General features: G+C 37.8%; 1 protein-coding gene and 1 long non-coding RNA gene across 5 annotated transcripts; one reads left to right on the forward strand and one right to left on the reverse strand.

Annotated features, from left to right (window-relative positions):
* Positions 1–55,696: 55,696 nt before the first annotated feature.
* Positions 55,697–56,205, reverse strand: LOC128533462 (uncharacterized). Its single transcript, XR_008361357.1, has 2 exons — positions 56,118–56,205; positions 55,697–55,959 (listed from the first exon to the last, which is right to left on the reverse strand). It is a non-coding gene; the product is annotated as an uncharacterized LOC128533462 (long non-coding RNA).
* pitpnm3 (PITPNM family member 3) lies at positions 56,084–120,813 on the forward strand. Of its 4 annotated transcripts, none has more exons than XR_008361355.1 (20): positions 56,084–56,340; positions 71,318–71,413; positions 78,670–78,774; positions 82,800–82,870; positions 87,060–87,280; positions 94,280–94,469; positions 95,754–95,876; positions 96,102–96,286; positions 98,327–98,478; positions 101,124–101,294; positions 110,937–111,128; positions 111,283–111,431; positions 112,276–112,392; positions 113,181–113,297; positions 113,398–113,546; positions 113,828–113,977; positions 116,204–116,387; positions 116,489–116,617; positions 116,726–117,107; positions 118,035–120,812. XR_008361355.1 is itself a non-coding variant. In XM_053507733.1 (20 exons), exons 4-20 carry the CDS (start codon positions 78,693–78,695, stop codon positions 117,044–117,046), a joined length of 2,703 nt encoding a protein of 900 aa, XP_053363708.1. In that variant the 5' UTR covers positions 56,084–56,340; positions 71,318–71,413; positions 78,472–78,532; positions 78,670–78,692; the 3' UTR covers positions 117,047–120,813. The 4 variants fall into 4 exon arrangements, 2 of the variants coding, with proteins under 2 accessions (XP_053363708.1, XP_053363707.1); XR_008361356.1 differs by lacking the exon at positions 118,035–120,812 and adding an exon at positions 115,419–115,470 and having other exon boundaries at positions 116,726–116,738; XM_053507733.1 differs by adding an exon at positions 78,472–78,532 and having other exon boundaries at positions 116,726–120,813.
* The last annotated feature ends 1,083 nt before the right edge of the window (positions 120,814–121,896 follow it).

Below are 121,896 nucleotides of genomic sequence, written 5' to 3' on the forward strand. Positions count from 1 at the left end.
AAGGCGTCAGAAACAATAGTGTGCATGTTGGGAATGGAACTTTTGGAAGATAGTTAGTGAGGATTCAAAATGGCCCTGACTAGCCCAGGGGCAAAGTCTAGGCAGGATGGAGAGACTGACAAATCTCCCATCCTCTTAGAGAGATAACACCACTTAGAAAAACCATCTTGAGGGTCAGAAACCTGAGGTGCTGACTCTAGTGGTTCAACAAGGGGGCACAAGCCCGAGGACAAATTTTCCTGCAGAAACTCCAGCACTAAAACAATACGGCAGTGGACTGGGTCTACCTGCTTCGTCATGCACCAACTTTCAAATACATTCCATTTGAGGGCATAAGCTCTTTTAGGGAAGGCAGCCCTAGCACTTAGCACTTAAGAATAGTCTTAATTACGCTGGCTGGAAGACCAGCTTGACTTAGTTGGTCCTGTTCAGGGACCGCCAAAGCGTCCAGACGCAGGGGCTGGAAGTCAGAGAGTAGTAAAGGAGACATTTGCTGATCTTGCGAGGCAAAGAGATCCACCTCCGCTACATGAAATTTTCCCTGAATGTAAATCGCCCTGAGGGACAGGAACCTGGTGCGCTAGCTATTTAGTGGTGCGAGCATAGTCTGCCCTGGCGATTAATATATGAGACTGCCATAGTGTTGTCCACCCGCACTAGCACATGGTAGTCTCAACTGCTGGAGGAAGTGCTTTAGGGCCAGAAATAGAGCCATCATTTTGAGTCGCGCAAGAAGATGGCCTCTCCAGCTCCCGTGGGCTGGACGGTCATCTAAGACCGCACCCCAGCCCATGAGGGAAGCGTCTGTCGTTAGCATCTGCGACGACAAGACGAACTTAGAGTGGGACCCAGAGTCAGAAACCAGGGTCTGAACCACATAGGAAGGGTATGAAGCACCTGGCGCGTAGCCCTTATTGGGGATTGGCCCTAGAGTGAAATCCCCTGGTTCTTAGCCACAACTAAAATGCTCTCATGTGCAGAAGGCCCAAAAGTGTCACCGTGGATACAGCTGCCATGAGAGCTAAGATCTCTGAAAGTGATGGTCACTTTCTGGTCTAGCTTGATTTCCTTGAGGGTGTTGAGAATGGATTCGACACAAGCGGGAGACAGCTGTGCCCACTTACGCTTAAATTCCATGTGACACCCAAATATGTTTTCCTCTAAACAGGAAAGAGCATGCTTTCATGACGTTGGATCTCAATCCTAAGAAACAAAGATTAGCTCGGACGTCATGCTGATGTCGAAGCGCTAGCTACTGAGACTGGGCCAGCCAGTCATGTAATTCAAATACGGATGCTCTGGAGTCGTAAGAGCCAGAACTACATCCATGTATTTTGTGTATGTGCGGGTGAGAGAGCTATTCCAAATGGAAGGACCTGATACTGGTAAGCTTCGCCCCCGAAAGCGAACCTCAGGCATCACATCATGTGTTGTGGCAATATTTCTATTGTTTTATTTTTATATATTTTTTTTAATCTAAAAAATTGGAGGCAGCCCCTTGGAGGCAGCCCCTCTTGAGCAACTTCTGTCAGCAGGTGCGCACTTTCCGGTTTCATGGAAGTGGAGACCACGCCATTGAAACGCGGAGGGTGATGTGAGAACTGAATCCTGTGGTTTCTCTCTACAGTGCTTAGTACCCAAGGAGATATACTTGGCAGTAGCTTCCACGCTGCCAGTTTCTCAGAAGGGGGGAAAGTCTCGGCGGCTTGGTTAAACGGGGGGAATGTTAGATGTTCGGCTCCCTGAAACATGGCAGAAAAAAAACGAAGAACTAACATTTTATTGGAGACTGGTGTTGCCCGAAACATCAGTGGTGGCGGAGCAAGAACACCAACCTCCTGGGGGTGCCAGGGAGAACACTTCATTCTTTGAAAGGAATTCTGCGTGCCTCTCCCCATTGGGGGGCCACCACCCACGGTCCTGGGCACATAAACCTCAGGGCTTCTTTGTGAAGAAGACAATATGCCAGTCTGACCTCTTTTGAGGCGGATTGCGTGACGCACCCCAATCTTACGAGGAGGTGCCCGGCTCAAAAACACTCTCCTTGTGTGTTTCACGCCTCGCAACAGTCGGACCCGGTCGAGACTGGATGGCCGACAGTCCCGACTCTTGAGCATGGCAGGGAAGGAATTTCCCAAAGGCTTGTTATATAACTTCGCCTCATGAACCTAGTGGCGACCGAGTTAACGACATTGCCAAGTAGGCTGGGAGGCGAGATGGGGCATCAAGGAGGAATACACGATCCTTTTCCTTGATGCCCCTGAGATTCAACCACAAGTGCCTCTCCGTGGAAACCATCGCAGCCATAAAATGGCCGATAGCACGAGCCGTCTGCTTTGTTGCACGAAGAGACAAATCTGTGGCCTTCCAGTAAGTCCAATACGCCCTACCCTGAAGAGCCCCGCCTCAAGTCTCTCCTACCAAGCCTGGTAGGCGTGCAAAACCGCCATGGTGTGCAATAAAGCACCAACCTGACCTGCTGCCTGAAAAGCTTTTCCCTCCAGGGAAGATAAAAAGTCTACACAGCTTGAAAGGAAGTAATAGCTTTTTAGGAAGGATGATGTCCCAGGAGAGAGATAGCCTGAAAGCGTCTCTTCTATCTGGGTGTCATCATATAACCCCGTGCACCTCAACTATATTTAAATAAATAAATAAATAAGTTGATGGCAGGAAAACACGGGATGAATACAGCTTACTCCATGAAATAGTTAACTTATATGGAGATTGCTAAGAAAAGGGGAGAGAGCGTCGTTGAGGCTCCGCCCCCCGGCCACCCGACAGAACCTGCCGTCTATGTTTTTATTTATTTTATTTTACTTTTTTTAAATTTATTTATTTTTTAACTGCTTAGAGGCTATTACCACCGGAAGCAAGAGAGGATGTTTATCCTTGCCCATTCACAAGAAGCGCCAGGGCGCGCTTGAGAGCGGACAGAGAAATTTCCCGATCCAATGAGAACGCGAAAGAAAGGAGTTTTTAAATCCGTCTCTCACAGCTCTGCCGGATGCACGAGTTTAAGCCCCAGGAATGCATGGTGGCTCGAAGCATCTTAAGGAATGCGAGGCGCGTAGCACTTAATCGAAGCAGTAAATTGTAGAGATCGCCCTCCGATATGGATTATATACACGGAGGGACATCTCGTTTAAAACTCTGCCATTTTTGGTGAGTTTAAACACTTATTTTGCTGGTTAGACACAGACACGCTCACAACTAGGTGAAGATAAGAATCTGAGAATTGTTTCCGGTTCACTCCTATTTATAACCTGCAGGTGCGTCTTATCAGATGACGTCACCCACCGAGGTTATAAAAGCCAAAAATTTGGCTGTTTGATACACACATGCTTCACAACCAGCAACATGACAAGATGTTTCCATAGCGTTTTCACGCAGCATCGAGTGTAGACTTTGACAGGGAACTCTGTTATTCCACATAGGACAGCAGCATTTCTGTATGCACTACTGGCAAGAGAATGAACCACAGAGCACTTTGATTTCAATTTTCAACTTTTTTCAAGCATTTACTTATCAGTTATGAGAAGGTGAATTTATGTTTTTTTATTTTTTTATTTTGTAAAACTTCGAGAGAGAGAGAGAGAGAGAGAGAGAGAGAGACTATTAAATATTGGAAACAAAGAAAAAATTAGATATCCAGCTCCTAAACTCGGCTATTTATAATATTTTTCCTAAGTTTAGCTTAATTATTGGGCATAAATTTTAATAAACATATTTGTCTAGCTGTTGACTTTAAATTTTAACAACATTTATCCAGAATCAACTTATAACTCTTTAACTTGGAATATAATATGTAACTGTTTTCACAGATCATTCATACCTCAGGTGCAATTCTACTTGCTGTATTTATCAAAGATCACAAAATATGCATTATTTGTAGTTACAATTTCCAGGTAGAAAGCAAGTGATATGTGGTGTATTTCAAAGCAGAGGTATACAGAGCTTAAACCTTTATTTAGAGCTTCTTAAAAGATAAGCCCTATTCGCACAGGATTAGTATTATCTGAAGACCTTCTGTGATTTAGAAATTATCCCGCTATTTTGTGTGGTGCATTCGCATGGGCAAACGAAGCCTGCCATTTTACTTATATTTCCTGACTTATCTCCCAGATATGATGTCAAGGTTTGAAAATGTCTTGTCATTATAGGTCTAGCTGTATAATATAAACGTTACTGCATGCTGTTATACATGCTATCCATTACCATCTAATCATATTTTTGCTTTCGCTTTTTTGATGGTTTTTAGCTTTTTCTTTCTGCACATTATATTGTTGTATGGTGTATATCAATATGACCCAGCACCCAAAATACTTTTAAAGCACTCCAACGCAGCCTCTATCCTTCGCGGAAAAGGGATAAAAAGGTGCCCAGGAAACAAAAACCTTGAAATAAATTATATATGACCACACCAAATCCTGGCCAAATCACGGACTAATATTATCACAGGACAAAGGCAAAATTATGGTAAGTCATTTGCGGGAGAATTTTTACTTTACAAATTACAGACATGGCCTATGGAAATATGGCTATATCTAACTCCTGCAAGCAAATACACATTTATCTATGATTGCTTGATTCCATCTCACATTATAGAGAGTTTACTGTAGTTTTCATAAAATTTGACTTAAATTATATGAACACAGGTCTATTATTAATAGGCAGTTATTGGATTAGTAACACTTTGTGTGAGTCAGATGCTCATCTCCCTTCAGAAATGTGTTATTCATAAATTCCAATTTTAATCCATTTTGCATCACTAGAGATAAAGTTTATCCAGCAAATGAAAATATTTATTTATAGAAATAAGTCATCCACAACACAGAATGAAACAGAGGAGGACTACATAGACTACTATTGTGGTATTTCAAATAAACTGAATTTCACTCAATCACTATATCATCATCTATACTGCTTTATCCTGTATACAGGGTCACGGGGGGCCTGGAGCCTTTTCCAAAACACTTAAGGCACAAGGAATGGTACATCCTAGACAGCATGCCAATCCATTGCAGGACACACACATACACACACACACACACACACACACACACACACACACAGTCAATTTGGAAACACAGCCTAATCTCCATATCCTTGGACTGTGGGAGGAAATCAGAGTACTCAGAGGAAACCGACTAAGGGTGGGGAGAACATAAAAACTCCATGCACACAGACCAGAGGAGGGAATCAAACCTGGAACCTTGAGATGCAAGGCTACAGTGCTAACCACTGAGCCACCGTGCCACCTATAAACTGAATGACCTCATATAAAAAGATATATCCTCATATAGAAACAAAACCTGTCTATGTTGAGAACTTTTGCACAGTTATGTTTACCAAGTCTCTTTACCTTTTTTTTAAGAAGATTATGCAAAGCAAGGAGAGAGACCAAATTATACTCCCTGCTGTTTTTAATACTGAAAACAGATTGAGCTTTTGAAATTTCCTCAATTGGACTGTAAGAAAATTCCTTTTTGCCCTAACATATTAATTTGCATAATATATCAATTCACAGTGTTTTTTTTTTTTGCACTGCTGCTCACAGGTTAAAACTAGTGGTTTATATTATGTCTTGTAGCATCACATGGAGAAAAAAAATGCAGAAAATCTTTGCTTGCAGAGAGCCCCTTGGCTGACGGTTCCTAAAGTGCCAGCACATGCTTGAAAGTCTTTAGGTGGCTATCAGCGCTAAAGCTGCCATTGCTGCCCTAGTGAAGGCTATAAATTAGTCTGTGCAGTGCTTAAACTTTTGTGTGACTGATTTTGGCACAGTTTGTTGAAATTTGCCCAGTGGGACCCTAACCTGCATCTTCACTGATACAGACCAGAATAAACAGTAGGCTGTGAGCATTTCCACAGAGCTCCCAGCAAGTAGCTGCTTTCTAAAAAGCAATCACATTGACAGTTTTAGTTGGGGTCATGGCACCAAGCTCATAATTTATTATCAGTCTTTAGTCTTTAGTTTTACACACTGTATTGATTATTTACTTATATACTTATATACTTACTTATATTTGGGACATTTCTGCGCTTCTTGTTTTGACACAGAGTGTCACGTGATCACAACTCAGCCAACGTTTTTTCTCTCTCTTGCGCTGTGAAATTGTGGGTAATCGTCTCCCCTCCTGGGTCTTAGTGCGCGTCTCTTACTGGTATAATGAACATTTGTGCAAGCGTGTACTGTTTACTATAACACTGTGACCACGTGTGCGCGTAAAACATATTTTATTTTGTGTCTGTATGTGTGTGTGTAAAGCGCACGTGTAAAGCAAAAACAAGTCTTATTAGAGAAGTTAAAGATAATTTTTTTTCTCTCTGTATCAGCCACACACACACAGACCCTTCCTAATTTCACCTTCACACACACACACACACACACACACACACACACACACACACACACACACACACACACACACTTTCTCTTTGCTCTACATAGAAACACTGCTCTGTCATGATTCTTTTCAAAGTTAAAGTGCAGGTTAGTTTGTTTTACTTTACAGCAGTGATTCTTTCTGATAAAAGCAGACACAAGCTGGTGAGCGGTGGTGGTGGGCAGTGTGGCAGTGTAAGCCCGCCCTGACAGCAGCTCCTGCGCAGTTCACGTTGTCTCTCCTCTCTGATGGCCGGACCGGCCCCTCCCAGTTATCTCCGTAGGCGTGGTCTCAGTCTTCTCTGACGTCCAATGGCTGGGCGGCTCTCCCCAGCTGGGAACAAGGGCCGTGACGTGTGCCCCAGCGGCCTTTCCTTCATCAGTGCCAGGGCCACGAAATCCGGCTAAATGTGAGAGTGGGTGCCGCGAGAGCTTCGGCAGTGAGCTCACGGCTGTCCTGCTTGTAGCGATTATGGGGAGTCCAATATATATATATTGTAACAGTTTTGACCTTTTTTGCATGGGCGGCACCATACAGCACGGACACAAGGCGAGGTCTTGCGGGGAAAAAAAGGCTTACATCTCAGGGAACCCTCATGTTTGTGTTTCCTTCTGGCTCTCCCTTTTAGCTATGCTGTCATAGTAAGTCCTGCCAGAGTCCCTGCTTGCACTCTCTCTCTCTCTCTCTCTCTCTCTCTCTCATATATATATATATATATATATATATATATATATATATATATATATATAGGTCCTTCTCAAAAAATTTGCAAATTGTGATAAAGTTCATTATTTTCTGTAATGTACTGATAAACATTAGACTTTCATATATTTTAGATTCATTACACACAAACTGAAGTAGTTCAAGCCTTTTATTGTTTTAATATTGATGATTTTGGCATACAGCTCATGAAAACCCAAAATACCTATCTCAAAAAATTAGCATATCATAAAAAGGTTCTCTAAACGAGCTTTTAACCTAATCATCTGAATCAACTAATTAACTCTAAACACCTGCAAAAGATTCCTGAGGCTTTTAAAAACTCCCAGTCTGGTTCATTACTCAAAACGCAATCATGGGTAAGACTGCCGACCTGACTGCTGTCCAGAAGGCCATCATTGACACCCTCAAGCAAGACTGTAAGGCACAGAAAGAAATTTCTAAATGAATAGGCTGTTCCCAGAGTGCTGTATCAAGGCACCTCAGTGGGAAGTCTGTGAGAAGGAAAAAGTGTGGCAGAAAACGCTGCTCAACGAGAAGAGGTGACCCTGAGGAGGATTCTGGAGGAGGACCGATTCCAGACCTTGGGGGACCTGCGGAAGCAGTGGACTGAGTCTGGAGTAGAAACCTCCAGAGCCACCGTGTACAAGTGTGTGCAGGAAATGGCCTACAGGTGCCGCATTCCCCAGGTCAAGCCACTTTTGAACCTGACCTGGGCTACAGACAGCACTGGACTGTTGCTCAGTGGTCCAAAGTACTTTTTTTTGAATAAAAGCAACTTTTGCATGTCATTCGGAAATCAAGGTGCCAGAGTCTGGAGGAAGACTGGGAAGAGGGAAATGCCAAAATGCCTGAAGTCCAGTGTCAAGTACCCACAGTCAGTGATGGTCTGGGGTGCCATGTCAGCTGCTGGTGTTGGTCCACTGTGTTTTATCAAGGGCAGGGTCAATGCAGCTAGCTATCAGGAGATTTTGGAGCACTTCATGCTTCCATCTGCTGAAAAGCTTTATGGAGATGAAGATTTAATTTTTCAGCATGACCTGGCACCTGCTCACAGTGCCAAAACCACTGGTAAATGGTTTACTGACCATGGTATTACTGTGCTCAATTGGCCTGCCAACTCTCCTGACCTGAACCCCATGGAGAATCTGTGGGATATTGGGAAAAGAAAGTTGAGAGACGCAAGACACAACACTCTGGATGAGCTTAAGGCTGCTATCGAAGCATCCTGGGCCTCCATAACACCTCAGCAGTGCCACAGGCTGATTGCCTTCATGCCACGCCGCATTGAAGCAGTCATTTCTGCAAAAGGATTCCCGACCAAGTACTGAACATAATTATTTGAAGGTTGACTTTTTTTGTATTAAAAACACTTTTCTGTTATTGGTCAGATGAAATATGCTAATTTTTTTGGATAGGAATTTGGGGTTTTTATGAGCTGTATGCCAAAATCATCAATATTAAAACAATAAAAGGCTTGAACTACTTCAGTTGTGTGTAATGAATCTAAAATATATGAAAGTCTAATGTTTATCAGTACATTACAGAAAATAATGAACTTTATCACAATATGCAAATTTTTTTAGAAAGACCTGTGTGTGTGTGTGTGTGTGTGTGTGTGTGTATATATATATATATATATATATATATACACACCTGTATACTGTATGAAGCTTATTCAATTTCTATTTATTCACTTAGTTGTATGTCATTTTCCCTTTAGGGTGAAATGTTTTTGACACCTAACTACCCATATAGTATGTGATTTTTTTTTTAATAATCTTATGGCTATTTGCCCATTTACCAACTACAGTATTAATGAGGTCACGTATTGATGTCAAGTGATAAAAGACATGGGAGCAGCTGTTGCTCCAATTAATGGCATTCAGCTGGGTTGAGTTCAGGGGCTTGGTGCAGGCCACTTGAGTTCTATCACTCCAACCTTGATAAACATAGACCATGCTTTGTACACAGAAGCATTGTCTGTGTAGAACATGCTTGAGCCTTTTAGGTATGTTGAATGGAAATTGTAATCCTGTAGCATGAAAAAGATTTTTATACAACTGCTTGCTTATAATTTTAAATTAACTTCAGAAACTCTTTTAGGTTTGATGGGCAGGTGTCCACACACTTTAGGCCTTATAGTGTATGTAATGGTAAAATTATAGAATGTGGGGGAGACCATTGTAGGTTTTATATTTTAGCCTTTTCCATAAGCATTTTCAAGGTCACAAACAGTTCACAAACAGCATTTTACTGCATGTGACGAATAAAAATTTGAATTAGAAATTTTGGGGCCTTTTGGGTTTTTAATTTTGGTCATGTATGTTTACTCTTATGCTTTAAGCTATTCACTTTTTTAAATAAAACATTCTTCACCCAAACAGTGGCTAATGTAGTGGCCACACTGGCTGAGGTTGCTTTTTATTAGGTTGTAACCCCTATCTATCTGGCACAACACAAGAATACTCAAGCACAGTGAAGTGGTGTTCTTACTGCTTTATTCTGCAGAGCACTTGCAAATGGGAATACTTGTGATCAATGCATTCAAGGTATAATCACCTCGATCCGTACTCAAGAGATATGCCATTTCAATTCCTTTATTATTGTCCTTCATAAGTGCTTCATGTGCTGATTGCAACTCTTTTGCATGAATGCACCACACACAACCAATATTTCCTGAGCCAGAGCCTCAGAACAAAAATACCAACCTGGGTGCAGAACTTCAGCCAATGCTTCCAACACCGACAAGCAATAGTTTACATTAGACCTGGTGGCCCAAATACTTTACATGTAAATATGAAAACTGCTGAATTTATCAGGACTGCAGTGTGCATTACACTGTTTAATACTTTATGCCTTTGCTAGCACACCCACCATAGCATTGTAAATTGACTGTAATGCTGTAAATATATTATTAAAAAAAAGTGTTTAGAACATGTTCTTTAACATTGCTAGAAGAGAGCTAAGATCTTTGCCCACTCACATATTAAATTTGTAATGTGTGAAGACATAATTCAACATTGAGAGAGACAAGGTTTCTGGATGCCATCAGTAAGTCTCATATATACTATAAAGAACTGTACTTACCATTAAAGGTCAAACTCATTCACAGTTTATTTTATAAGAAATTATTCTTAGTGATTTATTGAATTACAAATTATTATACTTGAGAGGCAATATGAGGCAATGAACTTACAGAAAACTCTAGGTCTATTCCATTCTGCCTCTTCTGTTCTGTGCGTAGCACACATAGAGTGTGATAAAATGAGATTTTTAGTGTTTCTTTCTTATAGAGTGGTTGTAAAGGCATTCTTGTGTCTTAACACTTCACTGTGGAACACATTAGCCTTCAGATGTTGTATTAACTCACAGTTATTCACTAGTAAATGATATAAACCTTTAACAAACCAACAGGTGAGCTTAAGCTTTTGTTTTACTTATTTCATCTCTTTTTACCTGAGACAAGAATGGAGGTTGGAGTTAAAGGGTGAGATTATCCAGGATATTTGTATCCTGGATAGGAGTTTGCAGTGTGCATTTTTTTTTTAAATCTCCTCAGCATTAGTTACATATGAATCTTTACTCATCGTGATTAAAACCTTAATTTGGCATCAATAACTCTTATGAAGAGAAATGGATTTTGTTTTATATAAAAAAATATATAATTATGACAATATGTCACATTTGTTACAGTATGTTAGATCTACTGTGTAATTTTTCTATAGGATCATTGTTTAACATCCAATTAAACCCAGATTTATGTTATTTCTGATATGTTTTCATAATTAGTTTGTTAGCTGATAAGTCTGTTTTAAAAGATTAAAGCATTATTTCTGTATTTGACCAAAGTGCCTAATTTAAAAGTTTCATAGTCAAATTGTGTAAAATTAAAACGCAAGATTTTTTGCTTGTTCAGTGTGAATTTTTTGTTTTTGCTTTTATTATGGCTCTATGTCAAACAATTCATTATATAGTTTACAAATCATGTTTTTAAAGCTCATGGTAAGAAACCAAAAAACAGAGGGCTGAAAAATATATCTGATCCATTCTTTATTGCACTACTCCCTGTAGTATCATTTTGTGCTCGGTCATTACTCATTATTTTACTGAACTGCATGGTAGGATCTCTCACCTTCTGACAAACCCAATTACATGTGCATAGTATCTGCATGCCTTGACTAATAATGAATCTCAAATGCCAAGAAACCCTACTGGATTAATTGTGTAACCTTAAAAGAATTTAGGAATCTACACTATTTTTTTTCCCCACAAAAGAAAAGGATGACTCTGCAGAGTGCTTTTGTCTTCAGAACATAACTGTTCTACATTAGATTTACCTGTTCACCCATTCACACCTTTTTACACACTTAATCACCCATAGGGATAACTTAGTGCCTACTGGGAATTTTTGGACTATTGGAATGGACTGAAGACACAGATGAACAGTTGTAACTGGTCTACAACGTATATGCAGTAGTTTATCTACACATGTATAGATATAGATCATACAAATGCCATTCATGATTCATGATAAGATTCATAAATGCTAATGAAGATGTGGACTACAGTAAATGTCAGCCTTGTGTTTGTCCTTGCCAAATTCTTATTTATACTGTGATAAAATCTACAAAAACAGTAAGAAAGCAAATTTCCAACAATACGCCCAATATTGGAGCAGTTCTGGTTCGTTGGAGCATGACTCCACAAGACCTCTTGCACTAAATTTTTTTGCATTAGCTCTTCTGTTGGATTGAACCAGACCGGCTAGCTTTTACTCCCCAGAGGCATAAATAAGCCTTGAGTGGCTATAATCCTATCACCAGTTTTCTGGTATATAATTGATAACCAGTGTTAATGTGTTAATTTTATAGCTGATTGGTGTATGCACAAGTGATCTTGGTGAATGATGCATATGTCTGATTCTAATTATCATAACTATTCTCATAGCTCTTCATCTCCCATAACACATGGGTAATGAGCAATATCATTACTTCAAATGTTTTAAATGATTACAGACATGGACAGGGAATGATATAGTAAGTGTAATTAGGAAGGAGTGTTACAGTAGGTTTTCTTTTATGAAGGTAGTGTAAGGTAGGATCATTAAAAGAAGCCCTTGTTCTCTGCAAGTCACTCTTTATTGCTTCTTTTCTGTGTGGTGCAATTTCACTTACTCATGGAAGAATGTGTCATCATTGGCAAATATTTATTATTGTTTCCTAACTAAAACTAACTAAATTCCTAACATATTTATATTATTTTCTTTGTTCTCAGAATTTATTAAGCTCATACTCTATGTACATTGCACAACTGTAAAGTTATAAGACTTACATTCTGTCATGTTGTAAGGGATAATATACAGCTCGTGTTTAAAAAAGAGACTATAGTAAATTATTCTGTGCGTTGAGGAATAGAGTTAATTAAAAAAAGCAAACAAACAAACAAAAACATTTTTGGTTTTCATTTCACTATGCAAATGGAAGACAGTTAATATAAAAAGAAAAATAAATAAATAAAATACAAATGTTAAGGAGTATGACAATTTAATTCTTGCTAAAGAATTCAAATTTAGCAAAAACTTTACCCAATCTCAAAAAAGTCTATGCAGAATCTGTACTTTCTATCACAGCTAGTGAAATACAAACTGCCACAGATGCTGTTGATCCTATTCTACACAGCTGATATAGAATCAATTGCCACATCTTTCATATCTGTCTAGTTAATCTCTGAAACTTCCCACTCCATGCGCACTGTATGAATTGAAGGGGGAAAAAATCATTGGCTGCCAGAACCCAGACCATCTCTCCTCCACCAACCCCCAAAGGCTCAGCCCTATACCATTTAGGGTGAAGAAGAGGCCACATTAAATCACGGCCGGCAGTGTCTCACATCCCAATCACTCTCCATTATAGTGCATTTCCTCCACAGCAAAAAACCAAGATTAAGCACCAGCTGACACCTGCACTGCCTTCTCCTAAACAAGGACCCTTCCCACATTCATCATCTTTAATAAGTTGCAAATGTGCTCTTTACTACATATGGTAATATCAATCTCAGTGAAATTACACCCGTTAACACATTTGCTGTAGTGATATTTAACCATACATTAAGGTTTTAATTTGAGAATTTTATATTTCACAACTTATAAAATAAGATGTCCACTAAATCATCATCATCATTATCATCATCATCATCAGCCAACATCAGCATTTACAAATGCTGTGTTCAAAATAACAGCAGTCTAACACTAGTAACCAGATCAGTAATTGTTTTTGGGAGAAATTATATTTCTTCATGGTAAATATTTTTCTTTGTAGGTGTAGTGGAGTAATAGAAAACCAACAGACCCAACAGTCATGACTTGCATGCATCTGATTCTGTGTCATTTAATCATTAATTAAAATGGGGCGTGTTCAAAATAATAGCAGTGTGGAGTTTAATTGGAGGTGTTAATTATTCTGTGAAAAACAGGTGTCAAACAAGTTTCCCTTATCTACAGTAAGGATAAATGCAAAAAAGTTTGTCCTGTGCATTTCTTTCTGAAAATCAGAGTATAATGGGTTGTCCAGACATTGTTTATAAGCACTGTACTTTGATTCAAAAGTTGATTAGAGATGGGAAAACATACAAAGAAGTGCAGAAAATGATAGGCTGCTCTGCTAAAATGATATCAAATCATTTTTAAGCTTTAACATAGAGACCAAAACCAAAAATATGTGGAAGAAAACGGGAAACTACAATTCGAAAGGATTGAAGAATAACAAAATTGGTTCCAGCATGGTCAAAGAACACCTAAAGTTACCTGTGACTGTTACTATTAGAAGACGGCTATGTGAAGCCAAGCTATCAGCAAGAAGTCCCATTGTTAAAAAAAGATGTTACAGTTCGTCAAAGAACACATTGACTAGCCTAAAGAGAAATGGCGCAATATTTTGTGGACTGATGAAAGCAAGATTGTTCTTTTTAGGTCTGGAGGCCGCAAACAGTTTGTCAGGCGACCCCCAAACACTGAATTCAAGCCACAGTACACAGTACATATGGGGATGCTTCTTGTACTATGGTGTTGGGCCAATTTATTACATTTCAGGGATCATGGATCAATTTGAGTACATCAGAATACTTAAAGAGGTCATGTTGCCTTATGCCGAAGAGGAAATGCCCTTGAAATGGGTGTTTGAACAAGACAACGACACCAAACACACCAGTAAGTGAGCAGCATCTTGGTTCCAGACCAACAAGATTAATGTTATGAAGTGGCCAGCCAATAAGCCAAAAACTTGTGGCCTGACGATAAAAATGCTGTTTCTGAGGCAAAACCAAGAAATGCAGAAGAATTGTGGCGTATAGTACAATTGTCACAGATGTGAAGCAGTTCTTAGAAACCATGGTTATACAACTGAATATTAGTTCAGAGATGCACAAGTAAGATTAAACTTTAAACATTTTTGTTTAAACAGTAAATTCATCACTTTGTAAAGATGAATACTGACACTGCTATTTAACAGTCTAATATTTGTTTTTCGTTACTTACGTTAAATTAATAATCCATTTAGCACATTTGTTTTCATGTTGTGATTCAGTATAGAACGTGCAGGGTGTCCAATGCATTTGTGTGATTTAAATTAAAAGTTATTATATGGATATGGAGCTTTACTCACTTTTTTCAACACACTGTGAATGTGTTGAAAAATAATGCACACAATAATGCTTTTATTTTGAACACAACTGCATATGGCATACTGCATACATAATTTTCTTCACAGCATTCTACTATATTTTTATTGATTCTGTAACATCCTACATCAGTTTCTGTGAGGACATGTGCACCCCTATCAGGACTTTTTTAACATATAGCAATGACAAACCATGTTTTACAGCAAAACTTAGACAGCTTTGTCAAGCCAAAGAGGATGCCTACAGGAATGGGGACAGGATCTTGTACAACCAGGCCAGGAACACACTAACAAGGGCGATCTCCAATTTCCTAACTGGCAGACCACAGGCAGTAGGGATGGGCGGACACGTCTCAGCCTCCATCACTCTCAGCACTGGAGTCCACAGGGTTGTGTTCTGAGCCCCCTGCTGTACTCTGTGGCCACTACCAGGGCCTAATCTCTGATAACAACGAGACGGCCTACCTGAAGAAGATTAGGAATCTGGAGAACTGGTGCCAGAGGAACAACCTTCTTCTAAACGTCAGTAAGACAAAGGAGTTGGTAGTGGACTTCAGCCCCAAGTGGGAGAGGAACTACCAGACCTCCGTCATCAACGAGAGCCCAGTGGAGAGAGTGGACAGCTTCAAATACCTTGGTGTTCACATCACGCAGGACCTGTCATGGTCCTGTCACATCAACACCATGGTGAAAAAGGCCAGACAGTGTCTTTACCACCTCAGACGCTTGAGAGACTTCCGACTGCCCTCCAAGGTCCTCAGGAACTTTTACTCCTGCACCATAGAGAGCATCCTGACGGGAAACATCTCAACCTGGTTCGGGAACAGCACCATGCAGGACAGACGAGCTCTACAGAGGGTGGTGCGATCAGCTGAGCGCACCATCCGCACAGAGCTCCCTGACCTGCACTCAATCTACAGCAGGCGGTGCTGGACTAAGGCCAGGAAGATAGTGAAGGACCTCAGCCATCCCAACAATGGACTGTTCTCTCTGTTGAGGTCAGGAAAGCAATTCCGCTCCCTGAAGGCCAACACAGAGAGACTGAGGAGGAGCTTCTTCCCCGCAGGCAATACGGTCTCTCAATCACAATCACAATCACACCACCACACAGTACTGACCCACACATATGGTTTTTACACACACACTGGACATTCTGGACATTTGTTTACACTATTGACCACTGCACAACTACACTTCGTGGTCATCAAATCACATCAAATCACTCTAGCACAAATCACTTTAAAGGGGTCATACAGGCCTACATGCACTTTTTTAAGCTGTTTGGACTGAACTGTGTGTTAGGAGAGTGCGTACACAACCACTCTACGATGATAAAGAGCTGCCCAGTGGTTTTCTTTTCATTTATTACAATAACATGCCCCTTCTGAAATCAGGCCAATCGCAAATGCCTGTCGATGTGACGCCACACCACAAGAGGCCGCTCCTACACTAGTTGATTGACACTGGTGTTTTAGCAAAGACCCGGCCCGAGTGAGAAGAAGCTGTCGGCCATTGTTTTTCGCCGCTGGAGCAAAATGGCACCTAAGTGAATTTTGTGTACAGTTGTTGGGTGTAATAGCGAACACAGCAGTCGTCATTCACTACCTAGGGTACCTACCTAGGGTTAGGTATCTAAGCCACTGAAGACGCAGTGGCTGAATTTAGTTTTTGAAGCTAACGTCCCCGCCGATTTACCTAAATGCGTTCATGTTTGCGATAATCATTTATCACCAGACTGTTTTATAAACGTGGGTCAATATAAAGCAGGTTTTACTAGGAAGCTGCTCCTAAAAATGGATCTGTACTAACGCTTCGTGTTCCTGCTTCATCTTCACCAGGCTCAGTGAGTAATTTATTTTTCTATGACTCTTTGCAGATCGCCTTTTCTAATAATCACGATGAATGCGGAGTGTAAGTTAACTTATACTCTCATAGAACATGGTTATGGCTTCTTCTCTATGTACATCCGTCTCTATATAATCCCTTATCGCCCGTTTATAATAAACAATGGATTAAGGTGATTGTCTAGTTGCAAACTGTGTACATAGTCGGAAAACTATATTATGCTTACCTTTGTTATGTTAGATGGTTTATAACGATGTCTGTCGAAGATTAAGAAGTCATGTAAACACATCAGTAAACACATCAGTAAACACATCGCGTCCGTATCTCTCTCGGTAAGTTTCTCCGCTTTATGTTGTTGTTGCTGCAGCAGCGTAACAGCCTGTTAATTCATGCCCATGCAGTGATGAGAAAGAAAAATCAAGTCGATGCATGTCCATTCTTTTAATTTCTGCGTTGTCAGGCGATATTACAAACTTCCGCGTAGGTTCCGTATTTAAATCAAACCAAAAACGACTGAAGAAAACAGGCTCAGCCTCTATATTCCAGCGTTTTCCTGTTTGGACTGCATTACCCACAAAGCACTGCGTTGTGGGCAATGTTTTGTGGGTAATGCAGTCCAAAGCATTGCCCGCACTGGACTACATTTCCGTGGCTATACCCCACGTGTGTTGTGAAGACACGCCCCACGGAACTGGGGCGGGCTCAGCAGAGGTCATGAGCATTTAAATTAGCATGTACTGAAACAGGTTGCTGAGAACAGAGCTAGTTTTTACCAGGAAAAAGTAGTGTTTTTTTTACACAATCCTTTTGAATTTTTAATTAACGTATAATACAAACTTTTCATTAGGACCCTAAAGATCATATTAACATTTAATGAAAAATGGGATGTGTGGGACCTTTAAGCATATTTGCACTGCACAAGTCACTTTTAATATGTGGATTGCACAACCATGGACATAACCATTCTTTTATTACCATTTATTAGGCTGCTCTTATTGTTTTACATTTTTTCATATATTTTCCATATATTTTCTATATTGTGTATTTTGCGTACAGATATTTTATTTTTAACTTTTATTTGTATATTTTATTTTATTCTTCCCTAGTTAAACTTACCCTTTATATTAATTTTCATATTTATTTCCAATTCATATTCTCAGGTCACGAGCAGTTGTCTGGGCATTTCACTGCATATCGTACTGTGTATGACTGTGTATGTGACAAATAAAATTTGAATTTGAAATAGAATTTGAATTTGAATTTTTGATCAGAGCGGCTAAGAGAAGCTACTCTGAAAAACTGGAAAATCAGTTTTCTGTAAACGACCCTGCTTCAGTGTGGAAAGGCCTAAAAACCATCACTAACTACAAGACGCTATCCCCCAACACTGTAGGGAATCAACAACTTGTTGATGACTTAAATGAGTTCTATTGTAGATTTGAAACTCCCAGTCTCACACCACACCCCTGTTCTGACCCTCTTTCTACACCACCATTATCACCTCTGACAACCACCCCCACTGCTCTTCTCCCTCTACACCAACGACTGCACCTTTACAGACCCCACTGTCAAGCTCCTAAAATTTGCAGATGACACTACAATCATCGGCCTTATCCAGGACGGTGACGAGTCTGCATACAGAAGTCAGGTCGAGCAGCTGGCTGTCTGGTGCAGTCACAAAAACCTGGAGCTGAACACGCTCAAAACAGTGGAGATGATTGTGGACTTCAGGAGGAAACTGCCCAAAAATTCCCACAGACTTAACATTGAGACCAACTTTGATGAATTCTAGCGCAGAGCAAGAATTTTGTTGAAATATAAAATTTTGAAGAGGCTTGCTAGCTGTCAGAACATATCCCCCAAGGGGGTATGGGATGCAAGAGGTGCCCAAATTTGCCGCATTGACATATTATGGTGAAGGTACTCCCCATTGAAACAGGAAGTGCTCACTCTTGCATTCTCTGCCAACTTCGAAACTAAAACTAACTGTGGATCACATTGTAATAGGGACATGGGGGTGGGCTCATTTTACTCAGACAACCAATCTCTCAGGCTCTCAAGATCATTGTAAAGCTGTCAAGTCATGCCCTTGCAATCACTTTAGAGCACCTTAGCAACTTATCCTGTAGATTGTCATTATAAAAGGCCCAGAGGCTTGAGTTTTGCAACGACAAACACCGCTCACATTTTCTTCAGAAAATATTGCTGTCTAGTTTGCGTGTAATTAAAGTTACACCACATCAAAATAGATTCATTGAACCAGATTTTGTTCTTTTTATTTCTCTGGGAGGACAACACAGCAACAAGGCCCAAAAGTCCTGAACAGTTACTGGACAGGTATTAATTGTTAATTAGTCCCCAGATGCGCTTGTGGAATGTCTCTGATGGGGTTCTTTTTTTTAGTGTAGTTATAAGGTATGTATGATCTGGATTCATTAGGTAAGGTATTAGTAAAGTGTGTTGTAATATGCTACTGCTCTATCTCTAGGCTATTTTTGAAATAATTGTGTGTGGCAGTGTATTTGTGGTTAATGTGTTAAATAAAAATATGATATATGGTGTAATCATACTTAGTTCTCATGGCTTAAGAATATGAAGGCATTCTTGTGTCTCCATCTTTACTTCACAGATAGCTTGCAGTGAATGAATAGTGGCTGCTCAGTGTAAGTGGTTTCGGTTTTCTCAAGGGCATCCATTTAAACAAATCTGTCATGCTTTCCAAAACTCTAATTGATTCCTTTCTTAATTTCTACATCCTATGTCATTCAAAAATCAATGCAAGCTGACCGTTTTTGGGATGCACCAATTTTTAAAATGCACTTAAGGAAATCAATAATTGAGGAAGAAAGGAGAGTGTGTAGTCTGATGATATACAAATGTCCCATATGCATATTTCCTTTGTTATTGTTGTGTTTGACTTAAGCCTATGATTTCCTGTTAAATCTTATATCTTCCAAAACCAAATAATTCTACAGGCACCACAAAATTAAATAAACAGTACTGTAAACACATCATTTTAAATATATACAAAATCTATGAAAAAAAGCCTTGGATACAAATGAAAAGTTTATGAGCCAGGTGCCAGGTGATGAGAAGGATCTGGAGCATTTAAACTAAACTCCAAAATGTGTCTGTTAATGTTCTAGCTAAAATACAACCCAGGTCATAAATTCTAGTATGTCAAAAATTTCTTGTTTTACTAGTTTTCCAAACATGCTGTTTCAGTGTTCCTATCCAATTATAACACAGGGACTGGAAATACAATTCAAATTATCCAAATTGCCAATACAAAAGTGAAAATGGGGACAAACAGCAAGTTTTTGTCAATTTTTGTGCATAAACACATACTGGAGACCTATGTAAATATGTGAATTTTGATGTGTACATTTTGAATAATAAGGTTTCACTGGCATAAGGTTAACAATAATATTTCACCAGTCTTGGCATCTCTCCTTTGGCTTCCGGTCAAGAATTGATTTTACTGTTCGGTTTTAAGTCACTACCTGGTGTGGCTCCACAGTACATCAGTGACATGATTAATCCCTATACATCAGACCTGGCACTGCAGTCTGCTAATAAATTCATTTAAGCATCTTATGGTCAGGATTAAAACACAAGGGCGATTGCGGGTTTTCTCTAGTAGCACCTAGACTGTAGCATACACTGCCCCTTATTGTAATTTCACTTTAACTCTTGATCAATTCAATCTTGCCTTAAAAGTCATCTTTTATGAATTTATCTAATTGCATATTTAACCCAGTTATGTATTAAGGAGAGTAAGCAATGATTTTAAGTGTTTTTTCCTCTCTTATTTTACTTTATCTTGCACTGTAATGTTGAGTGACTTGCAATATTGTATGATGTGTTATTTAAAACATTTTACTTTTTTAGATTCCTCTCAGCTGTACAGCACTTTGGTTAGCTTTGGCTTTTAAATATGCTTTCAAAATTGTATTTAAAATGACACATGCAAATATCTTTTTTAAAATTAGAATTCAGGGTATAATTCTAATTACTATTTTGTATATACAGATCTACTACATTGTTAAAACAGCTGAGCAGCATAACATGATGCATCAATAAAAAGTCTTATTTGGTAAATACATATTTTGTCCTCAATTTCTCCTGTCCTCTTATCCTTTTCTGGCATTCTTTCCTTGGTTCCTTTGGGGAAAGAGCTAAAAAGTGAGGAAACGAGCAAGGAAAAGAATCAGTTTAAAAGACATAACTTTTGCTAAATGTTAAAATGCAGATGCCCTCTGGGGCACATGTTGAGATACTGTACAACGTTTTGAAGCGTAACTTATTCTGATAAATCATCTGTTGCAAAATCTAAGTATATAAATTATGGAGAACAACAGTATCACAGTAGAACTATGCAACCTTTTTTATTACTTCAACGTTATTTGATCTGCATCAGCGGCAGGTGCTACTAATGCTTATTGTATTTTGTACAAATGTTTTAAAAAATTTGGGAATTAAAGTTGTCCAGAAAGACCCATATTATTAAGTTCTTGCACACAACTCATGTTTCTTACTTGTCTTGCATTATGTAAATTTTTTTGTGTTTCTCTGCATGTTTCTATTACCCTTTTTCAATTTCAGTACTTTTGCGCTATGATTATAGCCTCATAGCCCCTATCATTTTTAAGCAAGTGTTCTTATCATCATCACTTGAAGTTTCTTCAGTTCCTAACTAAGCCTATTCAATTTTCTACCCTGCATTTAGACTGCTCTATTTCCCATCTTCTTTGGAATAAATCAGATCTTAAAGCTGGATTACATTTCTGTCTTTGTATTAATGACTAGCCCAGGGTAGTGAGTATTATTAAGTACGTTTATATTTGCCACACTTGCTTTGCTTTATCTGTGCTTATTTTGACCACTCAATCACTGCATTACTTTGTGCATTGCACTATGAAACCCTTGTTGTGGTATGTATCTTGTTTTTGATTAGAAAATGGCAATTTTAGATGCCAGGTCACACTGTATTGGTATGAATATCCCTGTATTGTGTGATGTTTATTGTTACTACTCAGTTCATTAGTTTAAAAAGTATGATCTTATTTATATGTATGATCTCAGGTAAAAGCTGAGGCAAGTCAGGCAAGGATAGCACAATTACAGTACACAGAACACACACACACACACACACACACACACATATATATATATATATATATATATATATACTGTATATATATATGGGTCAACAATGACGTGACGCCCCCTTTTTCTGTCCGGGTTAATTTTATTTTGCAGAAAAAAATAAAAAATACATAAAAATTTCTCATCTACTTGTTATACCTTCTTTACCTACTAAACCACTCTAACTTCTCCAAATTTTTTAGTTTTTCATCATTTTTTTGCTATCCGAAGTGCCAAAACACCATATGGGGCGACCGTTCGGCCTTGACTTTAGTTAGGACAACTGGTTTAAAAACACTTTAAATCAACTTAAATATATCCCTTTTCCTAGTTGGCATAATTTTAAACATGTTTTACATCCATTGACAAAACTATAAAGCATTTGCACATATATTTCTATCATGATATACAAACGAATGTTGTCCGAATTATGTTAATTCTATCCATATCATCCGGGACGACCATCAACAAACCACAATTTTGGGACCTTTATTTTAAAAAACTTCTCAAAGATGGGATACTGCATCAGCCAGACACAAGTGAAGACCCCCTGAAAACAACTGTATAGTAAATCAGTCTTTCTCATATAGTAAGAAAAAGCTGTTTTTTAACTGCTGTAATGTCGTAGTCACTTTTGTTCATCATGTGGGGCGACCACCCCAAAACTGTGGATTATAATTTTTTTCCACAAATCTATATTTTGATGATAACCCTAACCCTAACCCTAACCCTAACCCTTGACACTAGAAGAAGCTAGTTTGGTTTCTGAGGCTAACCGTTAGCCTGTTATACTTGAGTAAACTTGAAAACATCATATGGGGCGACCGAGTATCATGTGGAGCGACCACTGCTGAGTGTTTTAAATGATAGATATATGTCCTATATTTGTAGTTTTCATATTCTATACATCAATTATATACATAGAGTTAATTGTTTAAGTATAATTATTTGTATATTTTATCTTTTTTTTTCTAAATTTAGCCATTTTCCATTCCTTTTATTGGGATAAACATTTATTTTAACTGGATAATGAAGGAGACTCTGATATTATAGAATAAACTTGTGAAAATGGTTTTCATAAAATGAAAGGGCACTAAAGTTTATCTTTCTTCATTCAATTCAATTCAATTCAATTCAATTTTATTTGTATAGCGCTTTTAGCAATTTTCATTGCCGCAAAGCAGCTTTACATAGTCAAAAGAATTATTTAGGTTTGTATGAAATGTGAATTTGTATGGATCAAAATGGTCAGTTTGTCCCTGGTGAGCAAGCCGAGGGCGACAGTGGCAAGGAAAAACTCCCTGAGATGGTAAAAGGAAGAAACCTTGAGAGGAACCAGACTCAACAGGGAACCCATCCTCATTTGGGTAAAACAGAGAGCAGTAAATGATCTTCATTTATACAGTGTGTAGGGTGGCAGGCAGTTTAGCATAACAGTTGATGTTAATATGGAGTCCAGGTAGTTTTTGAAGACTCTAGGTAGACTTGTAGGAAGTTCCAGTCCTAAACTAACGAACTGTCAAGTCCCCAGAGAAACAGTTGCCAACACCAGTCGAGGCCAGAACCATTTTCTAGGTAGAGAGACTCATTCCCAGACACCAGACGCATCCCAGAGAGACACACGGGGCATCCATGTGACGAGATCTTCAGCCAGAAGCGGGGCACCAGGATGGGTCAGACAGGTCCGGAGGGCAGAGGGAGTCTGGATCACTGGCAGCTCAGGAACGACATGTGTAGCTCGACAGAGAGAGAGAGAAAGAGTGAAAGGGGGGACAGGAGAAGAGAGGAAAAAGAAAGAGGGGGGGAAAGAGAAGAAGAGGAGAGATGGCAGTTAGGTATGGTCACAGTCACACAATGTATAATGTGAATGTATATTAACTGTAGAGTGCAAGCAGAGACTCCGGCAGGACTAACTATGACAGCATAACTAAAAGGGAGAGCCAGAAGGAAACACAAACATGAGGGCTTCCTGACATGTAAAGCAAACAATCACCTCACCGTCAGCAAACCTGAGTGATCAATGAGAGTGAGGAAGACAGCATCCAAACATACCAGTTCACCATAATACTCTACGTCCATGAGTCCCCCAGATCTGCTCCTTTACCTATGGAAAATCTATTTATAAAAATGCTCGGCTAAATAAATAGGTTTTTAGCCTGGACTTAAACACTGAGACTGTGTCTGAGTCCCGAACACTATTTGGAAGACTATTCCATAACTTTGGGGCTTTGTAAGAAAAAGCTCTGCCCCCAGCTGTATTTTTCATAATACGCGGTACTGACAAGCAGCCTGCATCCTTTGATCGAAGTAGGCGTGGCAGATCGTAAGACACTAGCAGTTCGCTCAGGTACTGCGGCGCGAGACCATTTAATGCTTTATATGTCAAGAGTAGTATTTTGAAATCAATGCGAAATTTCACAGGGAGCCAATGGAGTGAAGATAAGATAGGGGTGATGTGCTCATATCTTCTGGTTCTGGTGAGGACTCTCGCTGCTGCATTCTGGACTAGCTGAAGCTTATTTATGCATCTAGCTGAACAACCAGACAGTAAGGCATTACAATAGTCCAACCTAGAGGTGATAAAAGCATGAACTAGTTTTTCTGCGTCGTTTAGCGACAATAAATTTCTTATTCTGGCAATATTTCTGAGGTGAAAGGTTTCTGAGGTTTTCATCAGTTTATCTAATTACTGATATGAGTTCAACTAGTCTTAATGATACATAAAAATGTGAATTCTGAGATTTATTACGGTCGCCCCAGATGACTTTTTTAAGGCTATGTTTTATTAACCTAAGTGTAAAAACACTAAAATGACAATTTTTTTTACTTTTCTTTATAAAGGCATGTGTACACTACATTCCAAATGTTTAGAAAATGGCCAAACATATCCATATTTTTGGTATTTTAAAATTGGCCTATTAAAAAGTCTTATCCGTCAATGACCCATATATACTGTAGATAGATAGATAGATAGATAGATAGATAATTATATATATTACAATCATCTATAATTAGATAATTAGGTTATTTTTATGTTAAAAAGAATCTAGAAATCCTAATCTATGAGCAGACAAGGTAGTACAAGCAACTCAAAATTTCTAATTAGAACCTTAAAAATAACAGACATGGGTCAAAGCTGGTAAAATCTAATGACAAAACAAAGAACTGCAACACAGAAAATTATGATGTTTATACTGTAAGGCAAATACACAACATGACCCGCCAAGCTTAATGCTGAGCCAGATAGTAACATGCATTGCTTCATTGCCTCACCAAAGTCAATACTCAAATAACCAATCACTAACAACCTTAAAGGAGGCAGGAAGTACAGTATAAGTAATCACTATTAGATCTTTAATAAGGCAATTCTTCCTTTAAAAAAGGAAAATCACAATCACTAACAACCTTAAAGGAGGCAGGAAGTACAGTATAAGTAATCACTATTAGATCTTTAATAAGGCAATTTTGCCAAATCTTAAGTAAATCATTGTGCTTTAGCTTACTTTGTGCAGTTAAATTTTTGCCCATGACAGTGTGTCATGAATTTAATCCCTTTTGCCACAACGGGCCATATTGTGATCTGGCAACCATGTTTTAGGACAAACATGCAAGGACTCAGTGTAATGTAAGCATTTAAGCACAGTTTTGTCTTTGAAAGCATCAAATTCACCTCCTTTGGTTTAAATAATATAACATTGTGTTATTTAGGGGAAAAAATGACAAGTGATCATATGTACTGTACACTGCCTGGCCAAGGTCACCATTTTAAAAGAGTCAAATTATTGGGCTGCATCCATTAAAGAAAACAGGTAAGGAGATTTTAAATAACTGAAACTGGGTTAAGAGCCCCTTAACACATTATAAAAACCTGGAAGGATGGTGCTTTGTAGAAGTAAATACAAAAAAACAAAGAAAAAAAGATTTCAATTTGCTAGAGAGCATAAAGATTAAACTATGGAGCAATAGAAACAGGTTATGAATTCAGACTCTGTTCCGGAGCGATGCGCATTTCGGGGTTGGAAGCATAGCACATGAAGTGATGGACTCATTATGAGTAGTGCCCTCTGTAGAAGTCTCTGAAGACAGTGTCATGGTCTGTGGTTGCTTCAGTTGGTCATGTCTAGGCTCAGCGATGTTATATGATAATAAAATTAAGTCAGCTGTTGACCTACAGTAAATGTACTGAATGACCAGGTTGAATGATCAAATCAATGGAGTTTTTCTTCCCTGGCTCAAGGACTTCCAAGATCCAAGTTGTGATAAAATGGTTCTGGGAGCATGTGGAATCTTTTTCACACTTGAACTGGCAACCACATTGTGTGCTGTAATAGAAGCTAAAGGTGAGCGAATGGAATCTTAGTGACTTTTTTTTTTGGCCAGTCAGTGTAATGTGTGTGAAAATGTACACATAAATAAATAAATTAAACAATTAGATTTCCTCTCCAAATGTTTCTGTCACAATTTTAATAAAACTCACCATTACTGAGCTTTTTATGGGGGAAGCTGATGTAACTGTTTCGATGTCATAAAATATTCTTTAATGTATTCTTTATTAAGTCAATAATAAGATAATCCTGTATCCTTTACTTTCATATGGCATATGAAAATCTAGCTTAATTTATTAAAATTTGTCAGTCATCTATTCATAGTTTGGCTTGTCACTGTTATGCACAGTTGCTGCTTTCCAAATGCAGTGAAGGACAGCAGGTTTCAAAAAGAGATGAGCAAATCTAAAATCTGAAGCACACATTCAGAAGATGAATAGGTGTCATTCAAGTTCCCTCTTCATCTTAATGAAATCGATCTCATGCGAGATCCTTTGCCACCTCTCTTGAAAATCTTATAATTTCATGTATTGCAAAAAGTAAAACTGTGCCACAGAGCCATGGAACTAGCAATATCAGTTGTTTGCATAATCCTTGGAGCATCAGACAGAAACCCAGGACACCATCTGTGCATTGGAGGGAATAGAAATGACAGTAAAGGAAATAAAGAGAACATCAGAAATGCAAAGCAATAGACATTCTTTGTCACACAGACTCATCCTGCTACCATTACTGTTTTGCATTTGCAAATGAAATGTGGATATATGTATCGCAACAAAAAAGAACCTACCAGCTTATATCATTCATAAGACATGAACTAATTAGAGCGCAGAGACACCAGATGGTCATCTCTGCACTTATTTATTTGTTTATTTATTTATATAAAAGTATACAGTAAAGTCTGTTTAGAGTTCACACCAAGTATTTGTTCCTGTGGTCCTGACACTACTGCTAACTCCATGTCAGGAAGCCATCCTATCATTAATCTGCCTGACTGAAGGTTTTGGACCTGGCACAGCTATTCAATGAAACATGAAACAAACAAGGCAACTCTATAAATTGTGTTATGTGATGCATTCATAAACTTGTTTAAACATGTCTTAATATCCATCTCCCTTTCCTCTAATCCAATGCAGCTAATTATTGATATACTGTACCTCTACCTTACATTAACCCTAATCTTAAACTCAGTAACCATAATTAAATATTTATATTTAATTGCACACTCATAAGCGCATTTCAAAAATTCTCGATTTTTTAAGATATAGGGGCATATTTTATTTAAATTTTAAATGAGCATATCTTTTCTTCCCATGGGCTATTTGCGATGGAACAAGACCTATATGTTACCTCAAGCTTAGCCAAATATGTAAGGGTTAACCTCTAGAGGGCGCCATACGCCCAATAAGGATCTTTAGTTGTTTGTAATTCTTTGAGTTGTACTACGTTTCCCAGAATGCACCTCGGTCAGGTGATAGAGCACACCTGAACCGAGGCGCATAATTAAGTTGATGACTATAAATAGCCTGACTGAAGTTCAGTCAGGTGTCTAACATTTGTTACGTTTGCTATTGTTTTGGGTGTTTTTTTACGTTACAAAAAATGAATTAAAGTTGGCTAAAGAGCTCTAAGGAGTATTGTTTCAGTTGGACTTTATGATAGCTAATAAAAAGAAGTACTTGAAATCAACATCTTGCCTCCTGCATTTATGCCACACACACCCAGACGCATGAAATTTATTTGCACACACATACAGTAAGCACATTTAAAAAAAAATTACAATGCCATCTGTAAAATTTTGAAATTACCCAAAATTTTGAACATGCACACCTTACCCCCACCTGCTCAGCGCTCACCTCACAGTGATGCAGAGGAATCTGTGTTTCCTGAGTTTCAACCTGTGGACACACGACATTCACCTGGGCACCACCAGAACCACTCTGCTTTGAGCAAGCATAACTACAGTAAGACTGCAATCCTATGAGCTTAACTTGTGCTTAATAAAGACTGTTCATGGTTGTGATATCTGTTTTCCTTGTGTTCCATCCGTTTTTAGTCCTGTTACACACATAGTCTGTTATATTGAACTTCCAGAAGCCTAACATACAGTATGACTGCTTCCTACTGTACTATCCAGTATCCCCAAAATAAGAATTGTGTCTGCTACCTATCAAGGATTTTTCCTTCTCCAGTTTTTCTTCTCCACTGTTGTCATCGGCTCATTCATCAGGGACAATCTGAATATTTTGATTTATACATATAGGACCTGAAGGTTTAAACCTTGGATTGTGAGCATAATTCGTTCTGGAAGTGTGCTTGTATATCAAAGCACTCGTATATCAAAGTATATCGTATATATGTTTAATTTTTACTTTACATTTTGTATCAATTATTTTAATTTTTAATTATATTAAATATTTTTGGGTTGTGGTTGGATTTATAGTTTTACAAATTTCTATTATTTGTTATCGGGAAATTTGCTCCACAACCCCAAAATATTCATATAAAAATAATTGATAGAAAATGTAAAGCAAAAATTTAACAAATATACCTGCACTTTACCTTTGAAAAGAATCCTGACAGGGCAGTGTTTCCATTAGTGTGTGCGTGTATGCCCATGTGTATGTGTGTATGTGCGCGTGTGTGTAAAGCTGAAGTAAGACGAGAGGAGAGGAGGAAGGTGGGGGCTATGACTTTCACACACACACACACACACACACACACACACATACACATACACATACACACAAACAGGCGTGCATGCATAAACACAGACACACATACATGGATGCGTGTGCATGCACAAACACACATACAAAGATGCATGTACGCACACAAACACGCGCGCATGCACGCACACAAACACGCGCGCATGCACGCACAAACACACACAATAACAGAAAGACTGCTCTGTCCGGAAACTTCTTTAACAAGGAATCTCTCCTATGACACTTGTTTTTGCTTTACACATACACACACACACACACACACACACACACACACACGCAACCACGATGTTATAATAAACAGCACACGTGCGCAGGGATGTTGTTCATAGGAATGATGCACGCACACTGAGAGCATAGAAGACGAATACACATAATCCTGCAGCGCAGAGGGAAGAACCATTGGCTCAGCTGTGATCACATGACACTTGGCAGACAAAGCGCTTTCGTACAACTCGTATATAAAGCCTTTGCTCGATAATAAAGTTATCCAATGTACTCGCAATCCAAGGTTCCACTGTATTTTCTCGCATTTCATGCTAATTTCCTTTTTTATAATCCTGGAAGCTGCTTTCGACAATGATCATTGTTAAAAGCACTATACAAAAAAAATTTAATTGAATTAAGTACTGTACAAGGAAAAAGGAAAGATTTTGTGAAAGCGATATTGGCTGTGATTACCCTAAAGAGATAAAGGTTTTTATTAGGTTTTGTGACTTGCCAGAGAATAGCTGCAGAAGATTATTTGTACTGTTGTTACTGGTGAAGTGAACGTACTCTGATTATTCATAGAGCAGTGTTACTGTCTTTCATTGTTTTCTTTAAAAACTGAGGACCTGCATCTTTTCAAAGCACTTGAATGTAAATGTGTGTGCATGGTGTCCTTGAATGTACTAACAACCAATTCCAAGAAATTTTCCCCACATCTGGATCCAGTTCATTTCACAAATATACTCCATTATAAGTAGAAGTACTTTTTATATACAGTATTTTTTTACTTCAGTACAAGTACTAAGTGCATGCTCTAAAATATGCTCCAAGTACAAAAGTACAAGAACATCACAAAGAAACTGAAATAAAATTTTTAGGTCAATTTATAATTTTTTTTTTAACACAAGCTATAGCATTTATTTAATTGCTTGGTTTAGACATAGCTGGACAGAGAGAAGCGAACACTGCAGAATTTTTTAGATAAAGGATATTACAGCCGGAATGTTGAATAACTTTCAGCATTTATTTTTTTTTATGGTTCAAGTTTTATGGATAGAGAAGAAACCACATTATAATTATGCAAGTAGCCGCTCTGCTGTACTTATACCGTAGTTTTATTTCAAGAAAGCTGTGGCTTTTTAGATGCTAAAAATAAATAGTTGACTAAACGTGTTAAAAAATAATGGCTTCAGCTTACAATAGCCAGTGCTGTAGTAATTTGCAATATGTTTGGGGGAAAAAATCAACCCAAAGAAATGGCAATGATAACTGAGAGATTTTATTGAAGCCAATGGAAAAGAGGCCCTAGACATGATGACAAGACTAGTTCATAGCAACAAGATTTGACATTAATTAACTGAATGGTGAGCAGCATTATTATTGTATTTAATTATCTCATTAGTTAAACAAGCTAGTTCCTACCATTACTACCCTGTAAAATGCAAACTGTCTGCTCAATTAAATATGGGCATACTGCATGCATACAGTATACAATAAGGTTAAATAACGAGACAAAACATTAGGAGCTTTTTATAAAAAATAAAAAAAAATAGAATTGTTATTGGCATAAACAAAAACCAATTGCATAAGAGTTCCTAACACTTAGTATATTGGCTAGTTAGCTAACCTTTCCTTCACAAGTGCAATTGTTCAAAATGATAAAAGTGAATCACTTTAGTGCACCAATCAATCTGTGATTTCATAATGATTTGCCAGTCATTTCTTAAACTAGGATTGGTGAAATTGTTTTGTTATGGTCCTTCCATGTAGGGCAATTTAGGTAATGCCATAGCATCAGTAATAAATGTTTGTTTAGATTAAAATCAACGAACTTCTGTATGATTGTCATGTAAAAAGTAAAAAGCCTCTAATTATAATGTAGCAAGTAAAAGCACAGGTTTTTCTATTAAAGAGTAGGGAGTCGAAGTAAAAAGTCCCCACAAAGATAGCGTTGCAGTGGGAGGGTGACATGTACTTTGAAGCTGGGGGGAAGAAGCAACAAAAAAAAAAATGACAGTGCAGAATAAAGACAGGCCATGCTCAGGTGGAGTGACAGCATCATTCTACAATGGCCTGGAGAATGATGTATTTAAAGCCAGGAAGTGGAGAGAGCATGACACTGGAGATGGGACGGGGAAGTGGAAAATTATCAGTGGTTGGCAATGTTAAGGGGACTGGGATTTGGAAGCACAGTCTCATGTTTTGTAAATCAACCAGTGAGTCACCACAATTTGTTCACTGACCTTGGACTGATGCTGTTTTTTTACTAGCATATAGAGTTAAATTACAGCTAGATTCCTTTGCCCTGATAAAAACATTAGATGTACCAGTATGAGTTTTCTAACATTTTTCCATAAATTAATGCAGTGCTTTTATTGCTTATGTATGGTACAATCATATAAAACAATAACTTATTATGATAAATTACTTGGCTATGTAATAAATACTGTAAATTAAAAGAAATTTTATAGTTTTATAAACTCTGCATTGTAAATTTAGTTCCATATTTAATGGAACTTTGCTTATACCCTTTGTGCTTCTTGGAAGACTTTCACTAGATTTTGTAGCATGGCTTGAAGCACTGATGTTGGGTGAGGGGGCCAGGTCCACTGTTATCATGGAGCTGTAAATACAAACTACTTGCTCTGCCACCCTGATGCCAAATTACAGTTTAAATGTATAATTTGAAGAACATAGCGAATAAAAGTCAGACATTTTAAATGAGTGAAAATGAGGAAAAAAGTATTACAATAATGCACAGTTCATCGCCATTTGATCAGCAAACAATGCTAATTCTGGTATGAAAGGAGGACAGAAGAAGCCATTTTACAGGGCTTCTGCTACATATACTTTTCTTAGTGAGTCATATTTGTTGACTCACCAGGTCAAAACTGCTTTCAGCTGTAGCAAAAAAAGCAAAGAAATTTTTTTTGTTTGTTTATATAAAGCAGGTCTCATTTTTGTAGCTGCATGGCCCCTGTTTGTATAAGGCTGGAGCACTGTTTAGCAGCAGAGCAGACCTTTCATTGGGGATAATTGAAAGGGCTTTCCCCTGTCGCAGTCACTGAAACATCTATAAGTATCATATGGTTCATGGAGTCTCCCCATGACACTACACCACCATAGAAACTGGTTACCTATTAGTCTAACAGCAGTGGTATTCATTTTGATAATGGCAGCGTAGCTTTTGTGCACGGAATTTGGAGCATTGTTTTCTGCTCTAAAAGCAGAATAACCAGACTAACAAGGCAGCAACTCATTGCATTTAGGCACGTAGACATTCAATTCAATTCAATTCAATTCAGTTTTATTTATATAGCGCTTTTAACAATGGTCATTGTCTCAAAGCAGCTTCACAAAAATGAAAGAAATTAATCTCAAACTTATTTCTTAAATGTGACAATTAGCTATCACTATATGGCCTCCACAGTCGCCAAATCTTAATCCAATAAAGCACCTTAGGAAAGTTGTGGAAAGAGATATTTGCATCATGGCTGTACAGCCGACTTGTTGATGTCTGTTATTTGGCCTTTAATAAAAGCAGAGTAAATAAGGCTGCCTAATGAAATATATTGGATTTTCTGGACAGGCTTGTTAAATATATAAATTGCATACATGGACAGGTTGAAATATTATTTTTGGAGTGGAAAATATTTAAACAGAACTGTTTGCCAAGATTAATGATTAGGGCTGTTCCGTGTTATTGATAAATGTATGACTGGGATTTGCTGCCTAGTCCAAAAAGGTTAATACTTCAGATTAACAAACTTGTTCAATGCTGTCAAATTTAACTTTTGGATATACTCAGCTACACAACAATGCACTTTTCTGTAAACCTGTAATGTAAAATCCACAAATAAAAAAATGTTACTGAATAAGAAATTACTGAATTATTATATGTTATATCTGTATCCTCTCTATCTATATATGAATGCATGTATGTATGTATGTATCTATCTATATATATATAAAAATTTGCCAGGGGTATTAATAATATACTGTATATATATATATATATATATATATATATATATATATATATATATATATATTATATATATATATATATATATATATATATATATATATACAGTATATTATTAATACCCCTGGCAAATTCTGACTGAAAGTTACTTTTATTCAACCAGCAAGATTTTTTTCTTGACTAGAAATGACACAGGCGTTACCCAGAAGATAATAAGACAATGCTCAAGGCTAAGTTTCTCTGCAGACTACCTGATGGTGCTGTTGAGAATTTTGATGTATTGCTCCTTTTTCATGGTGCTGTTTACTGTGAATAGGTTCACTGGTCTACTGGCTAAAAAACACCCCCAAAACATTAGGTTCCCACCATCATGTTTGACAGTAGGGATGCTGTTCCCTAGGGTTGAAGACTTTTCCTTTTTTATGCTAAATAAAGGCTACATCATTTTGTTTAATCTGACCATACTGTATAGCAGAAGACCAGGGCCCGCTTTCACAAAGCTTTTTAAGCCTAAAAGTTGCTCCTAGTGACCAAATTCTAGTTGGAGTTATGACATTTTCTTAGAATTTCCCCTTAAATTAAGGACTTAATGTTAGTAAATATAAAAATTGTTTATGTAAAATCTGAAACCTAAAAACAGCTTGGAAGGTAAAAATTGTTACAAGTAGGGAGGAGGACCTTTAAGAAGCTTAAGAGTTTCTATAGCAGAGAACAAAATGGCGGAACGAAGAAATATTCTCCAAACACTGAATGTAAAGCTAAAAGTAAATACTGCTTTTCTGTCTAATTTGGTTTTTCTGTTTTTTTTTTTTTTACTTCATTCCATCTCGCTTGGATTATTGGCTACATACCATCATAACGTGCAACTTAAATACAGTAGACTGTCCGACAATCATGAAAAAACTGGTAAAAGGTGAGCTATTTTGCTCCCATCAGTCTGAAATGGATTACAAGTAATAAAATCAGTATGGTAAATAAATGTAAAAACTTAAATATAGTAACTACTGTGTGGAAATTGGTTGCTTCAAAAGTAGACACATTTTTTATCAGAGACAATCTCACAATCTCATTATTATCTAAATACATTTCTTCTCACTCATACACACTTCCATAAATTTTCTTTCCAATTTGTGAAGCTGATTTAAGACAATGACCATTGGTAAAAGTGCTATGTAAGTTCTATTTCAACATCTGGCTGTTTTAATTTACTTTAAGATAATTAGCCTATTACAGAAACTTTGCGTAAAGAAGCCTGTAGTCATGATTATACAATTTCTTCATATACAAACATTATTCAATTCAATTCAATTTTATTTGTGTAGCGCTTTTAACAATTGGCATTGTCCCAAAGCAGCTTTACACAATCAAAATAATTATTTAAGTTTGGTAGTACTGTAGGAAGAAACCTTGAGAGGAACCAGACTCAACAGGGAACATTTGGGTGAAACAGAGAGCAGGAATTGGTCTGCATTCATACTGTGTGTTAGTTCAGCATAACAGTTGATGTTAATTGATGTTAATATGGAGTCCAGTTAGTTATTAAATAACTCAGGTAAACTTGTATGAAGATCCAGTCCTGAACTATCGAACAGTCAAGTTGCCAACAGTTGCCAATACCAGTCAAGGCCAGAACCGTCTTCTAGGTAGAGAGAACCACCCCCAGACACGAGACGCATCCCAAAGAGACACACGGGGCATCCATGTGACGAGATCACCAACCAGAAGCTGGGCACCAGGATGGGTCAGACAGGTCAGGAGGGCAGAGGGAGTCTGGATCACTGGCAGCTCAGGAACAACATGCAAGACTAACTATGACAGCATAACTAAAAGGGAGAGCCAGAAGGAAACACAGACATGAGGGGTCCCTGAGATGTAAAGCAACCAATCACCTCACCGTCATCCGTCACCATGATCAATAAGAATGGGCAGGACAGCATCTAAACATACCAGTTCACCATAATACTCTACGTCCATGAGTCCCCCAGATCTGCTCCTTTACCTAAGGCAAATCTATTTATAAAAATGCTTGATTAAATAAATAGGTTTTTAGCCTGAACTTCCCCGAACACTATTTGGAAGACTTTTTCATAATTTTGGGGCTTTGTAAGAAAAAGCTCTGCCCCTAGCTGCAGTTTTCATAATACGCGATACTGCTAAGCAGCCTGCATCCTTTGACTGAAGTAGGCGTGGCGGATCGTAGGACACTAGCAGTTCACTCAGATACTGCGGTGCGAGACCATTTCAAATTCAAATTCAAATTTTATTTGTCACATACACAGTCATACACAGTACGAAACGTAGTGAAATGCTTACACGACCGCCAGTGACCTTAAAAAGAGAATTAAAGCTTATAATAAGTAATAAATACGAATAAAAGAAATACAATAGAAAAATTTAATTAAAAAAAATAAAATTGAACTAGGAAAAATAGAACTAAAAATAGAAATCTGCTGTACGAAAATAGAAATACTGTACAAGAACATTTAAGAAATTGTGAATTTTTTTTATTTTTGGGAGAAAGATTTTGTGCAAATATTCAAGAATGAGTTTATCAGAGGGACAACCCACGTTAGATGTTTTGGAGATAAAGTCAGAGAGGCCAGATTGAGGTGGTTTGGACATGTTCAGAGGAGAGATTGTGAGTATATCGGTAGAAGGATGCTGAGATTGGAACTGCCAGACAGGAGGTCTAGAGGAAGACCAAAGAGGAGATTTATGGATGCGGTGAGAGAGGACATGAAGTTAGTTGGTGTGAGAGAAGAGGATGCAGAGGATAGGGTTAGATGGAGGCAAATGATTCGCTGTGGCGACCCCTGAAAGGGAACAGCCGAAAGACAAAGAAGAAGAAGATGGTGTGCAAATATGCATAGAAAAAAAAGTCTTTGTGTGTCTTTGTGCAATGGTTATTAAAGTGTCTTTGTGCAATGGTCTAGAATGTAAACGTAAACATGTAGTGTAGATGTGAAGGTAGATGTGCGTGGAATTGTCCATAGTGTCCATTGATGTATAAAGATTGATTGATTGATTGTGAAAAGATTGTGTTAGTACTGCATAGTGGTGTGGTTGAGAGACCTTATCGCCTGCGGGAAGAAGCTTCTCCTCAGTCTCTCTGTGTTGGCCCTGAGGGAGCGAAATCGCTTCCCAGACCGCAACAGAGTGAACAGTCCATTGTTGGGGTGGCTGAGGTCTTTCACGATCCTCCTGGCCTTGGTTCAGCACCTCTTGGTGTAGATTGAGTGCAGGTCAGGGAGCTTGGTGCGGATGATGCGCTCAGCTGATCGCACCACCCTTTGTAGAGCTCGTCTGTCCTGCATGGTGCTGTTCCCGAACCAGGTCGTGATGTTTCCCGTCAGGATGCTCTCTATGGTGCAGGAGTAGAAATTCCTAAACACCTTGGAGGGCAGTCTAAAGTCTCTCAAGCGTCTGAGGTGGTACAGACGCTGCCGGGCCTTTTTTACCACGGTGTTGATGTGACAGGACCATGCCAGGTCTTGCGTGATGTGAACACCGAGGTATCTGAAGCTGTCCACTCTCTGCACTGGGCTCCTGTTGATGATGGGGGTCTGGTAGTTCCGCACCTGCTTCGTACTGACGTCCACTATCAGCTCCTTTGTCTTGCTGACGTTCAGGAGGAGATTGTTTCTCTGGCACCAGTTCTCCAGATTTCCAACCTCCTCCAGGAGGCCGTCTCATCGTTGTTCGTGATCAGGCCCACCACGACAGTGTCGTCAGCAAACTTGATGACGGTGGTGGAGTTGGTAGTGGCCAAGCAGTCATAGGTGTACAGAGAGTACAGCAGGGGGCTTAGAACACAACCCTGGGGGGCTCCAGTGCTGAGAGTGAGGGAGGCTGAGACATGTCCGCCCATCCTTACTGCCTGTGGTCTGCCAATCAGAAAATTGGAGATCCACTGACACATTGATGAGCTGAGTCCCAGGTGCTCCAGCTTGGTGGTAAGTGTGAAGGGGAATTATGGTATTAAATGCCATAGTAGTCGATGAAGAGCATTTTCACATAATTCCCCCTCCGAGTGTCCAGGTGAGTAAGAGATGTATGGAGGAGATGTGAGATTGCATCGTCCGTGGAACGGTTTGGACGGTATGCAAACTGTAGTAGGTCAAGTGTGTCTGGTAGTGAAGAAATGATGAAGTCTCTGACCGGGCGCTCAAAGCACTTCATCACTACTGAGGTGAGGGCTACAGGGCGATAATTATTGAGGGAAGCAGGATGAGTTTTTTTTGGGACAGGAACAATGATGGACTCTTGAAAGCATGTGGGGATCACCGACTGAGATGAAGAGAGGTTGAATATCTCTGTGAACACAGGTGCTAGCTGGTCTGCGCAGGCTCTGAGGATACGGCCTGAGATGCCGCCTGGTCCTGCTGCTTTTCTGGTGTTCACTCTCTTGAAGGCTCTCCTCACGTCATGCTCGGTGATGATGAACGCGTCTCCGGTGCTGGCAGTGTCTTCCTGTCTGCAGCCGTTAGCGCCGTTAGCATTAGCATAGCTAGCGTCTTTAGCCTCGAAGCGAGCATAGAAGGTGTTCAGCTCGTCTGCGTTCGTCATACCGGATGTTGTTGCTTTATAATCCGTAATTGTCCTAAGTCCCTGCCACAGGCTTCTAGAGTCACTCTGTTGGAGTTGTGACTCTAGTTTTCTCCCATAGCGCTGCTTCGCCTCTTTCACCGCCTTCCGGATGCTGTATGACGCAGCCTTGTATGGTTCCATGTCCCCCGAAGCAAGTCCCGTGTTGTAGGCAGCGATGCGAGATCTCAGAGCATCGCGGATGGTTTTATCCACCCACGGCTTCTGATTGGGAAATGTTCTAATAGTCTTTTTTTCCACTGTATCATCCGCTAGTTTCCCGATGAATCCCACAACCATCGGGTGCGTCCTGTAACGTGGCCACCGATCGGTCCGTCCAGCGCGTGACCTCTGAAACGGAACTTCCTGTTTCAGCCTTTGTTTGTATTTTGGCATGAGAAAGATGGCGGCGTGGTCGGATTTACCAAACGGTGGACAAGACTGTGCCTTGTAGCCGTCCTTAACCGTTGTATAACAATGGTCCAGTGTCCTTTCACCCCTGGTGGGACAGGTGATATGCTGATAAAAGTTCGGCGCTGCGCATTTAAGGTTGGCACTGTTAAAGTCCCGGTGTAGTGATTGGTGCTGTGTGAGTGCCTCATGCAGCTCGCATAAGGCAGTGTCCGTGTCTGCTTGTGGTGGAATATAAACGGCACTGATTATGACCAATGTAAACTCCCGAGGTAGATAAAAAGGATGACACATGATGGACAGTAGTTCCAGATTTGGTGTGCAGGAGCGTGTGAGAGGAACAACGCTTGCGCTGTTGCACCAGCTGCTGTTCACCATTAAACACACGCCGCCTTCCCTTGACTTCCCCGAGTCCCGTGTCCTGTCCATGCGGTGAACCGAGAAGAACTCGGATGGCGTGGTCCGGCACCGCTGGGTTCAGCCATGTCTCGGTGAAGCAGAGGAGATTGCAGTCCCGAATGTCTCTCTGGAACTTTATCCTGGCCCTGAGGTCATCGAGCTTGTTTTCCAGTGACTGGACGTTGGCGAGCAGGATGCTAGGCAGAGGTGTGCGGTGTGCACGGGCTCTCAGCCTGTTCCTGACGCCGGCTCGTTTCCCTCGGGGCCGCCGCTTCGCGTCGCGTCCTTTGTTGTCCCTCAGGATCTCACTCGGCCAGCTCGGATCCGGAGTTAAAAACGTCTAATTGTGAGTACATTGTATACCAATAGAAACAAGAGTGTCTCTATCATAACTAATGTACTCCATGGTGGTAATTTGACTGGTTTTAAAATGCTAAAAACTAAATTAAAGAACAAAAACAAAGAAAAGGTGGTCAGAGCAGTCGTGATGGCAGCCAACCTCACCGGCGCCATCTTGGAAAAAAACATTTAAACCATTTAATGCTTTATATGTCAAACGTAGTATTTTAAAATGAATGCAAAATTTCACAGGGAGCCAATGAAGTGAATATAAGATAGGTGTGATGTGCTCGTATCTTCTGGTTCTAGTGAGGACTCTCGCTGCTGCATTCTGGACTAGCTGAAGCTTGTTTATGCACCTCAACAACCAGACAGTAGGGCATTACAATAGTCCAACCTAGAGGTGAGAAAAGCATGAACTATTTTTTCTGCATCGTTTAGCGACAATATATTTCTTATCTTGGCAATATTTCTGAGGTGAAAGAATGCTATCCTGGTAATATTATCTACATGAGCTTCAAATGAAAGGCTGGAATCTATAATCACACCGAGGTCTTTTACTGTTGCACTTGATGGAACAGAAAGGCCATCTAAAGTTACAGAGTGATCTAGAATCTTACTTCTAGCTGTATGCGGTCCTATGACTAGAACTTTTGTCTTATCTCTATTAAGCAGAAGGAAGTTAATTAGCATCCAGTTTCTTACTGTATGTCCTGCACACATTGCTAAACTTTAGTAAGCTGGTTTATCTCATTAGGTTTTGCTGAGACACATAACTGTGTGTCGTCAGCATAACAGTGAAAACTAATACCATGCTTACGGATTATGTTGCCCAGTGAAAGCGTGTAAAGGGAAAAAAAGCAGTGGGCCTAAAACTGAACCATGTGGAACACCAAACTCCACTAGAGAACACTCAGAATAATCACCATTTAAGTCTACATACTGATACCGATCGGTCAAATAGGATCTGAGCCAGGAGAGGGCTGTACCCTTAATTCCTACTACATTTTCTAATCTGTGAAGAAGAATACTATGATCAATGGTGTGATCAATTATGATTTCACTGTCTATTCTATTATCATATACTCTATTCTCACAAAGAGTGCATTTTAAGACCTTTGTAGAGGTCAGAGGTTATTTTTTATCAAGTCCAACCACAGTCCTTGAATTGCTGCATCATCCCTAGCAACAAGGTCAACCACATCACCTCACTAAGATAATTTTTTTTGTACTTTCCTTACTCGGAGTTGCTCTGAGAAGTTTCAAAACTATAAAATAACACATATGGAATTATGGATATTTTATATATATATATATATATATATATATATATATATATATATATATGTGTGTGTGTGTGTGTAATGGAATTATATATATATTTGTTACATAATTATATGACTCCACCTTAAGGAAGAGACTGGGCAAAAATAATGTGCATGGCAGAGTTTCAAGATGAAAACCACTGCTGAGCACAAAGGCTTGTCTCAGTTTTGCGTAGAAACATCTTGATGATCCCCAAGACATTTGAGGAAATACTCTGTGCACTGACAAAAGTGAAACTTTCTGGAAGGTGTGTCCAATTATGTCTAAAGCATCAGCAGGAATAAGATCTAAAGCACACCAGGAAGTCCACTTCTAAATGGCTCAAGAAAAACAAATGAAGACTTTGGGAGTGGCCTAGTCAAAGTCATGACCTGAATCCAATTGAGATGCTGTAGCATGACCTTAAAAAGGCAATTTATGTTCGAAAACCCTCCATTGTGGCTGAATTACAACATTCCTTTAAAGATGAGTGGGCCAAAATTCCTTCACAGCGCTGTAACGGATTCACTGAAAGTTAACAAAAGTTGTTGCTGCTAAGGGTGACCAAACCAGTTATTAGGTTAAGGGGCTTTTTTTCACACAGGGCTATGTAGTTTTGGATTTAGTTTTTCCTTAATAATAAAAACCTTCATTTAAAAACTGCATGATGTGTTTACTTGTGTTATCTTTGATTAATATTTACATTAGTTTGATGATCTGAAACATTAAAGTGTGACAAACATAAGAAATCAGTATGGGGCAAACACTTTTTCACACCACTGTATATAAGGATTGATAGGCTTGTAGTCAAATCATTCCTGTGATACAAAGGTCTAACAGACTGTATTTTGTTGTAATGTGGAAAGGTTATAGTTCACAAAAGAATCTACAAAAAGAATTTCTGAAAAGTCTGATACTCCTTTCGGTAGACAATACATGTTGAGATTTTGTCCTTATGTCAAACTCCAAGCTCTGAGGTGTGTTTATTGAGTTGAGTTATTTAATGAACAGATGCAAACCTCTTTCACTTTTCCTTTCTGTGTTAAAAGTGTGGAAAACTAGGCCTGTCTTTCTTACATTTATCAGTGTCTCTTTGCTACGATGTGTCTGTCCTTTCTTGCCTTTATTCTGCTTATTATGTCTGTTAATGTATTACTTTGTGAGCTGCCTACTATATTTTCTTCTGCTTTTGCTGGTGTTAGACCCTGGTGCACACACCTGAAGCACATTTATATCCTGCTGCTGACTTGAGTATCTGTAATAACAATAAATTAGACAGGGTAGCATAATAGATTTAGTCTAGGACAGCAGAGAGATTTTTCCATCAAAATCTACAGTGAGGAAAATGTTTTTGCAAATTTAAGCCACAGAGTGGCTCTACAGATTAAAGTGGAGCATGTCTGCTCACATGCCATGCCACTGTTCAGAGATACAATAGTGAATAAAAGAGAAGAAAGCTGTACTTTGGACATATGAAATCATTCACACTGGTACTTGAATGGGTCAGTGGACACACAAAAATGCAAGCTGTGACTCAACCTGTTACCTGCCTTGCCTAATGGTACTCTTTCTTTCAGAGACAGTCACTGATTAATGGGTTCATGAACACAATGTCTCATAACCCATACAGATGAGCAAGCAGACAAATACAGTAGATAGAAATAGAAATTCTGGTCATGTAAATGGTTCATCAAATTTTAATAGACCCTGTGCTGTAAGGGACACCTGTCATATAGACAATCATTATGGAATTAATAAGTTAAATGCCTGTGTCTGGGTTTCAGTCTGTTATCTGGATTATTCATTGTATCGTCATCCCCCCCATGGCTCTCCTTTATCTGTTTCATGCCTCCTGAAGGGAATCCACTAGCATGTGGCTTTTCAGCTCAGACAGGCAACACGAGACCTTTTCTCTGGGTATTATGGTAAATAAACAAGCAAGCAAATCTTTATTTTTATAGGACTTTTCTCGATACAATTAAAAAGTGCTTTACAAGGCAATAAAATATAAGAATGTATTAATGTAATAAAAATAAAAACAGTGGCACAGTGGGACCTAACATCATGATGTGTCTGAAAATGTATGTTTAGACCACTTTCAATTTGGTTTAATGTTAAACTATAAATACAACAATCATCACCAAACCCGATATGGTAATTGAAATATACTTTACATGCTGTCTTTGCTCATCACGGTGGCATAGTGGTTAGCACTGTTGCATTACACTGGCATGCTTGGGTGTTTGAATCTTGCCTCTGGTACTGTCGGCATGCAGTTTGCATGTTACCCCTTTGCTTGGTAGGTTTCATGCTGAGAAACTCTGGTTTCCTCCCACAGTTGAAAGACATGCACAGTAGGTTGATTGGAGTTTACAAATTGTTTGTAGTGTGTGATTCTTTTATTTAGGTATGTGTGCGCTTGTGCCCTGCAATAGGTTGGCACCCAACCCGGAGCATACCCTACCTGGGTCCAGGGGGTGACACTACACAGGGTAAAAAGCAATATATAACAAAAAGATAATGGGTAACTGGATCGATGGATGCTGTATTAGAGTGGATGGGTTTTTGAGCCCACTGGTTTTGTGAGATTGCTAAAAAACAAACATAATTTTAGAAAAACATCCTCTCATTTAATTTTGTCAAATAGGACATTTTCTATCTATCTTTCAGTATTCTAATATAATATTATGGTGTTTCTGTTTTAGTTTTAAAGGCATTGAGTTACTTCTTGTATTTCATTACTCAACATCATATACTGAGCAACTAAATTCATGCACTGGTAGGTAAGTGTGAAGGTAGGTTGCCCATGCGTGCTTGCATGAGTGACAGGTGATACGCAGTGATGCTGCAAAGGCTCAGGAGGCAGACAGCTCATGCTCATTTCTTTTCTGTTTCAAGCTCTGGAGAAAGCTGAATATTAGGTTGCATATTATAATAATGATAAGCTAGGAGTGCACTGTATAACCACATGTTTTAGACACACACATACATGGACTCTCTAAACCCAGCTTTCTCCTCTTCCTCCCATATTCATCTGTTCTCCAAAAGGAATGCGTCATCTGATTCAGTAACATTAACAGAATCCTTCTACTATAATTACAATTTAGTTTCTCATCCTAGTCTGGATACTGTGTTAGGAGGGTATGCCTACCCTTCTAATAATAACATGCCTGACAAAATCCCAGTTTAATTATCTGTAACACTTTGTGGCAGATCTGCCGAGTAATGATCTTATTTGGTTCTCAATTTGAGGCAAGAAAGAACAGCCCAGTGTTAGCCCACATCACTCAATGACAGCTCAGGCAGCAGGAGAGCCCTGACTGGCTAAAAATACCCTTAGTGATACTAGGGTTTCATGCTCCTCCAATATTACCATTCTGTTCCTAAGCAGAGATTTCTAAACAAAATAAATGTGAGGCAGCCTGACCTTTAACTTACAGAATTCAGCCATCGCCAATAACACTGACACCTGACAATGCACAGTCCTTCTCTCATACAAGTGTTGTCTTTCAGAAAACACTGCCATTCACCTATTTTTAGCTAAAATATATAAGCCGGAAATATTTCATTGCACTCAACACAGTTAAGGTTTGCGGTACAAGCAGTATGACTGTGTATGTGACAAATAAAATTTGAATTTGCAGTCATTAATGTATTAAATGTCAGGAAAAATACCCCACAATACTCTATCTGTGTGCATGGGTGTGTATGTATTAATTGATTGATATCATATAGTGGGCAACTGCTACCATAGAACCTGCTCTGCAACTGATCTCATGTTATAATAGTAATGTAGATGCAAAAAAAATAAAACACTTCTAAATCAAAAACAAATGCAAATCAGTGTTGGTTCATTTAATAAAAACAGAAAATCCAAAACATGCGACAGTCAGGCGAGGCACAACCAGAATGTCAAGGGTAAAACCAAAATATCACAAGCAAAACAATGGCTTGGTAGTAGCTGAAATACTACTGTACGAACAATACCTCAGAGTCCTTTTAATTAGGTGCTGTCTGACTAAACACAGGTGTTGCAGGTTAGTAATCAGGAAACCCTGAATAAAGAAAAGAGTGTTGTTGGGAGTTGTAGTCCATGCCTTCCATGTTTGTAGGCTAAATAACAGTCTGGGAGATTGGGTTTCCTGATGGACACAGTGAATGTGTGACAACTCATTAGACAGATATGGTTAATGGCTAAGCACATTAAACCATGTAGTGCTGTCATTCTAACAATAACCTCTTATAAATCACTCTGGTTAATGTTAATATGTCATGTGTGTAACTACAGCACTGCAGGCCTTGATGAATTATTCTAACTGTCTGCTGTCACAGCTCAGGTTCCTCTTTGGCTTTGTCAGTGCAAAAGATTAACATCATGCAAATTACACATTAAAGTTTCATTTTAAAAATCAACTAATTAACAAAGGTTAGCATATCAGCAGAAACATAGGGACTATCAAGTATGGTAGTGAAGGGATTCTGTGGCTTGTTTTGCAGCCACAGAACCTGGAAACCATGCCGTCACTGAGTCAACCATGAACTCCTCTGTATATTAGAGTACTCTAGAGGTAAATGTGAGGCCATCTGTCCGACAGCTAAAGCTTGCGTAAAACTGGGTCAAAAAATATAAAGAAATTTGAATGTATCCCCACGTGGAGTCACCAAAACCATCAAATGTTATGATGAAACTGGCTCTCATGAGGACCATCCCAGGGAAGGAAAAACCATAGCTACCGCTGTTGCAGAGGATAAGCTTATTGGAATTACCAGCAATTTGTCCGAGAAGTAGAGTAATGGAGTGCCTTTAACTTTTTTTCTCTCTTCATCCCATTGCCTTGCGAAGGGGTATTTTAGCAGAGATATTACAGAGTTTTGTCTTATATTTAGCTGGCTTCTGTGTCAATCACTATTCAATACATCAACTAACAATCTGCTGACTGTTTATAAGACTTGTTGAAAAGCCTTTGGGGTGTACAGTGCTGCGCCCCAAGGATGATTTGAAAAAATCCAATTATAGCTCAGTCTCAAATCACATGCTTTTCAAAAAGTTTGTCCGGCGCCCCGCATACATGAACACAAATAAGCATAATACAGTTTTGATTTTTTCAATTTTGTAAATAAATTATGTTAGGAAATACAGCGGAATATTGTGACTAATTTACTTTATTTCATTATTAAAATAAATAATTCTTATGTTAAATAATTACATTATTGACCAGCCACCACTGCTTGTAACACACCAACAGATACCAGCACAAGTCACAGGGAGCACCAACCTTCAGAAGTAAGTGTGCCAAAAGATATCGTCCTGTGTACATTGGGAGCTGTGTAACTGGTGCTATTCTGACCACGTTACCTCGTCTGCTTTCATCATGGACAGCACGTTAAAAGAGAGGAGGTTCTCATTTTAAATTTTACAATACATGGACCATGCATTGGCCCCTCAATGCAAAGTACCTTTAGCGGAGAAACAGCCCAAAAGCATGATGTTTCTACCTCTGTGCTTGACTGTAGGGTTGGTGTTCTTAGGTTAATAATCATATTTTTTTCTTCCCCCCAAAACAGCATCCTTTTCTGTTTATCCAAGGTTCTGGTCTTGATGGTCTTGTAGCCCATCCCAGCCTTGGGCAGGTTTACAATCTTGTCCCTGATGTCCTTTTACAGATCTTTGGTTTTGACCATGGTGGTGATGTTTGAATGGAAGATAGAGATTCTGTGGACAGTTGGTTTTTTACACATACAGTAATGAGTTGTTGTTAGGAGCACCTTCTTAAATTAATCTGTGTACAACATGAGCACATAACCTCAAAGTCTGTGGGAGCCAGAATTATTGTTGGTTGATAGGGGATCAAATACTCCCTAAAATGCAAATCAAATTATAACATTTATATAATGCCAAAAGCTTTTCTAGCTTAAAGGTTTTTATGTCTGTCTTACATCAAAATGGTGGTTACTACAGTTCTTAGCCATTATACCATTTTCTTTTTTTTTTTTTTTTTTTTTTTCCGGCCTGTCAGTATCACAGATAACACATAGAGTGTATGTGTAGCTGTTCTATCATCATTCACAGCCATTTTTTTTTTTGTTTTTTTTTTTTTTTTTTGTTTCCCATATTATAACAGACAAGACCGGGGGACCAAAAAAAGAGAAGAGAGTAAAAAAAAAAAAAAAAGAGGAAAAAAAAAGGGAACAAAAATAAATAAACAAACAAACAATTGAGGGGAAAAAAAAAAAAAAGGGGAAAAGAGAAAAAAAAAAAAAAAGGGGGGGGGGGGGGGAGGGGGGAGAGAATACAATCAAAATTTGCTTCCGCACCTGCCGAAGAAAAAGAGAAAAAAAACAACAGAAGACACAACAGCAGAGAAACCGCAGCCACAACCAACACCTGCACGACTCGCGGCAAACCACAAATCCCAAAACCTGTTGATTAATAAAATATTTTGAAATAAACATTTTGTTTTGAAGCAACAGCAAAGACAGTGTGTGTGTGAGCACCTGTTTGTACACCAGTGTGAACGTTTGTGTGCACACCTGTGTGTGTGAGCGCGCTTGTGTTCATAGGGCTCCTCCATGTAAATGTTTAATAGTGTGTGTGGGGGACCACAGTCCCGTCTCGCGAGGCATGGAGCAGATACGGCGGAGACACGGGTCCCAGACATCCAGAGGCCCCCCAGAGCACAGGAGTCTCAGGAGAACCACCGCAGGGACAGCCCCCCCACCCCGAAAGGGGCAGCGGAGAGCCCAGAGGGGGGGTCATCTAGCAGCCCCAGTGTAGACGCCCCAGGGGGCCGTGGTGACAGGACCGCAGGCTCCGCCGGTGGTCGTCCACTCCGAGGCAGTCCGGTCCCTGGGTCCAGAGATCCCAGGGCCCCCCCCATCCACCAGCCGGTGCCCAGCCAAGCCAGGAGAGCCAGATTCCGCCCAGCGACCGCCGCGAGTGAGCCAGCGCTCACCCGAGCGCCCCGCCCCGGAGCCAGAAACCAACAACCCACCAGCGGCTGGGAGCACCCCACAGCTGTGTGTGGTGGCAAAGCAGGGGGGGCCTGGGATGTTGAGAGAGGTAGAGTCTAGGACCTGACCTGACACCTAAACGTAGACAGCCAGGCACACACATACACAAACATACATTCCCACCCTCATACACACAAACAAATATTCACACACTCACACATGTAAACACACAAAAATAGACAGTATACACACTCTCACTCCCCATATACCCACTTCCCTCCGTCGTGGGGACAGAAAGACCCCCCCTGGTCCCCGCAGCAGCGGAAAGGACCACCAGCCCAGACCCCGACCGAACGGCCAGCTCCTCCTCTCAGCCCCCGGCCCTGGACCGCGGATAGAGAACGGGGGTGTGAAAAAAGAAAGACCCATTATACCATTTTCTGCTGTGCACACTGACCATGAAGTTTGTCACCAGAGCCGGACAGTAACGGAGTACATTTACTTGAGTAGAGTACTTAAGTAAAATTTTGAGGGATCTGTACTTTACTCTAGTATCATTTTTGGGGAGTACTAATGACTTTACTCAAGTACATTTGAGAGGCAAATATTGTACTCTTTACTCTGCTACATTTCCATCCATAAGCGTGAGTACCCGTTACTTCTTCTAAAAAATTTGTTGTTTCCCTCTCTAACGCGATTGGATTGTGCAGGCGCCACTGATTGGGACAACCTATCAGCTATCACCTTTAGCTTTCCGCCAAAGTCAACTCCATGGTCAGATAATGATTAAGATAAGAGACAAAACCGTGGACGAAACAATGGATGAAGGTCCATCCCAGGAATGTGCCAACCCGTGGCCCCACCTCAGCAAACTATTAAAATTTTTTGAACAAGTTAATGACTGTTTTCGCTTTAAGTGTTGCTGTGTTTACCAAAACAGAACTTCATCACTGCCTACAAAAATGTATCGTCTAACTTGCTGAAGCATGTCAAGGTACGTACATTGAAATAAACTTCCTTACATTTCTATGCTAGATTCTATCTACGGAAAAGTGCACTTAATGATTGGCTAGCTGCGATAATGCAGCTTTTTACATTCTTGGTTACTTTTGGGTAGTCACATACACCCACCAATTTGCCAGCTGTAGTTAGCCACTCAGATGTACTCCATGTAGGACATTTCTGTACATAAATGTAAGCACTGTGGCAGTAGTACTGCAATATTTCGAAAATGTACTCTTGATACTCAAGTACTTTTAAAAACAATTACTTTAGTACTTTTACTTAAAAGGGGTCATCCAGACCCATTTTTCATTAAATGTTAATATGATCTTTAGGGTCCTAATGAAAAGTTTGTAATATATTTAATTAAAAATTCTTAATGGTTGTGTAAAAAAAACACTACTTTTAACTGGTAAAAACTAGCTCTGTTCTCAGCAACCTGTTTTAGTACATGCTTCTTTAAAGGGGTCATACAGGCCTACATGCACTTTTTTAAGCTGTTTGGACTGAACTGTGTGTTAGGAGAGTGCGTACACAACCACTCTACGATGATAAAGAGCCGCCCAGTGGTTTTCTTTTCATTTATTACAATAACATGCCCCTTCTAAAATCAGGCCAATCGCAAATACCTGTCGATGTGACGCCACACCACAAGAGGCCGCTCCTACACTAGTTTATTGACACTGGTGTTTTAGCAAAGACCCGCCCCAAGTGAGAAGAAGCTGTCGGCCATTGTTTTTCGCCGCTGGAGCAAAATGGCGCCTAAGCGAGTGTGGTGTACAGTTGTTGGGTGTAATAGCGAACACAGCAGTTGTCATTCACTACCGACATCTCAGCCGCTGAGGACGCAGTGGCTGAATTTAGTTTTTAAAGCTAACGTCCCCGCCAATTTACTTAAATGCATTCATGTTTGCGATAATCATTTTTTACCAGACTGCTTTATAAACGCGGGTCAATATAAAGCAGGTTTTACTAGGAAGCTGCTCCTAAAAAATAGATCTGTACTAACGCTTCGTGTTCCTGCTTCATCTTCACCAGGCTCAGTGAGTAATTTTTTTTCCTATGAATCTTTGCAGATCGCCTTTTCTAATAATCACGATGAATGTGGAGTGTAAGTTAACTTATACTCTAATAGAACATGGTTAATGCTTCTTCTCTATGTACATCCGTCTCTATATAATTCCTAATCCCCGATTATAATAAACAATGGATTAAGGTGATTGTGTAGTTGCAAACTGTGTACGTAGTCGGAAAACTATATTATGCTTACCTTTGTTACGTTAGATGGTTTATAACGATGTTCTCAGCTAAAGGGCTGTTACGCTGCCGCGAGCAACAACAACAAAAGCAGAGAAGCTTACTGAGAGAGATACAGACGCGATGTGTTTACTGATGTGTTTACATGACTTCTTAATCTTCGACAGAAACCGTTATAAACCATCTAGCGTTACAAAGGTAAGCATAATATAGTTTTCCGACTACGTACACCGTTTGCAACTACACAATCACCTTAATGCATTGTTTATTATAAACGGGCGATTAGGAATTATATAGAGACGGATGTACATAGAGAAGAGGCCAAAACCATGTTCTATGAGAGTATAAGTTAACTTAAACTCCGCATTCATCGTGATTATTACAAAAAGCGATCTGCAAAGATTCATTGAAACAGAAATTATACTCATAAGCCTGGTGAAGATGAAGCAGGAACACGAAGTTAGTACAGATCCATTTTTTTAGGAGCAGCTTCGTAGCAAAACCTGCTTTATATTGACCCGCATTTATAAAGCAGTCTAGTGAAAAATGATTAGCGCAAACATGAACGCATTTAGGTAGATCGTCGGGGACGTTAGCTTCAAACAACAAAATTCAGCCACTGTGTCCTCAGCGGCACAGATGTCGGTAGTAAATGACAACTGCTGTGTACATTACACCCAACAACTGTACACCACACTCGCTTAGGCGCCATTTTGCTCCAGTGGCGAAAAACAATGGCGGACAGCTTCTTCTCACTCGGGGCGGGTCTTTGCTAAAACACCAGTGTCAATCAACTATAGTAGAAGCGGCCTCTTGCGGTGTGGCGTCACATCGACAGGCATTTGCGATTGGCCTGGGGCATGTTATTTTAATAAATGAAAAGAAAACCACTGGGCGGCTCTTCATCATCGTAGAGTGGTTGTGTACGCACTCTCCTAACACACAGTTCAGTCCAAACAGCTTAAAAAAGTGCATGTAGGCCCGTATGACCCCTTTACGTAGAAATCTGACTGTAGTACTTTTACTTGTACTTGAGTAAAATTTAGCAAGGGGTATCTGTACTTTTACTCAAGTAATGAACCTGTGTACTCTGTCCGCCTCTGTTTGTCACCCAGAAACTAGCCATATTGCTGGTGAAAGAAGAAAGGTAAATTAGTACTAGATACACCGTCTTTCTAATACACTAATACCAACTTGATTAAGCTCAGGGGGACTGCAGAAGCTTCATATGAGTCTCAGCTGAACACTGGAATGCATTTTTGAACAAAATGAGGGTTATGGAATTTGGCACCAATCACTTATAAAGTATTAATTTTCCAGGTGGCAAACTTCAAAGTCAGTGTGCAGAGCAGGAAAACTTCTAATGACCAAGACATATTGTAATATATTTATATGCACCTAGATTTTGATTCAGGAATTGAAATTAAGGGTTGTAAAACCCAAATTATTCTTCTAAGAAGGATCTTGCAGAGACCAATTTATTAAAATAATAATCAGTAAGAAAATAATTGTCAGAACTTACAGTTTATTAACAATACTTAAATTTAGATAATTCCTGCAGCCTCTAAATAACTGAATAATGTAACTGGAGTCAGTATGTTTGAAACCTCAGTCATGCTAATTGCTATTTCTGTGACAGTTAAATGTGAGCTTTGATTGCTTTAAGAGTTCTAACAATCATCATAAGGGGAAGCCATGCTTCCAGGTGAGACAAAGAGGGCACTGTTCAATAGAGGTGGGCGATACTGCAAAATTTTGTATCGAACCGATACCAAGTAAATACAGGGCCAATATCGCCGATACCGATACCGATATTTTTTTTTATTTTTAGCACACAATATAATTACATCTACAAAATTAATAATTTTAGTCTATAGCCTATTCACTTGTAGCTTAAAAAAGCAATCCTATAGTGTCCCTTCCATGGTTAAATTAAACACACTGTTACAGTAATACATTGTTAACAAATGACACTTTATTTGTAAAGTGTTACCATTTTTCAACACCGGCAAAACAATCACTTTAGTTTTAATATAAAACCGCAGTTTTACAAAAAACACCACAGTTAAACTATGGTTAGTATAAGCATTGTTAATTTGTGGTTTATATTACCCATGGTTAAGTATTGTTACAACAACTATGGTGATGTCACTTCATGCTGAAGATCCAATATGACTAAAAACATTATTTTACCAGTGTTCGCAATTTGGATATTTCTGAAGCTGAAGGGACTCTGCCAGTGACTTCTGTCTCATTGCCGGCGGGCCCTGTCTAGAAGATTTGCCTCCCGTCTTTCTCTTTGTAGTTCTGAGCTCTCTTTGTTATGTCGTTTTATGTGTTTGTGTAAGTTGGTGGTGTTACCACAGCAAATGACCTTTTTACAGACGTCGCAATTTGCTGTGTTTTCATTCACAGCAGTAAAATATTTCCACACAGTGGAATAAGAGAATATTATAAGAGAAAGCGTTACATACAAGCTCATTTTAAATATTATATTTCATGCAAAATAAATAAAATCACTGGTTTAAAAAAGCTCATTCAAAAATATTTTTACTTTTGGATCGATCATTTTCGTTATAACCCCTACTGTATATCGAAAGTATCGATATTAAGGATCGATATGCCCACCCCTACTGTTTAATAAACATTGAGATGTATTATTCTGTGGAAAGTGTACTCATGGGACTCAAAATGATGTGTTAAAAGCCTGTTGTCCAATAAGCATTCATCTTTTATCCTATTAAAACATTGTGTACTTAAGTCTGCAATAAACACTCTGAGACAGACAGGCTTCACTGAAAGTCTATTAGCATTTTTAGGAGATTTTACAGTGGTTTAAGTTAAGTTAATAAATTCACTTGAAAATATAGAGTTTTACTAAAACTGATAAATAATATAGACTCTTTATTGGGAAACTTGGTTTGAGACTAAACTTTCGGTGTAGTCTCAAACCAATTGCTTGGGGAGGAACCTAGTTTTTGTAATTTACTCCATGTCATCAACTGTTTGGTTGTCATTACTAAAAGAAAAATAGCAGCCAAATTGATTATTATTATTATTATTATTATTATTATCTTAAACTTATATGCATATCCCATATCTCAAATTCCCCTTTTTTACTTAATTAAATCAGAAGACACAATAATTGTATCCTCTGCTTGATTTTTTAAAACCTTTTTTTGCATAAAGGAGGATATTGGCATCTTTCCAAGATGTAAGATGAGCAAGGAATCTGAAAACTGTAATATATCAAACCTGTATACTGTAATACACTGTAAAATATATAATAAGATATAATATACCCATGGCCCATAGCATTAAAATCATCTAGGTTTTAGCTTTCCCCTGTGCCATCAGGGTGGCTCTGGTCCCCCAGGACATGGCTCTGTGGAATCTCGCGGTGTGTGCTCTCGTTAAAATAGTTGTAATCTTTGCTTCATAAGCCCAGAAGTGGCAGTCTATAATAAGTTTGAGTGTGTTCTAATATCTTTATGTCATAGCCTACAGTGACTTTTTTTTTTTGCTGGTTTGTGCTTTATTGGATTTTTTGTGGGATTCGACCCACAGGTGGGCTGGCCTTTGGTCCCAGCAGGCCATATATAAAATGTATATAATATAATAATAGCTACAGTATATATACATGCGAAAGGCCCGGGTACGATTCCCAACCAATTGCCAAAGTCCAGCCACTGGGTGCAGTGCCAGTCCCAAGCCCGGATAAAATCGAAAGGTTGTGTCAGGAAAAACATCCAGCATAAAACCTGTGCCAAATCGTTGTGCGGATTGGATGGCCCGCTGTGGCGACCCTTTAACGAGAACAGCGGAAGATCAACAAACAATATTAATAGCTATATACGTAGTCCTTTAGATGCTGTGCACTCAGTGAAAATACAGTAGGCTAAAATTTCTTTTGGTTATGGCTCTCAGAAAGAACAGAACCTTCCAAGTCTTTTCACATCAGCCTTTTTTTTAATATACTGTATCTCACTACACAATCCTGTTACAACCTATCAGCTTGGTGGAAACCAGAAACTGTCCGAGTGTGTCATATCTTGTTGCTTCAAGTTCAGTAAGCAAACCCCTTTGTTATTCTTGTTCATTCTTTTAGCTTAAGCTTGATGTACCTTCCTTTTTTGAAAAAAGAAAGAGGGATATAGGAATAAGTGAAAGTTATTTTAAGCTCTATGCTCTATTCTGTCAATGGCAATTAGGTCACCTTGTTATGTTCTCCTAAGTCATGTGCCTGTTTTTGGTTTTGTGTTTTTTTTTGTGGTAAATTTGTAATGTTATTTGAAGGAAAAAGAGTTCGTCACCCTTGCAAAATTCAGTGTATTATATATGAGAATATATAATATATTACACCGCAAGATTTATCTACTGCATCCTACATGGATGTGCTGAAGTGTAAATCCTCACAAGGATCATTCACTAAGACAAACTTTCTCTAATATGTACACTATTCTTGTTTGTATCATTTTACTGAATTAGGTTCAAATTCAAAGTTGCTTCCCTGTAATGTCAGCATAGAAGATTTTTATTTGAAGTGTATACGTATATGTTCTGATCAAAGTTAGTCATAATAAGCATTTCACAGCATGTCATACTGTGTGCGTGACAAACAAAATTTTAATTTGAGTCAACATACTAGATATTTTACATGTGAATTATGCTCAAATGTCTGCAAACAACTGGCGTAACACTCATATGTGCTTTTTGAACAAACTCCAGATTAACTTTCCTGTTGTTCTTATAATAACCTGCACTCTTCTGATGAGGCTTTTTAGCAGATTTTAGACCATGGCTGTGGTGATTTGCCAATTTAGCCACTGGAGCATTAGGGAGGTCAGGCAGTGATGTCAAGTGAGACGACCTAGTGATATTGGAATTTCAATTAATTTTATCGTTGAGTGGGATTGAGGTCATGGAACAGTCCAGGCCATTTGTATTTTTTACACCAGTTTTGCCAAACCATGTCTTCATGGACCTTGCACTGTGATCAGGGACATGGTCATGCTGATTTGTCATGCAACAGGTTTCATTGCACTGAAGGAAAATTGTAAATGGTACAGCATGAGCACTTTGGTGTACTGTAGGTCCATTATGGGAATTATGGTCAGTTGTTTACATATGGTTGGCCATAGAGTATATTAGTACTATTACTAATATACGTTTTATATTTATATATATATATATATATATATATATATATATATATATATATTTATATATATATGTATTATATTTATAGGTATGGAGTGGTGCACTATCTAATATACCCAACAGATTTTCAGCATAGTGAACATAATTTGTTGCAGTAAGCCATTGTATTGGCAGTCCACTAAGGGGGACGGAGTTTGAATAAATCTAAACACACTTTCCCAATTTTTAAAAACAATCCCACGGATCAGCTTAAAGCATTCACTGGGGAGATTTTGACCACTTTTCTTGTGAAAGAGGAAAATCTAGACACCGTCAAGACTTTTTTATAATTCCCCTCTTACACAGACTCTTTGTAAGAAGAGAATTAAGAAATTGTCTCGACAGTGTCTAGGTTTCTTCTTTCAGACTTTGTGTGAGAGGAGAATTAAGAATAGTCTTGACTGTGTCTGGATTTTCTTCTTTCTCTGTTTTGGTGGAAGGACACATGCACAAATTATTTTTGAAACACACATGCAATTACTTTCCCTTTTCACTGCTAAAGTGGATAGAAGATAAAGATGTCCTACAACATACAAAATGTATTCACAGTATATGCCAGAGCTATCCAAATGAATTTCCAATGGATATATACATATGGGTAAGCCATAATCATCATAAATTAAAAGATATAAACACATGAAATATACCAGTTTAATAAACTCTATAAACAAGTTTCACTTTTTTTATTTAAATTACTGAATTACTGAAATAAATAAACTTTTTAATGATATTCTAATTTATTGAGATGCACCTACTGTGTGTGTGTATATATATATATATATATATATATATATATATATATATAATTGTGTGTGTGTACTTTTAAATATTAAACATCTTATACAATTTTTTTTTTTTGTTTGAAGGAATGTCCAAAACATCCCAGCAGGGGGATTTCGGCAGACCGCAGGCAATGTTCTATTGCAGCACCATCGTACAAGCCACCATGCTGTTGTCTGTACTAGCACATAAGCCAATGTGATATTTGGTGTACCAGAGCATTAGTAGCAATGCTACCCATTTGGTGCCACCTCTAGCAGAAACTAAATACATTTCCTTTTTGTCCTTGCTCATTGACCCTAACATCTAGGCTCCCAGTGGGTATGCATACTAGTATTAGTTAACCTTCTGGTTAAAAAAACCCAAAGAAACTCAAGATTGTTAATGAGGTCTTTTGGTGTCTTTGAGATGAGTTTGAGGACTTCAACAAACTAGTCCAGGAGATGTCTGGGGTGTTAACATGTTTTATTGCTTTAATGGGTCCTGACAACATCAACAATAGGTCTCTAGTTCTGAAACATTATTTTCTGTTGTCTATGTCCCTTGTCCTATCTGTGGCCACTTTGAAGTGAAGCTAGCTTTATCCACTTGAATCCAGGTTAAAGCTGCAACCAATAACATACATTTGCTACTTGCCCATGGCTTCTATGGACAATGCCATTTATAGACGCCACAATCTTGATTCTTCTGAATCACGGATCGTGGAATGCCCTTAGAGAAGGAAGATTGTGTTTTGATTTAATACAATTTGAATTTCAAACCGTCACAGTATGAAAAACGATGAGCAGTCGCCTGCGCCGCTGGAGGCAGTCGAACATAAGGCGCTTCGCACACACGTGCGTGCGCGTTCAACAGAAGCTGTGTTTTACCTTTCATGAGTCGGACTCCCTACAGGCAGAATGCGCTGAACAGGCAGAATGCGACTGAAGCGGAGATTACTGTGTGGAGCTTGGAGGTGGCGCGTGTCTCTCCCCGCTGCACGGAGACGTGCGCGCCGTCCAAACTAACTGTGACATTCTTCTGTCTTCTGGACGGCGGGGAAACCAGGAAAAACGCATACCTACGAAATGGCTAAGGAGACAAAAGGCAAGGGTAAGTTACAGTTTCCCCTCATATACAGCTTCGGTGTGGTCATTGTCATGCCGTATTTGGTTAACAGGTAGAGACAGTCACTGCGCTACTTTGCTCGCTGATGTGCAGGAATGCGTGGGGTTCACGCGCTCGGAATAGCGCGCAGTCAATACTAATCACTAATCACGTGCTCGATGCACCTATAGTTATTAGTATATAATGTTTGCAAACTTACATTTCGCAACGCATTATGCATTACTTCAGCTTTTATAATAAAATAACCACTCGGTTTACAATGTGTTACACCAATAGAAGGTCTTATACATATAGTGTGTCGATTGTAAAGAAACACATAAACACGTATTAGTTTAAATGTGATCAGTTTAATAAAGAGCAGGCCTTATTGGAGTTCAGATTGCTTTTGTTTCACATTGTGTAAGTTTAGCGATGCACATCATTATATACACGATACTAGAGATATGATGACGATTAGCAATTTTAACAGTTGCTAAAGGTAGTCAATGGCACGCTTGCTTTACGTATATATTACCAGATCTTCTGTTTATGGACCGTTTATGGCAACTGGTAGTTGGTAGAAAGTGATAATTCTGTTCAATATGGTGTAGCAGGGTCTACACTACAGAGAGTGTAATGTTTGATAGCAATATTTTTACAAAAGTCAGTAGTACTTTAGTGTAAAGGTTCTGCTTTTCTCTCTCTCTCACACACACACACACTATCATTTTTGTTGCTGTGTACATTTTTATACTCTAGTTGGTGCCGGAAGTGAAGTATCAAAATGCAGGAATCCCACAAAATTATCTTTGCAAATTGAACGTGGAGTAAATAATGAGTCTAAGATCTGTAATATCATCCTTGGTTCAATGTCTTTCCAAAACAAGAGTGTATATGGAGGCACAGTGGCCTAGTGGTTAGCACTGTCGCCCTGCACCTCCGGGGTCTGGATTTGATTCCCGCCTTGGGGTCTGTTTGCATGTTCTCCCTGGTTTGGGTTTCCTTCTGGGATTCCGGTTTCCTCCCACAGTTCAAAAACATGCAATGTTCCCAAATTGCCCATGTGTGAGTTTGTGTGCCCTTCATCAGAAGATGAATAAATGAATATATATAAAGGTATGTGTGTGTGTTCAATTTTTATTTGTATAGCGCTTTTAGCAATTGTCATTGCCGCAAAGCAGTGTGTGTGTGTGTGTGTTTGTTTTATATATATATTGTATGTATATACAAAATCTGTGCCTGAGGAAAAAGGTAGCAGAACAATTCCTTCCCATACCCGTCCCATTCCCCCAATCTTACATGGATATTGTTAAAGTTAAGTGTATTTAACTGTGAAGATCAGCTACGAACTGTGTCTACATTATGCAAGCAAATTGTCTCTTTTTGTAGGAGTCTGCATCAACCTTTGTTCAGGGAATCTGGGTTGATAATCTGCGAGAACGATATTAACACTGTCTACAGCGAGGCGATGCACACACTTCAAACATGCGCTTAAACTTACGCACACTGTGGTTTATGAACATGCTAATAGTGTGTATGTTAATTTCCATCTGTATACTGTATATACACAGTATATATACTGAATATATATAAGCATTTCACTGCATATCGTACTGTGTATGACTGTGTATGTGACAAATAAAATTTGAATTTGAAATACAAAGTATATACATAGTGGATATATTATGCAACTGTATATAATCCTTAGCATATGTATACAGTATGACTGACTTATAATCTAAAAGTAATATCCCATTTCTTTCTTTATTTTTTTTTTTATAAAAAAAAATATCCTAACCTATTTGACAAATAATGTGGAGATCCAACTGGGTCAGTTTGGTCTTTACCAGACACTGTTATGCAATCGAAATCCAACTGGTTTGTCCTAATTTTGAGACGAAAAACCCACGTGTTGCTATGAAAATGCAGACATTTACACTTTTTGTTGTTGGTTAAGTAAACACATGCAGTATAAACATCCAAAATTATTTACATTTTTACATTGAGATTTAATTTCGTAAAAACTAGTTGTTGCAGCTTAAATAATAAAATAAGCCTGAATAGAAAGTAATTAAGATCCTTATGCTTTGTAACAGCTTAATGTTAGTTCTGTCATTGAGACTGGGACAATTTTACTGGATGTCTCGTTCTTACTTGTTGATGATTTCCTGCACTGTTGTTGCACCTAAAATTTGTTACCACAACACAATCTATACCTGAGTAGGGAAATTTTCAGTGTGCATAGGAATTTTTGAATCAGTTCAAGGTAAGCTGTGTAAGAGCAGATGGAATCCTGCTCTTGAATAGTAAGGGCTTAGTGATCTTTCAAAGCAACCTTTTAATTTAACATAATTACCTTTAACCATTGTGTCACGCTTTTGAAATGCTGTGTGAAAGGTATTTGCTAACAGCCTAAACGAGACATTAACATATGGAATAATGCTTGTCAAATGCCACCTATTTCATTACAGGGCTCTTCCCATCTCTCTCTCTTTCTCTCTCTCTCTCACTCTATACATAAGCAATATAGCAATATTGTTATTGCTTTGTAACAGATTGATGTGTAGTATTTAAACTGAAGAAAATGTGGGGAGATAATGGTGGGCAGATTGGTTTGTTTTTCCTCTACAAAGGCAGTAACAGGATTTCCAACACTAATTTATAGCCTTTCATTTTCCTGCCAGTCATTTTTTATAGGATGTGTCATAATGTTGTCAATTATCACACATGCATCAAAGAACAAAATTAATTGGAAACATGTGTAAATGCACAGCCATGCTGTTTAAAAATTGTTTCTGATTGAACATTAGATTTTTCTTTTTGTAAAACATTCAAGCAGAAGATGTGTGACAGGAAAAAGGACGGGTAATATTTTTTTTTGGTTTATAAAAAAAACTGTAGCCACATATAATAGTAAAAAGGGTATTAAGTAGTTCACTGGGTTTTGTTGGTTTTTAATATCATTATAGTGTATAAATTGGTTTATGGCCACTGCATGACCTACATTCTACCCATGAAAATGTTAGCTAATCAGCAGGTTTTCCTTATGCTTTATAGGAAATCCCATTATAAGTGTTGTTTAAGATACTAATTTTAAGAGGCACATATGTTGCCAATAAATGAATTTAAGTAATTTAAGAGGGTGTGGGAAGAATAACTCATGTAAAAGATTTTGGTGTCATTTAGTAATATTTTTGTAACGTTAAATGTGGTGATAAAAATTTGTTAATAGGTTCAAACAGCTTAAAATGCAACAATCAATTTGACAGGGCATCAATAGGAGGATTAAATATAACCTGCTGTGCTTGTACTTTTTTCTGTTGTTGCTATGGTGATGTGAATGACTTCTCACATGTCCAGCCTGCCTAGGTTAAAAGAGTAAATCCTTTTTCGGCATTTGTTAAAAAAATCTTTATCACTTCTGTCAGACTCAATTATAAAAGTCATCTGTTATTTCATTTCAGCCCACTGCAATATTAATATACTTTAATTATCATAATAAACATCTAAGTGTTATTTTGCCTAGCCTTCTATATTTTATATTAAGGTTGTTTTACACCTTAGCTGAAGTAATTTTGAGGGAGTCAATAAAAGCAGATCATTTTATTTCATATAATTAGCAATGTGTTTAACAAATTTATAGCTATAGGTTAAGCCTTTATTGCATTAAATATTAATGCCATCACATTTCATCAAGTCTTTTTTCAATCAGAGCAGAATTACTATGATTCAATTATATTATATGCAATTATGAATATGTTTTGGATTGATACAGTGATGCTATATCCAACATCGTTAATGACTTTGCATCAAACAATACGTTTTCAGGTCTCTCTGTTCTATTTAATTTGCACAACCATTTGGTTAGAGTGCTGAGCTAAAAATAGACTTCTATGAGAGGCAATAACAGACAGCAGGTCCGTGCTCGCTGCTACCCTGCAGTCTTTTGTGAGCAGAAGACAGAGGGTAAGCATGAAAGACAGGGAGCAAGCAATCACACAGTCATTCATGACTGCTTAAGTCAATGCTGTTTGGATATATTCCTGAGAATGTAACTGAACTAGTCCCTTACTGTGGTCCTGTAAATAACTGGATAAATGCAAACATGATGAGGCTTACCTGGTGCTGCCCATAGAATGACATATCATGGGGATGGCCATCCAGTTTTTCTGTAGACCATGGTGATGGCCAGAAGGAGGGTTTAGACATAGGAGCCCCTAATGCATTTCTCAGATAGTTTAAGGTGCTATATGCTATGTAAAAAACACAGTTGTTAGTGTAGATTGCATAGCACAATCTGATTTACCTTAGGCACTTTCATTTCAAGAATGCCTAGTAAGGCTAATTAAGAGACTTTCAGGAGAGTCACCAATTCAGTCATTTGTGAGACTGGAGTTGAACAAGGTGGTTCAACTGTAGGTCCATTTTCTATTTGAAATTTCAAAGGCTGAAGAAACAGCATCCTGGTACTCCTTTAAAGAGTTTAGAATCAGATTATGCATCTCTCAGATGGTCACTGAAGCAGTGAACATAAAGTAGTTGGTCAACTATTCACTGTATAAGACCACCAAAAACACATGTTGCTTCAAGTGACAATTTGCAGTGTCCATGTACTCTTTAAAAATAGCATCCCTAGAGGCCAGTTCTTGCCAAGATACACAGAACATTAAAGAACAAAGATTAAATTACGTATAAAGTCTTTTGCTGATAGATCCATTTAAAAAATCTGATTGGCTGAATTTGGGCCTGTTCATAAATTTAACCAACCACTATAAGAAGTGCCCCCCGGTGGATAACTTGAGGGAGACTGTATCAGGTACTAGTAGGTCCCTTTGTGAATACTATTTAAGTTATAACAGTATTAACTTAACCTTGTCAAATAGCTGCTAAAACTGCTGTAAGTTTGGATTAATCATGTGCTGCAGTAGTTTTTATTAATGTTCATATAGTGCTGAATAGTTAGGAAAACATATTTTGCATATTATGTAAGCTAAATAAAAAAAAAATAAAAATGTTATGTTTAAGAATTTTTTGTTTTGAATGACCCCAAAATGAGTGGTATCAGAGTTTTTTGTAGAACTCAAAATTCATGAGCAAGTACCCAGCTACATTGGGCTTAATAAGCCTTTTTCACTTGCCTGATGAGCAGTAAGGAGTACTATCTGTTAACCTATTGTCTTTATGATGTAGAGATTGGTATGGAGGAAGAAGAAGAACATATGTTGTAATAAAAAATGTAACAGGTCAATAGGGTTCCTAGCACGTTCACGTTAAGTGAATCACAGCTAGGTTGCAGTGTTTACAGGGAAAAGCCACCTAAAAGCAAATCGGTGCCAGAAGTTCTGTTGTATTTTACAAATTAACACAGTAGGAATGTATACCACTTGTATTTAAAATTGTACAAACAATTGTATAATAGGGAGTGCTCAAGCATATTTTATGGCCTACTGAACCATAAAGTTAGGGAGACCTCTTGTCGAAATCAGTGTGTTTCACGCAGTATAGAAAACATCTGAATGAATATTATAATATTGCACTGCCTTTTGCTCTGATTCCCTCATGTATTCACCATGGCATTGTTTTGATAAGCTTATGTAATGTCATAACATTTACTTCAGTCCAGAGTCGTATTAATTTCTCCCCAAGATCTTGTATTAATGATGGGAGAGCCAGACTGCTGCATAAAGTCAAATCAAGAAGAATCTCAGTGAGGTTAGGGTCTGGATGCTTTGGTGGCCAATCCATTGGGGAAATGATGTCTCATGCTCCATGAAACGCTCTTTTATAATTTCAGCTTGATGAATTGTAGCATTGTCATCTTGGAATATGCCCATGCCATCAGGTCGTTCAGTATACTCAGGTAGTCAGCTGACCTAATTATTTGGGCACATGACATTGTTGAACCTACACTTGACCAACAGATGTACACCAGATCGTAACACTGTTACTGGAGGGGTGGGTGGATCACATCATCTGCCTTTCTTCTTCCCCAGACCATCCTGGAACAGGCTATATCTAAACTCATCAGACGACACAACATTTTTCCAATGCTCCGCGGTCTATTCTTTATGTTTCAGATCAAATTTAAGACTTTTTTTTCCGATTAGCCTTCCTGATATGTGGTTTGCGTAAGGCTATACAGCAGTTTATTCTTAAAGAGTTTTCTTTGCATTGTACATGTGGATAAACTCTTACTTTCACTATTAAAAATAGCCGTAAGTTCTACTGTGGTGTTTTTTTATTAACAATTTCACGATTTAATTGCTGTCTAATCATAATCATTCAAACTCTTTTTTTTTCTGACATTTCTTTTTTAAACATAATGGTTTGACGCTATCCTTCCAGGTTTTAATAATGTTTTGGATAGTTTCTAACCCCATTTTAGTAGTTTTGGCAATCTCCTTAGTTGTTTTCTTCGCTTGATACAGGCCAATAATTTTATCCTTCTAAAACAGAGTCACACACATGTCTTGTATGGGTATTAAAGAAATTAGAAGCTTCTTACTGCATCAGTTAGGGTTAAATACCCTGTTGCCTACAAAACCATATTAATTACTGTGGTAATTATTCAATGACGCTTTTTGCTTTGCTTATGTAAATCCAGGTGGTGACTTTATTCGGCCAGGCAGGCTGTGTGTGTGTAATTGTTTAAACACAGCAACAGAGCACCAGTTAGTCTGTTAATTCAGTTAAAATTGTAATATTTAGATTTTTTTTATATTTTTAATTGAGTGACCACAGCCGTGCTGTGAGTAGATGAAGGAGAATAAGGTTGAATTTTTCACAGCCCACATATATCACAGATATCCTGTTATACTGAGATGATTATTTCAGACAATTTCAGGAAGATTGTGCATTGCCCCTAAATGGTCAAATTGTAAATAGAATATAACAGTAACTGACAAGTGTTTGATGGATACTTTTTTCTAAAAAGCAAGCTTCAGTCTGTGGTTACAGCAGCAGCCAGATTTTTCTGTATATCTCAAACTAGTCCTCAGGACCTCTCTAGGGGTCCATATTTTTATTCTATCCCAACTCACACAACACAAGGATGGATCCCTGAGGACTGGTTTAAGAACATGCTTTATAAAGTATTTTTAAATGACCATTGCTAAATCCTGTACAACTGAGAGAAGTACTTTGTACTTTGTTCATATTAGTTTATGACTGCGTTTCAATTTTACAGTCATGCATTTTATTTTTTTTACCACGTTTAAAGCTGGATCAAAAGCAATGTGACAGTTTTCTGGTTTACCATCAAGTGCCCAAACCCCTATAAAGCATTAAAGGTTCAATTTCTTTAGTGCTATGACTACGTAAAAGAATACTTATATTTAACTGACAGCTCAGCCGTTGTCTCTTCATTAATTGCTCAAACATCTCTCTGTTCGCCTCCCCAAATGTTACTGTCATTTGTTTTGCATACTGCTTGTGTGTAGTAGTTTATATGGGGGTCTTAGTAACTAACTAAAGAATGTAGTGGATTAAGTGTCTTTGTCTTTTTAGGGGTGGCACATTTAAACATTTTATTAGCACATCAGTGTTTGCAGGGTTAGAAAGCCATATGAAGTGTTTCACAGTGGAGAGTGCTACTTCAGGCGGAGAGCTACCAGATGGAAGTGTTTACCAGCCACACTGCACATATGCTGTGGGGAAACACAATCAAAATGGTGACATATTTAAAGGTGTGCGTGCGTGTGTGCAAGTATGTGTGAGATTTTTATTAATTTATTAATTTAATTTTTTGTTGGAGATGCTGGTAGTTAAGCAAAATTGTCATCTCTGATGCTCCTAATTTCCAGAAGCTTAGATTTGCAATTAGGAGTAGAATGAAAATAATTAAATGGATTATGGTTTGTACTGTGGCCTGGCATCTTCAAGGTCACATGTTCGACTACTGCGCTGGATCTGTGTGCTTGGAGCTTGCACATTCTCCCCAGGTTTGGTGGGTTTCCTCTGGGTACTCTGGTTTACTTCCACTGTAGGCTAATTGGCGATTCCAAATTCAACCGGATAAGAGGTATTGTAAGTGAGTGTTTCTTTCTATTTCATTGTTTAAAATGTACTAAAGCAGAAGCTTTACATGTGGCCTTATCATTTTGTTTGACATGTTTGAAAAAAAAAAAAAAAAGCACTCATTAATTTGTTAAGCTAGTATTTAACCTTTTGTTTAAAAAAATCAATGCAAATTTAACCATTCCTTATTGACATGCAGTTATAAAAGTTTTGCATATATTGAGTTAGTTGCTTTTTTAAATGGAAAATATTCACATTTTTAACTACTGTTTCTTTATTGCAGTCATTGGAAGTCCAATTTGTTTGATATATTTTATTACCTTTATGTTGCAAGACATGTTCAGTGGTATTGAGCTCCAAGTGCATGTGTGGGTAGTCAGAATAAAAATTGTGGAGCAAAGAGACAAATTACACAACCAATGTGACCACGCTTTTATAATATCATGCTCTTATTTTAGATATCTATTCCACAGAAAAGCGAGCACAGCTTGCCCTTTAAGTTTTCTGTTGGTTATGCTTTCAAGGGTTCAAATGAAGACCTGAACTCAACATGAACCCCAGCATTTCCTGTGATTGGTCTGACCTCTTGACTTTTTATAATGTACTGTAAGTGAGGGAGCTTCACATTGCAACAGAAATAAGGCAGTTTATTTCTTCTGTTCATTTAAAAGAAATTAAAAATGGCCTTATTATCAGTTAGTTTACTTTAGAAAGAATAAAAACAATCATGCAAATAAGAGCTATATGATGAAAAGAATCACCACACCTTAAAACTGTGACATGAATTAGACATGAACTAGATTAATAGTATGCTACATTTGTAGTTGCCAAACTGGCTGATTTTTGATTCTCATTTGTGACAACAATTGGCATTTAATACATAGAAAATAACCAATAAGCCTGTACATAATTTACAGTATATAATTGATCTATCTTTTCTGTATCCTATTTACTTTGAAGGAAAGCTTCCTCAATAACTATTTATAAATCATCTTTACTAAAATTCCTGTTTGCAAAATAACATAAGGATAACAGTTATTTTTGGGTTCTTTATGATGTTCCTTTCAAATAGACATGGCATGCTCACAACTGAAGACTGCCTTGTGTGCATACAATAGTATTAAATTTCCTCCAGTAGAAAGAATAATTGTCTAATTGGTGGACTTCAAGATGACTGATGTATGAGATCAGCATCACTGATTTGGCTTAATTAGGCTGAATTGAAACAATTCGGCTGAATTGAAGCAAAAAAAAAATCATTTATCATTGCAGTGCAAAGTGGTAAATCGGTATACAAAATAGAGATAATTTCAAATGGCTTTCTTTTGTTATATACATGATCTTTAGACAACTAGCCAACCATTTCCAAAACAAAACAACAAAAAAAAACAAACAAACAGAAAATGGTACAAAATTAGCTCAAGGTAAAAAATGTAAATATATTATTTGGCAAAGATTTGTGGACATTAGACCCTCATGCATATCATGCATATTGAAAACCGTATTTCTAATTTTTGGATCGTGGCTGTAAGGATTTGCCCATTCAATCAAGTGCATCAGGGAGATCAGGTACTGATGTTGGTTAAAGAGGTCTTTGGCACAGCTAACTTTCCAGTTCATAGCGAAAGTGTGACTGAGGTCAGGGCTCTGGGCAAGTTATTTTATACTTTTTTAAACCCCCATAGTTACAGTGGGGGAAAACTATGTATAATGCTTCAGTACAAAAAGGTATTCAATATTTGTGTCTGACCTTTTTTTTTTGTATACTTTACGCTTGATTGATTTAATTTTCACAACTGTATCATGCCAGAAATGGTAATGTGGGACATAACAAAAATGGGATACAGTGAAGCACTAACACCAATCTGTGCTAATGCTACGCTATGTCAATGCCTGCTTTTTGGGAGATAAGTGCTAGAGGGTTGATATTGTAGACCATTCCCATTAGGTCTAAATATGACAGGCTGTCTTAATAGTAAGTACAATACTGAACTGGATGTATTCTTAAAAAATGATGTATTCTTAAAAACTAAACATGCATAATTAATTGGTTAGTGAGCTTCTACTTGGTTACAATACTAAACAGTATTTGATGCATACCAGTCTAAGTCAACACTTAAAATTCATTCGTTGACTTAGTTATTTTTCAATTTATCATTTGCTTTCATGCAACACGAAGGATAATTTCATATTGCTGTGAGAATTTAGCAGATATCCCCCTAGAAGTCCTTTTTAAAGGGATCTTATATTAACAATACAAATGAATTTTCTTAGGCAGAGGAAAGATAATTGCTTTATTTATAGTCATTTTTTTTTGCTGAATTATTAGAGCTGCATGGCATTAGATTATAATGCTATTACCATTTATTTGAGTGAGCCAGAAGCCCTCACCTACCCCTTTAGACACCTTCTCTCTGTGCTGTTCATGGCCAGCCATCAAGAAACACAGTTTCCTTGTATGTCAATGGATATTTTAAACCCCTTAAATAATTTTGATGCATACACTATTATCATTATTTTACAGTCATTATGATTTCAGTACAGTTTTTATGGAACATTTGTTATATCATTATACAGTATATTATACTTTACCTGCCCTCATATGGCCTCATCATGCACAGTTCTTCCCCATTGATCTCCATTGATCTCTTTAAATTCCTTAAATTATTTATTTTTCCAAACAGGGTTTATATTTTTTCTTATGATGTATCTAAAATACAAAAGCTTCCACTTCTCTATCAGTTCAACTGCATTCCCTTTCTCTTTACGTAATCATTTGTATCCTTTTCCATCTTTCCATACATTTTTCTTCCATCCTTTCTTTTCCTCAGCATCTTCCTGAGCCCGGTCTATTCATATAATCTGATTTATGATCTGAAGAAAACATCCTTACCTAGTCACTGGCCAGGCAAACACTTTCTTATGTTTGATCTTTGTACAGATGGTTACACTGTGACTTCTACAAATCTTCTTCACTGTTAAGTTGACTCCATATGGTAACCTTGCTTATACCTACTTTGAACATTCTGCCTCATCAGTCATTATTGAACCAATACATTGTTTACTTCAGCTTGTGTTGCACTGACATAGATGTTTCATAATTCATCTTTACTTTCATCTTGTGTCAATGTTTCTGACCTCCAATATTTATTTTATTTACCAGTTCATGAAGTTCTTCCACAGTGTTAGGCCAGCATAATAGTATCATCTGCATTTCTCAACTGTGACAGTCTTTTGCCTGCAATTTAATACCAACCTTAAAAAAACTATCAGTGCTTCCCTCTTCCCTCTTGTTACTATGTTAAATAGATAAGGTGATAAAACATGGCCCTGTCTGACACTTTCCTTTAATGTATCCATCAAAATGGTGATGTTCCTGTTTCTCACTTTTCCCTTCTGATTCTGATGCAACTTATTCAATAGTAGGTGAATACATTATTTCAAGCATTACAAATCAAAAGCCTTTCAGAAGTCCATAAAGCACATATATACACTGACTGTTGTTTTCCCGTTCGTAACACCAGTCTGAGGTTCTGTATCTGATCTCTAGGTCCTCTCTTAGATTCTGCCCAGGCTTCTGGCCATTCCCCTCTTCCCCTCTTACTGATTGCAGTCTCTCCACTTCTTTGAATGGCTGGTGACTACTTGCTTATTTATTTAATAGCCTGTTCTATCCTTGATCACCATGGAGGAGGATAACAAGCTGTTATTATTGTAGCATCTTAGTGACTTCAGGTTCTATGTTGTTTTTTTGGTTTGGGTTTGTTTTTTATTGACTTGCTCTAATTCCTTACTATATTCTGTAAAACAGTTTTTTCCCTTTTGACCTTATTTAAACCTCTCACTTTAATTTGTTATCCTTTTCTGGGTTAATTGGCTTCAACTCAGACTTTTTTTTAAAAATTTGTTTTCATACTTCTATTGTCATGTCATCTACTGTAGTCCTTCTTTCCTGTTGTTTCCTGCTAACACTAGTCATTCCCTATACTACTTCCTTAACAGTCTTCTAGAGTACTGTTTTTGATTATTGCCACAGATCTTCTGGGATCCTATAATTTATTAAGCACTCTGATGTCTGGAATTTATGTGCTTTACTGTTAATTCTTTCCCCTTTACACCCTGAAGTTCAGCCTTACATTAATTAATTTTCAGTCTCGCTGTTGCTACAAGTAAATGCTGATTTGTTTTCCAGTCTCCTCCCAAATATGTTTTGCATCTTGATATCACAAGTTAGTTCAAGTTCTTCACTCCTGCTTTACTGCTATGTAATCTGATTCATTGCCCTCGACTCTGGTAAGATCCTTGTATGTAAATGTTGAGGATTATATTTAAACTGTGATTATCAACATTAGGTTATGGTCCGCTCAAAAGTCTCTGGGACCTACTCCTGCTTCATTGGTTTGTTCTAATCCATATTTTTACTGTATCACACCTGTACCATCTTCTGTTTTTCCCACTGTGGGCATTAAAAGCTCCTAAAATATACATCCTTCATTTTTAGGACTTTATCTCTGCTTTAAATATATATATATATTTTAAAATCTCACTTTTGTCCTCTTTATCTGCAATTGTGGGTGCACATGCAATCAAAGTGGACTTCAATGGTTTTGCTGCTAATCTCCTCACTAGAATCCTCTCATTGAGGTGTTTAATCATTCATTACTTGTTCCACAGGCTCATATATGCACATCACTACCTGTGCCTGACCCAAGGTACATTGAGAGCAGCTTTTATTATGTGGTATGTCTATATCCTGTTATAAAGTGTCAAATTTTGCCAAGGACATAAATAACAGACAGTCAGCTATCACATGTGGGGCTTTGAATTCTTTTAAAAACCCTTTGACCTCACCTTTTTGCTGTTACCATGTCTTCAAGTTTAGACTATGAACAAAATGAACAAAAAGAAAGTGCTATACTCTCTGTACTGGTTTTTAGACCTCTTTAACAGTGTTGGCCAAAATAATATCATGTGCATATCTCAAGGTTGTCAACCTTAAAACTTTTTAATGCTTTCCTGCATGTTTCTGGGTCTTTATGCTTGGGTTTTGTCTTGAATGAGTGAAGAGCTTGCTCAGTTGAGTTGAGCTCAGGTCAGGACTTGGGCATTTAGGAATGTTCAATTTCTTCGGTAAGTTTTCGGTCAATATCCACCTGTACTGAACGGTTTACTATGCACTTTGCAGCAATTTCCTGAACCTGAGAAGAAAGTATGACTATACACTTCATAATTCATTCTGCTAGTTCTAGCAGCACTCATGCAATCAATAAACACCAGATTCATTGACAACAATACATGCCCATGCTAAATCACTGCCTTTACTATGTTTAGCACATGTGTGGTATGATTTACATTATGAGCCCTTTCTTTTCTTCTCTGATCTTTATCATTATTCTGGTACTATTAACTGCATCTTAATTGTGGTTTCATTTGTCCAACATATCTACGTTCCAGAACTAGACTGTCCTTTTAGATGTTTTTTAGCAAAGTCTAAGCTGGTCTTTCTGTTCTTCAGTGTTAGTTGTTTGTGTGGATCTCCTAATTGTAACTTGTAGATTGTCATGAAAAGAGTCAGGTCAGGCGCAGCGTAAATGCAGTAAGAGGCTTTATTAATTGTAAAAAATAAAATAAAAAAAAACATCTGTACAAACAAAAATCATGACAATAAGAACTGATGATGATAAGAATCCTGTAAACCTAAGGTTCAAAGCGACTACAGCCACATGCTGCTATGGGCAACCCTGACATGACTATGTCAACCTCCTTAAAAGTGTTCTTTAATTGGCTAGATGTTGGACACTCCTCGATTTTCTACTGATAGATCTTTTTTCCTTTTTTTAACCTAATGATGGGGTCTCTTGACTTTAATCAAAAGCTCTCCAGACCAAATGCAAATTTAACACTCAATCAAATCTTAACCTTTTTTTTTTTAGCTTTTCATAAAAGAATAAGGAAATGGGCCACACCTGGCCATAAAACTGCCTACCTATTATTTGTCCCATTGTCAACATGTACAACATAAAAGGTGAAAGTCTACACTTTATTTACATCTTGATTGTGATAGAGTATTGAGGCAAAATTACAGTGCCACTGTTCAGATATGTATGAACCTAAGTGTAGGTAAATAATGCATGTTATGGGTGTTGTGAAATCTCACAACTAACCTGTAGTGTGTATTATTTTTGTATAACATCATGATCTGTGTTTTTCTACTTATTTCTTAATAAATTAAAAACATCCATGTACCCTGACAGAAAATTAGGTCACCTGGAGGAGGAGCTTCCAGCAGCATCACTTGATATTGCAAAGTTTAAAATACCTGCACAAATCACCCTAGATTAACATGTTACTTGGGGAGAAACTTAATGCTTTAGCATACTTCGATAAAAAATTTAGACGCTCCTTCACAAAATGTGTAAATGTTGTCCGATCTAATACTTTTATGTAATGTAGTCTTAAATTTCATTGCTTATTGTGACAGTGTAACATTGTGTGAAGACAAATAAATCTTTATACCTCACAAGACCTGTAATGATACCATGGCTAGTAACATTTTTTTTCAAGTCCAGAATGTGTTTCTAATATAAGCTCCACCCACGCTATCTTAGGCACTTTTATTGCTAATGAAATTACTGAAATTAAGATGAACTAAAAAAAATGGGTTCTGATTATACTTTTAAAAAAGAATGGCAATTTAAGTTATAATTAACATTATTGCCAATTTTTGTAATTATTTAAAAGTCTGTTTGAGTATCTTTTGATGTCTGCTCTGACCCTAAAACTTATTTGATGTACAAATCTGTTATTTATACATTTTAATTTGTTAATTTTTTTGCTTTCTGCTAAATGTAAAAGGCTACATTATGGGTCTGTCCCACCAGACAGAAAAAAATTGACAGATTCATGCTAGTCAGTGTGTTGTATGTTAATCATACACTTAATCTTTTCTATGTTTTTTGCCCTGTAGTGACTTTACGCAAGCACAGTGCTTCCCACTGGCGTATGCATAACATCGCCCAAGAATCCATGGACAGCTCTGATGATGAGTTTTTTGATGCCCGAGGTTAGTGTCATGTTTCTCCCATGGTGTACTTAATTTAGTTTTCAGTCTACTTTTCTATTTCTGTCATCTATGTCCTTTTCTTGCATACAGTTTTATTTCTTTGGACTATATATATATATATATAAGGGGTCATTCAGTACAGCAGCATTCTGGCTGTACATCTTTTGATTTATTTTCTGGCATATTAAAGCATTTGTATTTTACCCTTGATGTGCTTAGTGATGACTAATTTTTATGTAATTCTGCAGCTGGTAGCTGAATGGTCTGACATGTACATGATTGAATTTTGCTTTATTAATTGGACTAATTTGTTTTATTTCAGAGGTAGAATATTAAAAAAATTAGGTGGCAATCATGGCATTTAAGGCATTTACCATAAGCATAAATGTAATGCTATCATTTTATTAGGGCCAGAGTTGTTCGTTCCATCCATCCATCCATCCATCCATCCATCCATTCATGAATTTGTTTATTTTGCTATTTTGCTTGTACTTTGGGGTTGCTTGCCTTTATGGTGAGGGAATGCTGAAATTTAAGGTTTCTCATAAATCGTCACAGTTTAATTTTTCATTGCAACAACATCTCTACACACACACACATGCACACACACATACAATATATAGTTATAATCCCATTCTGTATTAAACGAATGACCGCATATTCAGCTCAACGGATATACTGTAGATGTAAGGATCACAAGCTGGTCTAAATACACACACACACACACACACACACACACACACACACACACACACACACACACACACACACACACACAGGTTTGTGCACATTGCAGCTTCTAAATCAGGGATCACAAACTCATGCTGCCAGTTACCAACACCTTAACTCATAAATCAATACAGTTACTTTCCATAGTAAAGCTAATGTTATTATATAAATGAGCATTGCATACATATAACTATAAGGAATCGGAAATTGTGATATTTAAACCTTTAAATTCATAATATTACAAATTAAAAATGTAAAAAATAAACCACAGACGTGCTAGGGCAGTGCTGTGATTCCTTGCAGCCCATCCCTAGTGCTGCCCATGAAGGTTATACTTATGATAAGGAGAAATTTGAATGTTATGTAACTATCCGCAGTAGCTAATGTTCGGCTCATTTTCACTCAGGAATAATTTTTCATTAAGCTCCAAATGACATGGCTGTTTATTTACTATAACACATAATTTCATAGGCTAACTAATTTAAAAGGTCACACAAAGGGGTGGTCAGTCAAAACACTGAATTATTATAAAACATGATCTTGACTTTCCCTTTACCTCACCAATACGGGCTATTGTTGTGTACAGTACATTCATGATTATTAACTGATTGATTTACGTTATTTTGAGTAATTTTTAAAATAATTCTTTCCATCATAATACCATTTCTCTAAATTTGTTACATTTGGTTTTTGTTTAAAATGTATGGAAATGTACAACATACAAACTTGTACATACATGCTGCTCATATATTATTGTTGCCCAGTTTATGCTGAATAAAATGATATCAGACTTTAGACATTTATATGTTTATAAGTGACTGAAAAATACACAAATGTCAGGACACGTCAGAATCTCTTCAGGGCTCCAAAACACCCTCAGACTCCCAAGGGTTAAACCAAACGTACAGCAAAATGTGTGGGTTTGTGTAGATGAATTCCCGGGACTAAAGACATGAAGCTTCAAATGGTTTATGTATTTCTAGCTGAGTAATACAGATTACTAAGCTTTAAATAGCCACTGCAGTCAAGCTATGAGAAAGGCTTTGTTATCACTGAGCGTTACATCAAAAAAATGCAGAAGAAATAAGCTTGCATGTAATGTTCTCAGAGGATAATGAGATGATAATGGCATTAGTGGGGGGTCTTCAGTTGAGGCAAAAAGTTTACACCTACACTTGCACCACAATAAAGATAATAATTCAATCCCAGTTTTTCAACAAATCATTTTTACAAGAAGGTTATGCTTTTTTTACTATACAGTTCTTTTTGTAAGTTAATTAAGGTGTCTACTTTATTCACAAGGTAATTTTTAAGCATTTAAGCCTGTGGATTTTCCCCTGATATTGTATTAAAAACTCAGCAAAGCAACTTAGTCTTCTTCTTACAGGTTAGCACCTTTATAAACAACAGATGCAAATATGAAAACCTTGGGCTGACATTGGATGCACAAATTGATTTCAAGAGCTTAATAAACTTTGATCTAAGAGCTGTGACTGAAACGAAGACAATAACCAAGGAACTGGTAAAGGAGTTGTACTGCCACTAATGCAGAGTCTTGCATCATCATGGCCTAAAGGCTGCCATACAAGAAAGACATTCTCATTCTAGGACCAGCACAGAAATAGCCAGACTTAGGTTTGCAAGTGTTTGAGAGTGTTCTCTGGTTAAATAAAGCAAAAACATTTTTAGCTCTTGTTTATAATAATCAGCACTATGGAAGCATGATGATCATGTGAATTTTGTTTTTGATTGAAAAGGAACTGGTGCCCTTTAGTAAAAACATGGCCTTATAATTTTTTTTTTTAGATCTGTATCAAACGTTCAGAACTATATTAAACTAAAATGCAATACAGTATACTGTACAATACAAAGAGAGCTTGTATGAGGGTAGGTCAAAAATTATTCGCATTCTGATTTATGTTTATTATTTATGTATATTACCATTTTCTGCTTAGACAAAAGGCCTCCAGTAGACACTAGCTATTTTTTGTGTATATTCAACTAGACATTTAGAGGCTACAGGAAGTGTTACCATATAAGGAATCAGGAAGTACAGGACTGTATTATGTCTGTTTTATTGACACAGAGGCATGGGAAAATCACATATAATATAACCTTACAGGCAAGCTTTCTTAAATAGTCTTCAGGAATAGTTCTCCACGCTTCTTGAAGGACAGAATGATCCCACACTGCTTCAGTAATGTTGAGATCCAGGCTTTATGGAGGCTAATCCAAGACTGAAAGAACTGCACGGGCACTGTGTTTGGAAGACTACATTAAAAATACATGATACAAGTCAGGCTTTTTGGAAGCAAAATGTAAAGAAATGAGGGGTGGCCAAAGACTTGTGCACAGTACTATACCTCTCTCAACATGTATGTCGCAATATAGTGTATGTTTTCTCCTGCATACCAATGCTATTATCCTCTTATGCACACTTTACAATAATGACAGTGGTCTTGTCCACAGTGTTCATTACTGTGGTTCTGTATTGCATGCATTTATATTGGACTTAATAAATAAAAGGTTTTCCCCCACATTAGTTAGAACTCGCTCTTTTAATTCTAACTTAGTTTCATTCATTGGAAGACCCAAAACCAGTCTCAGAAAAATTTCTGTCTGTTTGTCTGTCCAGTCAGATTACAACAATTACATCACAGCTCATAGCATCTAGCTCTTTTTAATTACATTTTTTTTTTTTTTGCTCACTCATTTGAGCACTTTGGCCTCGAGGTGGGCATTGGTACTGTATATGCCTCGCTCAACAGAGCCAATTAACACAATAAAAAAATAGGACATACACTACACCACATCAGAAATTATTATGCAAATTGGATGTAAGTGTCATAAACATTAAATGTTTGGTTTTTAAATTAAACTCATAGATGGTATTGTGTCTCAGGGCTCTTTTGATTACAAAAATGAATCTTAAACACCTGTGATAAATAGTTTGCCAGATGAGCCCAATTAAAGGAAAAGTACTGGAAAAGGCTGTTCCACATTATTTAACAGGCCACATGTTTCAAGCAATATGGGAAAGAAAAAGGATCGCTCTGCTGTCGAAAAGCGTCAAATAATGCAATACCTTGGACAAGGTATAAAAACATTAGATATTTCACGGAAACTTAAGCATGATCATCGTACTGTGAAGACATTTGTGGCTGATTCAGAGCACAGAAGGTTTCTGCCAGATAAATTCATTAGATTAAGAGAGCACCTGCTAAAATGCTGAGGATTGGAGTTGTGCATAAACCTACTACTCATGGTGTGGCCACCATCCTGCACTGTTGGTGCATCTCAAACAACTGCTGGACAGAAGTTATTGTTTTGGTAGTAACTTCATATCTGCCTGTTTAACCTGCGTCATACAGTAAATAGATTCAAAATGTTAACCAATAGTAATGTGCCTGATTTAAGAAATCTACTTTAGAAGAAGCTACTAATGAACTACTTAGTAAAACAAACACCTACACCAATAGATATTAATTAGAAAATCCAAACTAGTATTTTCACTGGGATTACTTAATATTATTACCGCTGAAATAAGCGAGACACTGCATGAAGCTAGGTTGTTATTTGTTTTATTAGTTTATTCAAAAACTACTGTATCATTAGTATAATCCAAATCTTCTAAGCAGAAAACCTATGCTTGTATCAAAGATCAAAGGGGTTTAACTTAAAAATCTTCACCTTTCATTTATTTAGTAAATGGCATTGTGTCCACATGTAGTCTTGTGGTGGAAATGGAGCATTTCAATTAAGTTTAGCATCAGGTGTGTCTGGTTTGGATCATCAAATGTATGACCATGATAGGAGGACGACAGCTGATCCCCTAGCACTCAGATTCTCTAAGCAAACAGATGGGCTGATCACAAACTCTAAATGTATTCACAGAACAGTGTGAACAGTCATGTTAAAATTTAAGTGCAATTGTTTCATTTAAAACAGACTCAGTTAATGCTTGTTTTCCAGAATGTGATAAGATCATTGGACCTTTAATGCAATTTATATTATTTAATTATGCCAGCATGTATTATCAGGCCATATTCAGTCTTAAAATTATGCTGATATATAATTTTAATGAATTTCTCCATGCATGCCCTTTTCAGTCTCTCCAAGCCAACTAGTTATGAATATTTATAAGCACAACTCAAGTATCCATTAACATTCATTATTTGGCCCATAGTAGTCTTAAAGTACAGTGCTTAACTGAATGACACAGTGAGGGGTAGCAAATTATTCAACAGTACGGTTGGAAAGAAGACAGTGGTACGTTTATTACATTTTAGCAGCAGTCCACTTAGTTACATGAATCAGCAATGTAATTTTAGCTTTTATTGATGTAATGAGGTTAACCTTTAGCCTATCACTGACCCTTGTATTGCACATCGCTGCCATCCAAAACCCCAAACTCCCAAAATTTTGCTCCACAACATACTGTATCACTGCTGAACCAGACTTGATTTTTTGAGGAGTCCACTTAACTAAAAAATGCATCATGTGTTCAGCAATACAAGTCGTTTATCACATCACAATCACAGATGGTGTCTAACTCAACAACAGACCTGTCTTCAAACTCTCTCCATTTGTTTTTGGAATACCAGTTTTCCAGCACTGAATCTATTTGTGGGGATCCTTCACGTTTACATAGAAACTCTGAGCTTTAAAAAGTTGCAGTTTTCATAAGTAATTATTTATTGACCTAACATAGTAAATGTGAAGTTATAATTTTATTGTGGCAGGTGTACCCTGTGTTACAATCAATAAACCTTTGGGTGTTCTATTCATTTGAATGTATTTCTTTGCCAGTTTTATTCTGTAGAGATGTTAATTGTTTACAGCAGAGGGTTTACATTCCTCTCCTTTTCTTATCACACTGGTTACCAGCAGCTAAACACACAGTTTCTTGATTTAAACTTGTCTCCAAACGTGTCTCTAAAGCCATTCAGGAAAGTAAAAGGACAATGGGTTTATAGCTCAAGGACTTAATTTCATTAGGTGGCCAGAGCAAAGCAATTATTTTTTACCATAGCAGGGCAAAGCAACTTTATAGCAAGAAGAAATCAGTTCACAGTGGGTAAAAACAGCTCCACTGTGGGGCTACAAGTAGCTCCATGGCAGTACTTGAACAGATCCATGGCAGTACTAAAGCAGCACCATGTAAGCAAATGAGTATCTCTGTTGTGGCACTAAAGTAGCCTTATGGTGGCACTAAAGAAGCTCATAGAAGTATTGAAGTAACTCAAGGGTAGGTCGAAGCAACTCTGTGGCAGGATTAAAGCAGCTCCATTGCAGGTCTTAAGTTGTTCTTGGGTGGGATTAAAGCAGATTCATGGTTGTACTAAAATACACTATATAACCGAAAATTTGTAGACACCTGACCATCACACCTCTATGTGGGTTTTCCCCAACCTGTTGGAATATGTTTGAAGTCTGCGGTTGACTAGGTGACTACAATGATAACATTGTATTAAGATTCAATTATATATCGCATGCACCTTACAGCACAGAGAACTTATTTTTTTGTATATCCCAGTTACTGTAGGAAGCTGGGGTCAGAACGCAGGGTCTGCCAGGATACAACGCCCCCTGAGCAGATAGGATTCTGCTGCTGGGGCATGAAACCTGAACCTTCTGATCAGTAGCCCAGTAACCCACAGCCCTAAAAGATTGAGCCACCACTGCTCCTGAGAGAGCCTGAACCTTAGACTGCTCGGCCATACTGACAACAAATAGCTCCCTTCTTTCCGTTGTTATTTTTTTCCTTCCTATCTATGTGTTCTTAATAATTTTCTATTATACTTTGCTTCTGAGTTTGATTTTACTTTTGTTCAATTTTGTGATTTTTCTGTTGCTTATTTTGCTTTGTTGGAGCAATTTAAAGCTTTCCTTGTATTGTATAGTTTGTGTTGCAAACTAGAGTTTTTGCTTTTGATTAAAAAAATCCTATGCATCTTCAATTTCCTTGCTCTTTTTCTAGTTCCATACATTTTTTTTCCCTCTCATGTAGTTCTCAATATTTTTTAGCTTTATTGACCAGGTCTATTACAATACGATCATGGCCACTGCAGTGAGGCCATGTAAATGAGTGTCAGTGTGTGTTCAAACATGACCGTACAGTCTACTGAAATCTTTAAAAAGGCAGGATGCTGCAGAGGGAGTGTGATGTTTGGCCTAGTGGTTGCAGAGCTTAATAGAGGCAAGCAGACCTGACAGAGGGTTGTCATAGCCACCCCTTCACACTCTGCATTTGGGAGAAAAAAAAATTAACATTTTGCTGTCACAAAATACATACTGATCTATCAACTGTTCCATTCTGTCTTGCACAGAAGTGCTCTGTGGCTGTCTCCCAAAAGCTTTGGCTTATCATTAGGCAGCTACATTGACAAGGTATTTGTCGAACATTAATAGAATTTATTGTATGATGTGTACAATTTATTTAGATTCTCAGCGTTTAGAATATCATAAGAAAATAATGCAGTAATTTGAACCGTTGGCATTTTGTGTCTGTATGATGTTTCCCACAGAGGTACTAGAGGGGAAGACTGCTATGCTCTTGGGAATGAGTCAGTGGAACTCTAATGACCTGGTAGAACAGATTGAGACTTTCGGACAGATTGACCAGACACAAGGTAAGAGCAAATGGACCTTGTATCAATTTTACTTAAGAGGCACTGCTGGAAATATTATTACAACACACAACATCAAATGCTTAATAACAAAAGAATATAGAAAAACATATTGTAACACATGGGATTTTAAGTATGAAAAAAAAGATTTTTATTTTTTACCAGTGACATTACAGTATGCCATGCTGTCACCCTGAATTAGTTAGAGAAAGAGCTTGCAGGACTATCCAATTACAAGGATAACTCTGTAGAACTTTAAAGGCATCTTGGTCACCTTTGGCTGTTTAAGCCAGCAGAAACTTACAATGTGTGGAATTTCGTTTACAAGAGAGAGAGAGGGAGAAATCAAAAACATAATGTGCCAGGGAGCACAGTGAAGGCACCAGTGACATTAGTAAGAGCAGGATGTCGTCGTCGTCCAAAATTTATAAAAGTACAACATGAAAAATTATGAGGAAACCTACCAAGAACCCTATGACAATTTTATAGGAGTTACAGTATTAGCTGTAGTACTGGTTGCTTACTGCTTGTAACAAAAATTTTTGGCTTATTGGGTAGGGTGTCTTGATACAGGAAGCATGTGTAACAATTTCTGATCTAATGAGACCAATGTAAAATTTTTGGGCATAATTCCAAAAGTAAAAAAAAAATTAAAAATAATAATAAAAACAAGATCACCCAAAGAGCACCAACCCCTGCTGCAGACTGTTTAGGATTGCATTTACCACGAAGGACTGTGAAAAACAGGGTATACCATGTTAATGGAGTGATGCTTATAAAAGAAAATCTCAAGAAAAGATTATTTCTATCTTATCCCTACTCCTAAAAGTAGGACCAAAATTACATAGCTCTGAGAACTTTTTGGTCCTACTCTTAGGAGTAGGGGTAAGAGCGATTTTTATCAACATTCTTAAAATAGGAAATCACTCTTATCCCCACCAAAAAGAGGGCAGGTGCTGGATTGATCGGTGGCCGCCCTATAGGGCGCACTGAATAACACAAACTGTTCTGGTGGAGCACTAATGAAATTAACATGTTTACGGAAGCGGTTGTCAGATTTTTTTCTGGAAACAATCAGATGATATTGCGCGAAAAAAGACCTTTAAAGGGGTCATACAGGCCTACATGCACTTTTTAAAGCTGTTTGGACTGAACTGTGTGTTAGGAGAGTGCGTACACAACCACTCTACGATGATAAAGAGCCGCCCAGTGGTTTTCTTTTCATTTATTACAATAACATCCCCCTTCTGAAATCAGGCCAATCACAAATGCCTGTCACTGTGACACCACACCACAAGAGGCCGCTCCTACACTAGTTGATTGCCACTGGTGTTTTAGCAAAGACCCGCCCCGAGTGAAAAGAAGCTGTCGGCCATTGTTTTTCGCCGCTGGAGCAAAATGGCGCCTAAGCGAGTGTGGTGTACAGTTGTTGGGTGTAATAGCGAAAACAGCAGTTGTCATTCACTACCGACATCTGAGCTGCTGAGGACGCAGTGGCTGTATTTAGTTTTTAAAGCTAACGTCCCCGCCGATTTACCTAAATGCGTTCATGTTTGCGATAATCATTTTTTACTAGACTGCTTTTTAAACGCGGGTCAATATAAAGCAGGTTTTACTAGGAAGCTGCTCCTAAAAAATGGATCTGTACTAACGCTTCGTGTTCCTGCTTCATCTTCACCAGGCTCAGTGAGTAATTTCTTTTTCTATGAATCTTTGCAGATCGCCTTTTCTAATAATCACGATGAATGCGGAGTGTAAATTAACTTATACTCTCTAGAACATGGTTATGGCTTCTTCTCTATGTACTGTACATCCGTCTCTATATAATTCCTAATCGCCCGTTTATAAAAACCATGGATTAAGGTGATTGTGTAGTTGCAAACTGTGTACGTAGTCGGAAAAATTTTTTATGCTTACCTTTGTTACGTTGGATGGTTTATAACGATGTCTGTCGAAGATTAAGAAGTCATGTAAACACATCAGTAAACACATCGCGTCCGTATCTCTCTCAGTAAGTTTCTCCGCTTTTATTGTTGTTGCTCACGGCAGCGTAACAGCCCGTTAATTCATGCCCATGCAGTGATGAGAAAGACAAATTGAGTCGATGCATGTCCATTCTTTTAATTTTTGCGTTGTCAGGATATTACAAACTTCCGCATAGGTGCTGTACTTAAATCAAACCAAAAACGACTGAAGAAAACAGGCTTAGGCTCTATATTCCAGCGTTTTCCAGTTTGGACTGCATTACCCACAAAGCACTGGCTCAGCAGATATCATAAGCATTTAAGGGAACATGTACTGAAACAGGTTGCTGAGAACAGAGCTAGTTTTTACCAGTTAAAAGTAGTGTTTTTTTACACAACCATTGAGAATTTTTAATTAAATATATTACAAACTTTTCATTAGGACCCTAAAGATCATATTAACATTTAATGAAAAATGTTTCTGGATGATCCCTTTAAAACATTTCCCAATCAGAAGCCATGGGTGGATAAAACCATCCACATCACCTCCTGTAACATGAGACTTGCCTCTGATAACATAGACTGGTACATGGAAATGTACCGTGAATCATACAATGTTTGCAGAGCAGTGAAGGAGGCAAAGCAGTGCTATGGGAGAAAACTAGAATCACCATGTCAGCCCAGTCAACTCTACTAGTCTGTGCCCAATGGTGTCTCAGATTCTTGTTCTTGGCTGATAGGAGTAAAATCGGTTGTGATCTTCTGCTGTTATAGCTCCATGTTCAATGAGTTACGAGTTCTGAGATGCTTTTGAGTGATCCCTGTCTATGGGTTCTTGCCTTGCCTGGATCTGCAAGGTGGGGTGATTTAATTGCATAAATGTTCAGGTATACAGTTGTTCTTAAAATGTTGCCAGTGAGTGTACATCTAATTAAATTAGTAACAGTAACTTGCTGTGGATATGAATAGGCAGCAACATGTCAGGAAGAAGTCCATACTGATTTGGGTGAAGTCTGCCTTGCTTAAAAAAGTAGGCCATCCCCAGAAGGTATCCCAGTTTTCAATATGATCCACATCTTTTAAGGCACACACTCTTTGAGCACAGAGAAATCTTTAAAGTACTCTCTACTATTGTTAAAAATGGAAAGTGGTCCAGATATTACTGTCTTGCATGTTAGGTTTTTTTTATGATGGTGTCATGGATGATTGGAGATTAATGATAAGACTGCATTTACATTTAGGCATTTGGCAGACGGTCTTATCCAGAGCAACTTACATTTTTTATCTCATTATACATCTGAGCAGTTGAGGGTTAAGGGCCTTGCTCAAGGGTCCACCAGTGGCAACTTGGTGGTTGTGGGATTTGAACCTGGGATCTTCCGAACTGTAGTCCAATGTAGTCTACAGTCAAGCCATATAGTCTGCATCATGGTGATTGGGGTCAGTTTAGTGTCAGCATTTTTTTAAGTTCTGTACTTCATATTGCTTGTTTACAGTGCTCTTCATTTTGTGACTGATTATATAAACAGTATAAAACTTATACTGGAATTTTTTTTTTATTTGATCCAATCATCTAAAATTTATTTTATTTTTTTTTACTTTAAGACTACCTTCTCTGTTGCTGCCGTTTTGAGTTAATAAATAAAAATGTTTCAGAATTTTTTTTAGGCATGTCTCATTTTACTGACTTTTGTTTGTGATAAAAATGGATGCAAAGACAGAATTTAAAATTGTTGGTCAGTTAACAACATCTGTGTGGCATGCTATCACCCTGAATTAGTTGAAGAGCTATGGACCTGTAGAGCATAAAATGGACAGTATGTCAACAAACAGTAGTACACAGTATGATTTTTTTTTTTATTTAGACAGGTATAGGGGAAAAAGGTGAATTGTAATTGTTCAGACATCATCTTGCACACTCATCATGGTATATTCTTAAACAACTTATACCTTTAGTACTTATACCCGAGATGTTAACTTCCTGTGTAAAAATTTTACTAATTGTGTCATTATATTTTGGAGAGGTTTGACAGTGTCTGTTTCTCTCTCTCTCATGCTGTTCAGATAGCTTATGCCGTGGCGACCAACCTAGGTGTATCCACCAGAGAAGCTCTGATGGACTGGATACCCTTGAGGTAGGTCTATCTCCAATATTATAGTCATGTTCAAAAAAATTTTTTCGTGTAAAAACATGTGATTGTAACGGGTCTTCATATTAGGCAAATAACACCTCAGACGAACATTATCATTTGACCTTGTTCACTATGCCATTATTTATTTATTAAACAAAAAAACCCTAAAAGGAAAAAAAATACTTACCCCTTACTGTATCCATAGGATTTAAGAGGGTAAGTTGCAGCCAGGTGCTGCTAATCATCAGCCCTTGATAAATTGATCATCAGCGGGTGTGCAGACCTCTACAAAAGCAAACGTTTTTGCAATTTGATGATCTTGAGCATTCAGGTGTGTGTTAACACAATGCCAAGCAGTAAAGACATAAGCAATGGTCAATCTGGAAAGGGTTATAAAATCATTTTCAAACAATTTACCGTTCAGCGTCCTACAGTGAGAAAGATCATTCAAAAGTGGAAACCATTCAAGATTGTGGAGTGGATGTCCAGAAACATTCACCTCTAGGTTAGACTATGCTAGCAATGCTCAGGGAAATACGAAAACCCAAAAAATCTCCCTACAGCCCCACTGAGCATGTTAAATGTAAAAATCCATGATAGCACAATTAGAATAAGAATGAAGAAGTATAGTTTGTTTAGACGGGTTGCCAGGAGAAAGCCTTCTCTGTCAGAAAGAACACTTTTGCAAACAAACCACAAGACTACTGGACTAATCTCCTATGGACAAATGAGACGAAAGGGGAGTTGTTTGGCTTTAATGCTCAGTGGCATGTTTAGCAAAAACCAAACAGCATATCATCAGGAACACCTCATACCCACTGTCAAGCACAGCGATGGAGGTGATTTAAGCTTTATTTGCAGCCAAAGGCCCTGAGCACATTACAGTCATGAACTCCTCTTTATACCAGAGTATTCTGAAGGCAAATGTAAGATCAATTCAGAATCAGAATCGGGTTTTATTTGCCAAGCATATTGTAACACACATGAAATTTGGTTCCAGCTGTTTGTTGCTGTCAAAGTACAGACTAACATAAAAAATACTGTACAAAAACACTTTACAAAGTACTTATACATCATTCACTAACTTTTTCTGTAGTTTTTACTGTTTTCTGCAATCTGTTCCTGTCCTGTTTTGTGGCTGCTCCAAACCAGATACCCCTATCTCACCTAAGCGGTTTCGCACGGTGGCCATAAGTACGATTCATCATGATTCACAGCGAGTTTTTGGCGCTGTGAGTACGTTTCCATCTTTCTGCGCGAAACATGTTAAACATGTATAATTTTTTTGCCGGTCCTCATGGAAGCTTGCGGTCCTTACAGAACCTCACGGAACGCCAGTGGAACGTCAGCAGGCAATCGCAGCGACTCCGGTGCACGCGGTGCCTAACTCATCGCATCTCACCATGAGTCAAACCGCATAGGTGAGATAGGGGTAAGACAGTGTTAAATGAGCACAGGACAAACTCAACGCAGGACAGACTCAATGAATGCAGTATAAAACTGTTTCAGCAGCTCCAGTTTTCATAGGTCCCTGGACAGTCGAGATGTTGAAGGATGTACAGTAGTAGAGCCCCATGTTAACTGCATTATCCACTAACCTGTTTGCTCAGTACCCAAACTGAAGGGGATCTAACAGTTGCTCTGTGATGTTCCTTGGATTGGCCAATACAAGTCCTTGTAGGACTTCTTGACTACTGCCGAGCCATAGGCCTGTATTCATTCAGACCTGTGATGGAGCATTTCTTGGAATTATGGTGGATAGTTTAAAGCATTATGGGACTTCACACAGCTGGAGTGATCTTTTGAAGGTATGTGTGAAGATCGGAGCCTCTGCAAAAGCTAAATTTTAGTTGAAATTGGGTCATGCAACAGGACAATGATCCAAAGCATACCAGTAAATCTACTATTTGAAATGCTGTGATGGGACATTAAGGGAGATGTGCATAAGCAAATGCCCAAAAACCTCAATGAACTGATGCAATATAATGCAATGTAAAGAAAGGGCAAAAATTCCTCCACCATGATGTGAGAGACTGATAAATTCATAAAGGAAACAGTTCCTTTAAGTTATTGCTGGTAAAAGCAGATATACAAATTATTTAATTATTGCGGGTACCCACATGTTATATATACACACTCAACAAAAATATAAACACTTTTATTTTTGCTCCCTTTTTTATGAGCTGAATTCAAAGATCTATAACATTTTCTACATACTCAAAAGACCCATTAATCTCAAATATTGTTCACAAATCTGTCTAAATCTGTGTTAGTGAGCACTTTTACTTTGCCGAGATAATCCATTCCACCTCACAGGTGTGGCATATCAAGGTGCTGAGTAGACAGCATGAATATTGCATAGGTATGCCTTAGACTGCCCGCAATAAAAGGCCACTCTGAAATAGAAATGGATATGCCACACCTGTGAGGTGGGATGGATTATCTCGGCAAAGGAGAAGTGCTTACTAACACAGATTTACTTAAGAGTAATGGGTCTTTTGTGTTTGTAGAAAATGGTATAGATCTTTGAGTTCAGCTTATGAAAAATGGGAGCAAAAATAAAAGTGTTGTGTTTATATTTGTATTCAGTGTAATGCAGTTTTATGCAGTTTTATGCAGTTTTTACTTTTTTCTGCAGTCTATATATATAGGCTGCAGAAAAAAGTAAAAACTGCAGAAAAAAATAATTGGAACTCACCTGCCCCCTCTTCCCTCTTCATGACTTGTACTCCACAAGAACCAGGAAATGGGCAGGAAAAAGCTCTACAGAACCCTCACACCCAGGACACAAGCTCTTTTACTTCCTGCCTTCTGACAGGTGCTACAGAACTCCAAAACTGTCAGACATAGGAACAGTTTCTTTCCGCAAGAAAACAAAGAGTTAATATTTATTATATATATATATTTTTAAGTATATAATGGCACTGAATTCTAATTTGTTTGTCTGAGGTGATATTTGCCTAATACTCAACAATCAAATGATTTTGATGTTTTTACACAAAAATAAGTACCTACCTACATAAAAAGAATTAAAAGAAGGGTACTTTTAACATGTTTATGAGGTATAAGGGGTATTATAAGTTGTATACATGTTTACAGGTAGTTCCCGACTAACGAACATTTGAGTTTCGAATTTCTTTTGATACAAATGGACCTCAGTTCTACTTCTGGTTCAATAACGAAAGTAGCTCACAAGTATTGTACAAAAAATAGACATTGTACACCAGATATCATTATTTACAATTATATTCAATATTTTCAGTGTGTAAGTGAATGTATAAAATGTCCAAAGTCCAATACAGTATATTCTGTGTATGCATCTGGGTTCAAAGAAATAAGTCGGTCACGTCGGTTCAATGAATCAGGCCAGGAGCAGAATGATAGAAAATGGTTTTTCTGTAAAGCTGTCCTGATGGTGAATAATCCTAATTTCTGAAAATGATCAACAAAACACTGTCTAAGACAATTAATGCATTTCACATTTTCTTAGGCGCGGTTACAGTTTTTGGCCACATGATGGCAGTGAGGGAAAGAGGACAGAGATTAAGTCTGTGAATTGGTATGCTTTACATTGTATGTTTGTGTCAAAGGCATATAAGACTTTTTGTCTGAGTTAAGAACAAATCAGACATATGAACGTGCCTTCGGAACAGAACTCGTTCATAAGTTGGGGACTACCTGTATTACAGTACCTTTGAACTTAATTAAATTTACATGTTCTGGATGTGATTATAAATTCTGTTTACTCTATTAAGATGACCAGACCATTTGTTGTTGTTCTGCTATTTGTACTTCCTACCACTATTTCTTTAGTTAAGGTTTGCTGTAAGAAATGGCTTTTCCCTTTGAGCCAACCCAATTATGAACCAAACTACTAAACCCTGAAATGGACTGTCCAATCATTAGTGTAAAGTGCAACAACAAGCAATATTGCATACTTACAGTGCTTTAGTCTTTGTTAAATTTAACATAATGTATGGCTAGTAAAGATTAATAAAAATATGATGACTAAAAATAATAATAATAATTGTCCGGGCACATTAAGATCAAAGTACACCGATAGTTTTTTTTCTTTAGGTGAGAATGGGAAAAATACTCAATTCCCTGTATGAACCACTTTTTATAGATTTTGTGTAGCTTTTTGCCTATTTTATTCAATGATTTATGATTTACTTGTCCCTTTTGCTTCCAGGAGTGTTGTAAGACCCAGGTGCTTGTATTGGTGGTGCATGGGGGGAACATTTTAGACCCAGCCAGTGGTGACCTGGGAGCAAAAGCTGCAGACGTTGCCATTCTGTCCACAGTGCTGGAGAAAGTGGGACGGGCCCACTTTGAGACTGCCAAACACCATATAGTAATCAAGCTGGTGCCCTGTCCTGCTGTATGCGCAGAGGCCTTCTCCCTGGTTTCCAAGTGAGTCACTGAAATAGAAGTGGATTCTAAAACATATTTCATATTTTAGATTAAGGAATGGTTTTATCTTAGTCATTTTAATAATTGCCACAAATACTATAGTTCAAAATGACATGAAATCCTTTGGTGAATAGAGGAATATTTGGTATTTTCTATGACATTTGCAAAATGGTTTGGACACCGTGCCACACACACACGCACACACACACAGACCCCTCCTACTTTCGCCTTCACAGACACACATGCTCTTTTTCTCTGCCCTACACAGAAACACTGCTCTGTCGCGATTCTTTTTAAAGGTAAAGTGCAGGTTAATTTGTGTTACTTTACAGCAGTGATTACGTTAGTGTGTTGAATCGAGTGTCATTAGAGAGATTTTTTGGGGGGGCACTCGGAGGCATTAGAGAGATTTCTTGTTCATTTCCCCCCCCCCAAAAAATGATGTTTCTGTTGTGTGCGCGCGTGTGTGAAAAGAGTGGAGTAAAGGTAACTATGTAAGATGAGAAGGGGTAGAGGGGAGCTTTACTTTAGATTCTCACACACACACACACACACAGCCCCTGTGCGCACAAACGGAAACAATTATCTGTCTGGATTTCTTTTTTTTTTTTTTTTTTAAAGGTAAAGTGCAGGTTAATTATTATTATTTTTTTTACTTAATAGTTTGTGTTAATTGTTTTTATGTATTTATGTCTTTGGGCTGTGGACTGAATAATTTGAGTTTCCATTATCACATTACCAGTAGTAACCGAAATCTCCAGAAATAATAATATTGTATAATTCATCATCCCTCTTGGATGTTACTGATTTGTATGGTTTATGGCAAGTTGAAATAATACCTTAAAGTAAACCCAACTTAAGGGTTTTCCCTGCTAAATAAAATAATTCCTTTTTGGCATAAATAAATAAATTTAGTTAATAAACAGAAGATGGGACTCATTAGTTAAGTTAAAAAACATAGTTCGAGCCACTCGACTGCCACAGCATGTCTACGCTGTTATACAGGCATAGGAAAAATATGAACATACATAAATGGGTTGAATTTAGTACTTGTTGATAGTTACTTGCATTAATTTATTTTTGTGGCAAATATAATAATGGTCTATTCAACATGGGGTTCCTGATGAGATTGACAAAAACAGCTAGTGAGTTAGTCATGGAGGAAAAAGCAAGAATTGTGTCAGGAAACAGCCAGGTCACATTCAGACAATCATACCTTAATTCATCATTAGTATGAATGTTTTATATGTTTATTTGTTTATTCACGTGCACTTAGGTGCTTTGTTCTTTAAGGGTCATTGTGGACATACCAAGTGTTGCCGTGCCAAACTGGAGTGTCATCACAGAAGGCACTCCCTTTGATGTATTACAGCAACTGATGGTTAGGTTAGATGATGTCAGAAAAAAACAAGTAGGCACATTTTCAGGGGACAAAGTGCTTTGAATCCAGCTTATTGGATTCCTGACAGTGTGCAGAATGCTTTCCTATTAAACACGAACTAGTTGAGAATGTTTGAAAGGCATAATCAACATTGTTGCCAACCAGGTTCATAAATTCATTGGTGCATTTTATTTACATTCAGATGCATCACCAGCATGATATGCTACCATATCACTAAGCAGGAAAATAGCACTGAATGGATGCAGGGGACCCAACAGCTTTTCTTGATTAATTGGTGTTCAAAGGTACTAGATTTAAATAACTGAATTTTTTGGGGATAAGGGAGGATGTCTGGTGGCCACGAAGTGCTGATAAAAAAAATGCATTTAGGCATTTGGCAGATGCTCTCATTCAGACCAACTAACAAAAGTACTTTGTAGTTTTCGGGCATTTAGAACACATGCTTTCATGTATGTTTGAGACACAATCTTCTTTCACCCAGGGGTAATGAGTTCTCAGAGAGGAAACAGACTGTTTTAGACAGCACACACATTAATTTTAACGTAGGCAAAGCATAAGCAACATATATCATATGTAGCCTTTTGTTAATTGGGAAGATGTCTATTTTTGATGGTAGTAACTCCTGTGCTATTTGATTTAATGATGCCTCTAAAAGGCTATGTCAACTAAGTGGTGATATGAAAAAATACATGATGTGGTACCCAAAAAGTACCGGTAAACATTCTTGTTGTTGCAAATTTGCTGTGACATGCTGATATGCGTGTGTGTGTGTGTGTGTGTGTATGTGTATAGAACATTCTTGTTGTTGCAACAACATTCATGTTGTTGCATACACACACACACACACACATATATATATATATATATATATATATATATATATATATATATATATATATACACACACACACACACGCACACACACAGAGATGTATACACAAGTCATGAAAATTAAAACTTGTATAAAACATCCATAATTTGCTATACAATCGCTATACAAATGTATGTGTATAGTATAAAAATAATGATTTGGTTATTTTATTAATATTATATTGATATAATATACATCATATTTAGTTAAATTCATTTTTATAGTGCTTGTATAGCAAATTATGGAAGTTTGTATGAAATGTGAATGTGAGAACAGCCAAGGGTAATCTTCATGGTAAAGTATCTGCTCCTTTACTGTACCTAAGGCAAGTCTATTTACAAAAATGCTTGGCGAATTAGCAGAATTATTTTCAACAGGCCTTTCGTTATTGTTGGTACGTACTTTCCGCTTGAGAAAATGTGTCAGTATTGCATCTAATTGCAGAAGAGATGAGTGTAATTAGTTATTGAAAAAGTTCATGAAGTCCTCACTACTGCATGTTGTTTTGGAGATTTCTGTACTGGTCTTATTCATAGTTAATTTTGCTACAGTATTAAATAAAAATCTAGGATTATTTTTGTAATTTTCTATAAATAGAGGTACAAATAAAGTAGATCTAGCAACACTAAGAACTTTTTTATAGTTCAGGAGGCTCTCCTTCCAGTTTGAAATACTAACATTTTAGTTTGAGTCTATTTACGCCTTAAACTTTGAGCGGTCTGTTTTAAAGTGTGCATGTGGTCATTATACCAGGGAGCGATTTTCTTATCTCTAATCATTTTCTTTTAACTGAAGCTACATTATCTAAGGTATAACAGAATGTTGACTATAAATATGTAGTCGCCTGATCGAGTTCTGTGGAGTCAGACGGTGATCCAATAATAGTTAAAAACCTTGATAGATTATTGATAACCCTCTGTGTGGTAGTTGATCTGAATGATTTAAACAAAACAAGATGATGATCTGAGAACTTTAGACTGTGGAATTGTGATTATATTTCTTATACTTAATCCGAAAGATATTAATAAATCTAAAGTGTGACTTGCTTTATGAGTGGGTCCTACTACACACTGATTTATTCCCACCAAGTACAGTATGGACATAAATGCTGTTCTTAGAAGGTCTTCTGAATTCTCAAAATGAATGATAAAGTCTTCAGCATTTGTCTACAAAAACGACCAGGTTTGAGAGGAAATTTGCAAATTTACAAAAAGAAATTTAGATTACGGCCCTGGACTAAGACTTAATATTTGTAGCTACACTGTTACTATAGGCTACTATACAACTTTTTTGTACAATAGTCAGATTATCCTTGTAAATAACTGTGATGCCTCCTCCTCTAACAGTTAGCCAAGGTTAGTGTAGGTAGCTGTGTCCAGGAGGACTAGCTTTATTTAAAGCTACATACTTGTTCTGTTTAATCCAGGTTTCTGTTAAACACAGTAAATCTCCTGATCCGTGATAGGTTTATTAACTGTAAGCGCTTTAGATGTAAGATATCTAATATTCATGATCATATGTATATTATATTTTCTTATCCTGAAATGTATTAATTTTTTGGGCACACACACACACACACACACACACACAGAATTAGCAAAAAAATTTATACACTTTAGGAAAAGAAAAAATATATATTATATTGTAATGGGTGTATATATTATAATGCACCACAGAAATCAGGTGTCAAAGTCTCTGTTGTAATGAGCACTTTTTAAGCAATCAATAAAAGAATGGCGTTTTTAAAGAAGTTAGGCTCTATGTCCAGTGCATCTGGAAACTATTCATGGTGCTTCACTTTTTTCCAATTTTGCTCTGTTACAGTCTTATACCAAAATGGATTAAATTCAATATTTTCCTCAAAATTCTACAAACAATAATAATCAGTAATCATAGGAGTGTTAAAACAAAGTAACTTTAAGCACAATACTTGTGTCCATTTTCTCATTAGTCTTTCCAGTTCAGCAACCTTTACAGTCAGCGGATGTGCAGTCATAGGATAATGAGGTCCTGTAGGGAATAAGTCACTGCAGTAAATAATTTGGGCATCTGGTTAGAAATCAGCATATTATGTAGGTGTCGTTATGGAGCCCTGTTTCAGTATATACAGTACATATTGTCTATTTCCATAGAAAACAAGTGACATATATTTCTTTAAGCAATGTATAACAGTGCCAGGGTGATTCAGTACCTCAACTGTAAGCTGTTTACATAATTAATTAATTGTACAACTTAAATATACACAGAATAAATATAGAATGTGTCCTGCTTAGTGGTGCTGAGTGACTAAATGGTGTTTCATTAACCTGAGATCTCAAGCACAGCATGCATAGAATATGTACAAGTTCTACATTTGTGAATAAGAACTAAAGCATGATAGAATTAGTAATAGGCATGATAAAATTCACATTCTGAGTAGTTGTGCTTATCCAATACCTATTTGCTTTATAAAATAAACAACTTTTTTTAAGAATAAAAAAAATAGCTCAAGGGTACAAATAATCTCTCTGTTAAATAACAAATAACATGTTGCCTTTTTAAGAAGATGAACCTTATTCACAATGAAGCTTTAATGTTGAAGTTGTACAAAAAAGCAAAAGAGAAATCATGTCAAATTTCCGTTTAGTTTTTCTGAATAATTTTTTTTTATTTTTTATGAATACATAAGTGCATTCCATTGCACCCAGAAACACTACAATGACTGATGAAATTCATCATTTTCTGCTGCTGGGTTCAGAAATGTAATACAGTGCATTGTGAGTGACATGAATACTGACATAATTATTTGACTCATAGTTGACTGGAAATTGTCGTTCATCTGTCTTTCAAGAGTTCCTGTGGCTAAAAGTCAAGTCAAGAAGTTTAAGCACATAATTATACTGTACATATACAAAGATTATTAATAATAATAATAATAGTAATATATGAGACCCCTTCTTGTTTGACAGATAGTCAGTAAGTTGGTGAGACATTATGGCAACAGACACAAACCAAACTAAATTCTGTTGAAAGATACTGTATAAACTGCCAGCAGTGGCTTACATGGCAAACTTGACAAGAGTCGAATATGCATAAGTACGGCTTTGGGGATGTCCAGAATCGAAAATCTATATTGAGTATTATACTGAGTATTGAGGCTGATTATATTATTAACAAAAAAAGGTATTTTCTATTTAAAATAACTGTAGGAGAATCTACTTCCATTTCTTTAGTTGACATAGCCTGCTTAGTCTCTTAAAAACCATCCTTGGTTCAGTTGCATGAGAGCTGATGTCCTTTTTTTTGCCAGTGCCTACAAAGTAAAGATTTTATTAACTGTTCGTGGCTTTAGATAGTTCAGATAAATTTATTGTATCTTTGAAAAATCCAATTAAATTTAACAGTGTTTTTAACAGTAGTCATTTTCGCAAAGTGGCTTTACAGAATTAAGAAAAATATATGGAAATTTTTATAAAATGTGAAAAATGTGTATAAATTAACATGATCAGATTGTCCCTAATGAGCAAGCCGAGGGTGATAATGGCAAGGAAAAGCTTCCTGAGATGGCAATAGGAAGAAACCTTGAGAGGAACCAGACTCAAAAAAGAACCCAAAGAACCTCATTTGGGTGATAATGGATAGCAGGAATTGTTTGGCAGTCATACTGTGTGTTAGGTGGCTGGAAGTTCAATATAAGAGATGATGTCTTCAAGTTAATATGGAGTCCAGTTTGTTGTTGGAGGCTCGGGTAGAATGTAGGAAATTCCAATCCTTGACACAGGTGGTAAAAATCGGTAGCCTCAACATCATCAATAATCCTCAGTACAGGTGCATCACAGGGATGTGTTCTCAGCTCTCCCCTGTACTCTCTGTTCACAACTCTCAAACTCATGCAGAGGTTTACAGATGTTTTCCAGATTTTCATTCTTTCATGCGATCTCCACATTTTTGAGCAGTCATTATTGGAGCGATCATAAAAATCTTTGATAAAGAGCATGCTCTATATACTTAATTCATGGCTAAAATGGCAAAATTCAACCCTGTGCTTAAACTACCAAATAGTATTCTACTGTATAATACATACTAAATAAATGACTGAATCAGTAAATTTAATAGTTAAATCCAACCCGCATGTATGTACAGTGCGTGGGCAAATGCGTCCACGCATAAAACACACATAAAAGGGTTTTATTTAACCCTTATTTTAAGGTGTACTTGAATCACATGCCTTAAATCACTTATTAAGTCGGGCAAACCAAGAGTCATATAGAATTTAAATTTAGGACAGTTCAGCGAACTGTAGGTAAAAGCTTGTGATAAACTTTGTGAGTAAAGGCTAATCTTTAGCTGCTTAATTTTATGTCAGAAACTTTCTTCAAAGCATGAATACATTTTGAAGACAAAATGGCATTTAAAATACAAAAATGCTAAATGATTGTCACATTTATTATTCACTGAGCCAAGAAGCTTAATTCTTATGAGATATAAAACATACATACATTTAAACCAAATAGGAATGCAATACAAAAATTATGAATTTGGAAGTAACAATCAGAACTCAAGTTCTAAAGTAAAATTAAAATTTAATCATACTTGATTTGCATGTTGTCCTGACTTGACTTAAACAATGGGCTCTGAAATCTTGTTTAAAAACTATTTTATTTAAACTGTATTAGTAAAAGGCTAGCATCTCATGATCCTTGTTGCATTTGCAGGAGTTGTAACAACTTACTTTGATTCGTTTCAGCTTGAACCCTTACAGTTATGACGAGAGCTGTGTGTCAAGCAGTGTGGATCACCTTCCACTAGCAGCACTTCCCCTTCTTGCTATTGCAGCACCACACTACCAGGATGCTGTAGCAATAGTTATTGCCCAAGCCAATCAGGTCTACCATAGTTTCCTGCAGTCTCCTGAAGGGCAAGGCTTCACTGGCCAGGTTGGTCTGCTGTGAATTAAAAAATAAACTTGGGTTTTTCAGAATTTTAAGAAATATATTATTTTATTTTACTAGTTATTTTATATTATTTTATTTGACTAGCTTTTATTATACAGTGCAGTGTTGTGAAAATGTATTTGTCCCCATACTGACCTATTTATTGCATCTTTTTCACATTTAAATGACATCTGATTTAGGTCCCCTAAACCTAATAACTGGTTGTGCCAACTGCAATCAATTGTCTGGCAATGAGTCTATGGAGAAATAGTGGCTCACTCTTTCTAATTCATAGTTCCATCAATTATGGAAGTCATCCAGTCCCACACTATTACACTATTGCCAACTTGTATGACTGTTTGTATGATGATTTTTACTGAAACACTGTTTAAGTTAAACGGGAAGCAAATATGTGAGATGAGCCTTTTACGTAATTCATGGTGAGCAGTGGCTTTCGCTTTGAAAGTTTCCCATTGATGTCATTTTTCCCCGGTCTCTTTTCTATTGTTAAATCATGAACATTGGCTTTTCAGGCAAGTGAGGCTTGTGATGTTGTTTTGGGTCCTTTTATGAGCTCTTGGAGTCATTTTGGTAATTAAGCTACTTGTGGGAAGATTTACCAGTGTTCAAAGTTTTCTCCATTTGTGGATAATGGCTCTTACTATATTTGGCCTAAATCCCAAAGCCTTAGAAATGGCCTTGTAACACTTTTCAGACTGATGAAACAATTACTTTGTTTCTGTTTTTTATACAATAATAAATAAAATAGTTTTTAATTAGTTTTTATTTAGTTTTTAATAGTTTGATAATCAAGTGATCAAAAAAAATTAAGGAAGGAGGCAAATCCTTTTCACAGCACTATGTTTCATAATAGCTCATTTAATTCTTTAGTACTGAAGCTGTTCTAAGCTGATCTTAGAACAGAACAGCTGTAAAAGCCAACCTTCATCACTATAGTAATGAGGGAATGTGGTGGGGAATGTGAGTCATCACAGATGAGTCATTCCTCAGTGGGAGAGGACTCACTCTGCCCATTTGTCCTGGTCCCTTGGACTATGAGATAATTGCAGTAATACATGATTTTTAATTTTCAGTGCACAAGTGATTTCTAGTGGAAATGTCCTTTGTATTTGTTTTTTTCACAGTCAAATGCATTGAGATTCATATTGAGCTGTGACCATCATTAATAATGTGGAGCTTTGTACCACAGCACACTGCTTTTGCTGTAGGTTCTGACCTCAGTGTGTGTGTGTGTGTGTGTGTGTGTGTGTGTGTGCTGTTTACCAGGTGTGTCTGTTGGGTGACTGTGTAGGTGGCGTGCTATGTTTTGATGCTCTCTGTTTCAGCAACAGTCCACAACATGATAATCCTAGTCTCAGAGGAAGACGCAACAGTATGGAAAGCCTAAGGGTATGTAGCTTAAGGCTGCATCCTGGTTTTACTCCAAAGTTCTTACTCACCTCTTTTCTGTCCATTACCTCAGATACTTGGAAGTATCTTATCTTAAAATGAGTCTGTTGCTGACTGTGCTTTTAAAATACAAAACATTCCACCATTTAAAATGAATAGGATTGTGTATTTTAGGTAAAAGTTGTAATAATGATTCTTTGTATCATATGCTCCCATCCAACAAAGGATAATCCAGGGTTTCTAGAAGAAACCAAAATGGGTCTACGCTCCAGTAAGCGCCTCAGCAAAAGCAATACTGACATCTCAGCCCCCGATGGGACTCATGTGAGGAGGAAACGGCTCACCCGCAAACAGAGTGACTCGTGTGCTATTGAATCCTCCAAGAGCCAGCAACATCCAGTTCTCAGCAAGTAAGCTCTGCAAACAGAATTATCGCACAATCTTCTCATAACTAAGGAAATACATGCTAAAAATAAAACATTTATACATTATACATTTTATATTAGTATATATTATTATTATTATTATACATTAAACATTTTTTAATAATAAAAACATTTTCTAAACATTTTTTATCGAGCATTAACATCAATTGCATACATCGATTTATCCTGAAAAACGTGCGCATATGTGTGTAGCTGACACCTGGCCATGGTTATATTGAATGTGTCAGTGTCCTTCACCTACCATTATGTGGCCCATCTGCCTCCTACTGCCTTGTACTATCTGTGCCAGTATAACCATACAGTGCAGTAGCTGCATTAACCTCATGTTTCAAAATTTTTCACAGATCTGTGGGATGCTCTATGACATAGAAACATGTGCACTTGGGGATTCCTTGTACCTCTTGATAGTCGAATGTTGCAAAATTGTCCCTAAATTGTACAGATGTCCTTAAGGAACATGTGTTAATATAAATATAAGGTTTCTGGTACATATGGGATTATTAGAATTTTTCATCATACACTTCCTGCTCTGCACACTAAACTACTAAATAATATTCACTAATAAATACTACACTGTTTAATATTGTGACATTTAGTATGTAAGTGCGCTGCAGGTTTGAGCGTTGTTTGTCACAGGCATTCTAAACATGGGTATTCAGGTTGTGGTTAAGTTGTGAAAAATCATAGCAGGACAATTTATAACAAATCGTAAATGTAGAAGCTACAGTACTTTGTTACAGGAAGGAGGTAAATCATGCAGTTCCTAGATATTTCTTGACAGTTCAACAAAAGTTTGCCACAGTACATCTTTGTCACAGTAAATTGAGTACATCTTATACAATCCGTATAGAAGATGAATGAAGTATTTCAATTCGGGACAGTTTGGCCAAAAAGTCAGGATTTATTGGGTCATTGGGTCAGACTATATTGGGTTAGCCATCGATTTCTAAAACCATCCTCCAAAATTGTATATAGAGCCGTCACTTTAAAGGATTTTGAAAAACTTATTATTTTATTACAATATTTTTGTGCTATTTAGTTTTTAATATAAATTCTATAAATGGACATTTTTAGTACATTACCTCGCCATCTTACATTTCACCTCTGAAAGAGCAGAGGTCAGTGATTCTATGTCCACATATTTAATTGTCCAGAATGATGAAGGAGTCACTTAATACAAGGGCGGTTCAAGTCATATAGGCACTTAAGATGAAATTTCCAGTGAATGGAAGTATAAGAACAATGAAATTTTACAGAAAACTTCAAGCACAGTATCGTGATGAGATTATTAGATGCAATGTAACATTTGATCGGTGCCAATGGTTTAAAGAACGGCAAATAATGTTCAGTGGGTGATTCTTAAAAACTGATAGATGACGTGTCACCAACTTGTGGAACATCTCTGTGTGGCAACTATACATAAAATCATTCTAGAAAACTATATGCACAGTAAAGAAACTTGGCTGGAAGTTATTGCCATATCCCCCTTACAGTCCTGACCTCCTGGCTCTAAGTGATTTCCACATGTTTGTGTCATTAAAGGAGTTCCATGGAGAGAAGTAAACCAGGCAGTTTGATCATAGTTTCAAGCAGGAGTGAAAAGCTGGTAAAAGTACCTCAGTGTAGCATGAGATTATAAAGATAGTTCTTACTTTCATAACTATGTTTTGTTACTACAGTATGCACAATCAAAACTCCCAATTTGCATTGAATGCCCCATGTATTATGGGTAATATAGACCAAAGGATTTGCCTTGATTTTGTTCAGGTTTAATGCCTGTTTTATGCACACACCCTGTTACTTTTTATTAGAATCTTCAGTAAATTTAATTATCTTTATGCAAATTCTATTTATTATGTTATTACCAAATTATTATAATGTGTTGTTTAGTTTATTTAAATTGTCATTTAGAGATTTCCAAGCCATAAACACATTTTTTAGATAGAGCAGATTGTATTGTTTGTGTGTGTGTGTGTGTGTGTGTGTGTGTGTGTGTGTGTGTAGACTTCAAGATGGAATAGACCTGTCCCCTGGTGGAAGCAGTCCATTGTTGAATCCCGGGCATTTTGACTTCGAGGTCTCTGAATGTTTTCTGCTAGGGTGTCCACTCGGATTAGTGTTGGCTATGAGACGCACGGTTCTCCCTTCAGTCGAAGGTAAGTATGTTATGCTAAAGTGCTACATAGCCTGTGGCACATTGTCCTCTTCATGCGCTATAAGCTTTTACCAAAGGCTATACTTGATGCTGCGTGAAATTGCTTTGGGAACATTTTTTTGTGTTGTCGGTTGTGAAGCATGTGTGTATCAAACACGCCAAATTTTGGCTTATATAACCCCGGTCAGCTGACGTTGTCTGATGAGACGCACCTGCAGGTTATAAATAGGAGTAAACTGGAAACATTCCTCAGATCGATTTTGTCTGAAGGGATGACCAGTCACGCAGGCAGTGCGGCATTGGAGCGCAGCATCTCATTTCCGCCTTTTCAGGGAACAGGGTTACAGCAAAGTAATCCGAGACGTTCCCTTTCAAAGGCTACACTCGATTCTGCGCATCCAAACAAATGTGTGCAGAGAGGATCAACCTGCCGCGTTACACACTTGCTGCAGTGCAATAGATGTGGTGATCCCCCTGGTTGAATGAGCCCTAATTCCTAGAGGCGAAATGAGCCCACGCGCCTCATAGGAGAGGGCAATAGCATCTCTCACCCAGTGTGACAAGGTCTGTGTAGTGGCGGCTGTCCCCCGGTTGCGGCCCTCACAGTATATAAAAAGCTGCTCTGACTTACGCCACTGGCTGGTACGGTGGACGTAAATCTGAAGAACACGGGGCTACCATATCTGAGTGCGGGTGGACAACACTACGGTAGTCTCATAGATTAGTCTCCAGGGCGGAATGTGCTCGGAATGTTCGCTTGCGCGAATAAGCTAGCGCACCAGGTTCTGCTTTGGGCACAGGACAAGTTCCTGTCTCTCAGGTTTACATTCCAGGGCATATGAATGCGGGAGCAGACGTGCTGTTCAGTCAAGCTCTGACACAAGGGGGAATGGAAAGCACCCCAAAGTATTCAGTCAATCTGGGAGAGATTTCAGGTAGCAGAGGTGGACCTCTTTGCCTTGCAAGAAACAGCAAATGTCCCCTTTACTAATCACTGACTCTTCCAGCTCCCCTGGGTCTGGACGCCTTGGCCCGTACATGGCCCAGATTACGCCTTTATGCGATTTTCCCGATAGCTTTGCTCCCAGGAGTCTTGGCGAGGGTCGTCAACAGGGTTTGCGCCTCTTACTGATAGCACCCTGTTGGTCGACCAGAGTGTGGTTCGCAAGCGAACATTCCGAGCACATCCCGCCCTGGTGACTAAACTATGAGACTACAGTAGTGTTGTCCACCCGCACTAAGATATGGTAGCCTCAACTGCTGGAGGTAGTGCTTTAGGGCCAGAAATAAAGCCATCATTTCGAGGCAATTGATGTGCTGCGTGAGAAGATGATGAGAAGATGGTCCACCCCCATGGTCCTCGGTGCATAAGCTTCAGGACGACTTCTTCGAAAAGAAGACAGTGCGGCGATCTGACCTCTTTGAGGCGGCTTGTGAGGGGCGGCGAGCGGTACCCCAGTCTTTACGAGGGGGTGCTCGGCTGCTGACGCTTTCTTTCTGCGCCTCCTGTCTGGCGAGAATCAGATTTGATCGAGACTAGGTGGCCGACAGTCTCGACTCTTGAGCACGGCGTGAGAGAAATTTCCCAAAAGCCTGTTCGTACAGCCTAGCCTCCCGAAACCTGGTGGCGACTGAATTTACAGCATCGCCGAACAGGTCGGAAAGTGAGACGGGCATCAAGGAGGAATGTTCGATCCTTTTCCTTGATGCCTGTCAAATTTAACCACAGGTGCCTCTCTGCTGACACCAGGGAAGCCATGGAACGGCCGAGAGCATGGGCCGTCTGCTTAGTCGCATAAAGGATGATGTCCCAGGAGAGAGATAGCCCGCAAGCATCTTTTCTATCTGTGGCATCACCATGTAACTACGTGCTTTTGCTTCAACGATATTCGCATAAAACGAATATCGACTGCACGTGTTATGACTTTAAGCAGCTCCTCTTATTCTCTATCTTCCTTAGAGGAACGTTCTAAAGTAGCTATTTCCATTTCCAACGAAGAAAGAGAGTGAGTCTCTTCTACACACTCACGAGAAGCACCGGAGTGGAAGGAGAGACTTCCTGATCGGAAGAGAGGGCGAGAGAAAGGAGGGGAGACTCAGTCTTGCGTGCCTCCACCAGATCGGCTTGTGATCCCCAGGAATGCAGCGCGGCTCGTGGCTCTCTAAAGAACGCGAGGCGCACGCAAAGCACTTTCATGGGAAGAAGATCACAGTGTTTACAGCCTTTGATGCAAACATTCGAAGCAAAAAGTGTGGAGATCGCCCTCCGAGAAGAAATTCTTGCACGGAGGGACACATCTCTTTTAAACTCCGCCATTATATCGGGAAGTTAAACAAAAGTTTTCTTTGCTTTTTAATTTGTTTTTGATTTGTTTGTGACACACGCACAATGTGGTCATGAAGACAAAAGATCTGAGGAATGTTTTTTTTTAGGTTATATAAGCCAAAATTTGGCATGTTTGATACACACATGCTTCCCAACCGGCAACACGAAAAGATGTTCCCATAGCGTTTTCACGCAGCATCGAGTGTAGCCTTTAAAAGGGAACAACCTCTTTTTTATATATATATATATATATATATATATATATATATATATATATAAATAAATAAATCTTTTTTTTTTTTTTTTTTTTTTTGTGGCAGTAACTCAGCTGCAGCCTGCCTGCTCTCAGATCTTCAACCTGTTCTACCCCTCTGACCCGTCAGCCTCCAGACTGGAGCCACTTCTGCATTCTCTGTTTCACAGGCTACCTCCATTCACTGTTCCAAGATACCAGCGATACCCACAAGGCGATGGTCGCTCTACCCTTATCGGTGAGGAATATATACTAAGTTTTGAAATGTTACTGCACCGCTTAACATTCTTCCTTTAAGTGCCACCAACTCAGGCCTCCGAGTGGCGCAGTGGTAAAGTGCTCGCCCTATCATCCGGAGATCGCTGGTTCGAACCCCGGGTGATGCTGTTTTCCTCTCACAGCCGGAGGCACAGAGAGAGCTGATTGGCCGAGCTCTCTCAGGGGGGAGGGGTGAGAGGTACTTGTGCTCCCACATTAATCGCGGCTCTACAGCCAATCATGGGCGTCTGTGAGCTCGCGCACACGGAAGGAGCGGCTAGCGCTTTCCTCCGAGTGTGTTACTCCGCCCCTAACGGTGCGTGAGCGAGCAGTTCGAAAAGATGCGGTCGGTTCGCGTCACGTGGTTCGGAGGAAACACGGGATAGCTTTCGTCCTCCCGACTGAGTGGTTGTCGTAGCCTTGATGTGTGTGGAAGCCTCCTAGTGACGGGGAGGAATTGGCCACGACTAGATTGGGGAGAAAATCGGGGGAAAAAAGAATTGGACAGGACTAAATTTAAAGAAAAAAAATAAATAAATAAAAAATAAAAGTGCCACCAACTACTAATTGTACAGGATTTAAAGCAGCAATGTGTTTAAATCGTCTCTGTCCGGATGTTTTATTTACTTGGAAGCTCCATTTTGCTGTCCCAGCATACGAACAAATATTAACAAATACTAATATAATAAAAGACCCTGAATACAGGATAAATCAGTATAGAAGATGAGTGAGTGAGTAATATAATAGAAATATAACTGAAATCACTTGCAACTTTGGAGTATGTTTACAGCAATGAAGAGTCATGTCTTCTAAAAAATACAATGGTCCTGTTAATGCCTGTTTCGTGCACGGTGTCCGGTGATGCGTGCGCACACAGACACACACAGCAGGCAAAGAGCAGGCTAGGCATTGAGCAGGGAGAGAAAATGGATTTTTAACCCCCTTACAGGAAAGTCGTCTACCTATTTTTTTTAGAAGTTGTGGCATGACAAGTGTTATTTATTATATGTTCAATAAATAATTTTATGTGACAGATAAAATATATAAATATGAAAACATTAAGAGCAGTACAGTGAAACCTTGGATTACGAGCATAATTTATTCCGGAAGCGGGCTCGCATTCACTCGAATACCAGTAAACCAAATTTAATTTTCCCATAATTCAATTAAATTTTATTTTATTTGTATAGCGCTTTTAACAATTGTCATTGTCGCAAAGCAGCTTTACAAAATCTAAAGAATTATTTAAGTTTGTATGGAATGTAAGTGTGCATGAATCCAAATGGTCAGATAGTCAATATGATCCCATAAGAAATAATGGCATTCAAATTATTTATTCCACAGCCCAAAAAAATAATACATAAAAATTAACACAAAATATTAAGTAAAAATAAAACAAATTAACTTGCACTTTACCTTTAAAAAGAAGTAAAAATAAATCCTGTGTTTGTTTTTGCGCGCAGGCGCTGTGTGTGTGTGTGTGTGTGTGTGTGTGTGTGTGTGTGTGTGTGTGTGTGTGTGTGTGAATCTAAAATAAGCTCCCTTCTCCCCCTTCACGTCTTTCTCAATTACCCTTCCTCCACTCTTTTCACACTTGCGCGCAAACAACAAAAACTTGTTTTTGCTTTACATGCATGCTGTACACACATGCATACAGACACAAAATAAAATATCTTTTATGCACTCACACATGGTCACAGTGTTATAGTAAACAGTACACGCATGCACAGATGTTAATTATACCAGTAAGAGACGCGCACTAAGACCCAGTGGGAAGGCGATTACCCACAATTCCGCAGCACAAGAGAGAGAAAAACCGTTGGTTCAGTTGTAATCACGTGACGCTCGGCTTCAAAACAAGAAGCGCATGCGTGATACATGATACTCGGTACTTGTTCGTTTTCAAGTCAAAATTTATTAAAAAATCTTTGCTCGTCTTGCGGAACACTCGCAAACCACATTACTCGGAACCGAGGTTTTACTGTATATTAATTATTTATTATTTATTATTTAAGGGGTGCGACTTAGAGTTAATTAACACCCTTTTGACCGTAAGGGTAAAATATGTGTTGAAGATAGATCTCAGTAAATATGCTTACACACATTCTTCTTTAATACAGTAATTAATTACTGTAGCCACATGGTGTGGCTCTGGAGCAGGCCCATGGGTAAAGTAGTTTCATCATCATAGTCATCACGGATCCACTCGGCGGGCCTGTAAATGTGATTAATATGAGTAATATCCAGGAATAGCTGGCCTGTTTGTTTAATTGTTTTTTGGACACATGCCTTGATTTTCTTTGTGGTTTAGGACCACATGTAAAAGGAAGATGAAAAATATGATTGACAGGCTTGTGTTCAGGAGTCTTTGTAAAATTTTCAAACCATTACATTGCATAAGTCTCTCAATATTCTGTCTTTCAGTGTTCTCTCTCATTTACTTGTCACAGCTCTACCAAATTATTATAATTATAATAATGCATACAATTAACAAATACAGACATTAGACAAATTATCGAACCAACAAACAGACAATACTTTAAAAAAAAGAGGAAGATCAGAAAGAAAAACCCTTTCCCACACCCCTGTTTGAGTGCCATTTTACTTGCCAGCCCCCACGGTTTCTAGAACTTTGGTCTGGTCTTTTGGTGCAAAAGTTTGTAAATAATTATGGGTGCACATGGGCTAGGGTATAGCAGGCGTAACAGTGGGCCTCTTAGCACCAGTAACTACTGGCACAGAACATTTGCCCTGAACAGAAAGGGTTCAGCTCTTCACCTAAGTACTGTAACCTGCCCCTAGACTCATCTGGTATTTCTAGGTGCTGTGAAGGATCAATCCAGTGGCTTACTGCCGCCTTCTTCCCCAGTTCCTGCAAATGAATCTCACCCTCCATCTCAAACCTGGTGCCTAGCAGCCCCTTTCTCCCCACTACCCACCCTCTCCCACACACACCTAGGTCTCATAGATGGCTGGCCTACCTTCCTTGTCCACTCCCTACTGGACTCCCTTTTTGTCCAGGAATACTTTACACCCAGAAGAGTTCTCTTCCATTTGATTCTGTTCATTTGGTTATCTAAATCTTATCAGAACAGTCTGTCTTTTTTTTTTCCTTCCATGCCTTATTTTGTAATTCGCAAAATAAAAAAAGAAAGAGATTGTAAGGGTTGGTGGCACTGGGCAGGACTTAAACCCAAATCATTGCAATAAAAACACACCACATAACCACAAGTTGTGCTAGATTCAAGTGCAAAGAGCCTTAGTACACTGAGATATGAGAATATATTAAGAGGTCATTTTAAAAAGTGTATTTAGAGGTCCAAAAAACATCCTATCTTTAAACCTAGAAAATACTAAATCTGTAACGGCAAGGAAAACTGTAAAAATACACAAAGACAAAAACAGAAAAAATATCCAAAAACATTACTTTTCTTAGCAGGTCCCCATGCGGTAGACAGAAAGTCCCAGTTGATTTTGCAGTCAGTAAAGAAAAATATAGTATGTCAGCAGGGTTGGTGACCTTAGTGATTAAACTAGCTTTGCTGTTTTCTATAGTCATTGGAAAAAGTAGTTCAGCCTGTAGTTTCTTTGGTACTGGGGCTTCTTTATTTAAGAGGAATATATGAAAGGTAATATCTACTTTAATTTTCACAAATGTGGCTCAGCAACAGGCAATAAATAGTGAGGTGTTTTTTTGTTTTCACAGTTGGCTTTTTGTTTGTAAATGTATTTTGCAGGCTACTATAGAAAGCACACCTATGCCTATTTCAAAGGGGTAATTCAGAGACTAATTATTAATATATAGTCCAAAGGTAAAACACAGTAAGATCAAACAGGTCAAAGAGCAATGGCTTCAATGTACTGAAAATATTTTTAGAATTTGCAGCAAGCACACAGCATGTGTATCCAGAATACAAATGAGAGCTGCAAGCGAGAGCTGTGAAAAATCAAAATAATGGCTGAATTTAAAAGCTGAGTGTCTTAAGCTAATGTACTGTATAGGTTAGGTAATGCAGTGTGTGTACCATAGATTGGATAGATGCATGTCTGGTAACTTTAAACCAACACAAATCCAACAAAACAGGCTATGCACAAAAACTGGAAAACTATGCAAATCTATAGGAATGTGTTTAGTGGTCCTGCTTAGTCTTTACACATATAGCAACCTTTAAGTCTAAAAACTTTTTGATGAATAACAGGCTGTCTAGTGGAGACAGGCAGGTAAAGTGACACATTCATTTAGAAAGTCCAGCGGGGCATAAAATCCAAGTGCTTACATTAAAAAAGCTGTTAAAGGGTTCAAAATCACTTGTTCTTGACACACACACAAGTACAGTAGAAGTAGGGCAAGTGGATACTCAGAAAATCAGGCCAATTAAATAGGGTCATGGTTTCCATTTACAGAAACTGGTTGCCGGTTTATCGTTTTTTGTTTCTCTCGAAGCATCAGTGTGTCTCAATGCAAAACATCCTATCTACAAATAAAATGAGAGAGAACCCTACTCTGGGTTAAGCTGACAACTGCTAGAAAATGATTGGATATTTAAGCCTGTTGGAAAGATTTGCCAGTCTCTGTGAGTACAGATGTGGCCATTAAGACTGCGTGTGTTTTCCCGCCAGAAAACAGTAAAAGACATGGCAATGTCTCAGTTTAAATGGCCTTGAAATTAATTACATTTCCTGATAGTAGGCTATCTGATGGTGTTAACTATGCGAATGTCCGGATTCGTGAATATGCCAACATGTCTTATTTAAAACGTAAAAATATGTCGACCTAATCAGAAGACATGAATTAACTATATATATATATATATACAGTATATATATTATCATATTAAATAAATATTATTTTATGAACACAACGTTCGTCGGGCTTTTTATAATCATCATCATATTTGCTGTTTGTGTCCAGCATTGAATAATTATTTCATCCATTATTTAACCACGGCTGGAAATAATAGCTGGAATGTGATGTGATTGTGAATTTATGAGTACTTTCACTTTACAAAAGGCAGGGTTTTTATCAAAAGGTTGATAAACGCGTGTTGTACAGTATATACAATGCGACAGCGCATTCAGTTACTTACTTCTCACCTTTCATGTAGGTCTGCTTGGACTTATTAATTTGTTTTAAACCCCTCAAAAATGCGTGTGTATACATCTCAAAACCTCCATCAGTTATTAACAATAGCATCTATTTAGAAAAAATGCCCCAGTGATTTCGGAGCTTCAGGAAATCTCCCGGCGCTCTGCGCTTAACACCGGGCCAACTCATGTCGGAAAAAAATTATAAACGGTTTCTAAACGTGGGCTATTGTTTTTTTACTTATAATATTTGTTAATTTAATTTAAATGAGGTTTGGGCTCAGGACTTCGATTCGTCATCGTGATTCTCTTCTTTAATTTACTACATAGTTTTAATCAGCGTTAAACCGCATGCATAAAGTTTTTTAGAGCGCACCGGCAGAAGTAGACTTATGATTATGAACGCGTCAGGATAACAGCAAGCAGACTGAATTTGACCATTTAAAAAAGTTTGCGTCCATTTTCTGACGCACTCAAGTTTACCAAAAACAATACAGAACAGCGCGCAGTTCCTTATTTGCTTTCAAACATTTACAAAATCACACAGTTTTTTCGTTATTGTGAGTGCGCTTAAATTAAAGTTGAGTCTTATAAAGGCTATGTAGTCTTATATAGTTTTATTATATAGTTTATAGTTATTATATAGAGTCCTCATCTGTTACAGTTTTGGAGAAAATAGTTTTTTCAGCCTGTTACGGCGTGCGCTCAAAGTTCGCTCACTAGTTAGGCGGCCTCCCCTTCAGATACTGTATGCGAAGGAGCGGGGCCGCGGAATTGGGCACGGATGGTAATAGTTAAAATATTAACAAGGGGAATGTTTGATGTCATGTGGGCATTATAAGATTTGTACTGAAAACTTCTAACTAAAAGGTGGCAGCTGGCACGCCTAAAATAGACGCCGGTTAATTTTTTACAGTCTAAATAAAAATCCTCCTCTTTAGTGCCTCCTATTCCTAATAATCCTAAGTTGTTGTTCTTTTAGTGTCACTGCGCTTTACAATGCCAGACAACATTCAAATGCAAAGTATTCACTTCCCCCAAGTGTAAATTAGCTGTTCTCACCTATACATTCAGAGGAACTGTAATGGACCTCTCCACACTTTAAAAACCTCTTGAATCTGAGGCTCTTCTGAAGACTTTCAGTGTTTAAGGCCTCTTTTTAAATTTGTGTAAATTTAATCTTCTGGATTCTAGCTGAGGACAGCGTGAGAAAGAGCTGCGCGATGTGTATAAATCAATGTGTGTGTGTGTGTATAATATGAAATTTTATTTGATATAGGTATATATTAACTCATGCTAGAGTACTTTTACTATGCTAAATTTATGAATTACACTCAAAGTATCAAATCCAACTATGAAGTCTGATTTAATTGTTACCATTTAAAATTTTATATTTACTTTTATTATTTCTACGTTTATTTTTCTATTTATGTTTATGTTTTGCTGGCAAAATACATTTTAAGCAGAGATGTCTGCTCGGTCTTGTTAATTTGTTTTAAAACCCCCAATTCTGCAAATTCCCCCAGCAACTAGACCGGTTAGATTACTTCGCACCTATCGTAAAGGTGACCAGAGGCTTTACAGAGTGCGCTGTTGCGTTGTATTCAGAGAATAGACCAAAACAAAATCAAGTTTGCTTCAGTATTGGAAACAATATTGTATTAGGCTAACTTTATAGAATATACACTCAACAAAAATATAAACACCTGCTCCGATTTTTCATGAGATGGACTTAAAGATCTAAAATTCATTCCAGATACACAATATTACCATTTCTCTCAAACATTGTTCACAAATCAGTCTAAATGTGTGATAGTGAGCACTTCTGCTTTGCTGAGATAATCCATTCCACCTCACAGGTGTGCCACATCAAGATGCTGATCTGACATCATGAGTAGTGCACAGGTGTACCTTATACTGCCCACAATAAAAGGCCACCCTGGAATGTGCAGTTTTGTCTCACAGCAAAATGCCACAGATGCCACAAACATTGAGGGAGCGTGCAATTGGCATGCTGACAGCAGGAATGTCAACCAGATCTGTTGCTCGTGCATTGAATGTTCATTTCTCCACCATAAGCCGTCTCCAAAGGCGTTTCAGAGAATATGGCAGTACATCCAACCGGCGTCACAACTGCAGACCACGTGTAACCAAACCAGCCCAGGACCTCCACATCCAGCAGGTTCACCTCCAAGATCGTCTGAGACCAGCCACTCAGACATCTGCTGAAACAATTAGTTTGCATAACCAAACAATTTCCGCACAAACTGTCAGAAACCGTCTCAGGGAAGCTCAACTGCATGCTTGTCGTCCTCATCGGGGTCTTGACCTGACTCCAGCTCGTCGCCGTAACAGACTTGAGTGGGCAAATGCTCACATTCGATGGCGTTTGGCACGTTGAAGAGGTGTTCTCTTCACGGATGAATCTCGGTTTACATTGTTCAGGGCAGATGGCAGACAGCGTGTGGTGTCGTGTGGGTGAGCGCTTTGCTGATGTCAGTGTTATGGATCGAGTGGGCCATGGTGGTGGTGGGGTTATGGTATGGGCAGGCATCTGTTATGGACGAAGAACACAGGTACATTTTATTGATGGCATTTTGAATGCACAGAGATACTGTGATGAGATCCTGAGGCCCATTGTTGTGCCATACATCCATGAACATCACCTCATGTTTCAGCAAGATAATGCACGGCCCCATGTTGCAAGGATCTGTACACAGTTGGAAGCTGAAAATGTCCCAGTTCTTGCATGGCCAGCATACTCACCGGACATGTCACCCGTTGAGCATGTTTGGGATGTGCTTGACCGGCGTATACGACAGCGTGTACCAGTTCCCACTAATATCCAACAACTTCGCACAGCCATTGAAGAGGAGTGGACCAACATTCCACAGGCCACAATTGATAATCTGATAAACTCTATGCGAAGAAGATGTGTTACACTGCATGAGGCAAATGGTGGTCACACCAGATACTGACCGGTTCTGAGTCCCCAGACCCCCAATAAAGCAAAAAACTGCACATTCCAGGGTGGCCTTTTATTGTGGGCAGTATAAGGTACACCTGTGCACTACTCATGATGTCAGATCAGCATCTTGATGTGGCACACCTGTGAGGTGGGATGGATTATCTCAGCAAAGCAGAAGTGCTCACTATCACACATTTAGATTGATTTGTGAACAATGTTTGAGAGAAATGGTAATATTGTGTATCTGGAATGAATTTTAGATCTTTACAGTAAGTCCATCTCATGAAAAATCGAAGCAGAAACAAAGGTGTTGCGTTTATATTTTTGTTGAGTGTACATATACAAATTATACACTTTTGTATTCTTTGTAAAATTCGTCTTTTTGCACACACATGCGGGCATCTTTAAATTTAAACAGAAAATAATAGTAAGCTAAAATATACACAATAAATTAATAATTGCATTTGCTTTACATTTGAGCACTCGTGTAAATAGCTTTTTCATTGCATTATACCATATCATATATTTGTGTCTAATACTGTTTTATTTATATTTTCCAACTTTACTTGCAGTTTGTCATTTAATTGCGATTGTACTTTTAAAATGTAACCTACGTAATAGGGCTGGGCGATTAATCGAAAAGTAATCGAAATCGACAATTAGAACCTATAATCGATTTTAAATAGTTTTTTTTCAGGTCGATTATATCGATTACTTTCCCTTTAAAAACATTACCGCGTGTGGAGTCATGTGACCCCGCTCCATTACGTTATTTCGCCAACATGTCGAGCATGGAGAGCTTAAACACTGAGACAACTGAGCAACAAGAGCAGCTTGTACCAAAGAAAAATGCAGTCTCCGTTATTTGGACACATTTTGGCTTCAGTAAGGATGACACTGAACAAAATAAGTCAGATGTAGAAACTGTAGAAAAACAGTTTTGACGCCCAAAGTTTGTTTGTTTTAACACTTAAAGCACAATCACGTGTTATGAGGGCAAAAAAATAAAATAAAATAATCCTTCATTAATCGTAATCGAGTTAAAATGTTCAATTAATCGAGATTTTGATTTTAGGCCAAATCGCCCAGCCCTACTACGTAACGCTGCCTTTTGTTAGGGCTGTGGGTTTATACACGCCGATAAATGAATTTTAGATAAATTTTAAAGCATCTTTTTAGGCCTAAATATTCATTTTTATTTATAGCTAGGTGTATTACGAAGGGAAGACTTCGTAATACTGTTGTTCAGTTATTCACTGCACGGTGTATCTGCACGGAGAGATTGTGTATGTGTGCACATAGAGTTTGTGTGTGTGTTTGTGACGTTATCTTCTCCTTCAAACGTGCTTCCAACCAACCAACTCTGGCCTCCAAACTCAGAAGGCTACGTGTCATAGCAGATAACTGCTCCTTTGATTTGCTGGTTACAGCAGGGCGCCGACTGTACAAGCCAATCCCTTCCCCCAAAAGTAGCAAAGCAATAAATTGTATATTAATTTGTGAAACATTGCTTCATTTGAACTAAATCACTTTTTACCCTGCTGTCTTTTCACATCCTTTCCCTTTTAGCCGATGACATCCATGGCCACCCCGATGTGTTCCTGGATGAAGAAACCGTGCTCCCATTCTCTCAGAGGGTAAATGACGAAGAGAAAACATTAAAGCAGGTGGTTGGCAGAGGCCGCAGGGCAAGTCTGACCAGCACAGACAGTCAAGCATCCGGCTGCTGGGAGAGCAAGCTAAGTTGCATCACCGCCAACAGTGAGCATTCATCCACACCCAAGCAAAATACATCCCCACCCACTCAGAACTGCTATCCTATTTGTCACACTTTAAAGGTTAAGCTACAGATGAAATACATTTGCATGTAAAATTTATAATTTATTATGCATGTGTGTCTGTATATGTGTTTCAGTCTCCAGTAGCTGGTGGGGCTCTAAAAGGCTAGACTATGCACTTTATTGTCCGGACGTATTGACTGCGTTCCCCACTGTGGCGTTACCTCACCTGTTTCATGCCTCCTACTGGGAATCTACTGATGTGGTGGCCTTTCTGCTCAGACAGGTAATAAATAAATCTAAGAAACTTATTCTACTTTATGGCACAAATACAAGTGTCCCAAAGAATTTGACATTGTTTTGCCAGTTCTTGCTCAAATGATCTCAAATTTTAACGAGATGTGTAAAAACGAAGTAAGTTTAATGTTTGACTTTTGGATCGGGCGTGCCAGTGATAATGACAATGTGCTGTTGAAATGGCCCTGTTCACCTGACTTGATACATTGTGATTTTTTCCTATGGGGCTATGTGGAAGGACTGGTCCTTCCTACAGTATAAGCCTAAAGGAACTCAAGCAGAGTAACATTAGGGCGCTGAAGAATGCTACACAAGATATGCTACAGCGTGTTTGGCAGGAGCTGGACTACCGACATGATGTGTGTCGTGTCACAGGCATTGCGCATAAAAATTTGCGCAATGTGCAATGCAAATTGAATACACATTGAAAATTTTTAGGTTTTATGAAATATCCTTTTTTAACGGCTTCAAACTTCATGTTTAAATATATGCATTGCAAGAGTTCTTGTTTATGGCATAAAACTGCATTGCACCTTGTGTATGGTGACACACTTGGCTGAATCTAGAAATAATTAAATAATTGATGAATGATGGAAAGAGATTTTTAACCATGTCATTTTATTTCTTAGTCAAGAATCACAGAAATCCACCATAGTTTAACTGTTTTATTAAATTTATTCGCTAATTTATCATTTTTATATATATATATATATATATATATATATATATATATATATATATATATATATTAAATATATATATATATATTAAATATATAAAAATGAAGAATGCCTTGATCATTGGTTGCCTGTATATGTTTGTGTAATTGACAGGTAATGCATTGTGACTGTGTGAAGACTCAGGAGGCAAACAGCTCAGATTGCAAATCCTTTTCCCCTTCCAGTCCCAGAGAAAAATGGCTACGGAGGCGTACACATGTTAAGCTTAGGGTGAGTGGCACACCAATTTCTTTGACTAAACCAGTAAGTGAGACACAGCAAACATGAATATATAGAACTGGATACATTGAATTACAGATCAGTTGATAAAAACAGTTATATAATCATAGTCTTTTTGATTTGAGCCATTTTTTCCTGATTTTTTCATCTATCTATCCCAACCAATTATTAGCTCTTCATTATTATGTAGCAACCAGGGAACCAGGGAATATGATATGCACTTCTTTTAGAAGATGTAAGGCTAGCCACTGCATCTTTTCAAATGACTGCACATTCTGTGTCACAGGACATGGATCCTAGATGCTGCCTTTGGCTTGATATATTATAACAAAACCAATTATATTGGAGTAGCTCAGTATCTTTCCAAAGGTTTGCACTGGCTTATAAGTTAACGTAGTTATCATCAACAGCATTGAGCACTGTTGAATTTAGAGAAAAGCAACAGTTTTTGGTTGAGTTGTAAGTTCATTGGGCTTTTTTTGGGAAAGCAACTTCTAGCATGAAAGTTGCTGTAAGAATTTCCTCTGAAAATGTAAGCGTTAGTATTCTGGTTCCTTTATCCTTTTAGTCTGACTGCCTGTTATTCCTCAGTTGTTCAGTTCAACTGAAAACAAGATTTATTGTTGAAACATGGTATTAATGCAGAAGACAATAAGGAGAGTTGACAGATCTTTTGTAAGGACCCTTTACTGCAGAAAAACTGCCTTTTTGCATCATATTATGTTCTAATAAATAAGAGAAGCTAAGAAGGAGTGTGTAAATTATGTTTCCTTTTACAGAATGTCACTGCCAACCACAGAGTGAATGATGTCATTGCGACTGAGGAAGGCCCACAGACTCTGGTTGGTCGCTTTATGTACGGTCCTCTGGACATGGTGACTCTGACAGGAGAAAAAGTATGAGAGCTACTTTTATCAGTATCATCAGTCAGACACACTTGTGTATATTTTCACTTGGTCAAATATTTCTGTCTCTTTCTAACACTTTTCTCTGTAGGTGGACATATATTTAATGACACAGCCACAGTCAGGACGCTGGGTGCACTTTGACACTGAGGTCACTAACAGCAATGGCAGAGTATCCTATATTATCCCTGACAGCAAAAAGCTACCTGTGGGAGTTTATCCTATTAAAATGATTGTAAAGTAAGGTCATGCTATTTGCCTAATGATTATTTTTGTCATCATTTTCTAAATTAAGACTGACTAACTGTATTGGTTTTGGTTTAAATGAGAAAAAAATCTAAATTGTTTAGTTCAGGGTGGTTGCAAAGTAATTTCTGAGTATATCTTATCTTATCCTATCTTATCCTATCTTATCTTATCTTAGATAGTATAATGGTTTACATGGCTATTTGTCTGGCTTTGATTACCCATTTTCCTGCTTTTTTCTATTTCTGTTTATTCCTCTGTTCTTTGATCTTTAGGGGGGACCAGACATATGCAGAAGCTTTCTTGACTGTGCTGCCACGGGGAATGGAGTGTGTTGTGTTCAGTATTGATGGTTCTTTTGCCGCTAGCGTCTCCATTATGGGCAGCGACCCCAAAGTACGGGCTGGTGCTGTGGATGTAGTCCGGTGAGTGTTAATGAAAGAGAAAAATACTTATACTGACCGTTACAAAAAATAACAGAGGTATGGGAGAAAGTTGATCTTTAAATGGAGTGAAGATATAAGGTAATTAATTGTTTAATCTGGTATTAGTAAGTAATATCCATCTAATTAAACTTTTACTTACATATCACTTAGCAAATGGCTTTTTGTAGAGGTTTACTAGAAACATAAAAATTATTACATTAATATAATTTTATGAATAGAAGTCTATGATTTACAACTAGAAAGACAAGGTTTGGACAATGGGCTGTACTCAGGCTTGGCAACTTAAGCTAGCCACTAATGATGGTATGTATTGGCAACACACCGATAGAGAACACCAATGCCAAATATTATTCAGTCCTTTATTCACATGGTTGGTTTTGAGTTGAAAAAGGAAAACACTCCATCCAGAATGTAGCCATGTAAGAAAAAAAATGCTGCTTTTTATTGTATTTCATTTATTTCATTAATTCAACTAATTTATATTTATTTATTTATTTATTTATTTATTTTACAAAATGCAGTTTGAGTGCCATCTACTGTGCCATTTAAATGCTGCTACAGTATAAGCCCAGTGTGCTTAGCCAACCAGATATTATTTAAGTTTTACATTGCTCCAATTTCTTTATAACATTTACATTATCTGTACAGTTCAGTTCATCAGTTTAGTTTGCTTAATGCACATTTGTTTAATGACAAATAATATACAAACTTGATTCCAAAAAAAGTTGGGACAAATAGAATGCAATTAAGTGGAAGTTTTAAAGTTTAATATTTTATTCAGAATACAATATAGATAACATATCAAATGTTGAAAGTGAGACATTTTGAAATGTCATGCCAAATATTAGCTCATTTTGGAATACTTCCAGAAAGCATTGTCGGTGAACACAATCCACCATGCCATTCGCCGTTGCCAGCTAAAACTCTATAGGTCAAAAAAGAAGCCATATCTAAACATGATCCAGAAACCCAGGTGTTTTCCCTAAGCCAAGGCTCATTTAAAATGGACTGTGGCAAAGTGGAAAACTATTCTGTGGTCAGAGGATTAAAAATTTTAAGTTCTTTCGGGCAGCTTACACATCTGGAAAGGCACCATCAATGCTGAAAGGTATATTCAACATATGGTATGCTCCCATCCAGACGTCATCTCTTTCAGGGAAGACCTTGCATTTTTGCCAACATTAAAATGCCAGGCCACATACTGCATCAATTACAACATCATGGCGGCGTAGGAGAAGGATCCGGGTACTGAAATGGCCAGTCTGCAGTTCAGATCTTTCACTCATAGAAAACATTTGGCGCATCATAAAGCGGAAGATGCGACAAAGAAGACCTAAGACATTTGAACAACTAGAAGCCTGTATTAGACGAGAATGGGCCAACTTTACTAATCCTAAACTTGAGCAACTTGTCTCCTCAGGCCCCAGACGTTCGCAGACTGTTATAAAAAGAGGAGGGGATTCCACACAGTGGTAAACATGGTCTTGTCTCAACGTTTTAAAAATGTGTTATTGCCATGAAGTTTAAAATAAACAAATTTTTTTCCCTTAAAATAATACATTTTCTCAGTTTAAACATTTGATACGTCATCATTGTTGTATTCTCAATAAAATATTGAAATTTAAAACCTCCACATCATTGCATTCTGCAACTGGCATTATTGCAATAACATTAGGGGAAACAAAATATAACCAGAGGAGATGTAATTCAAATAAGTGGATGTACAGTACAAGAGAAAATAATGTTCATACCTACTTAAATAAATATTAAATATGTTTTTCAACAAAATTTTAGAGATATCTTTATTGCTTTAATGTCAACTTTATTAATCGAATGAGACTTACAACAATAGTAAACATGTTATTTAAAACAGAGATGTATAAGCAATAAGATAGTACTAAAGGTAGTACAACAAAACAGTACTAAGATAGTAATGATTACATAAACAAGGAGAACCTCATTACTATTCACTGAAAATCTGGTAGCCAAATTTAATGTTAATTTGTTAGCACAGTCAGTGTTTTACAGAGCATAATAATGATGTAGAAGTAGATTTTTAGCAGGAATTACTGTTGGGTGGCTTAGTGGTTAGCACAGGTCTGAAAACCAATTTGTACAGTTTTAGTATTAACTTTTCTCTGCATACAACTTTTAAATCAGTTCAGGGTGATTGTACGTGGATTTAATGTAGTATTTTGTGTTAAGACACTGGCAGGACTTGGGGTATCTTATTATCTACATTACTGGGCGTCCAGACATGCAGAAACAGAGAGTGGTGTCATGGCTTTCCCAGCACAACTTCCCCCAGGGCATGATATTTTTCTCCGAAGGGTTGGTGCATGACCCATTGCGCCAGAAAACCATCTTCCTTAGAAACTTGATTCAGGAGGTAAGATTATTGTTGCTTGGTATTCTGCTTTATCAGTTGTGCATGCTACCTTTTGTAGCACAATTTTTTTTAAATGAAAGCCACTTTTTCCCTGTTATCAGTGTCACATTAAGATCAACTCAGCCTATGGCTCCATGAAGGATATCTCTGTCTACAGCATGCTGGGTCTCAGCCCCAACCAGATTTATATAGTGGGCAGACCATCCAAGAAATACCAAAATCAATGCCAGGTGATGCAAGATTTTCATTCATGCTTATGTGTACCTGGAATCTTCCAATACTAGGGTATCTTGTATCTCTGTATCCTGGCCTTACCCTGGTTTTACTGTGCCGTGCAGTTCCTCAGCGAGGGCTATGCTCTGCACCTTTCTTCACTACAGTTTGGCCATCGGGCCCGAGCCAAGAAGACCTCGTCAATGAGAATGGTGCTGCGTAAGAGCTCTTTTGGGCTGTCATCCAAGCCTGACTTCTTGTCCAAGCGAACGCATCTGCGACGCACCATGTCCGTGCAGCAGGCCGAACCTCCCCTGACATTGAATCCCAAACCGGAGCGTGCCCAAAGCCAGCCTGAGTCCAATAAAGAGACTGGGGGTAGTGAAGGAGGTAGCCATGTGATATGGGTTCGGGCAGGCATGCACCGGGGTAATACCACTCCCTGAACACACATAAAGCATGAAGGATGAGAAAGAAGTAGGCGTGTATTTTCAGCACTGTGTCCTGGTATGTTTCATATATGTTGATATTTATGCATACTGAACATTATGAACCAGTTGTTTTGTTAGTTGAGTGTCGATTAAGTGTAGTTGATTATAAGTTTCCAAATTTGTCAAAGTATGAAGTTTATTTATTTGAATCATAAGGAATTCACTTTTTCCAGATACTCCCAACTCCATGTAAATTTAATTTAAATAGTTTGTCCATAATGGACTGCTAAGTCTTCCCTATAAACACTGACTCATTTACTCTCTTTCACTTTTAAAACACTCTTAAATCTTGTGCCCCATACTACTTGATAGTCCGTTTTTCATGTAATTCTCCCTAACAGGACACACCTGAGCATTAATATATATTGTCCAAAGTATTGTTCAGGTACTATACTCTTTATGTAAAAGTGTAAAATAATATTCTGGATATGTATTGAAGAGCTTTTTATTCCTACGGTGTATTTGATTAGGCCCATTTTTTTTTTAAACAGGACTGTTTATAGGGCTGTTTGGTTTTTGTTAGTAATGTTTGGTTTAAACCCATTCAATCCAAGTGACCAAACAAACATTTTTAATTAAAAATTGTAGTATTTGATTATGGGTTTTGATTACCATCAATAGGACAAACCAAGAATAAAAACCAAAAGTTATGCTACATGGAATCCAGTTTAAAAACTACTGTTAAATAGTATGAAAATACTTTTATTGATATTTGTAACCAAACACCTAGTTAGAGCTATTATTATGAGCTGTCATTGCTCTGAACAATGTCTGTGGTCTCTTTTCTATTGCTTTCTAGTCCTTTCCGTTGCTTAGTGTAGTCAATTGCTTCTCCGATGTAGTTTTTACATAATTCAAAATTATGTTTGCTTCATGAAATGTGGGATGGCTTATTATATTCCTGGTTAAATAACAGTCCTATTTATCTTTTAAATTAATCTAGGTATTTAGATGTGCTTTCATCCAAGGATTTGTGCTCAGTATGTCCATCCTTCAGTGCTCTATAACACCTCTGCATTATCTTCACATCTCAACCTCTAAATAAGGCACCACAAATCACATACAGTATCTGCTTTCAGCTTCACTATATACAGCTTGCTTAATCTTCATATGGATTATATGTAATGAGAATTCAACCTATTCCCCAACTTTCCTGTTTGAGCCAGGGCAATAACAGATCTATCAATGTTAAACTTATCAGTAAGTAGTAATTAATTAGTAGTTGAGTATCAGAATCCACATACTGTACAAGGCATTTTTTGAGTTTCAGCTTTAAGAAGTAAGCAATAGAGATATTGTTTGCTTGGTCTTGTAAATTTGGATTCCTCTTTTGTGGAGCTTGGCGTCCAGGCATCCTATTTAAAGGCATTGTGTCAAGAGAAGGTTTATAATCTTCCAGCTGCAACATCAGGATGTCTGAAACCTAAGGAAATATTCACAGTTGAAGAGGAGAACTCATAACATGCTTCTTGGACAGGTCTTTATGCTGGCTCCTGCAATAATCTTTTTGTGTAAATATTGCAGACTCAACACTGATCTCTGGGCAGCTGTCCATGAGCTGGCTGCAGAGCTAGGTTGCTGTACACTAACAACATGCCAAAGTGCCAGTTTGAACCAGACTTGCTGTTTTATAGCACATCTGCACAGCCAGAACAGTGCACATAACGACATGCATCCTTCAATAAAAGATGTGCTGAACTTTCCCCTACCCCCGTGCGAGGTCATGCCTCAGGCCCCATTTTTTAAGCCTGTGACCTGACTGACAAGTGAAAGGTTTATCAAACATCAATGGTTTCTGTTGTGGCATATATTTTTCTTGAATTAAGAATAAGTAAAGCTCATATCTGCTTTATTATCTGCTCATATCTGCTAAGTGGCATCTGTCCAGAAAATGTGACTTCAGAGAATTAAAATGGAGGGCAGCTTAAGTGTATTACGTGTAATCTGTACATTGTGATATTCCTCAAGTTCTCACTTAGGTGACTATTGTAATTTGCACTAAATCATATTGATTATTGTATTATAATGAGTACAGCAATGTTTACCATTTAAATTAAGATTTTGTATTTGTACTGTAATTGTGGTTGTTGTTGTCCACAAGGTTATGACTGTACTGCTCTTACTTTATATTACACAGTAATAAGGTAATTGTTTAATCTGGTATTGATATTGATTACATATAAATAACTTGTGTATGCATTGTACAGTACAGCCCAAACATTTAAAGGTAACCCTGCTTTGAAAAAAAAAAAAGCATTCCGCAGCATCCATATATATTTTTACACCTTTAAAAATTGACTGATCACTTATATTACATGGAGGAATTGTTTTTTAGCTTGTTTTAATTTGACAAGTTTCATCAATGAAAATGATTTTTTAGGAAACCGAAATAGGGTTCTCCTATGGCATTCTGAAGAACCATTTAGGCACATTTATTTTTAAGAGAGTAATGGACTGTAATTAACAAATAGCCTTAGAGCTGTATTTTTTCCGTTATATATAAGAGTACAGCCATAACATTAAAAACACATAATACCGTATTAACATGTTAACATTTATCATGGGCACCCAAAGGCATATTTTTGCTTATAGGGAACAAAGCTCAGCCTGTCTAGTTTGAAAAGCCAATGTGGCACAACTCAAAGACAGAAAGATAGCAGAACAATCTGGTACCACCAAACAATGCTGGACATAACGTTTTGCGTTGTAATGTTTTGGCTGATCGGCGTTACCGTTAGCCTTCACAATCTATATAAATTGAGCTCAATATGACATATTAAATGTTGTCTCTTGTTTTACTAGTTGCTTTTGTATTAATGAAAAAAGTTTCTTTACTGAAGGATTAAAAGCTGCATTTTTTTTATTTGCTTAACCAAAGTAAGTTACACTTGTATAATGGACTTGTATAATGTCCTTTATATAGAGCACTTGGTGTAAAATGTTTGTGTGTGTGTGTGTGCGTGCGTACTAATATACATACATGCAAATCAACAAGTGTTGATTTTAATTGTTTTGTATTTATTGTAAAGGTTAAAAATGATAAACGGTCATGTTGCAGTTTTTTTTCTTTTGTGTCATTATTCAGAGGTCATGAGACAATTACAGTCTTAAACTGAGCCTGTATCTCAAGCCTGTGTGACAGAAATATTAGACAGATGTTTGTTTAAACTTTTGTGAAGGATAAAAATCGTCACTTTCTAAATTAGTATACTCAATATATGAATGTATTTTCAGCCTTATAGAAGTGAATATAACCCTTCAAATATATAGACATATCTGTATAGTAAGAGAATATATTTGTAATCTATTCAAGTTATATGTTTTAAGATGCAGCTACTGTATATTGTTTATGACAAGAGTATGGTGGAATAACTCAAGATTGTTGTAGTCGCAGCCAATAAAAATGCTTTTGGCTCAGTGTGTGACAAAACCCTGTACCTTTACTCTGTTATACCATCAGGTAATATGCAATGGAATTATCGCAGCATCTAAACAACTTACCAGCATTTAACATTTCTGGTAACCTGTAATGGATCTGATGTACCTTGGAATATCTGCATGTTAAACATGTTTCTCCATTTAACCTTTGGACCATTCAAAGCATTTACAAGTAGCAAAAGATTAATAAAACAAATTTTTTTCTTGCCGAAAAGGTATTCATGGGTTGGCAGTTTCACTTTACCATGAAACATGGACATCCAGTTATTACTTGTATTATTATTATTATTATTGTTATTATTATTATTATTATTATAGGCCGCTGGGTAGCACTGTGGCCTCGCACCTCCAGGGTCGGGTTTGATTTCAGCCACAGGTCTGTGTGTAGAGTTTATCTGTTCTCCCGTTGCATTTTATCCTCCTACTGCACGCACCCTGGATTGGCACTCTGTCCAGATTGTACCCAGCCTCATACCCTAAGTCTCCTGGGATAGGCTCTAGTCCCTCATAACTCTATACACAGGATAAAGTGCTATAGAAGATGAATGAATAACTGAATGAAAGATGACGATTTTTATTATTTAGCTAGGAAACACAGATGCAGACAATGCCCTGACCTTTACTGAGTACAACAAATAAACAGATAAGCAAGCACTGGTTAACTTTTTTATGTTAATAAATAATGTTCATAATCTTGTCTCTTATATTATTGGATATTTTTTATTAGTAACACTAGTGTATGTCATGAACTATGCGCGAATATTATTAGTTTTACCTTTTTTGTAAATTGGATGACCAGCAATTGTTTCATTAAATGTGTCTCTTTTTTATCCAGTGGGGAACCTACCCAGGCCATATACAGCTAACCACATTGTTATTTATTGTCATTTTCATGGATGAAAAATTAGTCTTTACCCCCACACTAGGTTGTTGACGGCATAAAGCCTGAGTATAACCCACCGACCCCACTGTAAAAGGTGCCATATTTTAGAGCCTGTTTTTTTTTTTAGTCTTAGGCTAATGCTAGGCTAATGCTCTATAATATAATAAAACCTTTCATTAGAACCTAAATTAATTTTTCGGCATCGACAGAGTTCTGATTATACTGTGTATTCTCAACCACAGACATCTGCTCTCAGTTGCTCCAGGATATTGGAATTAGATAAAAGAAGTATTATAAGGATCAGAATACTCCCTCTGTTTTCTGCCACCTAAACAAAACATCTTACATAAGCATGTTATATAAGCACTGTTCTGAACTGCAGGTTTGACCCAGCAGACGCCTGGGGTTCAGTTTCCCACTGACTGCTCATACTGAGAAAGTCTTGCTCTGCCCTGACCACTGCACTATTTATTATCTAAATGAC

This window comes from Clarias gariepinus, chromosome 11 (assembly GCF_024256425.1).
Source record: "Clarias gariepinus isolate MV-2021 ecotype Netherlands chromosome 11, CGAR_prim_01v2, whole genome shotgun sequence".
In the NCBI taxonomy this organism is placed as follows: Eukaryota; Metazoa; Chordata; class Actinopteri; order Siluriformes; family Clariidae; genus Clarias; species Clarias gariepinus.

Bases quoted from the DNA above. Each gene is read 5' to 3' on its own strand.
- pitpnm3 (XM_053507732.1), top strand. From the start codon at position 56,316: ATGGCTAAGGAGACAAAAGGCAAGG. The intron at 56,341-71,317 runs GTAAGTTACAGT...TTTGCCCTGTAG, and splicing joins TAAGGAGACAAAAGGCAAGG to TGACTTTACGCAAGCACAGT. The intron at 95,877-96,101 runs GTATGTAGCTTA...CATCCAACAAAG, and splicing joins ACAGTATGGAAAGCCTAAGG to GATAATCCAGGGTTTCTAGA.